Raw genomic sequence first — 144,179 nt, forward strand, 5'->3', positions numbered from 1 at the left:
TTGGGCCAACAACCTCCTTCTCTCAGCAAGAGCATTGAAGATGGGTCATCGCGGGGTCTTCCAGCAAGACAATGACCCAAAACACACAGCCAGGGCAACTAAGGAGTGGCTCCATAAGAAGCATTTCAAAGGTCCTGGAGTGGCCTAGCCAGTCTCCAGACCTAAACCCAATAGAAAATCTATGGAGAGATCTGAAACTCAATGTTGCTCAGTGGCAGCCCCAAATCCTGAAAGATCTGGAGAAGATCTGTATGGAGAAGCGGGACAAAATCCCTGCTGCAGTGTGTGCAAACTTTGTCAAGAACTACAGGAAACGTCTGTAATTGCAATCAAAGGTTTCTGTAAAAAATATTAAGTTCTCTTTCTCTATATTGTATCAAATACTTATTTCATGCAATAAAATGCAATTATGTTCAAATCATACATTGTGATTTTCTGAATTTTTTTTTACTTTCTGTCTCAGTTGAAGTGTACCAATGATAAAAAAATTACAGACCTCTCCAATCGTTGTAGGTGGGAAAACTTGGACAGTGTATCAAATACTTATTTTCCCCACTGTATATCTTTTACAATATTTACAAAAATGTCAGAGGTGTACTCACTTTTGTGATATACTGTATTATAGTAAAGTCCACCTATTCTAGGCCAGTAAACAGGCTGGGATCTATTGGTGAAGCTTGCAGTGCCAACAAATCCTTTCATTAGGTGTAGGATGCCCTGGTTCCCACTGAACAATATTGTCATTGTCCGTAAAGAATGACTTATTCATTTTTCATATTTTCACAGTCTTGTGTTTTGTACAGAACACATACTGCGAGGCAGAATTATTAGTGCCGCAAGACACAATTCAAGCTGCTTACAGCAAATCTGGCTGAAGGCCCAAATAAAATCCTTTCCCTGTAGATTGAGCAAGAAAAAAAATATAGAAGCTTGTGAGCTGCCTTCAGTGCTCCATCTGTTATGATGTGCTTAGCCGCTTATCTCTAGTGTCTCCCGAAAGGTCGACAGGAGACAGCAATCCTATTCTCAGCCTTCGTCTGCACAGGTTACTGTGGAGCATGTCCATGCAGACAGACCACTCAGTCACTTACCATGGCAGCCGGCAGAGGTCCCCAAAACTCTACTATGGGAACAGTAATCTACAGACACCTGGATACCAAGAATAGTTTTCTCTTTATATAAAAGCAGGTGACAATTCTACAAGTTTATTTCTGACAAATGAAACCGTCCACGTAGCAGAGGCGAAGCTTCAGATGGACTAGGAGCACTTGGTAAAACCTCCCTTGGGTTGCTGAATAGGGCATCGAATGCAGCTGCGTGGATGCAGCAGAGGTTAGAAGGCCGTAACTCAATCACATCACGTTAGCCCACACCACAGATAAGAGTCAATATTCAACATTCTTGTTCCTCAAAGGGTCAAAGCTTCTTTTTGTCCGCCCATTTTAGATTAAACTTTGCTGCTCGCTGCTTCTCCTCTTCTCCTGCAGAAATTAAGACACATGAATGTGGGCTACAACCTTGTGTAAGAAAGCAAAGGCGACATTAACTGGATTGTCACAATGACAGTTATCGAAAAGCAGAACTGCGCCCAATCTAGCAGCCATGCGGCTAAAGTTGGCGTTTATGGTGTGCATCTGCGTAGCATTTACCATCATGTAGAACTTAGACTGCACGTTCCTATGCACAGAGCCAGTGCAAAAGTGAAATTACTTCTACCATGCTAGGTTTCCACAATATGTCTCTGTGCCTACACAGATAACCGATACCCCAGCCGGAAGCCAAAAATGCAATGTGCACTTGGCCTAACACGTACCAGAGCTACAGCACGAGGGACACTTTCTTGTGTGTAGCGGAGACATCTTCCTTGATAGCGCAATCTGTGATTGATGGATAGGGGTACTACATGCAGAATTTGGGAGAACATGGACTTTATGGGACAGCGAGATGTCATCCCGTAAACAATATACTTAAAGGGGTAGGCAAGTTAAAAAAAAAAAATGTTTAAAATAGAAAACTATACATCCATTAAGAAAGAAGCTCTCATCTCGAGAAATCAGTGCCAGTCACAGGCCCTGGCAGCTGCACTTTCACCTGCATCCCCGGGTCAGTAAGTGACCAGTGCTGTGTGTGACAGGGGCTGGCTGCTTCCTCATTTGCATAGCTAGGCCAGCCACCTCCACTGAATCATGGTCTATGTATAGGCAGAGAACGGGCCTGGCTTAGTTACAGAAACGAGACTGTCAGCTTCCGTCACACACAACACTGGTCACAGGAATATCCTTAACTGAATTATAACGTCGGGTGCACATGATCCGGAAGTAGCAGAGCTTTGGAGGTAGCACATGTTCGCTGTGTCCAAAACGCGGCCGTCTATTCAACACAGTGAATCCGCATGTGTTCACTGAATCGTGCAGTTTCATATGATCAATACATGCTATGGGTGAAATTTCTCTTGCAGAGACGCTAGTTAAGAAAAACATTTGTACAAACATTTTGAAGAAAAGCTTTTCAAAAAACGTACAGAAAAAAAAAAACTGTGAAAAAAAGCTATCAAAAGCATGATAAGAGTATGGCATCAAATATCTCCTGATAATCAGACTAGCTGACGGCATACATTATACACTAATGAACCTACAGAAAGTAGGCATCTATACCAAACGCACCCCAATTGGTGTCAGAGAATTGAACGGCCGGCCTTTTAATTACATCCCTTTTCCTCGAAATTGAGAGAAATTCATTAGCTGCAAAAAGAGAAACAGATATGCAGTTAGGGTAATATCACACAGGACGGAATCTTACAAGATCCAGCCTAAGTCTGCTGACTTTTTCCACATAGAAATGGACATAAATGGTTGTCTAAAGCATAAGGACGACAGAATGATGAGCATCAACACACAGCAACTAAAAGCTTTTTCACTGCTGAATAAAAAAAAAGTGTTATTTAAACTGCTTGTCTAGGATTAGAAAACATGGCTGCTTTATACCAGAAACAGGATCACACCGATGCACAGAATGTCTGGTGCCCTTGGAAGTCGATGGATGAACTGCAATACTACAAGCAACCTGAAGTCAGGTGGTGGCGCTGTTCTGTAAGAAAAAAAGCCATGTTTTTATAATCCTCTATAAGACCTTTACGTTTTGGGAATATAACTGTTGAAAAAATGAGTAATATGCATATTAAGAGGTGATAAAAGGGGCAGTCCAATACTTTTGATATTGATAGCCTATACTTAGAATTGGTCATCAATGATAAATGGAAGTGCGACATATGACAATCCTGCTGATCAGCTGGCGGAGCGGAACAGCACTGCTCTATCAACTGTATAGTACCCGCGGCGGTAACTGCAGATCCTCCCCCATTCATTTGAATGGGAACGGGTGTTCCATACCTGGCCATGGCCACTGTACAGTGACCGAGATACACATCTGCAGCCAACAAACACTGCCAAATGTTCCAGTCGACAACTCAGGAAGATATTATCCTGATATGTATCGGTGACTCGCGATGCCAGGCCATGTGCAAACAGACAAAGTGTAAACTAACCCTCACACCTTAAGCAGAGGACCATGCAGTCATACGTAGATAAGTCATACAGGTCTGCACAATATTCACCTGTAGTCCGATTCATGGCTTCCCCATACAACCTCTCCTGGATGAAAGATTTTGCTCTTTGCTGCAGTAAATCTTTTCCACTGTACTCTTCCAACTGGACTACCTTGTAGTTATCCTGCAATCTAAGCCAAAAGAAACAGATGATCGGCACCATACTATTATTAGAGTAGTAGACAGGGGGCTTACATGGCAGCAGAACAGCCCTGCTGTCAGACTAAACACTTGCACGCATCCTGTGAAACATGAGGACATTTTGCAGATCAGTGACACAATGTTCTGGTTACTATGCTTGGTACAAGATACAATTTCAGATGTCATGATGAAACCTCAGGATAAAACTAAACCATCTTCTGTTATCGACTTAATAACCACTTCCCATTGCGGACAATTTTCCTCTTCATCCCCGCCTTCCACAGGCAGAGTCGTATGAGGATTTGTAGTTTAAACGCCACCATTTATTTGACTATGTACAGCAATATCATGAAAGGCAAGAAAAAAAAAAAAAAAACTTGGACTAGGAAATTGGAGAAACAAAAAAAATGCAGTTCTGCCATTGTTGCTCAGGTTTCATTTTACAGGTATCATTGGAGCAGTAAAAATGACCTTGCAAATTTACGTTTAGTTTGTCAACAAATCTAAGTTGCACAAAATACATCAATTCTAGCGTTATTTTCTATGGCTTTTAATGTGTGGGATAAATGTTATTTTAACATTTCTGATCTCAAAATGTGGCAAGAACAAATTTTTGTAACATGCAATATATTGTTATTTTTGTAATTTGTGGAATGGGAGAAATTTTTTTTTGAATATTTGTTTATGTTTAGTTTTTTGCAATCACTAAATTGCTTGTACAATATACTGCTAAACTTCTGTATTGCAGTGTATTGTAATTTTATCTCCTAGAATAAGGCTGGGTTCACATTGTGTTAGGGGCAATCCGCTAGTGGGATCTGTTAGATAGCGGCGCTAGCGCTATCTAACGGATCCGTTAGCACACCCATTGCCCGCAATGCTAATAACGCACGCCGAAATCGGCATGTTTTAGCAAGTATGCGTTATTTCCTGACGCACCCTCGAATGCTGCTTGCAGCGTTTTTGGGTGCGTTGGCATTAACGCACAGCGAACGGACCCGTTCGCTGTGCATAGGAATGTATGGGCTAACGCATGGCAGCGCTAGGTACCGGAGAGCTACCATGCGTTAACGCATATCGTTAGCGCTATGGCGCTAAAGATACCAAAAATTACATTAGCGTTAGCGCATCCGTTTAACGGATTCATTAAACGGATGCCCTAACGCAATGTGAACCTAGCCTAAGGCAGCACTTCATGACAGCAAAAAATGATATATATAGCGGCATTTAATAGGGCCCTAATTGTAAAGCCAACCCATCGGCATCACACAATCATATCACAAGACAAAGGAGTGACAGAGGAAGCCCACTCCTAGATGCCATGGTCACATGACTATTGCACATGGCACCTAAGGAGCTAAACTACTGCGGCCCCTGCAGTTACAGTGGATTTCCATTGTATAATACCACCTTCTATGGAGGAGTAATGACTTATACAAAAAGGACACATCACTAATAGAGATGGGCGGACACCTGGATATTCGGGTCCGGGCGAACAGTTAAGAAAAATTCCGGGTTCGGGTACTAGAACAGTACTCAGACCGAACTTCATTTATTTCAATGGGGGGCCCCAAACCTCCAGTGCTTTACACACTGTCATTAGCATGACAGCACGGCAAACACCGCTTCTGATCGGCAGTAAAATCATCACCGCTGGTCAGAGAGCCGCAGTTCTCAAGCTGTCAAATGACAACGAGAGCATGCAGCTGTGATTGGAGGTATAAAGTTTACCTCCAGTCACTGGTATCAGCTGATGGGACTACTGATGGGAGTATGCACCAGCAAGCTCCTGCGCTGTAATTAATTATAAAAAAAAAGAGAAGTGTTTTCCCATTTTTTATAACCAGCCAGGCAAAACTCACAGCTGGGTGATGCAACCCTCAGCTTCAGCAAGGCTGGTTATCACGAATAGCGGGGTCCCCATGCCATATCTTTTAATTATTTAAATAATTTAAAACAACGGCTTGGTGTCCCCCCCCATACACATTTTTGACAACCAGCTAAAGCAGACAGCTGGGGGCTGGTATTTTCAGGCTGGTAAGGGGCCAGGGATAATGCCCCCTCCAACCTAAAAATAGCAGCCCGTAGCTACCCAGAAAAGGGGCATCTACTAAATGAGCTAATTCTGGCGCTTTGCCTGGCTCATCCCACTTGCCATGGAGAGGTGGCAAGTTGGGCTCATATTTGTGGTGTTGATGTCACCTTTGTATTGTCACAAATATGAACCCCACTTGCCACCGCTACAGGGCAAGTGGGAAGAGCCAGGCAAAGTGCCGGAATATCCATTGCCCCTTACCAGCATGAGAAAATCAGCCCCCAGCTGTCTGCTTTAGCAAGACTGGTTGTCAAAAAATGGGAGGAACCCCATGGTGTTTTTTAAAATGTATTTATTTAAATAACTTAAAAACCAGCTGAGGGTTTCAGCTCCCAGCTTTGAGTTTTGCCTGGCCGGTTTAAGAAAAAAGAAAAAAAAAAAAAAAAACACCACAGTGGAACCCATGCAATTTTTTTTAAATTATCTTTATTTACTCCCATCAGCCACTCCTGCTCTTCACTATTATTAGCGGTAGCAGTTGTTGGCTGATGGGAGCAGTAGTCTCATCAGCTGACAACAGTGACCAGAGGTAAACATTATACCTCCAATCACAGCTGCGCGCTCACATTGTCATTTAACAGCATGGGTACCTCGGCTGTCTGGCCAGCAGTGATGATTTTACCGCCGATCAGAAGCGGTGTTTGCCACGCTGGTGAAGTCAGTCTTTGGTGTCCGTGCCCGAACAGCAGGTGTTCGGTACGGATGCCGAACTTTACTGTCCGGGTTCGCCCATCTCTAGTCACTATGCCAAGGCATATACAAACAACATGAAATACATATACAGACTGAAATCAGGGACTTTAGCAGTTAGGTTTTAATTTTTAGGGCACATAAAATAATTTCTTGTCTTAGTATCAAAATTATAGAACTAGTACCTTTTTCGAGGTAGCAACTCCTTTGTGCGTTTCTTCTTGACACGTCCTTCATTCCCTGTCAATATGAAAATGTTATTAAGGTTTCATTTACATACTCATTCTCTGAACAATAATGACAAAGTAAAAATTTGAGCAGGACATTTTATAACCCTGATCCAACTTGGGACAATATTACGCTCAAGTATTTTTTTATTGTTTCAGCTCTAAGTAAATGCTGGGGGCATCGAAATGTTCAGAGACTAGACCCCTGAAAATGTACGCAGCCTGCATGCAGGAGAGGGGCACTATAGGTTGCTGGAAGGCGGGAAAGACCTCAAACCTTTAATAAGTTCTATTATACTATTGTTTTATGTGTCAACATGTTCTACAAAGCTTAGGGGAAAAGAAATAGGAATCAAGATCAGCAAAACCGCATCATAAGTGCTATGTCATGGTACCTGCTTTATTCTGGCCTTCTAGCTGTTTACTTGGTTCCTCCCTTGAAAAAGAATAAAGAATAATTACTTCTGAATTAATGATAAAACACTTATAAAGTGGAAGATAAGGAGTGGCAACCTTTGTATCGGCCTGATAGACCCATCAGACACTGCAGTCACCTAGAATCTGCCGCTTCCTTACTGATCACCCCCCATCCATTCCCAGCTTAGTCATATACCCATAATGTTATTGGTCTCTTCCATCCTACGGAAACATTTTTCCCAATGATTGCATAATAAATCAAAGTACCGTTTCTCTGAAGCAGAGCTGATGCTTTGCAGGACATCATCTGGAAGTAATTTTTTTTTCTAAAACAGGAAAACGGAAGTGTACATGAGACGACGGTATAAGGAATACAACAAAGAACGACCTGCTGTCTGATCAGTCATGTATTCCCTACTGTATGAAGCCCACATGCTTGGGCGAGGGCCGTCAGTGTGGCAGGAAACACTGCGTCACATTAAGAACTATTCTTGTCATCACATACAATGTAAGGCCTGATTAACACATCCATGGTGATGCTGGCTTTTTCATGGATACAGCACCTACACATTCTAATTTACGTTGCTATTCACAAGTCCGAGCTGAATGTACATCCATGCAAAAAAATCACAGAGATATGTCTGTTAGGCATTTCCTGCATGTGTTGCAGCTCTCGAACATCCGCGAGACATGCGGCCGCGGGAACTTGAACATAGTATTGCAGCACGGCGAAGATATTCTATTAGCACCCGAGCATGCTCATCACTACACTAAACACCTACTACAACCAGATCAGCAGAATAATATCTATTAGGTCAGATTTTACAGATTTTATACCTTTTGTTCTTTGAATAGCTCCTCTTTGCGCTTCCTCTTCTCCTTCAGTAAAGCCTTTTCTCTGGTCACAAAATAGAGAGGAACAACAAGTTACATAGAGACATTAAAAACGTACAGATCATTGTACACACACAGTACATGGCGATGAAGCACTGCGACATCGCACCTACAGATTTCAATGAAGTAGCGACTTATTAAAACATTTAGTCACAGATGGCACGCCACGTGGAAATTTGCTTAAATCAGTGAAAGGGCTTTATTAATCACTAGCTGAAGAGCCCGGCGCTGCCCAGGCATAGTAACTAACTACAGTTAGTTCTAACAAATTATAATATATCATATATATATATATATCTCTATCTATCTATCTCTGAGTGTAGAGCCCCACCCACTCCGCATAGCCACATTCACTATAATATCCCACATCATCCCGTCAGAGCCACCGGACTACTACCCCTAATATCCCCACATCATCCGGTCACAGCCGCCGGACTACTACCCCTAATATCTCACATCATCCCGTCAGCCAGAGCATCAGCCAGAGCCACCGGACTACTCCCCCTAATATCCCACATCATCCCATCAGCCAGAGCCACTGGACTACTATCCCTAATATCCCACATCATCCCGTCAAAGCCACCGGACTACTACCTTAATATCCCACATCATCCCCTCAGAGCCACCGGACTACTAGCCCTAATATCCCACATCATCCCGTCAGCCAGAGCCATCAGACAACTACCACTAATATCCCACATCATCCCGTCACAGCCGCCAGACTACTACCCCTAATATCCTACATCATCCCGTCAGAGCCACCTGACTACTACCCCTAATATTCCACATCACCCCGTCAGAGCCACCGGACTACTAGCCCTAATATCCCACATCATCCCCTCAGAGCCATTGGACTACTACCCCTAATGTCCCACATCATCCTGTCAGCCAGAGCCACCGGACTACTACCACCAATATCCCACATTATCCCGTCAGAGCCACTGGACTACTACCCCTAATATCCCACATCATCCCATCAGCCAGAGCCACCGGACTACTGCCCCTAATATCCAACATCATCCCGTCAGAGCCACCGGACTACCACCCCTAATATCCCACATCATCCCGTCAGCCAGAGCCATCGGACTACTACCCCTAATATCCCACATCATCCCATCAGCCAGAGCCACCGGACTACTGCCCCTAATATCCAACATCATCCCGTCAGAGCCACCGGACTACCACCCCTAATATCCCACATCATCCCGTCAGCCAGAGCCACCGGACTACTACCACTAATATCCCACATCATCCCCTCAGAGCCATTGGACTACTACCCCTAATGTCCCACATCATCCTGTCAGCCAGAGCCACCGGACTACTACCACCAATATCCCACATTATCCCGTCAGAGCCACTGGACTACTACCCCTAATATCCCACATCATCCCATCAGCCAGAGCCACCGGACTACTGCCCCTAATATCCAACATCATCCCGTCAGAGCCACCGGACTACCACCCCTAATATCCCACATCATCCCGTCAGCCAGAGCCACCGGACTACTACCACTAATATCCCACATCATCCCGTCAGAGCCACCGGACTACCACCCCTAATATCCCACATCATCCCGTCAGCCAGAGCCATCGGACTACTACCCCTAATATCCCACATCCTAACTTCCATACCGGGATCCCTTTAAGAGGGAAGATGTGCCTATGGCATGGAGGATGTGTGATGGGTATTTGGGCAGGGGGGTGGAATTCATTTCTGTCATGTTCTCTGCTCCTTTCTGGGGGGCAGACAATGGCTGGGAGCTTATGTTCCTGGGGATGCTAGATTTCTCCCACCAGGTCAGTGTCTGCTGAGGTGTTTTCGTGGAGTGAGAAAACTATTGCTCATAGCAACCAATCACAGCTCAGCTTTTAATTATTATTTACTAGCTGAAGAGCCTGCGTTGCCTGGGCATAGTAACCAACTGTGGTTAGTTATAACAAATTATAATGATTATATTGCACATAAAAACCGTGTATCTAATCCTATCCTGTGTGATACTGACTGCTGAGCCGGGTATCTAATCCTATCCTGTGAGACACTGACTGCTGAGCCAATTAGAGAGCAGGTGAGCGGGCACCAACCAAATAAATGCTCATGCAGGGATCACCACATGCAAGTTAACTAGACAATTGTACAAAAAAGAGAAAGGGACTATGCATAAATGTGGGATCACCACGCCAAAACCAAGTATTTATAAAAATATAATTTTTATTATGAAATACAAAAAGCAGCAAGGAAGCAGCAAAAAACACCACACATAAAAACAATTAAAAAAATCTGATCAACATGTAGACCGCTGGCTGCAGAATGTAAAGGCACCAATATCGAATAATAACGTTCTAAATATCATAACATATAATACAGACAATATGATGGAGACGAAAACAACACACTGATGACTGGCCAGTTCAATAAGATCCTATACCAACATGTAAAGTGCATAGCACATAACCCAGAATATCAATCAAACCTTCCTGAAAGGAGCCCTGTAATGCTTGAAAAATATATCTAATATGAGGAATATGAATAACAGATGTAACTCCCCATAGAATAAAGTCAGTAGCCCAAAAAAAGTGGAGGAGGGCTAGTAATGTATGGCAATTGAAGATCCCAAACAGGCATAAAATACATCACCCAAAGGCACAGTCAGTAAGTCCAGTCAAAGGTCGCCCCAGCGTCTGTGTATTGTGCCAGCAGCCACCGCAGTATACAAGGACCCACGCGTTCCGACACCGCTAGGTGTCTTTCTCAAGGTGAGTGCTATTACAGCCTCTAAGCGCCGCTCATTTAAGTCAGAGAAATCACAAATAAATCCAAACCAGGTGACGGCTGGCGGCGTACAGGGAGAATCATGAAGGCGGATGTGACCTAACAGCTTGATACGTATCTATTGCGCAGGCGCAGGCGCGCGGCAACCAGAGCGTATAGGTTGAAGTCTCATGAGACTAGAGTATCCCGCGCGTGCAGGGAGAATCATGAAGGCGGATGTGACCTCACAGGTCGACACATATCTATTGCGCAGGCGCCGTCGCGTGGCAACCAAAGCATATAGGTTGAAGTCTCATGAGACTGGAGTCTCCCGCGCCTGCGCAGTACGGTCAAACGGATAACCACAACCAATCTTGTGAGCGCTATCAGCGTCCATCAAGGGTCAACGTCTCATAAGATTAGCGAATCACACGCATGCGCAATTCAACCCTTAGATGGCCATGATGAGAGGGCAAGCAAAGTATCAAACATACATATGTGTAAACACCCTTGCAGCATGATGAGTAAATGTTAAAATAGTACACACTCAAAACCTGTGGGGGATGTGTATCCCACAGAAACACACTGCAGCAAGATGGGCACTAAGTTAATTATTTATGGGTAATAGCATTTATAAGTGTAACAGCAATTTATTGAAACACAGGAACCCACACCTGTTTGGTGAAGCACACGCATGCACACTCCCCCACAAGAATGTTTATCAAGACAATAAAGACAAGTATTATTCCATCAGCCAGATCCGCATTTGAAGTGGACTGAGCCATACAAGCAACATAAGTAATAGTAGCTAGGCACCAATCAGGGTGTATACTAGTTGGCCCTAGATCAGGGTGTCAAGAAAGACACACATAGTGCACCGGTGCTACTGTATCAAAGGGGCAGCGCTTAATGAGATGTTCACCTAGATCTATACACTCAAAAAGGTAGTGGTCAAAAACGCCACACCAAGATGTCATATAGAACAGCAACAGTATGGAGCGCATTAGAGTTGATCTAAAACGACGGAAGACCGAACATCGTTATAATGACAAAAACGGAAAATCCCAAAGAAAAAAAGGGGGGGGGGGGGGGGGAAAGCAGCCACGTTATAATGCAGTCCTCATGATTTTTTCTCTCATAAGATTTTCTTTTTTCACAGGGTGAATTGTAGCATCATGGCAAGGGAGTATTGCTAGAAGACAGCCACATAAAGGAGAATTGAAAATCCAAAACCCGAGAGCAGTCACAGGCTCCAGTATAAGGGAAATCCCGGACCTAAAACCTGGGGGAGGAAGAACAAAAAAAGGGGGCGGCAGAAAAAGTTAGTAAATGAGATGCAACAGCCCAATCTAGAAGAACTCCTCCGGCGGGAAGCGAGATGGATATATGACCTGGATTGCCTTTCACCACGTGGTCTTAACGAGGAGCTGCTGTATAATGGCTTCTATAAGAAACTATAGATTGGGCTGTTGCATCTCATTTACTAACTTTTTCTTCCGCCCCCTTTTTTTGGTTCTTCCTCCCCCAGGTTTTAGGTCCGGGATTTCCCTTATACTGGAGCCTGTGACTGCTCTCGGGTTTTGGATTTTCAATTCTCCTTTATGTGGCTGTCTTCTAGCAATACTCCCTTGCCATGATGCTACAATTCACCCTGTGAAAAAAGAAAATCTTATGAGAGAAAAAATCATGAGGACTGCATTATAACGTGGCTGCTTTCCCCCCCCCCCCCCTTTTTTTCTTTGGGATTTTCCGTTTTTGTCATTATAACGATGTTCGGTCTTCCGTCGTTTTAGATCAACTCTAATGCGCTCCATACTGTTGCTGTTCTATATGACATCTTGGTGTGGCGTTTTTGACCACTACCTTTTTGAGTGTATAGATCTAGGTGAACATCTCATTAAGCGCTGCCCCTTTGATACAGTAGCACCGGTGCACTATGTGTGTCTTTCTTGACACCCTGATCTAGGGCCAACTAGTATACACCCTGATTGGTGCCTAGCTACTATTACTTATGTTGCTTGTATGGCTCAGTCCACTTCAAATGCGGATCTGGCTGATGGAATAATACTTGTCTTTATTGTCTTGATAAACATTCTTGTGGGGGAGTGTGCATGCGTGTGCTTCACCAAACAGGTGTGGGTTCCTGTGTTTCAATAAATTGCTGTTACACTTTTAAATGCTATTACCCATAAATAATTAACTTAGTGCCCATCTTGCTGCAGTGTGTTTCTGTGGGATACACATCCCCCACAGGTTTTGAGTGTGTACTATTTTAACATTTACTCATCATGCTGCAAGGGTGTTTACGCATATGTATGTTTGATACTTTGCTTGCCCTCTCATCATGGCCATCTAAGGGTTGAATTGCGCATGCGTGTGATTCGCTAATCTTATGAGACGTTGACCCTTGATGGATGCTGATAGCGCTCACAAGATTGGTTGTGGTTATCCGTTTGACCGTACTGCGCAGGCGCGGGAGACTCCAGTCTCATGAGACTTCAACCTATATGCTTTGGTTGCCACGCGACGGCGCCTGCGCAATAGATATGTGTCAACCTGTGAGGTCACATCCGCCTTCATGATTCTCCCTGCACGCGCGGGATACTCCAGTCTCATGAGACTTCAACCTATACGCTCTGGTTGCCGCGCGACGGCGCCTGCGCAATAGATACGTATCAAGCTGTTAGGTCACATCCGCCTTCATGATTCTCCCTGTACGCCGCCAGCCGTCACCTGGTTTGGATTTATTTGTGATTTCTCTGACTTAAATAAGCGGCGCTTAGAGGCTGTAATAGCACTCACCTTGAGAAAGACACCTAGCGGTGTCGGAACGCGTGGGTCCTTGTATACCGCGGTGGCTGCTGGCACAATACACTGGGGCTGGGGCGACCTTTGACTGGACTTACTGACTGTGCCTTTGGGTGATGTATTTTATACCTGTTTGGGATCTTCAATTGCCATACATTACTAGCCCTCCTCCACTTTGTTTGGGCTACTGACTTTATTCTATGGGGAGTTACATCTGTTATTCATATTCCTCATATTAGATATATTTTTCAAGCATTACAGGGCTCCTTTCAGGAAGGTTTGATTGATATTCTGGGTTATGTGCTATGCACTTTACATGTTGGTATAGGATCTTATTGAACTGGCCAGTCATCAGTGTGTTGTTTTCGTCTCCATCATATTGTCTGTATTATATGTTATGATATTGAGAACGTTATTATTCGATATTGGTGCCTTTACATTCTGCAGCCAGCGGTCTACATGTTGATCAGATTTTTTTAATTGTTTTTATGTGTGGTGTTTTTTGCTGCTTCCTTGCTGCTTTTTGTATTTCATAATAAAAATTATATTTTTATAAATACTTGGTTTTGGCGTGGTGATCCCACATTTATGCATAGTCCCTTTCTCTTTTTTGTACCACTGACTGCTGAGCCGTGTATCTAATCCTATCCTGTGTGATACTGACTGCTGAGCTGTGTATCTAATCCTATCCTGTGTGATACTGACTGCTGAGCCGTGTATCTAATCCTATCCTGTGTGATACTGACTGCTGAGCCGTGTATCTAATCCTATCCTGTGTGATACTGACTGCTGAGCCGTGTATCTAATCCTATCCTGTGTGATACTGGGCTCCCCCTGCAGTCTGTGTCAGAGGGTGGGCTGTGTTGGCACGGTAATAAAATGTGTTATTTCCAGCTTTACAGAAGGACGATAATCACACCATAGAAATGATAAGAATAATAGGCCTCAGTTATCACAACTGTCTACAAAACTGTTGCCGATAGCAACCAATCACAGCTCAGCTTTCATCTTTTAAACAGCTCAGGGACAGCGTGGAGAGTTTTAAGTGGCAACTTTTGTGTTTCGACTTTTATGTGGCGAGGTTGGTGTATGTGTGATGAAATGTGTGCTGAAGCACGTGGTAGTGTGTGGCGCATTTTGTGTGTGTGTTCATATCCCCGTGTGTGGTGAGTATATACTCTTTGGCGCCATCGCTCTCATTCTCTAAGTCCCCCTTGTTCACATCTGGCAGCTGTCAATTTGCCTCCAACACTTTTAAACCTTTCACTTTTTCCCCCATTATGTAGATAGGGGCAAAATTGTTTGGTGAATTGGAACGCGCTGGGTTAAAATTTTGCCTCACAACATAGGCTATGACTGTCTCTCGGGGTCCAGACGTGTGACTGTGCCAAATTTTGTGGCTGTAGCTGCGACGGTGCGGATGCCAATCCCGGACATACATACATACCCACATTGAGCTTTATATATTAGATTTATATAGCACTTTTGATTCCATGGTGCTGTACATGAGAAGTGGTTACATACAAATTACAGATATCACTTACAGTAAACAAACTAACAATGACAGACTTATACAGAGGGGAGAGGACCCTGCCCTTTCGGGCTTACATGCTACAGGATGGTGGGGAAGGAGACAGTAGGTTGGTGGGTTGCAGCAGTTCCGGTGTTGGTTGAGGTGATATCACCGGTAGTGGTGAGAGAGAAGGAGGTAGCGGGGTCATTGCAGGCTGTAGGCTTTCTTGAAGAGGTGGGTTTTCAGGTTCCGTCTGAAGTATCCAAATGTGGTTGATAGTCGGACTTGTTGGGGCAAAGAATTCCAGAGAATGGGGGCAGTTCGGGAGAAGTCTTGGAGGTGGTTGGGTGAGGAATAAAAAATAAGTGTGGAGGAGAGGTGGTGGTCTTGGGAGGACCGGAGATTACGTGAGGGAAGGTATCGGGAGATTAGTTCAGAGACATATGGGGGAGACAGGTTATAGATGGCCTTGTAGGTCATTATTAGTAATTTGAACAGGATACGCTGAGGGAATGGGAGCCAGTGAAGAGATTTGCAGAGGGGAGAAGCGGAGGAGTAGCGAGGAGAGAGATGAATTAGTCGGGCAGCAGAGTTAGGAATGGACTGGAGAGGTGCGAGGGTGTTAGCAGGGTGACCACAGAAAAGGATGTTGCAGTAGTCGAGGCGGGAGATGATGAGGGCATGCACAAGCATTTTAGTAGATTGAGGGTTGAGGAAAGGACGGATTCTGGAAATATTTTTGAGCTGGAGGCGACAGGAGGTAGAAAGAGCTTGGATGTGCGGTTTGAAGGACAGAGCAGAGTCAAAGGTTACTCCGAGGCAGCGGACTTCCGGTACTGGGGAAAGTGTGATGTTATTGTTATAGCTAGGTCGGGTAAGGAAGATCTGTGATATGGAGGAAAGATGAGTTCAGATTTTTCCACATTGAGCTTGAGGAAGCGAGAGAAGAAGGAGGATATGGCTGATAGACACTCTGGGATTTTGGACAGCAGAGAGGTGACGTCTGGGCCAGAGAGGTAGATCTGAGTGTCGTCAGCATAAAGGTAGTACTGGAATCTGTGGGACTTTATGAGCTGCCCCAGACCAAGTGTATTGATTGAGAAGAGTAGGGGTCATAAAACAGAGCCTTGGGGGACTCCAACAGAGAGAGGGTGGGATGGGGAGGTGGTGTGGGAGTGGGAGACGCTGAATGTGCAGTTGGAAAGGTATGAGGAGATCCAGGATAGGGCAAGGCCTTTGATGCCGAAGGAGGAGAGGATCTGTAGTAGGAGGCAGTGGTCAACTGTGTCGATTGCAGAGGACAGGTCTAGAAGCAGGAATATAGAGCATTGTCCATTTGATTTGGCTGTAAGTAGGTCGTTAGTAATTTTGGTCAGTGCTGTCTCAGTGGAGTGATGGGGGCGGAAACCAGATTGTAGATTGTAAAAGAGCAAGTTAGATGATAGGTGGGAGGAAAGTTCAGTGTGGACGTGCTGTTCCAGGAGTTTGGAAGCGAATGGGAGCAATGATATTGGGCGGTACCTGGACATAGCGGTTGGGTCGAGGGTTGGCTTTTTAAGGATAGGCGTGATTGTGGCATGTTTGAAAGCAGAAGGGAAGGTACCGGACGATGGGGTCGAGTGCACAGGTTGTGAGGTGCGATTTGGAGAACAGACGATTAAGCTCCCCTGAAGTGATGTTGGAGAGTGAGGTTATGGGGTTTGGGCATTGGTCTGGTATACAAAGGGGTTGTGGTGGTTGAGTGATGAAGACTTGCCTTGTTTGGTCAATCTTATTTTTGAAGTGTGTGGCAAAGTCCTCGGCAGAGATGAGGGAGGTTGGAGGAGGCAGTGGTGGGCGGAGGAGGGAGTTAAAAGTTTTGAATAACTGTTTGGGGTTGTAAGATAGGGAAGAAACGAGGGTTGTGAAGTAGGCCTGTTTAGCAGAGGTGAGGGCAGATTTGAAATCTAGTGTTGCCTGTTTGAATGTGGTGAAGTCATCTTGCAAATTAGTTTTCTTCCAACGCCGCTCTGCAATCCTAGACACTTGCCGGAGCTTTTTAGTGGTGTTATTGTGCCAGGGTTGTCTGTTGATACGTCGCATTCTGCCATGAACGAGAGGGGCAACCGCGTCAATAGCTGATGCGAGAGAGGCATTGTAGAAAGCAGTGGCACCGTCTGTGTCACGGAGGATATGGATGCCAGCGGTAGAAGAGAGTCAGAGAGCGTGTGGGTGTCTAGGTGTGCAAGGTTTCTGGGGGGTGCACGTGTTGCTGGACATGGGTGCCAGGTGAGGACAGGGATGAGAAAGTGAGTAGATGGTGGTCAGATAGAGGGAGAAGGGAGGTGGTGAAGTTAGAAAGAGAGCAGAGACGGGTGAAGGCCAGGTCTAATGTGTGTCTGTCTGTGTGGGTGGCTGAGGAGGACCACTGAGTAAGTCCAAAGGATGAAATAAGGGACAGGAGTTTGGAAGCTGCTGACTGAAGGGTATCAGTGGGGATGCTGAAGTCACCCATGATGATAGTGGGGGTGTCAGTTGAAAGAAAATGAAGAAGCCAGGTAGAGAATTGGTCAATGAAGGCAGTGGTGAGGCCTGGAGGTCAGAGCTTCTTTGCTTAGTGATTGGTTGCAAGGAAAACTGTTGCTCATAGCAACAAAACACAGCTCAGCTTCTTTTTAACAGCTCTGGTGAAAAAAAAGATGCTTCGTGATTGGTTGGTGACACACACACATACACATTATATATATAGATAGATAGATAGATAGATAGATAGATATGGTAATTTTCATGGTAAGGAAGTACTTTGTAACTGATCTGATCACTCTTCAGAACAAGCTAGTTAATGCAAATTGCCGCTAAAGAACCTGTAGTAGCGAAATTTGTGAAAACCAAAATTAGAGTCAAAACTTTTGGCCACAACGGTATATAGAAATAATAATCAGTCTGTATACACAGCAGCCTATAAATCCCTGCCATTAGGGGCAAGCAGAGCTTTCCTTTCAGAAATACACCAGCTAACACTGTGTCCTATGCATTCTTACACTGCTACTAGTAGCCATAACACACGTTTGTGTCGCTTTCGCTACAAGAAGTGCAAACTTTCATCTGTAATTAACTGCAAGTTTAAAAGGCAGCAAATTAAGCTGACAGATCCAGTTTAAAGGGAATCTGTCACCCCTTTTTTCGAATATGAACTGCCAGCACCGCCATCAGGGGCTTATCTACAGCATTTTGTAATGCTGTAGATAAGCCCCCGATGTCACCTGAAAGATAGGTAAAAAAAAAATAAAGAGTTAAATTATACTCACCCCGGCATTCGGTCCGATCCGATGGTGGTCGCGGTCCGGTGCCTCCCATCTTCATACAATGCCGTCCTCTTCTTTCCTTCCTGTCGTGGCTCCTGCGCAGGCGCACTGCTCTGCCCTGTTGAGGGCAGAGCGGATTCCTGCAGTGCGCAGGCGCCGGGAGAGGTCCGGCGCCTGCGCAGTGCAGTATCCTGCTCTGCCCTCAACAGGGCAGAGCAGTGCGCCTGCGCCGGAGCTGCGACGGGCAGGAATGAAGAGAACGTCATCGCTGCAAGATGGGAGGCGCCGGACCGGACCGCGACTCCCTCTGGACCAGAACCGGACCCGGAACGCCCGAGTGAGTATAATCTCTTTTTTCTTATCTTTCAGGTTACATCGGGGGCTTATCTACAGCATTACAGAATGCTGTAGATAAGCCCCAGATGGCGGTGGCCGCATCTCATATTCGAAAAAAGGGGTGACATTCCCTTTAACAGCAGACATGAATTTTGATTTCATGCAGAATTTCACTTAAACCCTTTAAACCCCCAAGCATGTTTTCACCTTCCTGACCTGGCCAAATCTTACAATTCTGATCGCTGTCACTTTATGTGGTAATGACTTTTGGAACACTTCAGCGGATCCCAATGATTCTGAGATTGTTTTTTAGTGACATATTGTACTTCATAATAGTGATAAAATTTGTTCGTTTATCTGTGAAAATAGCGGAAATATGGAGAAAATTTTGCAACCTTTGCATTTTTTCAAGTTTTTCATTCTTATGCCCATAAACCAGAGAGTTATGTCACATAAAATAGTTAAAAAAAAAAAAAAAAAAATACATTTCCCACATGTCTATTTTGCATCTGCATCATCTTTTTTTTTTTTAGGACCACATCATATTTGAAGTAACTTTGGGGGCCTATACAACAGAAAATATTCAAAAGTGACACCATTCTAAAAACTGCACCCCTTAGCCTGATGAAGAGACCTGAGTAGTCTCAAAAGCTTGCAATTTGTTACCATCTTTTCAGTTAGCCATTAAAAGGTATCAACCACTGAGGACTCACAATTCTAAATATTCCCCTTAACCCCTTCACTCCAGGAGCTTTTTTCGATTTTGCTTTTCGCTCCCCTTCTATCCAGAGCCATAACTTTTTTATTTTTCCATTAATATAGCCATGTGAGGGCTTATTTTTTGCGGGACAAGTTGTACTTTTAGGGTACGTGCACACGCTGCGGAATCCGCTGCGGATTAATCCGCACGGATTTTGCAAAAACTGCAGATAAACCGCAGGTCAAAAGACCTGCGGATTATCTGCGGTTCGGTCCTGCGGATTCACCATCTCCACAATGGTGGAGATAGGAACCCGCTGCGGATTCCGCAGAAAGAATTGACATGTCAATTCTTTCTGCGGTTTCAAAACCGCAGCAAATCCGCGCGGATTTTTCCGCTACGTCTACACAGCAGTTTTTTTTGACCATTCATTTGAATGGTACTGTACACCGCAGCTAAAACTGCTGCGGGTCCGCAGCGGCCAAAACCGCTGCGGAAACGCAGCGGAATCCGCAGCGTGTGCACGTACCCTTAGACAACACCATTGGTTTTACCATGTCGTGTACTCGAAAACGGGAAACAAATTCCAAGTGCGGTGAAATTGAAAAAAAGTGCAATCCCACACTTGTTTTTTGCTTGGCTTTTTTGCTAGGTTCACTAGATGCTAAATCTAACCTGCCATTATGATTCTCCAGGTCATTACAAGTTCATAGACACCAAACATGTCTATAGTCTCTTACCTAAGTGGTTAAAAAAAATTCCAAAGTTTGCTAAAAAAATTTTAAAAAAATTGCACAATTTTCTGAGACCCGTAGCGTCTCCATTTTTCGTGATCTGGGGCGGGTGAGGGCTTATTTTTTGCGTGCCGGGCTGACGTTTTCAATGATACCACTTTTGTGCAAATACGTTCTTTGATCGCCCGTTAATGCATTTTAATGAAACGTCGTGGCAACCCAAAAAATGTAATTCTGGCGTTTTGAATTTTTTTTCTCGCTACGTCGTTAAGCAATCGGGTTAATGCTTTTTTTTATTGATAGATCGGGCGATTCTGAACGCGGCGATACCTAATAGGTGTATGTGTAATTTTTTTTTATTGTTTTATTTTGATTGGGGCGAAAGGGGGGTGATCTGAACTTTTAGAATTTTTTTATTTTTAAACATTTTTTTTTTTTTTTTTTTTTTTTTACTTTTGGCATGCTTCAATTGCCTCCATAGGAGGCTAGAAGCATGCACAACCCGATCGGCTCTGCTACATATGGGCGATGAGCAGATCGCCCTTATGTAGCAGATTTACTGCTGTGCTTTGAGCGCCGACCACTGGGTGGCGCTCAAAGCCATCTGCCTGCAACAACCATAGAGGTCTCTATGAGACCTGTGGTTATCTAGGCAACGCATCTGTGACCCCGATCACATGACGAGGTTCGGCTTTGCGCTCATTTCCGGCCCATCGGCCGGAAGTGCAATTTAAATGCCCGCTGTCAACTTGGACAGCGGGATTTAACTAGTTAATAGGCACGGGCGGACGACGATTGCATTCGCACCTATTGCGGGTACATGTCAGCTGTTCATAACAGCTGACATGTTGCAGCTTTGAGGTGGACTCACCACCGGAGCCCACCTCAAAGCAGGGGATCCTTACCGATGACTTACTATTCCGTCATCGGTAATGAAGGGGTTAAAACCAAATTCAAGAAGAACATTTCACTTTTTTTCCACAACAAATTTACTTTAGCCCTACATTTTTTATTTTCACAAGGGTAAAAGGAAAAAAATTGACCCCAAAATTTATTGTGCAATTTCTCCTGAGTACACCGACACCCCATAAGTGGGGGAAAACTACTGTTTAGGCGCAGGGCAGGAGCACAGTTTGACTTTTTGAACGCAAAAATGGCTGGAATTGAAAGCAGTCACCATGTTGTAGTTGGAGAGCCCTTGATGTGCCTAAACCAGGGCTATCGAGTCGGAGGCGGTATAAAATCAGTAGTTCAGTGCAGGATGTGCTGTAAATGTTTTCATAATAATTTGGGAAAGTTCTGAAATGTCCTATAAATGTCTGTCCTGATCTAAGGATCTTGGCTTTTAGTGGAGATGAATCTCTGCCGCACTTTACATACATGCTCAGGAGTGACCAGCGATGTGGAGTCGAGAGTCAGGGAAATTGAAGAGTTAGTCGCAGGTTTGGCTTACAGACTCCACAGCCCTGGCCTAAACAGTGGGAACAAACAATAACTGACCCCATTTTGGAAACCCGACTCAAGAAATTTATCTACACATATGGTGAGCACTTTGAGGCTATGTGCACACGCTGCGGATTCTGCTGCGGATCTGCAGCGTTTCTGGCTCTGCGGGTCCGCAGCAGTTTCTATTGCGTTGTACAGTACGATTGTTTTCAATGGTAAAACCAAAAACGCTGTGCACATGCTGCGGGTTACAATCCACAGCATGTCAATTCTTTGTGCGGATTCCGCTGCGGTTTCACACCTTCTCCATTATGAGGTGTAAAACCGCAGGTCTTTTGACCTGCAGATTTACCTGCAGTTTTTCACAAATCCGCAGCTCTCAAAAGTACGTGTGCACATAGCCTTAACCCACAGATGCGTCACAGAATTTTACAACATTGAAATGTGAAAATGAATGAAAAGCTCAGAAAAGAAGAGGCGCCATATTGGAGGTCAGATTTTGCTGGACTGATTTGAGGGTGCCATGTCACATTGGCAGAGCCCCTGAACTACCTGAGCAGCAGAACCCCCCATAAGAGACCCCCATTTAATAAACTACACTTCTCAGTGAATTCATTTAGGGGTGCAGTGATCAGATTGATAACACATTCACTCACCATTGGGGAGTGAAAAAAAATTATTTACATTTTTACCACTTCAATTTTTTTTTTAGCCACAGATTTTACATTTTCATATGGGAAAATGGGTAAAAAATAGCATCAAAATCTGTGCCCCAATTTTTGCTGAAAGTAGAAATATCCCATAAGTGCCTGTACAGTAGTGTTTAGTCACACAGACATATTAGGGAGAAATGGAGCGCTATTTGCCTACTGGAGCGCAGTTTTTCCTAGAATAGTTTGTATACTCCACTGCTCTTGACAGGGGATTGCTCATGACGTGTATATATACTGCATTGGTCAGAAAGTCCTTCCCAATCACGACGCATCTATAATGCAAAAGTCAGAGGGAATCTGTCACCTGGTTCTTGACATCTAATTTTGGAGCAACAAGACAGAAAGGGACCCAGATTGCATATGTTTGCTGTAGTTTGGATACAATCACTGTTTTATCAGAAGATTATAACTAGCAGAATAGGAAACCATGTAGTCCTCCATATACATGAGCTCTTATATCAAATCTCATCTCTCGAGATCTTGGTCCTGCAATCACCATCTGTGCATGCGCCGCCCCCGGCGGCGGCCATATTCCCGGAGTCCAGTCCACCGCACAGGAAACAGTGGAAGTGCCGGGGCTCTGGCCTGTCGCAAAATGTCGGCAGCACCCCGGGCAAGCGCTGGACACCGAAGACACCCGCAGCACCAGCCAGCAACCGCTGGGCACCCAGAGACACCCGGACACCCCTCATCCCAGCCTGCGGCCTAGACCAACGGTACTGGTAAGTCATGTACGATGCACCCCCATTTTCCCCCCAAACAAAGCGAAAAATACAGTACATTATGAGCACACGTCAGAAGTGAAAGTCCGAATACTACTGTAAATTGCTGTGGATTTGCAGTCCTGAAAAAAATTAGCCCTTTTTCACCAATGTGTATCAGACAATTCTGATCTGATAAGAAATAAAAAGTGCTGTGACAGCCGCGACACATGTAGCTGCAGCGCCAATCAGCCGGCGCGATCCAGGAAGCCGGGTTCCCTCTGCAGCTTATTCGATAAGCGCTATAGCTGGACGAATAAGAGGGAACCCGAACAAATTCACTCATCTCTAGTATTCAGCAGACCAGCATCAGCCACGGTAAATTATCAGCGCCTCGTGATCATTTCACAGGTGCGCCGATGGAATGATGCAATCCCTGCCAGCGCGTGTTAAGTGTCGCTGCCAGAGATGGTCACCGGCATTTAAGAAGTTAACAGCCAGAAGCACATGATGGCTGATTAAGATAGGTCATCATCTTCCGGGAAAGATACGGACTCGGCAAGCTAGCCTGCAAAGGCAAAGACCCAATGTCAAAAATCATGAAGGGGTATTAAAAAAAAAAACAAATAAATCGGAACTCAGCTTTATTCACCCTCTGCCGCTGCTTCTGGTCTCTGCGGATTGACTGCAGCGGTCATTTGTTCTTAAATAGTAAAGTCACTGCTGTATCCAGTCAGACTGGGAGCTGCAGCGGGAACAAGTCACTGGAGCAGTGAAGGGTGATTAAAGCAGATTTTATTATTTTTTATTTAAAGCAGATGGGGATAAAAATCCCTATGTGACCATTTAAGGAAGGTAAGGTATGCGTTATAAGGGTGCAGGAGTCGTATAGAGTGGGCTCCGGAGATTTTCCAGCTCCATATACTTGGGTTGATTACTTAGATACATAGCCAGCACCTACCTCTAACGGCAGTGACCAGAGCTAGTAATTATGCTATACACTGCAACTCTGAAGTGTAGCAGCCGGTAGAACAAGAGACCACACGATCGCAGGTTCAAGGCCCTGAGGGGGACTAAAAAATAAAGTGAAATTTAAAAGGGGTTGTCTAAATAAAATAGCTATTAGTAACAACCCAGACCGGCATCGCATCTGCCAGCCATCACATGCCAATCAGCATCTGCTTATGGTCCGCAGTGCTCAACCCTCTCACGAGCCTCCGAGGAAGGTGTGAGCGAAACAGCCCATTAGTGGACAACTTTTTTTTAATAAGTTTATATTTTTTTTCTTAAAAGAAAAAAAACAAAACAAAACATCCCTATATGGTATCGCTGCAGTTTTTTTTCTTATATATAATTGAGAAAATATACAACTAAATGACATTTTTTGATCACAGCACATGCCCCATAAAATTAAGTAAAAAGCAATCAAAAATGTCAAGTGTGCCAAATTGTTATATAAAAAATAAAAAACAGCTTAGTATCATGCAAAGAAAAAAAACGAACCCTAGAACAGTTCATCAATGGAAAAAGAAGGAATTTGTGGTCTGGGAAAATTACACTGAAGAAAAAAAAAAAAAATATATATATTATATATATATATATATATTAAAAAAATATATAAGCAAAGCAGTGGCGTTAGTATAAAATGGACCAGAAATATGAAAAATTGAGAATGCTTAGCACATAAATTGGCTAATTCATGTGTACCTGGTAGCCACGGTAAGGCGATTCTCGTATACCAGGACTTAACAATACCAAACCTCTCTTAGGTACCAGGTACACATGAATTAGCCAATTTATGCGCTAAGCACTCAATTTTTCATATTTCTAGTGCAGTAATGCAATTCAATTTTCATGTTTGCAAGCTATTCCGCTACAGAGTGCTGCCTCATTTGTTTATGTGCGAGTTGGCGACTCCTAGGTAAGCATCTGTTCACACCTAATTCATAATTGGATATGACGGTCAATTTTTTGATTAGTATAAAATGGACTGACTCCTAAAATATTAATGCACGACACTAAACTAGTATAAATTGCCAATAATTACAAAATTTTATTAAATACAATAGCATGACATAAGAAATTTCACAGATAAAACAGGGATACTGCGATCCTAAAGAGGAGCCATATTGCACATTTGCCCGAAGTTGGCATTAACAAATGCATAATATTGCAAAGGCCTTCATGCCTACAAAAAATACCAAACTTATATGTCCATAGTAACACCCATATGAATTGCTCTCATATCACCTAAGAAAATATGCTAAAACTATTCCTTATGGACAAGGGCATAACCCAATATGTGAAAATACTCTATGAGCAAGCAATACCATCTAGCTCTAAATGAGCGTCTCAAAAAGGTGAACTAAGAAATTTAATTAATGGAAAATTTCCCAAACGGACACTTACATGGAGGGAGTGTATAGCACTTGAGTCCCCGTCGCCCCAACGCGCGTTTCGCTTCTTCGTCAGGTGAATTAAATTTCTTAGTTCACCTTTTTGAGACGCTCATTTAGAGCTAGATGGTATTGCTTGCTCATAGAGTATTTTCACATATTGGGTTATGCCCTTGTCCATAAGGAATAGTTTTAGCATATTTTCTCAGGTGATATGAGAGCAATTCATATGGGTGTTACTATGGACATATAAGTTTGGTATTTTTTGTAGGCATGAAGGCCTTTGCAATATTATGCATTTGTTAATGACAACTTCGGGCAAATGTGCAATATGGCTCCTCTTTAGGATCGCAGTATCCCTGTTTTATCTGTGAAATTTCTTGTTATGTCATGCTATTGTATTTAATAAAATTTTGTAATTATTGGCAATTTATACTAGTTTGGTGTCGTGCATTAATTGAGACTTTTGAGTTTTTGCCTACAGTACTATTTATTTGGGTTTGTGTTGATGACTCCTAAAATATGTAATAAATTGGGTACAGTAGTACAATGCAGGATGTGCTGTAAATGTTTCCATAAGAATTTGGGAAAGTTATGAAATGTCTGTTCTGATCCAAGGATCTGGGCTTTTAGCGGAGATGAATCTGTGCTGCACTTTATGCACATGCTCAGTGGTGACCAGTGCTGTGGGGTCGTTGGTTTGGCCTAGCCGGAAAAATCCAATGACGAATCTGCAACGTGTGCACATACCCTAATAGAGACACGTCACCACTTCTGTATTTATCACCAACTCCTGGTATTGGATTACAGATACTGAGGTAAAATACTGACCGTGTGAGCGAGGCCTTAGGGTTAGATATTGTGGTAATCGTATGAATCATATTCACAGCACAATGAGCGCCATAACGACACTCAGAAAACAATAACAAAACTCCGGCTCTTTTCACCATTTCATTCAACTTGGAATGTTAAATCCATTTTTCAGTACAGCATCATAACATGAAAGGTGTCACTCACTACATCTCACCCCACAACAAACCCAAGACCTCATATGACTACATAAAGTTATAGCTCTTAGGGTGTGTGCACACGCTGCGGATTGTCCTGCGGATTTTTCCACACGGATTTGTAAAAAACCTCAGGCAAATCCACAGGTCAAAAGATCTGCGGTTTATCTGCAGATTTAGTGTGGTTTATTTAGCCTGCGGTTTTCCCCTGCAGTTTGACACCTGTCATGGAGCAGGTGCCAAACCGCAGCAGAATCCGCACAAAGAATTGAAAAGCTGTGGTTTTGAAACTGCAGCAAATCCATGTGGAAAAATCTGCACTGTGGTTTTCATTGATTTTAATGGTACTGTACAGCAGAATCCGCAGCGTGTGCACACACCCTTAGAAAAGGAGCACAAGAGGGCAAACATGAGAAAAGGCCCAGTTATGAAAGAGCCAGTCTGTAAAACAGTTAATTGCAGACAGGTAAATTCTTACTACAGTCTTGTTTCCTAGAGGTTTTGGTTGTAAACCAGCCTGATGAATGAGCCTCTGTGCTTGAAAGCTGCAAATATTTTTCTGGTTATTTACCGTAATAAAGGTGTCACGCCGAGAATAATTGTCCTTGGGCATAAACGTGGTCACTGAAGAAGCTGAAAACGTAAATGCTGTATCGTAAGCTGCCCCCTGCTGGTCACTCTCAGGAGGTGATGCATTACGCACGTGCAGCTCCCCCCCCCTGCTGGTCACTCTCAGGAGATGATGCATTACGCACGCACAGCGCCCCCCCCCCCCCCCCCCCCGCCGGTCACTATCAGGAGGTGATGCATTACGCACAGCGCCCCCCCGCTGGTCACTCTCAGGAGGAGATGCATTACGCACAGCGCCCCCCCCCGCCGGTCACTCTCAGGAGGAGATGCATTACGCACAGCGCCCCCCCCCGCCGGTCACTCTCAGGAGGTGATGCATTACGCACAGCGCCCCCCCCCCGCCGGTCACTCTCAGGAGGTGATGCATTACGCACGTGCAGCGCCCCCCCGCCGCTTGTCACTATCAGGAGGTGATGCATTACGCACAGCGCCCCCCCCCCCCCCCCGCCGGTCACTCTCAGGAGGTGATGCATTACGCACGTGCAGCGCCCCCCCGCCGCTTGTCACTATCAGGAGGTGATGCATTACGCACGTGCAGCGCCCCCCCGCCGCTTGTCACTATCAGGAGGTGATGCATTACGCACAGCGCCCCCCCGCTGGTCACTCTCAGGAGGTGATGCATTACGCACAGCGCCCCCCCGCTGGTCACTCTCAGGAGGTGATGCATTACGCACGTGCAGCGCCCCCCCCGCCGGTCACTATCAGGAGGTGATGCATTACGCACACGCAGCGCCCCCCGCCGGTCACTATCAGGAGGTGATGCATTACGCACACGCAGCGCCCCCCGCCGGTCACTATCAGGAGGTGATGCATTACGCACACGCAGCGCCCCCCGCCGGTCACTATCAGGAGGTGATGCATTACGCACACGCAGCGCCCCCCCGCCGGTCACTCTCAGGAGGTGATGCATTACGCACACGCAGCTCCCCCTGCTGGTCACTCTCAGGAGGTGATGCATTACGCACACGCAGCGCCCCCCCGCTGGTCACTCTCAGGAGGTGATGCATTACGCACGTGCAGCGCCCCCCCGCTGGTCACTATCAGGAGGTGATGCATTACGCACACGCAGCGCCCCCCCCGCCGGTCACTCTCAGGAGGTGATGCATTACGCACACGCAGCTCCCCCTGCTGGTCACTCTCAGGAGGTGATGCATTACGCACACGCAGCGCCCCCCCCGCTGGTCACTCTCAGGAGGTGATGCATTACGCACGTGCAGCGCCCCCCCGCTGGTCACTATCAGGAGGTGATGCATTACGCACACGCAGCGCCCCCCCCGCTGGTCACTATCAGGAGGTGATGCATTGTGCACGCGCAGCGCCCCCCGCCGGTCACTATCAAGAGGTGATGCATTACGCACGTGCAGCGCCCCCCCCGCCGCTTGTCACTATCAGGAGGTGATGCATTACGCACAGCGCCCCCCCGCTGGTCACTCTCAGGAGGTGATGCATTACGCACGTGCAGCGCCCCCCCCGCCGGTCACTATCAGGAGGTGATGCATTACGCACGTGCAGCGCCCCCCCGCCGGTCACTATCAGGAGTTGATGCATTACGCACACGCAGCGCCCCCCGCCGGTCACTATCAGGAGGTGATGCATTACGCACACGCAGCGCCCCCCGCCGGTCACTATCAGGAGGTGATGCATTACGCACACGCAGCGCCCCCCGCCGGTCACTATCAGGAGGTGATGCATTACGCACACGCAGCGCCCCCCGCCGGTCACTATCAGGAGGTGATGCATTACGCACACGCAGCGCCCCCCCGCCGGTCACTCTCAGGAGGTGATGCATTACGCACACGCAGCTCCCCCTGCTGGTCACTCTCAGGAGGTGATGCATTACGCACACGCAGCGCCCCCCCGCTGGTCACTCTCAGGAGGTGATGCATTACGCACGTGCAGCGCCCCCCCGCTGGTCACTATCAGGAGGTGATGCATTACGCACACGCAGCGCCCCCCCGCCGGTCACTCTCAGGAGGTGATGCATTACGCACACGCAGCTCCCCCTGCTGGTCACTCTCAGGAGGTGATGCATTACGCACACGCAGCGCCCCCCCGCTGGTCACTCTCAGGAGGTGATGCATTACGCACGTGCAGCGCCCCCCCGCTGGTCACTATCAGGAGGTGATGCATTACGCACACGCAGCGCCCCCCCGCTGGTCACTCTCAGGAGGTGATGCATTACGCACAGCGCCCCCCCGCTGGTCACTCTCAGGAGGTGATGCATTACGCACGTGCAGCGCCCCCCCGCCGGTCACTATCAGGAGGTGATGCATTACGCACACGCAGCGCCCCCCGCCGGTCACTATCAGGAGGTGATGCATTACGCACACGCAGCGCCCCCCGCCGGTCACTATCAGGAGGTGATGCATTACGCACACGCAGCGCCCCCCGCCGGTCACTATCAGGAGGTGATGCATTACGCACACGCAGCGCCCCCCCGCCGGTCACTCTCAGGAGGTGATGCATTACGCACACGCAGCTCCCCCTGCTGGTCACTCTCAGGAGGTGATGCATTACGCACACGCAGCGCCCCCCCGCTGGTCACTCTCAGGAGGTGATGCATTACGCACGTGCAGCGCCCCCCCGCTGGTCACTATCAGGAGGTGATGCATTACGCACACGCAGCGCCCCCCCGCCGGTCACTCTCAGGAGGTGATGCATTACGCACACGCAGCTCCCCCTGCTGGTCACTCTCAGGAGGTGATGCATTACGCACACGCAGCGCCCCCCCCGCTGGTCACTCTCAGGAGGTGATGCATTACGCACGTGCAGCGCCCCCCCGCTGGTCACTATCAGGAGGTGATGCATTACGCACACGCAGCGCCCCCCCGCTGGTCACTATCAGGAGGTGATGCATTGTGCACACGCAGCGCCCCCCGCCGGTCACTATCAAGAGGTGATGCATTACGCACGTGCAGCGCCCCCCCCGCCGCTTGTCACTATCAGGAGGTGATGCATTACGCACAGCGCCCCCCCGCTGGTCACTCTCAGGAGGTGATGCATTACGCACGTGCAGCGCCCCCCCGCCGGTCACTATCAGGAGGTGATGCATTACGCACGTGCAGCGCCCCCCCGCCGGTCACTATCAGGAGTTGATGCATTACGCACACGCAGCGCCCCCCGCCGGTCACTATCAGGAGGTGATGCATTACGCACACGCAGCGCCCCCCGCCGGTCACTATCAGGAGGTGATGCATTACGCACACGCAGCGCCCCCCGCCGGTCACTATCAGGAGGTGATGCATTACGCACACGCAGCGCCCCCCGCCGGTCACTATCAGGAGGTGATGCATTACGCACACGCAGCGCCCCCCCGCCGGTCACTCTCAGGAGGTGATGCATTACGCACACGCAGCTCCCCCTGCTGGTCACTCTCAGGAGGTGATGCATTACGCACACGCAGCGCCCCCCCGCTGGTCACTCTCAGGAGGTGATGCATTACGCACGTGCAGCGCCCCCCCGCTGGTCACTATCAGGAGGTGATGCATTACGCACACGCAGCGCCCCCCCGCTGGTCACTATCAGGAGGTGATGCATTGTGCACACGCAGCGCCCCCCGCCGGTCACTATCAAGAGGTGATGCATTACGCACACGCAGCGCCCCCCCGCCGGTCACTCTCAGGAGGTGATGCATTACGCACACGCAGCTCCCCCTGCTGGTCACTCTCAGGAGGTGATGCATTACGCACACGCAGCGCCCCCTGCTGGTCACTCTCAGGAGGTGATGCATTACACACACGCAGCGCCCCCTGCCGGTGACTCCGCTACATAGAGGAATGTTGTTGAGAGCCCACACATCACAATAGCTGTACCAGGCAGCTATGCGACCTGTTAGTCAGCTGGTCACTAGGAAATATACCGTCTGCAGCCACAAGAAAGCTCGGTGATAAGTGACCTCTTACCTGCTGGCCGCATGCCGCCTGACCCGCGCACTCTCCTCCGCCCGGCTCTTAGCGCTCTGAAAGGTCACCTCTTCGGGCGCTTCATCCTCCTCACTCTCCACTTCGTGCTCAGGAGTCATGCTTCTCCACTAACATCAGCTGACCACCGGAAGAGGAAGACCATAAACCAACGCTCTACACCAGTGTGATCGACGTGATAGTGAGTGCACAGCGTCCTCTACTGCACGGGAGGAACGCTGCAGTGTACTGACTGAAATCAACACTGCAAGAGCGCTGCAGTGTAGAGAAAGCTATAATGCAGGCGCGCCCTCTGCCGCACGGGAGAAATGCCTGCAGTGTACGGAAAACTATGCGGGAGCGCCCTCTGCCGCACGGGAGAAATGCCTGCAGTGTACGGAAAACTATGCGGGAGCGCCCTCTGCCGCACGGGAGGAATGCCTGCAGTGTACGGAAAACTACTGTGCGGGAGCGCCCTCTGCCGCACGGGAGAAATGCCTGCAGTGTACGGAAAACTATGCGGGAGCGCCCTCTGCCGCACGGGAGGAATGCCTGCAGTGTACGGAAAACTATGCGGGAGCGCCCTCTGCCGCACGGGAGGAATGCCTGCAGTGTACGGAAAACTATGCGGGAGCGCCCTCTGCCGCACGGGAGGAATGCCTGCAGTGTACGGAAAACTATGCGGGAGCGCCCTCTGCCGCACGAGAGGAATGCCTGCAGTGTACGGAAAACTACTGTGCGGGAGCGCCCTCTGCCGCACGGGAGGAATGCCTGCAGTGTACGGAAAACTACTGTGCGGGAGCGCCCTCTGCCGCACGGGAGGAATGCCTGCAGTGTACGGAAAACTACTGTGCGGGAGCGCCCTCTGCCGCACGGGAGGAATGCCTGCAGTGTACGGAAAACTACTGTGCGGGAGCGCCCTCTGCAGCACGGGAGGAATGCCTGCAGTGTACGGAAAACTACTGTGCGGGAGCGCCCTCTGCCGCACGGGAGGAATGCCTGCCGTGTACGGAAAACTACTGTGCGGGAGCGCCCTCTGCCGCACGGGAGGAATGCCTGCAATGTACGGAAAACTACTGTGCGGGAGCGCCCTCTGCCGCACGGGAGGAATGCTGCAGTGTAAAATGCAAGAGCCCCACCCTCATTGCAGGGTTATCTTCCCTGTGCAGTTACAGTAAATCATACATATTTAGTGATTTAGGCTGTGTGCACACGATGCAGATATGCAGCGTTTCCGCAGCGGATTTTACCGCGCAGAAACGTTGCATATCCGCATTGTGATGTACAGTACCTTTAAAATGAATGGAAAAAAAAAACGCTGTGCAGACGCTGCGGATTTTTCCGCGCGGTTTTCCTGCGGTACAAAATCCGCAGCATGTTACTTCTTTTGTGCGGTTTTCTATCTCCCCTGTCTCCAAATCCGCAGGGGGAAAACCGCGATGGAAAACCGCACAAAAACCACGTGAAAAATGGAAGAAATCCGCAGGAAAAATGCAGGTCATTTGACCTGCGGTTTTCTTCCATTCTGCACGGAAAAATCCGCAGGGCTTAAAACTCCGTCTGCACTCAGCCTGAATTCTTGACTGAATGAAAATTCAATCTGCAAACTATTGAAATAGTTTGATATAATGTGCACTGACAAATCCTGAAAGCTTGCTAATAAATGTTTATTAATTCCTTACTATTCCCCAATCAGAATTATTGATGTCAAGAGGTAGTCATTTTCTGCCTAGTCCATAAAGCCCTGACCAACTGCAAGGACTAAGTTCATACATATGTGTACACCCTCTCTGGAGGCAACTGTGTGGACCCCGCACATGGCACAGCCAGGGGCTTTTCGGACACCGTATAGCGCTCACTATGGAGCTGGTCCCATGTTACAGATCTAACAGGTTATCTCACTTGTGCAATACTAACGAAATCCTGAAAACATGAAGTTTTGGGGGGTAAGGAGGACTGGTGCTGGGGAAACTGGTTTCTGGCATCACACTGCCGCCATCAGAACAATAATGCATTCTAAGTGACACACACCCCAGCCTTCCACATGATTTGAAAGATTATGTGACTCATTAGACCAAGCCGCCTTCTCGCACTGCTCTGTCTAGTTACGGTCACATGCGGCCCCCCATAGATGCTTCGTGGGATCCAAAAAGCCAAAATTGGCACTCTGGTCACTAAAGTGCCTTCATTTTGAAGCCAGCACCACTATGCTCATTATTTCTTTTCCTCAGTGCTTGGTTGCTTTTTAGTTTTGCCATATTAAAAAGGAAGAGCTATGCTCTATGTCTCCAGCTATAGTGTCTACAGGACACCTAAGTCCGAGAGCCCTCCTGCCCGATCATCGGTGCTATCTGCTGCTCGGAACTGCTGAGCTGTAAAAGCCTCAGGTATGGGAAGCAGATTTCTCTTATGAGAGGGGCACAGACCAATACAGTACTAATAAGGAAATTATAAAATGACAAAACTACTGAGTTATTTGTGCAAGTTATTCTAAATTAAGATTTGTAGCTAAAATCAGTTTAATTTTAGAGTTGAACAAAAAGATTAAATAAGGATAGTGGGCCTGTAATCTGTGGCTTCTTGACCACTGTGAATGTCATCCCACCTGCTAGCATTACGAGCATCCCTTTCAATCAGTAGGCACTTTGCATCATCATTGCGGGAAGACACATGCATGACGTCACATCAAAACTAAGACTGCTAATCAGAAGAGAAGGAAAATAATGCTAATAATGTATACATTTTCCAATAGGATAGACATAGTCTGTAATTTTGATATATACCTTCTTCAAGGATATCTGTATTCGATTGGTTTACATACAAAAGGTCTTTGAAGAAAATCTGCATTGGTCTAAATGTCGGACAAGATCTGATTGTGACTCAATTTCTCCTACTGTTGTGCAAAATGAACAGATAACAGGTAGAAATTATAGGCAATTAGCAGGACAACCCATATAAAAGGAGTGGTTGTGCAGGGGGTGACCACAGACCATTTCTCTGTTCTTATTCGTTTTTGTCACTTTTGCATTTTGCCATTGCTCTCGACTCTAGAGGTACTGTACAGTAGCATGAGGTAGTGTCTACAACCCACAGAAGTTATGCACGTAGTGCAACTCATCCAGGATGGCACATCAATGTGATCTGTGGCAAGAAGGGTGGCTGTGTCTGTCAGCACAGTGTCCAGAGCATAGGGCAGACCCTAGGTGATGTGGAGGGGGCCGTAGGAGGGCAACAACTCAGCATGCTGGACAGCTACCTCCTACTTTGTGCAAGGAAGAACAGGAGGAGCAGTGCAAGATCCCTGAAAAATGACCTCCATCAGGCCACTAACATCCATGTGTATGAGTGCCCGAGGTCCACATGTAGGTGTTGAGCTTACAGCCCAACGCGGTGCAGGGTGATTGGCAGATTTCACATTGGTGCCCTGTGATCTTCATGGAAGAGAGTAGGTTCACACTGAGTCTGGAGACGCTATGGAGAACATCCTGCCCCATGCAGCATGCCTTGTTTGGTAATGAGTCAGTAATTGTGTGGGGAGGCATTTCTTTGGAGGGTCCTTCTTGTGCTAGGCAGAGGTACCTGGACTGCCATAAGGTTCCTGGGATGAGATCTTTAGACCCCATTGTGAGACCATATGCAGGTAGACTAGGCCCTTGATCCATGACAATGCTAGGCCTCCTTTGGTTGAAGTGTGTCAGCAGTCCCTGCATGATGAAGGCTATGATGCTATGGACTGATCTGACCGTTCACCAGACCTGAATCCAATCAAGCACATCTGGGACATCATGTCATGTTCCATCCACCATTGCCACGCTGCAAAGACTGTCCAGGAGTTGACTGATGCTTTAATCGAGGTCTGGGAGGATATCACTCAGAAAAATATCCCCTGCCTCATCAGGCTGCCTGTCCAGGCGTTGTAGGGAGGTCATACAGGCACGAGGAGGCCATACACACTACTGAGCATAATTTCCTAGTCTTGAGACACTGCCAATGAAGTTGGATCAGCCTGTAATTTGATTTTCCTCTTTGATTTTGAGTATCATTCCAAATTCAGAGCTCTATGGGATATTAATTTTAATTCACATGGATTATTCATTACATAGCGGAATGCGTTAATAAAAAAAAATAAAAAGATTTGCAACTGGAATATTTCATTCAGTGATATCTACAATATGGTAGCAAGTGGGAGGAAGTTCGCAGAGCACTGGCTCAGTAACCACAGACTACGGCCATAGACACTTTACCAAATAAATAAGTGTACTTAAACACACACACCCACCCCTCCCTCACCTTTCATACCTTTCCCACCACCAATCCTTTCACTCCTTTTCAGCCTTCTATTCCTTCCAGGTCGTTGTACGGGCAGCGCAGCTAACAAGACCACCGCACTTTAACAATGGCACATCATTCCCTCATTTCAAGAAAAAAATACTAGGATGCAGCCAAAAAGGAGAGAGATCAAGAGAGGCAGATCGGAGAAATGGATTGGGACGGGTATTAGACGAGTTGAAGAAAATATTCGCTTTTTTTGCTGTTACATTTTCCTGGCATATTTGATTTGCATGAAATTTATTCTACAGGAGTTGAATCTTCTCCTCCTCTGCCCGAATTAAGAAAATCTTTCTGACCCAATTTTCAGGAGATTCACACAACTGTCACCCATCTACAGAGGCAAATGAGCCTGAATAGGTGGGTTCGGATATGTGATATTGATGCGTGCAGATAAACCCCCAGGACCACCACTTATCAGCAAAGTAAACATGTAGCAGCATTCTCTGCAGCAAGAAAGTGCGGCTGAGCTACAAACCTGGATGCAGGACACATTTAAAAGTTTGAGCAAACAGGCCTGAACAAAAATATGTAAAAACTCCATAAATGTAAACTGGTACAGAAAAATCTTCATAATAAAAAAAAAAAACAACGTCTTCAAAGTGTACATTAACAAACTCATCAAGGTGTATTCATGTCAAAAAGAGTATTCTAGCTGTAAGCAATAAAATAAAGCACACATACCAGATCAGAAGTCTAATTAATATTTTCATTTTACCAGTTTAATGCCACAGCTGTGAAAGGATACTACAACAGAACCAAAATTGAATATATACAAATAATTGTTGCAGTGATGGACGCTGCATGACGTGCCCGCAGAACCTGTAAAGAAAAATGTGAGATTTCACCACTACCTCTAAGGCCTGTTTCACACTTCCGTTTTTGTGTCCGCCAAACGGATCCGTTTCCGTTTTTTTGACGGAAACTGATGCAAACGGATCCGTTTTTTAAAAACGGATCCGTTTTTTTGACGGATCCGCGGTAACCGTAATGGAAGTCTATGGGACAAAAAAACCGGATCCTGCAAAAAATGGCGGATCCGTTTTTTTTACGGAAAACAACGGATTTTGACGGATTTGAAAAAACGGAAGTGTGAAACAGGCCTTACATGCAAAATACTAGGCTTTTACAGAAAAACATGATACAATGTAAATGCGTTTGTTTTCTTCATATTGAATAAAGATCCAGCATATATCATGTAGACCTGAACAGTGATACACTGGAAGCTGCACAGTGGATTACCCGTGACCAACATGATTAGGATTCTAGTTTTCTGCTCTCGATCAGGAGATACGTTTTTGGTGCATTATGTCCATAGTAACGGACAATAACCTGGAAACGTGGATAGGACAGCCCAATAAGCAAGTTAATCTGCCCTTTGTAGTCCTCATATGCTCACACCCCAAATTAACCCCCTCTCTCTTCCATGTAGCTCATTCAGGGGTTGAACTCAGTTTCATGGCGAGCAAGTGCAGGAGGTAAAGTTGTTCCACAGGGTCCCTGGAAGTGAAACCTAAGCAGATAAAAAACACAAAAAGAAATCACTGGTTTTGTTTAGATGTACATAATCCAGGAAACGTGGGCAAATATATTTTACATATAAAATTTTATCGAAAGGAGGAGCCGGAGATGCTGTCAGGTAGGAGGAGGTTCATAGGGCTCCTGTCTAGAGACCACAGATTATTGACCTGATGCTGGACCAGGCGATCATCTCTAATATACTATAGATCATTTTCAATTGCAATATACAGTGCCATGTAAAGGTTTGGGCACCCTGGTCAAAATTACTGTTATTGTGAACAGTTAAGCAAGTTGAAGGTAAAATGATCTCTAAGAGGCCAAACGTTAAAGACGACACATTTCCTTTGTATTTTAGACAAAATATAAATAGTAATTTATTACATTTTATACATTACAAAAAGGAAAGTGGGCTGATGCAAAATTTGGTCCCCTGGTTGGTTAGTACCTAGTAGAACCCCCTTTTGAAAGTATCACAGCTTGTAAACACTTTTTGTAGCCAGACAAGAGTCTTAATTCCTGTTTGAGGAATTTTCATTCATTCTTCCTTGGAAAATTCTCTCCGTTCTGTGAGATTCCTGCATCATCTTGCATGCACTGCTATTTTGAGGTCTAGCCACAGATTTTCAATGATGATCAGATCAGGGGACTGTGAGGGCCATTTTAAAACTTTCAGCTTGCGCCTTTTGAGGTAGTCTATTGTGGATTTTGACGTGTTTAGGATCATTAACCCCTTAACGACCGCCGATACACTCAATTACCGCCGTGAAAAAGGCGTACTAAAACCACAGCGCCGTGAATTCACGGCGCTGTGGAGAAAGTACATAGCGCCCCGCCAGTGTCGGATTTTCTCCGGGGTCTCGGCTGCCAGAGGTAGCTGAGACCCCAGAGAACATGAATCGGTCGGTTTTTACCGACCCCGCTTTTGCGATCACCGTTATTAACCCTATAACGGCGACCGCAAAAAAAAGCCGCGATTCTGCATTAAATTTCTCTTTCCTCTGATGTGATCACACCTCTGTCACCGGAAATCTGCGGGCTATGTAAATGCTCTGTATCCGGTCCAATGGGTGGTGTTTCTTCTTCTTTTCTCCACCACATCCGTGGCAGACGTCCGCGATATTTTCAGGAATTAGAGTAGTTCTCCATATTTCGCGCGTGCGCAAAGCAATCTTGCCTTGCGCAGTATCCTTAGCCCAACTGCGGGTAAAGCCAAAAATCATTATTGCGCATGCGCCGTTACACTATGTCCCGGAAGTATTTCGCTGTGTTCCGGGACATAGTGCACTGGCACATGTGCAGTAATGATTTTCTGCTTTGCCCGCAGTTGGGCAAAGCATACTGCGCGTGCGCGAGGCAAGATTACTTTGCGCACGCGAGAAATATGGAGAACAACAACTCTAATTCCTGAAAATATCGTGGACGTCGACCACGGATGGGGTGGAGAAAAGAAGAAACACCGCCCATCGGACCGGACACAGGGCATTTACATTGTCACCGGAAATTTGCGGTGAGATTCCCTTTAATGGTTGGCGAGATGTTCTTTTCCTGAAATTCTGTGCCTTTTTTCTCTACACATACCTTTTGAACATAGTGACCAAAGAGTTCTATTTTAGCCTCATTGGTCCACAGAATTTGTTTCCAAAATGCATCAGGCTTGTTTAGATGTTCTCTTGCATACTTCTGTCTCTGATTTTTATGGTGAGGACACAAGAGAGGTTTTCTTCTGATGACTCGTCCACGAAGGCCATATTTGTAAAGGTGTCTCTGAACAGCAGACCAATGCAGCACAACTCCAGAGTTTGCTAAATTACCCGGCCTTAATGATGATGCAGCCTCTGTGGCCTTTCAGAAAAGGTGTGTATATACTGACAGACCATGTGACACTTAGATTGCACACAGGTTGGCTTTCTTTCACTAAGCATGTGACTTCTGAAGGTAATTGCTTGCACCAGAATTTAGGGGCTTCATCGCAAAAAGAGGTGAATATATACGCTCATGCCAATTTTTACTTATTTGATACTATTATGAATTCAATTTATGCCTATTTTTTTTCATTTCACCAACTAAAGATTATTTAGTGCTGATACATCACACGCAAGTCAAATTATAAAGATATTTAAACAAAGGTTGTAATGTAAAAATGGGTAAAAAGCCAAGGGGGTTGAATACTTTTGCAAGCCACTGTAACAGTGAGATACCACAATGGTCAGTATTGGTCCCTTATATATTTAATAGTAGATGCCTTTATTGAAATACATAAATATTATAGGTATTATATTCTGTGTGCCAGGCCTCAATCTTCCATTGCTCCATTGTCCAGTAGTGATGCTTGCATGTAGGTGCGTTTGGCAATAGACAGGGATCAGCATGGACACTTTGACCAGCCTGCACATACGCAGTTCTGTACACAGCAAGCTGTGATGCACTGCATGTTCGGGCAACTTTCTATTAGACCTAGCATTTTTTTTTGTAGCAATTTGTGCTATAAGTTCTTCTGCGGGACTGGACCAGAACCAGATGGGCCATCATTCACTCCCAAAGACATTAAAAGGTTCTGGCTGCTCATGAGTCCATCATGGATTCGTTGGACCACTTTTGGTAGATACTAACCACTGCATACCAGGAACACCTCAGAAGACCAGCTTTTTTTGGAGATGATCTAACCATCACAATTTGACTCTTCGATCCTTGAGTTTACCCATTTTTCCTCTATTGAACACACAGTATGAACCAACAGTTCAGTTCTTTTCCTGCCCCATAAATAGCATATAAAGCTTGGAACCTTCTCTTTGAAATTCAATGCAAACATTACTTACTTGAAGCCCATAGTCGCTGGGGTGCTTTCCATGTTGAATTCAGCTACGGGCACCCCTCTTGCAGCCACCTGTGGTGCAAACATGGCAGCAGGATAGACGACAGAAGAAGTTCCAACCTGCACAGCAGGACAGTAGGTCAGACAGCCACATTTTTAAGGCGTTTTAATAACTATGTGGTAGACTTATTCATCTGGAAGAGGCAGATAATACCAAATGCCTGAATTGTCTTCTGGTTCCTTTTTCAATTGCAGTAATAAATAACATACAAATGATTGATGCATATGGAGAGAGTCATTTCATATACTCGTTACCTTTGCAGTTCTGGTATACAAAGTACATGTACATTGCAACATGTTTTTATTATGGTGCTGTATTTACCAGATTTACCTACTTACCACTAAGCATAAGTCACAAATTTCCAATTCTTTTTCCACCTCTCCTAGGAGATTGGAGTCCAAAGTCTCTCCAAACCACACCACATTTGGTCGTAAGAGGCCATTGCAGTCCTTTTCTTCACAACTGCACACAGATGAAAACTTTCATTAAATTATAGGTCACTTACCTCCATTATCCTGCTTGGAAGTTGCAAGGTAGAAAATGCACACACATGGAAGATTCAGGCATTCAAAAGGGGTTTCTACTTTTGGAGACGTGAACCCCAAACGTGTAGCTGGACCTGGGGAGGGCAATTACTGTCCGATTTTGTTGCATCACACCTGTTCTGTCATTTGGGAATCATTTTTTAAATCCTAAAATTTTACAGCATACATTTACTTTATATGTCTTTATTTCCCCTTTAAGAAAGACACATTGCATTAAAAAATGACAATGTGGTATCCAGATGGATCCAGCAAGTGTCAGAACGTCAGGTTAACTTCAGCTAACAGAGCATGCAACTAACTTTAGGAAAGTGACAAATAAAAAGGGTTTTAATTTACGGTACATAACACATTATAAAACTAAAATCTCTGACACCATACATTACACACATACTATCCAACGTAAATATTAATTTGTAGTAAGATCGTACATGTAATTCTTTGTAAGGCTGTGGACACCTTTAAAATAAATAAAAAAAAATTCTAACACATAATTGGTTACCTTCCACTAATGGTCAGGCTGTAAGTTCAGCTACTTTTCCGACCCAGACATGCAGAATACCATCTGCTTCTAGTTTTGGCTCTTGTGGCCAGATCCATCCCAGTAATACATGTTGGTGTAAAGTCTCGTGCAACTGCCATCACAGGGCTTTACTCCTATGGAGCGGGCTTGGACAGTCACCACTTATCTGTACAGACACTGATCTCACCCACCTACAGATTCTGCCATGAGTTCTACCTCCTCTACGCTGATCGTATTGGGAGCCCTACCTTCCCCTGCAGACTTTGGGTGTCCTCTTTCCTCAATACAGAATTTGCAGGGGGAGGTAGGGATTACTGTTTCTTCCCTGCTCATATCTCCAGAAGAGAATGCCAGCAGCCAGCATTGTGCCACCAGATCCTTGTCAGAAACAGCAGCAGAACACCAGCTACATGAAGCAGTTGCACAGTTGCTAGAGAGCAAAATGGTAGCAAATCTTTTACGAAGACTATGTAGAGAAATTAATTCTGGAATTATAAAAAAAAAAAAGGGTGCAAATTTATTCAAAGCCTTTAAAGGAGATCAAACCAGTTTTCTTCAGCTCCACATGCTCAATTGCATTTCCTAAGATATGAGAGTTTACTCTTACTAATAAAGTGGTTCATATAGTTGGAGGAAGCACCAAAAAACCGCACAAGACCAGAGACTGCAGAAACATTACGTCACAGAAGTCCTCACCGTGGTAGATCCTCTACTGGAATAGCAGCATCTTCTACATCAGGATCAGGAGCTCTAATTAAAGTGAAAAAAAAAAAAAATATGTGTGGCCATTAATGGCCAAAGACAGGACAATCTAGATGGTCAATGCTTTTATACTGGAGACCACAGGCATCCAGACCAAGCAGGTGATCAACATACTGCATAATAATAAATTACCCCAAGACAACAATGAATACAGAAATAGCCAATGTAAATGTGCAAAGTTACCCCTTTCCTTCGAGGGAGGAGCAGACAGGACTCTTGTAGTTTTCTTTCACACTGCCGCAAGTGTTACATTGGGTCCTAAACAAGCTACCTGGAAGAAATCACATATCTTTAATAAGAATTGCTTGCAATTACACCAAGCTTAATGTATACTATAACAAGTGATTAAAATACTGTGCACCAAGAATATCAGAAATATCAGGAACACTTCACTACAGTGGTGCGCAGTGCATGACAGCAAGTCCCAGCATGCCATGTAATTTGCACAGTCCTATTATACTGGAAAACTTGCATCTCTTTAAACTCAGATTTTCTCATTGTTTTGACATAAGATCAAATATCTTTTGCGTACAGGTTAGGGGTAGTTGATATGAGTGTTTATGTGATAAAGAGCCATCCTACCATGAATTTCATACAGATTGCGCGTTCCTGCCTTGCGATGCAACTCATCAATATTCTGCGTTATCACCACTACTTTCCTTCCCTGTTTGCTGAGCCGAGATTCACATTCTGCGATGGCCAGGTGTGCTGGGTTGGGGCTTTTGGTAAGCATCACTTCTCTACGATAATGATAAAACTCCCATACACGAGATGGATTCCTGGCAAAAGCTTCCGGGGTCGCCAAGTGCTATAATAATGAAAAAAGTGGTTTTAGAGAAAAAAAAAAAATTTGACACAAATTACACCCCTCATTTTTGCTGAAATGAAAAACAGGAAGAACAAGTTATCCATTATAATTAGGGATTTTACAGTTGCGCTTATTCCGAAGCAGTACCAATATATCTGGGAGGAATAATGCAGCCCTCTGTTGACAACACTGGATCGCCGGACTCAGATCAAAAGTTGTCACCTACAACACTTATACAGCACTGTGTATTACAAAAAAACACCACTTGCATATTTGGTCACAATCATTCTTTTCAATGAGTGACATATTGGTTCATGGACATTCATATAGGGACTATAGATGAATGTCTATAGATGCTATAGGATTTTTACAGGATGAAAATGATGAAGTGGTAAGACAGGATGTTGAGAAGGCTGAACTTTTAAATTCCTATTTTGCATCTGTTTTCTCTCAGAAAGGAAATGTAACATCAACTGTTCTTCACTGTCCTATTAACGGAATAGAAGAATCCAGGATATCTATAAACAGAAAGATAGTGAGGAAACACTTAGCTAACCTAAATGAATTCAAGTCTCCAGGTCCAGATTAATTACACCCCAGAGTACTGAAGGAGAAAGCAGAAGAAATTTTTGAACCCCTCTCCATAATCTTTGAAAATTCTTGGAGAACCGGAGAAGTGCCAGAAGACTGGAGAAGAGCAAATGTTGTTCCTATCTTCAAAAAGGGAAAGAAGGTGGAACCAGGCAACTATAGGCCGGTGAGTCTGACTTCTATACCAGGAAAGATCTTTGAACAAATTATTAAACAACATGTATGTCAGTACCTGGATAAGAATGAAGTGATTAAACAGAGTCAGCATGGGTTTGTAACTAATAAGTCATGTCAGACTAACTTAATTTCCTTCTATGAAGGAATCACTAATTGGGTGGATCAAGGAAATGCTGTAGATATAGTATATCTTGACTTCAGCAAAGCATTTGACAAAGTCTCTCATACAATCCTTATTGAAAAAATGACTAAGTATGGAATGGACAAGGCAACTGTTAGGTGGATTCATAACTAGATTAGTGATCGGACCCAAAGAGTGGTTGGTCGTAAATTGCTGCACATCCAGTTGGAAGAATGTCTCAAGTGGGGTACCACAGGGCTCTGTCCTGGGCCCTGTATTGTTCAACATCTTTATCAACAATTTAGATGAAGGAATTGAGGGTAAACTGATTAAATTTGCTGATGACACAAAGCTAGGAGGGATAGCTAATACTAGAGAAGAGAGAGAGAGAGGATTCAAAAAGATATAAATAAACTGGAGAAGTGGGCAGCAACTAACAAAATGGTTTTTAACAGGGAGAAATGCAAAGTACTACATCTGGGCAATAAAAATGAAAAAAGCATATACAGAATGGGAGGAATAGGGCTAAGTGACAGCACATGTGAAAAAGACTTGGGTATACTAATAGATCACAGACTGAATATGAGTCAACAGTGTGATGCAGCAGCAAAAAAGGCAAATGCAATTCTAGGATGTATTAACAGAAGCATACAGTCTAAATCACGTGAAGTCATTATTTCCCTCTACTCCTCTTTGGTCAGACCTCATCTGGAATATTGTGTCCAGTTTTGGGCACCACATTTTAAAAAAGACAACAAACTGGAGCAAGTTCAGAAAAGAGCGACCAGAATGGTGACCGGTCTGCAAACCCTGTCTTATGAGGAAAGGTTGCAGGATTTGGGAATGTTTAGTTTGCAAAAGAGAAGACTGAGAGGAGACTTAATAGCTGTCTACAAATATCTAAAGGGCTGTCACATTGTAGAAAGATCAACTTTATTCTCATTTGCACAAGGAAAGACTAGAAGCAATGGGATGACACTGAATGGGAGGAGACACAGATTAGATATTAGAAAAAACTTTTTGACAGTTAGAGTGATCAATGAGTGGAACAGGCTGCCACGAGAAGTGGTGAGTTCTCCTTCAATGGAAGTCTTCAAACAGAGGCTGGACAGACACCTGACTGGGATGATTTAGCGAATCCTGCTTTGAGCAGGGGGTTGGACCAGATGGCCCAGGAGGTCCCTTCCAACTCTACGATTCTATGACCATTTGGTCTAACGATTGGTATTATTTTTTTTCTCTCCTGAGCCAAATTAGAGAATGACTATTGCAAATATATTGGAATTGCTTTTTCTACTAAAGCATTTTAATTTCTTAAAAAGAAATAAATAAATGTTTATACCTGTAGTTTTCACTTTTTATATATAAAGTTTTATTAAATATGTAAGTGTGGTGACCTTGTTGTGGCAAAGTGCTCAGTGCACCGCTCAATTACAATAACCCACACCTCACCTTATGTGGCTTTGAAGCGCTCCCTGTACTACATCCACAGACACGCACCAATGTGCCCTCATGCCTCTGGTCTTCATAGGACGCTCGCTACACACAGGATCACACAATAGTGGGAGTCTCATGCAGCCTGGCAATATGATGCACACTGACACTGTGTGCTCTCTGCTCCTGTAGTGTCAGAGTGTGCATTCATTTCAGGCAGTGCTTCAAAGCACTTTTCTTTTCTACCCAGATAATTCTGGTCTTTTCCATTAGGTCTATGACATCACGTCATTAAAAACTGTCTAATCTCTATGTAGAAAGAGGAGGTCAATTTTGCCTATATGACTCATAAGTCACTGCAAAAGTCAATGACGGGGAGGAGGGGAGTATCCGGGTAACGAGTTGGAAAGGGGAATGATATCTGCACGGACAAGAGACTTACAAAATAAGCAATTGTAAGTACACTGTGCTATATAATATGATGACTGCAATACATGAAGAGGATGAAAACTTAAGGGATGAGTGCTTCTTTAAGATGGGAATACATCTTAGAACAAGAAAATCCTTTCCACCAACCAAAGGTTTCTTGAGAAAAAAAAGTTTTCTTTAGATTCACCAAGTAATTCAAGAAGAAGAAAAAAAAAAAAAAAAGTCATTGTGGAAGAGCAGATAAAACAATTACATATTATTGGCAAGACACAGGTCTTCTTTCAACCTGCCCTTTATAAATACCAATCTTTTAGCCCCAAGCACTTTTGTAATTTGCTTACTTATAAAATCCCCTACCATTGTCCTTCTATCAGCGTCTTTACTTTAGTTCCTGTGACGTTTCATTTGAGTGCAGTCTGAAACAGAACGTCACAGGAGGATGGTCCTGAAGTCCCCTTCCCTACAGCTATCAACCACACTACCAATGATAATTAGTTTGAGGGCAGTGATAGATGTGGGGTGGTGCTGCAGTTTTTTTTAACCTTGCTTCTATCACTACACCCTCATGACATCTCATTTAAGGGTAGCATGGCATTAATAGAAGAAGGGACTATGGCGGTGGCCACTGTAGATGCGGGATGTGTGAACAGATGAAGTGGGCGGGCCACAGCCACTGAATTTGTGATCACCCATGAATCAAAACATCATCATGGTACGGCATTAGTGGTAGCTGACCACAGTGCCACTCCATTATGATGTCCCATTTTGGAGGGGAGGGGGTAGGTAGCTGCAGTAAGTGACCAAAGCACCACCCCTGAAGGGATAAGCAAATTCAGGGCCATTCTCCTGTGACGTTCCATTTGAGTTTCCCCTTAAACGAAGTGGCACAGGAAGTAAAAAAAAAAAAAAAGCAAGGTTTAGCTGTATAGGGAGAATGGTAGTGCATTTTATTAAAAAGAAGCTTGAAAAACTGGTTAGGGCTTAAAGATTTATAGAAGACATTATAGATATTAGACCACCACTTAAGAATGGATACCATAGTACAATTGCTGAAGAATAGTTTAGGAAGGTCATACCTGCGCTTGCCACTTCCTCCAGTATCCTCCAGCGCCTCTAAAAGTGGGGACTCCACTCTCAGCGCTGACACCTGCTCCTGTAATCACTGCTATATGCTTCGCCTTAGCAAAAGCTTCTCGAAATTCTGCTAAATCTGTTAAAAACGGAAAATAATGTTGTTAGTTTACATGCCTTTATACTTAACTACAGAGTGAATTATTCAGGTTATTTTTATTAAAAGTCAATACAGCTTCTGATTTAATATTTGACAAATTTGTTATACTTTAAAGAGAAAGAGGGGAATATTTCAGATTATTACATTCCAGGTAACCCAAGTAAAAATGGTAATAAACATTTTTATATAAAGTACCATGGGGCAGAAAAGTTGCCAAGATCTAAATCTGTGAGCATGCGCCACACTCGGCGGCCATTTTCCCGAAGGCCACCGCATCACAGCAACGAAGCTATGGCGGCCTCCGAGCTTTGACGAGATGCCGGCGGAGCCCCGCCACAACACAGAACCTCGCCAGTGCCGCACCACAGAGCACTGCCGCACCAGCCTGGGAAGGTAGGCTGTATCGGGACCGCCGCCACAGGATTTGTAAGTATATTCTGACCAAAGACGAACCTCCATTTTCCCCCAAAATTTTGGGAGAAAAAAGTGCGCCTTATGGTCCGAAACATACGGTAGTCAGCCACCAATTGTGCAAGTTCTCCCACTTAAAAGATGAGAGAGGCCTGAAAATGACATCATAGGTAGACCACAACAATGAGAGTCAAAATGAGAAAACAAATCCAGAAAATCACCTTGTCTGATTAAACAAGATTTACTTTGCAAATTATGGTGGAAAATAAGTATTTGGTCATTAACAAAAGTTCATCTCAATATTCTGTTCTATATCCTTTGCTGGTAATGACAGAGGTCAAACGGTTTCTGTAAGTCTTCACAAGGTTGGCACAAACACTGTTGATGGTATGTTGGCCCATTCCTCCATGTAGATCTCCTCTAGAGCAGTGATGTTTTCAGCCTGTCACTGGGCAACACGGACTTTCAAATCCCTCCAAAAGTTTTCTATGGGGTTGAAATCTGGAGACTGGCAAGGCCACTCCAGGACCTTCATATGCTTCTTACAAAACCACTCCTTCATTGCACTGGCGGTGTGCTTGGGATCATTATCATGCTGAAAGACCCACCCACATTTCATCTTCAATGCCCTTGCTGATGGAAGGAGGTTTGCACTCAAAATCTCACGATACATGGCCCCATTCATTCTTTCATGTACACGGATCAGTCGTCCTGGCCCCTTTGCAGAGAAACAGCCCCAAAGTATGATGTTGCCACCCCCATGCTTCACAGTAGGTATGGTGTTCTTTGGATGCAACTCAGCATTCTGCCTCCTCCAAACATGACGAGTTTTGTTTCTACCAAACAGTTCTACTTTGGTTTCATCAGACCATATGACATTCTCCCAATACCCTTCTGGATAATCCAAATGCTCTCTAGCAAACTTCAGCCGGGCCTGGACATGTACTGGCTTAAGCAGGGGGACATGTATGACACTGCAGGATCAGACTCCCTGGCGGCGTAGTGTGTTACTGATGGTAGCCTTTGTTACGGTGGTCCCAGCTCTATGCAGGTCATTCACTAGGTCCCCCGTGTGGTTCTGGGATTTTTACTCACCGTTATAGTGATCACTTTGACCCCACGGGGTGAGATCTTGCGTGGAGCCCTAGATCGAGGGAGATCATCAGTGGTCTTATATGTCTTCCATTTGCATATTATTGCTCCCACAGTTGATTTCATCACACCAAGCTGCTTGCCTATTGCAGATTCAGTCTTCCCAGCCTGGTGCAGGGCTACAATTTTGTTTCTGGCGCCCTCCTACAGCTCTTTGGTCCTCACCATAGTATCTTTGCCCAGACTATCTGCCACCTGCCAAGTCGTACAACCATGGTCCCTCCTCTGAAAAGCAGCTCACTGTCAATAGACTATGTGCTTACAGACTCTAGTGCGGACGGGGTTAGCTTTCTCCGTTCTGCTTCATGATACATCTAAAATCCCTGATTGTATCACAACTGCTGCACTCGGTAAACTAAGTGATACATCATTGGTATCATCGTCTATTTTCCTACATTAAGATGCTCTCAGATGAGGTAGCAAAAACCTGGCGACACATTCTCGGTGTGCAACTCTTAATGAATTTGGCACCTTCTACTCCAGCATGACTGGCATAGTGAGACCGTGTGCTATGCCAGACTTGATAGTGGAAACTGAAAGGAAAAGAGCGCAATAGGGTCTTATCTGAGAAAACCGAGAAGTAAAACAATGAATTATACTCACCCTATGTAGGAGAGTAACAGGCATAAAGGAACACGGTCAGCTTGCTGCACATCCAAATGACCACACTGTGGCCATAAATCTTCAGATTCACTAGTAGGATTTTTTATGGATTAAACGTGCGCTGCCAGACCATCACTCCTCACAAGTTGTGTGCTTAATACATTTATTTCCCAACGCGTTTCGAAGTTAAAAACCTCTTCTTCAGGGGATGACATGTCATCCCCTGAAGAGGTTTTTAACTTCGAAACGCGTTGGGAAATAAATGTATTAAGCACACAACTTGTGAGGAGTGATGGTCTGGCAGCGCACGTTTAATCCATAAAAAATCCTACTAGTGAATGCCAGACTTGATGAATCGGCCAATGTGTTTTCTGCAGCACTTTGAGACGTTGTGATATCCCAGTATTCACTATTAATAATCTGACCTATATTAACCATAAAGCTAATGCCGCAGATTCACCTCTGCTTATTTACTTGCAGAAAATCCTCCGCGTTTTACAGTGAAGAGATTTTTAAGAATCTCATGCAAATGTTTTGAAAAATACCCAGAGGATAAACTGACAATTGCTGTAGAGTCCACACACTCTGCCGCAAAACAAACTTACTTCGCATCTCTCATATCCTCCCTGTCTCACAACCCTAAACAGCTCTTCAACACTTTCAATTCTCTACTCCGTCCCACAGCACCTCCTTCCCCTCCTCTCTTTTCTGCTGAAGACTTTGCCTCCTTCTTTAAGCAGAAGATCGACACGATCAGACTAAACTTTGGCCCGCAGCCCCCAATGCCCCTCTTAGGCGCTCAGCCCTGTTCTCCAAAAGCCAGCTTCTCCACCATGACAGAAGATCAGCTCTCCACCCTTCTGTCAAGATCACACCTCACCACTTGTGCCCTCGACCCACTCCCGTCTCACCTCATCCCTAACTTGGCCACTGTCTTCATCCCATCTCTAACACACCTCTTCAACCTTTCAATTACAAATGGTGTCTTTCCCATCCTTCAAACATGCCTCAATCACACCCATCCTCAAAAAACCCTCCCTTGACCCATCCTCTGTGTCTAACTATCGCCCGATATCTCTTCTCCCTTACGCCTCAAAACTACTGGAACAGCATGTATATCTTGAACTGTCCTCCCACCGCTCCTCCTGTTCCCTCTTTGACCGGTTACAATCTGGCTTCCGACTGCATCACTCAACTGAAACTGCCATAACTGATGTCACTAACGACTTACTAACGGCCAAGAGAAAGCGACACTACTCTGTCCTCCTTCTCCTGGACATGTCCTCTGCCTTCAACACTGTAGACCATTCCCTCCTGCTACAGACTCATCTCTTGGCATCACAGACTTGGCCCTATCCTGGATCTCATCATACCTAACAGACCGAACATTTAGTGTCTCCCTCTCATACACCACCTCCTCACCTCGCCCCCTGTTTGTCGGTGTTCCTCAAGGTTCTGTCCTAGGACCCCTACTATTCTCCATCTACACCTTCGGCTTGGGACAGCTCATAGAATCCCACGGTTTGCAGTATCATCTCTAAACCGATGACACACAGATCTACCTATCTGGACCCAACCTCGCCTCCTCAATGACTGAAATCCCACAATGTCGGTCTGCTATCTCAGCCTTCTTCTCTGCTCGCTTTCTCAAACTGAACATGGACAAAACAGAATTCATCATCTTTCCCCCATCTCACTCTACCCCTCCACCAGACCTATCCATCAATGTCAATGGCTGCTCTCTTTCCCCAGTCCCGCACGCTCGGTGCCTTGGGGTGATCCTCGACTCTGCCCTCTCTTTCTAACCACATATCCAAGCCCTCGCCTCTTCCTGCCGCCTCAAATGCAAAAATATTTCCTGGATCCGCTCATTCCTCAACCACGAAACCACAAAAACACTAGTGCATGCTCTTATCTCCCGCCTCGACTACTGCAACCTCCTACTCTCTGGCTTCCCCTCTAGCACCGCTCCAGTCCATCCTACACTCTGCTGCCCGACTAATCCACCGGTCTCCTCGCTATTCCCCAGCCTCCCCCCTATGCCAGGCCCTTCACTGGCTTCCTATTGCCCAGAGGCTCCAATTCAAAACCCTAACCATGACATACAAAGCCATCCACAACCTGTCTCCTCCATACATCTGTGACATGGTCTCTAGGTGTCTAAGCGCAGGCAACCTTCGATCATCTAAAGATCTCCTTCTCTACTCCCCCCTTATCTCTTCTTCCCACAACCGCATACAAGACTTCTCCCGTGCTTCCCCCATACTCTGGAACTCTCTGCCGCAACACATCAGACTCTCACCATCAACGGAAACCTTCAAGAAGAACCTGAAGACCCACCTGTTCAGACAAGCCTACAGCCTGCAATGATCCTCGGTCTACTGAACCACCTCACGACCTGCTCTACCCTCTCCTACTGTATCCTCACCCATCCCTGTAGACTGTGAGCCCTCGAGGGCAGGGTCCCCTCTCCTTATGCACTTGTGTGTCCCTTGTCTTACACGTTTATTATACTTGTCTATATTTCCCCTTTTCACATGTAAAGCGCCGTGGAATAAATGGCGCTATATAAATGCATAATAATAATAATAATAATCTGAGATGTAAAATGTAAAGTGTGCGATACAAATTCACACCAAATCAGAAACTAAAGGGAATATGCATGAGGTTATTAGGCTATGTTCTCACGTTGTGGTTTTTTAAAGCAAATTTTAATCTGCGTTTAACAGTACCAGCAAAAGCTATGAGATTTTTTTTTTTCCCTAGCAGAATTGGAAAAGCAGCTAATCACTTTGTGTTTTTTTTTCACCCACAAAAAGCAATTAGTAAGTGAAAAAAATGCAGCATAAAGCACAGGTATCGGGTTTTGATGCGTTTTTGGTTCAAAAACCTCAGGAAGTTGCATGTTTTGTTTTTTGTTTTATGAACCTAATAAAAATGCAGCAAAAAATGCAACAAATATGCAGCAAAACCTGCTTTTTTGTAAGCAGGTTCTTTACTGCCAAGACCGCAGGTTTTGCCTGCAGAAAAAAAAAAAAAAAAAAACGCAGCAAAAACGCAACGTGTGAACATAGCCTTAATATCAGGTCGTGATACCCCAAAAAAAATCTGAGATGTGTTAAACCGGACTTACAGAGATACAGAAAATATTTTATTTTAAAGGTAGTGAATGTGGTTATGACTGATGGGGGGAGATTTCTTAACCAAATCAGATCCAATACAGAAACCACAAGGGGTTAAATAACTATAATAAAACACAGGAAATATTATAGGATACAATGGTGACAGAGGTGCAATTAATCTAAAATATCCAAAAGTCAATAGAATGAACTTACACATAAATTAGCACACAAGATGACATTACATTTAAGACAGATAGCACCGCTGTCCTACTTGGCACCATTAGATACTTACTAGAACTCGGACACGCCATATTCACATTCACACCCTGCAGCCGGGGTCCAGGTTTCAGCCCGCAATAGACCTGGGTCACCAGTCTTCGGGTGTGCAATGGAAGTAGAGTCATTAGGAGCAGCTAGGGCAGCTGAACTGCAAAGCATAAAGAAGAGTGCGTCAGTGAAGGGTTACAGGTGGAGGAGACAGCAGTGAAAATTATAGGGTATAAGATAGCTCTATTCCTACAGGGAAGGGCTAATGCGGGAGAATATGGTAGGAGGATCGAGTCTAGCACTTAATCTCACAACGTAGTATCAGGGATGGATGGCAGAGATGGACTCAGCATCTTACATCTGAGCCATGAGAAACGCGGGCTGTGAGTCAGGGGCGTGAGACGTGACTTTACAGACGTGCGCACCGACACTGCTACTCAGGATCTCGCTGACAGTGGGGCTCCCTTCTGACTATGAGGCGCATAGCACATTCTTGATTGACAGTGGGCGAGAAAGTTCAAGACAAAAGGAAGGTTTCTAGTAGAGACATCTTCTCTGGGAACGCAACGCCAAACTAATCTGAAAAGCCTAACTTCATAACTCCAGCTCTGTCACCAGCAGATTTATTCCACCACCTGTAGCAGATCAGAATGGAGAAACACTGGGCTAAACAGAAGAACTATGCCACATATGTATCCTCAAAAGGAAAAAGTGACAAAAATACACAAGTCTTGGACAAATGGGTCATATGCAGTTGGCTTTCCCTGTGCAGACCCCCTGCTGTGGAAACTGTATAAATATGCAGCGTCAAACCGGTAGCAGTTTCAGATTGCTGGAACTGTTGGGGCACGTGCCTATAAAGCGGATGGGATTTATAGACGTCTCATGCCCACTGTGTTTTTAATTATTCACTGCAGTGCGTATTGAAAATCCACAAAACGTCAATATTTGCCTTGCAGGTACGCAGAGAAAATCCACATGGACCAAAAAAAAAAAAACAAAAACAAACAAAAACCCAAATATGTGATTCTAATGCAAAAACGCATTAATATACACATGTAATTCGCATATGACTGCATCAAGAAAGTTTTTTCAAAGTCAAATACCAGAAGTATCAAACACAAAGCAGCTGTATTTAAAAACATAACATACAACAAAGACAAAGACTGAAAAACGCAGCAATAGAAACAAGAGAAAAAAACCCAATGAACAAAAAAAACGCAAGTAACCTAATGGGAGCAAAAATGTTACCAGAATTAAAAACTGATTAGAAACCAAGAGAAAAACACAGGAGTAAAAGGTCCATGATACTAAAATTATTGAAATTTATTATTATAATAGTTAAAATGACAATAGCAATAAGTACACAAATTACAATACAGTACAAAGATCAGGCAATCCTGGCTGAGGTCAGATAATAAGATTAGAGCAAATTTGCATAAAGTGCAGACAACATATGGGGAATAACAGGCTCACACCTCCTCACAATAGGGGTCATTATATAGATAATCAGAGGTGTGAAAAAGTGCTCAAGCAAAGGGCTTACCCATAATGGAGCTGCACAGGACCACAGACCGCCGCAACCAACGCGCGTTTCGCGCACTCTTTATCAAGGTGCGGTGCCTTTATCAAGAGGTCATGCGGTTTAAAACTACAAGTCTGCAGTCACTATGTGACTGCAGACGTGTGAATCCTCGCAATGAACACACTGTGCGCGGTGAGGATTCTCCGGTGTCAGCTCCAAGAACAGCAGTCACGTAACCGCAAGTACATGACATGCATCCTCCCGGCCAGATTCAGACTAGCCCATTTCCGGCATGCTTAATACACTTGCACTGAGCGTGGCCATGCCAGTCTTGTCAGATTGTGGCCGCCAGTATGCGTATATCGCTGGTCGGGATCGCTGGTACATCGCTAAGTGTCACAGTACCTTTAGTGTAGACACCAGTTATCATCCAGGAATCACTGATGCATCTGGTGCTTCCTGTCTTGTGTACGATGACACTACCGATTACTCCGGGCTAGTTAGGGCCCGATCACGCCTGGGGTTGGAGTTCTGTTCACTATAGGAATAGGAAAACAGAAACTCCAGAAACAGCAACAATAAACCCAATCAACTAGAATAGGGTCCTGTTTGGTTTCTGTTCAGGTGTCCAACCCCACTACTTGGTGTAACCTTGTGCACTGCTGCTATCAATCAAGGTCTCAGTGTAGCTGAAATTAGATCAAAATGCTTAGTGGTTATAGGAACATATAAATGTGCCCAGGTGGCCACCTAAATAGTGAGATGGGCAGAAGAGGCCGTGGTGAACGGCCACCTAAATAGGGAGATGGGCAGAAGAGGCCGGGGTAAACGGCCACCTAAATAGTGAGATGGGCAGAAGAGGCCGGGGTGAACGGCCACCTAAATAGTGAGATGGGCAGAAGAGGCCGGGGTGAACGGCCACCTAAATAGTGAGATGGGCAGAAGAGGCCGGGGTGAACGGCCACCTAAATAGTGAGATGGGCAGAAGAGGCCGGGGTGAACGGCCACCTAAATAGTGAGATGGGCAGAAGAGGCCGGGGTGAACGGCCACCTAAATAGTGAGATGGGCAGAAGAGACCGGGGTGAACGGCCACCTAAATAGTGAGATGGGCAGAAGAGACCGGGGTGAACGGCCACCTAAATAGTGAGATGGGCAGAAGAGACCGGGGTAAACGGCCACCTAAATAGTGAGATGGGCAGAAGAGGCCGGGGTGAACGGCCACCTAAATAGTGAGATGGGCAGAAGAGGCCGGGGTGAAAGGCCACCTAAATAGTGAGATGGGCAGAAGAGGCCGGGGTGAACGGCCACCTAAATAGTGAGATGGGCAGAAGAGGCCGGGGTGAACGGCCACCTAAATAGTGAGATGGGCAGAAGAGGCCGGGGTGAACGGCCACCTAAATAGTCAGAGGGGCAGAAGAGGCCGGGGTGAATGGCCACCATGCTGGACTTGTTAGGAAGCCGGATCCTATTCAGTGCACAGCCCGGTGTACAGCTGCCTGTATGGATGGTTATACTGGTGGTGCCTGTGTCCTCCACTAACACCACCAACCCTGTGATCAGCGCTCATCTTGGTCATTTAACACTTTAGTGCCAAGCGTCAATCTGCTCTGTAAGGCAGTGCAGGGCTTCAGTTAGGGGAACAGCAGGATCCCATTAGTGCTGCACCACTCCCTTGCGGCTGCCTATAAGGAGGACACGGAAGCAATGCCACCCTACACACAGAGGTGGGCAGGCACAGGACACAGTATGCAGAGCCCACCACACACCTGCCCTATAATCTACACCACGACCCTACAGCATAGTGACAACATCACACGGTGCAGGACTGGACGCTCAGAGGACACGTGTGTGCTGTCCCGTCACAAAAAGGAAGACGAGAGCCTATAATGAGGGAGCAGCCGCAGTATTCTGCAGCCAGTAACGGGAGTACTCCCCGGATATGGGAAGCCCCGTCCTACACGGTGACTGTTACCTGCCGGGCAGCCAGGCCTGCAGCAACTTCACTACCGAACTGTGACGCGCAGCCCACAGCGCCACCTGGTGCGGAACAAGAGCAGCGCAGCCAAATAATCCTCAGCAACAGTCACAGCCGATCCTCCTCCCAGTCGGTGTTCCTGAGGGGAAACTAGATCCGCCTCCAGTTTCCGGTATATTTAAAGGGAAACTTTAGATTTTCCTCCAATACCTGTTGTACTTAAAGGGAAAATCTAGATATTCCTCTATTATACAGTATGTCTAAAGGGAAACTCTAGATCTTCATCCAGTATATCTGAAGGGAAATTCTAGATCTTCCACCAGTATACCTAAAGAGAAACTCTAGATCTTCCTCCAGTATGCCTAAAGAGAAACTCAAATTTTTCCTCCAATATACCTAAAGAGAAACTCTAGATCTTCCTCCAGTATACCTAAAGAGAAACTCTAGATCTTCATCCAGTATACCTAAAGAGAAACTCTAGATCTTCCTCCAGTATACCTAAAGAAAAACTCTAGATCTTCCTCCAGTGTGCCTGAAAGGAAATTCTAGATCTTCCTCCAGTATGCCTAAAGAGAAACTCTAGATCTTCCTCCAGTGTGCCTGAAAGGAAATTCTAGATCTTCCTCCAGTGTGCCTGAAAGGAAATTCTAGATCTTCCTCCAGTATACCTAAAGGGAAACTCTAGATCTTCCTCCAGTATGCCTAAAGATAAACTCTAGATCTTCCTCCAGTATACCTAAAGCGAAACTCTAGATCTTGCACCAGTATACCTAAAGAGAAACTCTAAATCTTCCAGTGTGCCTGAAAGGAAATTCTAGATCTTCCACCAGTATGCCTAAATAGAAATTCTAGATCTTCCTCCAGTATGCCTGAAGGTAAACTCAAGATCTTCCTCCAGTATACCCAAAGAGAAACTCTAGATCTTCCTCCAGTATACCTAAATAGAAATTCTAGATCTTCCTCCAGTATGCCTAAACAGAAACTCTAGATCTTCCTCTAGTATACCTGAAAGTAAACTCTAGATCTTCCTCCAGTATACCCAAAGAGAAACTCTAGATTTTTCTCCAGTATACCTAAAGGGAAACTGTAGATCTTCCTCCATTATACCTAAAGAGAAACTCTAGATCTTCCTCCAGTATACCTAAATAGAAATTCTAGATCTTCCTCCAGTATGCCTAAACAGAAACTCTAGATCTTCCTCTAGTATACCTGAAAGTAAACTCTAGATCTTCCTCCAGTATACCCAAAGAGAAACTCTAGATTTTTCTCCAGTATACCTAAAGGGAAACTGTAGATCTTCCTCCATTATACCTAAAGAGAAACTCTAGATCTTCCTCCAGTATACCTAAAGAAAAACTCTAGATCTTCCTCTAGTATACCTAAAGAGAAACTCCAGATCTTCTTCCAGTATGCCTAAAGAGAATTTCTAGATCTTCCAGTATGCCTAAAGAGAATTTCTAGATCTTCCGCCGATATACCTGAAGGAGAACTCTAGATCGTCCTCCAGTATTGAGTGAACTTAAAGGAAAACATTAGAAAGTAGAAAAAATTGATTCTGAATAAACAATAAGTAATTAATTAAATCAAAATAAGGCTTTTTTAAGGGGAAGTCCTAACCAAAAGTAAATGCAGTCCACCCATCCAACATCAGAGTCTGGGTGAATCGGCAAAAAATCCCAGATACCTCCAAAACCTTGTAGAAAGGCTTCTTAGAAGCTGTTATAGCTGGATTGTGGAGACCAACTCTATATCAATGACTATGCATTTACAATGGAAGATCATAACCGCTCCGACGTATGTAATGTGCAGGTGTCTCAATACTTTCGTCCATATAGTGTACTTGGATGGAAAAATAAAGAAGTTACGTCATTTTAAAAGAAGATATGGAAAATTGTGACATCAGGTTAACGATCTTCATCTCCATAAAGGACAATATAGGATTCAGTTCTATAATAACAGAATAGGTGATTAACATGAGATTAGTGGGGGTCTTACACCCATCCCCCTTAACACTCAGCTGGTACTGGATGTAAACAGTGTATAGAAAGAACAGCACTGCAGATCTGCTCTATTCAAACAATATAATCCGGCCTGCGGTACCAGCAGCAGCCACCAGTGTGACGGAGGGGCGCTCTTCAATTTCGTACACTATGTAAATCTGTCCTCTGGTGAAGCTGGAGCCGTGTGTCGGAACCCACTGATCTGATATTGATAATCTACCCTAAGGATCCTCAATATAATGGCTCACTCAAACCAGCGTATAACACAGCCGAGTGCTATCTGATGTTTTACCGGAGAGCACTTGGACCAATTGTTATTCTATAGGGCAGTGCAGATCTGCAATGTTTTTCTCATGGTGATTCGGAATGCTGCGAGTGGCTTTGGAATATAGATCACGAGTAGTGTTGAGCGATACCATCCGATATACAGAAATATCGGATCGGATTGGATCGGCCCGATACACAAAAAGTATCGGGTATCGCCGATTCTGATACCGGAAGTCCCATTCAAGTCAATGGGACAGAAATATCGGAATTAAATAAACCCTTTCTTTACTTGCACATCTAGTTCGGGAGGGGGGAAGAGTGTGGGCGGACACTGTGCGTGTCTGTGCGGGCCTGCCGGGGGTGTGTACGGGCCTGCCCTGGGCTTGTGCCAGCTGCCGGGGGTCTGGACGGGCCTGCCGTGGGCTTCTGCCGGGGGTCTGTACGGGCCTGCCGTGGGCTTGTGCCGGCTGCCGGGGGTCTGGACGGGCCTGCCGTGGGCTTCTGCCAGGGGTCTGTAGGGGCCTGACGGGGGGCTTGTGCCGGCTGCCGGGGGTCTGTACGGGCCTAACGGGGGCTTGTGCCGGCTGCCGGGGGTCTTGTGTGTGTGCAGGCATCGTCCGATGGGACTACAAGTCCTATCGGGCGATGCCTGCTACAATGACAGTGATTGACACATTAGCCAATGATGGGACAGTAGTTGTCCCATCATCCGGCTAATGTGTTGAATGTAAAAAAAAACATACATAGTACATACATACATACTACATATATACAACATTCCATACATACTACATACATACTACATATATACAACATACATACATACATACTACATACTACATAAATACTTCATATATGCTACATTCATACAACATACATACTTCATATATACTACATTCATGCAACATACATACATACTACATACTACATACATACTTCATATATACTACATTCATACAACATACATACTACATACTACATACATGCTACATATATACTACATTCATACAACATACATACTACATATATACTACATTCATACAGCATACATACATACATACTACATACATACTTCATATATGCTACATTCATACAACATACATACATACTACATACATACTTCATATATACTACATTCATACAACATACATACTACATATATACTACATTCATACAACATACATACTACATACTAATATATACAAAATTCATACAACATACATACTACATACATACTGCATATATACAACATACATACATACATACTACATACATACTTCATATATACTACATTCATACTACATACTACATACATACTTCATATATACTACATTCATACAACATACATACTACATACATACTAATATATACAAAATTCATACAACATACATACATACTACATATATACTACATTCATACAGCATACATACATACATACTACATATATACAAAATTCATACAACATACATACTACATACATACTACATATATACTACATTCATACATACTACATATATACTACATTCATACAGCATACATACTACATAGTACATACATAGTACATGTATAAAAAATTCATACAACATACATACTACATATATACTTCATATATACTACATTCATACAACATACATACATACTACATTCATACAGCATACATACATACTACATACATACTACATATATACAAAATTCATACAACATACATACATACTACATACATACTTCATATATACTACATTCATACAACATACATACTACATATATACTACATTCATACAACATACATACATACTACATTCTACATACATATATACTACATTCATGCAACATACATACATGCTACATACTTACTACATACATACAACATACATACAACATGCTACAGACATACAACATACATACATACTACATACAATACATTCATACAATACATACATATAGACATACAGTACATATAACATAGAGTACATACTCACGAATACTTGTCACTTTTCTCCCCGAAGCCAGTGTCATCTGTGGAAAAATATGAAAATAACAAACAACCTATATACTCCCTGATCCGCAGAAATCCACGAGTGTCCCAAGCCGATCTCCCGTGGAGAACAGCAGCATCAGCTGATGCGACCGCTCTCTACGGGGCTCCAGGAATCCAATGACGGGAGGTAGGTATCCTTCCGCACTGTATTCCTCCGCCACTGTAAAAAAAAAAATAGTCCCATCGGACGATGCCTGCACACAAGACCCCCAGCAGGCCCGCACAGACCCCCGGCAGCCGGCACAGGCCCCCGGCAGGCCCGTACAGACCCCCGGCAGCCGGCACAAGCCCCCAGCAGGCCCGTACAGACCCCCGGCAGCCGGTACAGACCCCCGGCAGCCGGCACAAGCCCCCGGCAGGCCTGTACAGACCCCCGGCAGACGGTGCAGACCCCCGGCAGCCGGCACAAGCCCCCGGGAGGCCCGTACAGACCCCCGGCAGCCAGCACAAGCCCCCGGCAGGCCCGTACAGACCCCAGGCAGCCGGCACAAGCACCCGGCAGGCCCGTACAGACCCCCGGCTGTCGGCACAGACCACGCATCATGATGACATCATTTCAGCAGCCAATCACAGCCACAACAGTGGCTCATTGCATTATGGGGACTTCCGATTCCGGTATCCGATATTGAAAAAATATCGGTACTCGGTATCGGAATTACGATACAACGAATATCGGCCGATACACGATATTTCCAGTATCGGAATGCTCAACACTAATCACGAGCACACAGACATGTCTATGGGTGCGTGTGAAACATCGGACTGCACTTGGATGTCATCTGAGTGCAGTCTGACATCCGAGGACTCAGAAAATGGAGATGTAGAAATTAAGTTCTCACTCTTCTTCACATATGTGATACAATTTTATTAAACACCATTAGCATGGACCATAAAAAATTTGACATTTATTCATTTTTATATTTAAGGGGAACCTGTCAGAAGGATTGTGCACAGTAACCTACAAACAGTATCAGGTCAGCGCCGTTATACTGAGTAGGCCGGCGTCACACTAGCGAGAAAAACGGACGAGTGCTATGCAATAAAAAAATCGCATTGCACTCGTCCCAATGTTAATCTATGGGGCAGCTCCCATCATCCGATTTTTTCTCGCCCGTTTTAAACGGGCTGAGAAAATCGTAGCATGCTGCGATTGTCAGCGTATTATGCCCGTAATACGCCAATGCAAGTCTATGGGGGTGAGAAAACTAAAGATTACACACGGATCAGACGTGTGATTTGCGAGAAATACACACCGGTGTCTTTTAACAAAATCCGGCAATTCAGTGCAAGATACAGTAAAAATCACACTGACAAGTTTAATAAAGAAATGAAAGAATAGATATATACAGTTGTGGCCAAAAGTATTGACACCCCTTCAATTCTGTCAGATAATACTCAGTTTCTTCCTGAAAATGATTGCAAACACAAATTCTTTGGTATTATTATCTTCATTTAATTTGTCTTAAATGAAAAAACACAAAAAGAATTGTCCTAAAGCCAAATTGGATATAATTCCACATCAAGCATAAAAAAGAGGGTGGACAAAAGTATTGGCACTGTTCGAAAAATCATGTGATGCTTCTCTAATTTGTGTAATTAACAGCACCTATAACTTACCTGTGGCACCTAACAGGTGTTGGCAATAACTAAATCACACTTGCAGCCAATTGACATGGATTAAAGTTGACTCAACATCTGTCCTGTGTCCTTGTGTGTACCACATTGAGCATGGAGAAAAGAAAGAAGACCAAAGAACTGTCTGAGGACTTGAGAAACCAAATTGTGAGGAAGCATGAGCAATCTCAAGGCTACAAGTCCATCTCCAAAGACCTGAATGTTCCTGTAAATAGAAAAAGTGGCAAACAGCACTTACAGGATCAGGGGGATGCACGCTCAAAGTCCAATGACCCAGTCGGACAGCAGGAATCCCAATAAGAAGAAGAAGAGCAGCATCCAATCCAGGTGAGAATAGTATAAATTTATTCAGCCATGAAAAATGCAACGTTTCAACCACCAAGTGGTCTTTTTCAAGCGAAAGAAAAGAAAGAAGACCAAAGAACTGTCTGAGGACTTGAGAAACCAAATTGTGAGGAAGCATGAGCAATCTCAAGGCTACAAGTCCATCTCCAAAGACCTGAATGTTCCTGTGTCTACCGTGCGCAGTGTCATCAAGAAGTTTAAAGCCCATGGCACTCTGGCTAACCTCCCTAGATGTGGACGGAAAAGAAAAATTGACAAGAGATTTCAACACAAGATTGTGCGGATGTTGGATAAAGAACCTCGACTAATATCCAAACAAGTTCAAGCTGCCCTGCAGTCCGAGGGTACAACAGTGTCAACCCATACTATCTGTCGGCGTCTGAATTAAAAGGGACTGTATGGTAGGAGACCCAGGAAGACCCCACTTCTTACCCCGAGACATAAAAAAGCCAGGCTGGAGTTTGCCAAAACTTACCTGAAAAAGCCTAAAACGTTTTGGAAGAATGTTCTCTGGTCAGATGAGACAAAAGTAGAGCTTTTTGGGCAAAGGCATCAACATAGAGTTTACAGGAGAAAAAAAGAGGCATTCAAAGAAAAGAACACGGTCCCTACAGTCAAACATGGTGGAGGTTCCCTGATGTTTTGGGGTTGCTTTACTGCCTCTGGCACTGGACTGCTTGACCGTGTGCATGGCATTATGAAGTCTGAAGACTACCAACAAATTTTACAGCATAATGTAGGGCCCAGTGTGAGAAAGCTGGGTCTCCCTCAGAGGTCATGGGTCTTCCAGCATGACAATGACCCAAAACACACTTCAAAAAGCACTAGAAAATGGTTTGAGATAAAGCACTGGAGACTTCTAAGGTGGCCAGCAATGAGTCCAGACCTGAATCTCATAGAACACCTGTGGAGAGATCTAAAAATGGCAGTTTGGAGAAAGCACCCTTCAAATATCAGGGACCTGGAGCAGTTTGCCAAAGAAGAATGGTCTAAAATTCCAGCAGAGCATTGTAAGAAACTCATTGATGGAAGCGGTTGGTCGCAGTTATTTTGGCTAAAGGTTGTGCAACCAAGTATTAGGCTGAGGGTGTCAATAGTTTTGTCTGGCCCATTTTTGGAGTTTTGTGTGAAATGATCAATGTTTTGCTTTTTGCTTCATTCTCTTTTGTGTTTTTTCATTTGCAATCATTTTCAGGAAGAAACTGAGTATTATCTGACAGAATTGCAGGGGTGTCAATACTTTTGGCCTCAACTATACACATAGAATATATATACATGTCATTGAGACACACATATATATATATTTATTTATATTTCATAGAGTTCTACATAGCATAATAGCCGCTAAATCAATTGCCGGCTTCTGTAAAATCATTACAGAACCCACAGAACCCAACATGAAATGACACATGGTTTACATACAGTAAACCATTTCATTTCATTTAATTTTTTATATGTCTCTGACTAATAATAAGATTAGGGTGTGTGTAAAATTTTGGACATGTAGGTGTTAAATTAACGGGTAAATTTATTGGAAAAAATTGCGTGGGCTCCCACGGTAATTTCTCCGCCAGAGAGGGAAAGCCAGTGAGTGAGGGCATATATTAATAGCCTAAAGAGGGACCATTGTTTTTCGACCCCCCTGGCTAAAAAAATCTGCCCCCAGCCACCCCAGAAAAGGCGCTTTTATAAGAGGCGCCTTTTCTGGCACTTAGCCTCTCTATTCCCATTGCCTTTAGCGGTGGCTCATGGATTAATAATAATGGGTTAATGTCACCTTGCTATTGAAAGGTGACATTAAGCCGGGTTAGTAATGGAGAGGTGTCAATAAGACACCTATCCATTATTAACCCTAGAATATTAAAGGGTTAAAGACACACATACATTTTTTACAAATTATTTTAATGAAATAAATACACAAAGTTTTTGACCAAATTTATTATTCTGCTAATCCAACAGATTCCCTTGTTCTGTAAAAAAAAACAAAAAAAAAATCAATATCCATACCTCTCCGCCTTTCAGTCAGGTCCCCCACTGCAATCTATCACAAGGGGTTAACTAGTTTAATGAATTCATCTCTGCGCAGGCGCCCCGGCTGACCGGAGATGAACTAATAAGCGTGGGAAAGTTTCTGAACTTTTTCCCACGCTCATCAGTTCACCTCAGGTCAGCCAGGGACTCCGCACAGCCTCACTGACTACTGCTGACGTCACTGAGACTGCGCAGAGATGAATTCATTCATTCTGCAGTGGTTTACAGCGGGGCTGGTAGCATTAGCACCGGTCCCTGTTGTAAACTAGTTAACCCTTTTTTTGATGGATTTCAGCGGGGAACCTGACTGAATGGCGGAGAGGTATGGATATTGGTGGGCTTTTTTTGTTTTTTTTTACAGAGCAAGGGCTTTTGTTGGATTAGCAGAATAATAAATGTGGTCAAAAACTTTGTGTGATTATTTTATTAAAATAGTTTTTAATTAATGTGTGTGTGTCTTTTTTTAATGTGTGTGTCTTATTGACACCTCTCCATTATTAACCCGGCTAAGGCTGCTTTCACAAGAGTTTTTTGGTGTCAGTCTCAATCCGTCGGAGATTGTGACAAACTGATGCGACGGATCCGTATTTTCATCCGTTTCTTCCGTTTTTTGATGGATCCGTTTTTAAAAACACCCACAGACAGATAGATCTATAGATATATCCATAGCTATCTATGACCCGCACAGCCCCGCATACCCACGCACAGACCCATGCACAGCCCCGCCAATCACGCACACACACATAGCCCGCACACACCATACAGGCACACAGTGTCAGCGCATGTGCAGTTTAAAAAAAAAGGATTCTGTCGCTCATAGGCTTCTACTCTAGCAAAAATTGGATAGCGACGGATCCGTTGCTGTCCGAATTTTCGATGGGATCCAGTTTTTTAAAAAAATTTGACGGATTGTGATTGATGGCAAAAAACTGATGTGTGAAAGGGGCCTTAGGCCTGTTTCACACTTCAGTTTTTCACAATCAGTCAAGATCCGCCGATTTGCCAAAAAAACGGATCCGCCATTTATCTTGGCGGATCCGTTTTTTTCCCCATTGACTTTCATTATCGGCGGATTTTGACTGATGATCGTATTTGTGTGGATCCGCCAAAATTTTGGCGTCCGCTGAGATCACCGAACGGACCATGCAACTTTTTTTGCTGTCCGGATCCGCATTTTCCCCTTTTAACCCTGAATCAAGTCTCGCTGCTGGATGAAAACTCTCTCTCCTCCATTCCTCACCCGATCTCCAGCCCCATCTTCCACGTCTCACATCGCGCAATCTCCTCTCTCATCGCGCAATCTCCTCTCACCCACATCCCGCGAGATGATCGCTCACCGCAGATGCCCGCTCTCTTCCGGATACCAATACATCCGCCGGTATTAATTTTTTTTTATTTTTTCCCAGGCGCGGTTCCTTTAAATTTTTACCATCGGCGGATCCGTACATCCGCCAATCCGCTGACCCCCGTTTCTGTCAGTCTGCCTGCGGATCCGTTTTCCGCTATTTTGGCGGATATAGACTGACAGAAAAAACTGAAGTGTGAAACAGGCCTTAAATGTCTGGGCAGCCATCTTCACTTTTTGGGAGCCCCACCATACTGGCATTGCCCTTGGATCTATGGACTGCAGTGAGGCCCCCTGGGAGCCCCTCCACACTGGCCATGCCCGTGCATATATGGGCTGTAGTGATGTATCGTTCGTGAACGAACCGAGACAAAGAGCCGGCTCTTTCATGTGACCGACGGGAGTCGGCTCACCACTGGGAGCTCAGCCAAATTTTTTTTTTTTCCCCTGCTGTTTGCTAGCTTCTTCCTGCATGGCTGGGGGCTGGGAGGAGCTGGGGAGGACACTTAGAGCCATGTGTGCAAGTGGGGGGATGACTGGCAATTAGTTTTGAGCATTCCGATACCGCAAGTATCGGGTATCGGCCGATATTCGCTGTATCGGAATTCCGATACCGAGTACCGATATTTTTTCAATATCGGATACCGGAATCGGAAGTCCCCATAATGCAATGAGCCACTGATGTGGCTGTGATTGGCTGCTGAAATAATGTCATCATGATGCGTGGTCTGTGCTGACTGCGGGGGGGGTCTGTGCCGACTGTCGGGGGACTGTACGGGCCTCTCGGGGGTCTGTACAGGCCTGTCGGGGCCCTGTGCCGGCTGCCGGTGGTCTGTACGGGCCACTCGGGGGTCTGTACAGGCCTCTCGGGGGCCTGTGCCGGCTGTCGGGGGCCTGTGCCGACTGCCGGTGGTCTGTACGGGCCTCTCGGGGGCCTGTGCCGGCTGTCAGTGGTCTGTGCCGGCTGCTGGGGGCCTGTGCCGGCTGCCGGTGGCCTGTACAGGCCTCTCGGGGGCCTGTACAGGCCTCTCGGGGGCCTGTGCCGGATGCCGGGGGCCGATGCCGGCTGCCGGGGGTCTGTGCGGGCCTGCCGGGGGTCTTGTGTGTGTGCAGGCATCGTCCGATGGGACTACAAGTCCCATCGGGCGATGCCTGCTACAATGACAGTGATTGACAGATTAGCCAATGATGGGACAGTAGTAGTCCCATCATCCGGCTAATGTGTTGATTGTAAAAAAAAAAAAAAACATACTACATACATACTACATATATACTACATTCATACAACATACATACATACTACATACATACTTCATATATACTACATATATACTACATTCATACAACATACATATATACTACATACTACATACATGCTACATATATACTACATTCATACAACATACATACATACTACATACATACTTCATATATACTACATATATACTACATTCATACAACATACATATATACTACATACTACATACATGCTACATATATACTACATTCATACAACATACATACATACTACATACATACTGCATATATACTACATATATACTACATTCATACAACATACATATATACTACATACTACTTACTTCATATATACTACATTCATACAACATACATAGATACTAAATACATGCTACATATATACTACATTCATACAACATACATACTACATACATGCTACATATATACTACATTCATACAACATATATACATACTACATACTACATACATAAAACGGCTGTGGAATTTTTGTGAAAAGAGAGAAGAAAGAAGGGGCAAAAAGACTCAAATTGATGGATATATTGTGATGATTCCTTCCTCACCTTCCCCGCACCCTGTTTTCGATTTTGATATAAAAAAATTGTTGTTGAGCTTTATACCATTTTGTATCACCTCTTTATTGTTTATATGGTATTGTTGCTGGTGCACTCATTCATAATTCTCCTTTATTGTTTTTTCTGTTTTGCTTTTCCCATTTCCTCATTGTATTTCTTGGGTGTTTTTTCTAACATTATTAGCGGGGCGGACTACATGCCCTTATTTGCAGTATGTATTTTTGGGTTCACCCATATGTACTACTATAATCTTGGCGGCAGACTCTACTGAGCCTGGGTGATTGCGCGCATCCGCGGTGGTGGGCGCCTGTGTCCTCTAGCTGCAGGGCATCTTTATGCCCCCATGCGCAGCGGGACAGTTCTTGTCCTGTTTGTGCATTGGTTGGCATGACGCCCGGGCTGTGAGGAGGGCCTCGCGCGCACACCGCGCATGCGCCGTTACAAATCACCGTCATTGGTTCTTTTGCATCACGTGACCCATCACATGAGCTATTTTAAGGTCCTATTCCTCACTACCTACTATCCCCTTGAGGAAGCAGGCTTCAGAGCCAGCGAAACGCGCGTCGGGGGTGGACATTAGGCACCTGGGGCTCCCTTTCTGGCCTCTCAGATCCTGGTAAGCGGCACCACTATTTATTCAATCTGGCCATTTGGGATATATTGCGGCGGTATTGTGGTCCATGTCAGGAACCTCCTGACTTGCCTCCTCTATATATATATGTTTTCTTTGGTCACTTGACCTGAGTATTTGCTTATAATAGGGTTGTTTTGCCAGAGGAGGGTGGCCCTTGTGCTTTGCTTATATGCTCCTTGGTGCACTATTCTACTTGGTATATTCATTTATATATTTTGTATGATTAATAAACATTTATATTTTTATATAAAAAAAGTATCCTTCTTGTTATCACCGTGCACTCCAGTTTCTCTTGTTATGACATACTACATACATACTACATTCATTCAACATACATACATACTACATACTACATACATACTACATTCATACAACATACATACATACTACATATATGCTACATTCATACAACATGCATTCATACTACATACTACATACATGCTACATATATACTACATTCATACTACATACTACATACATGCTACATATATACTACATTCATACAACATACATACATACTACATATATACTACATTCATACAACATACATACATACATACTACATATATACTACATTCATACAACATACATACATACTACATATATAATACATTCATACAACATACATACATACTACATATATACTACATTCATACAACATACATAAGAATTGTCCTAAAGCCAAATTGGATATAATTCCACACCAAACATAACAAAGAGGGTGGACAAAAGTATTGGCACTGTTTGAAAAATCATGTGATGCTTCTCTAATTTGTGTAATTAACAGCACCTATAACTTACCTGTGGCACCTAACAGGTGTTGGCAATAACTAAATCACACTTGCAGCCAGTTGACATGGATTAAAGTTGACTCAACCTCTGTCCTGTGTCCTTGTGTGTACCACATTGAGCATAGAGAAAAGAAAGAAGACCAAAGAACTGTCTGAGGACTTGAGAAACCAAATTGTGAGGAAGTATGAGCAATCTCAAGGCTACAAGTCCATCTCCAAAGACCAGAATGTTCCTGTGTCTACCGTGCGCAGTGTCATCAAGAAGTTTAAAGCCCATGGCACTGTGGCTAACCTCTCTAGATGTGGCCGGAAAAGAAAAATTGACAAGAGATTTCAATGCAAGATTGTGCGGATGTTGGATAAAGAACCTCCACTAACATCCAAACAAGTTCAAGCTGCCCTGCTGTCCGAGGGTACAACGGTGTCAACCCGTACTATCCGTCGGCATCTGAATGAAAAGGGACTGTATGGTAGGAGACCCAGGAAGACTCCACTTCTTACCCCGAGACATAAAAAAGCCAAGCTGGAGTTTGCCAAAACTTACCTGAAAAAGCCTAAAACATTTTGGAAGAATGTTCTCTGGTCAGATGAGACAAAAGTAGAGCTTTTAGGGCAAAAGCATCAACATAGAGTTTACAGGACAAAAAAGAGGCATTCAAAGAAAAGTACACGGTCCCTACAGTCAAACATGGCGGACGTTCCCTGATGTTTTGGGGTTGCTTTGCTGCCTCTGGCACTGGACTGCTTGACCGTGTGCTTGGCATTATGAAGTCAGAAGACTACCAACAAATTTTGCAGCATAATATAGGGCCCAGTGTGAGAAAGCTGGGTCTACCTCAGAGGTCATGGGTCTTCCAGCAGGATAATAACCCAAAACACACTTCAAAAAGCACTAGAAAATGGTTTGAGATCTAAAAATGGCAGTTTGGAGAAGGCACCCTTCAAATATCAGGGACCTGGAGTAGTTTGCCAAAGAAGAATGGTCTAAAATTCCAGCAGCGCATTGTAAGAAACTCATTGATGGTTACCGGAAGCAGTTGGTCGCAGTTATTTTGGATAAAGGTTGTGCAAACAAGTATTAGGCTGAGGGTGCCAATACTTTTGTCCGGCCCATTTTTGGAGTTTTGTGTGAAATGATCGATGTTTTGCTTTTTGCTTCATTCTCTTTTGTGTTTTTTCATTTAAGACAAATTAAATGAAGATAATAATACCAAAGAATTTGTGTTTGCAATCATTTTCAGGAAGAAACTGAGTATTATCTGACAGAATTGCAGGGGTGTCAATACTTTTGGCCATGACTGTACATAGACATACAGTACATATAACATAGAGTACATACTCACCATCACTTGTCACTTTGATCCCCGAAGCCAGTGTCATCTATGAAAAAATATGAAAATAACAAACAAGCCATATACTCCCTGATCCGCAGAAATCCACGCGTGTCCCACGCCGATCTTTCGTGGAGAACAGCAGCATCAGCAGCAGTATGTATGTATGTTGTATGAATGTAGTTTACATGTAGTATGTATGTAGTATATATGAATGTTGTATGAATGTAGCATATATGTAGCATGTATGTAGTATGTATGTTGTATGAATGTAGTATATATGTAGTATATATGTAGTATGTATGTGGTATGTATGTTGTATGAATGTAGTATATACACTCACTGGCCACTTTATTAGGTACACCTGTCCAACTGTGTGTTAAGACTTAATTTCTAATCAGCCAATCACATGGCGGCAACTCAGTGCATTTAGGCATGTAGACATGGTCAAGACAATCTCCTGCAGTTCAAACCGAGCATCAGTATGGGGAAGAAAGGTGATTTGAGTGCCTTTGAACGTGGCATGATTGTTGGTGCCAGAAGGGCTGGTCTGAGAATTTCAGAAACTGCTGATCTACTGGGATTTTCACGCACAACCATCTCTAGGGTTTACAGAGAATGGTCCGAAAAAGAAAAAAAATCCAGTGAGCGGCAGTTCTGTGGCCGGAAATGCCATGTTGATGCCAGAGGTCAGAGGAGAATGGGCAGACTGGTTCGAGCTGATAGAAAGGCAACAGTGACTCAAATTGCCACCCGTTACAACCAAGGTAGGCAGAAGAGCATCTCTGAACGCACAGTGCGTCGAACTTTGAGGCAGATGGGCTACAGCAGCAGAAGACCACACTGGGTACCACTCCTCTCAGCTAAGAACAGGAAACTGAGGCTACAATTTGCACAAGCTCATCGAAATTGGACAGTAGAAGATTGGAAAAACGTTGCCTGGTCTGATGAGTCTCGATTTCTGCTGCGACATTCGGATGGTAGGGTCAGAATTTGGCGTAAACAACATGAAAGCATGGATCCATCCTGCCTTGTATCAACGGTTCAGGCTGGTGGTGGTGGTGTCATGGTGTGGGGAATTTTTTCTGGGCACTCTTTGGGCCCCTTGGTACCAATTGAGCATCGTTGCAACGCCACAGCCTACCTGAGTATTGTTGCTGACCATGTCCATCCCTTTATGACCACAATGTACCCAACATCTGATGGCTACTTTCAGCAGGATAATGCGCCATGTCATAAAGCTCGAATCATCTCAGATTGGTTTCTTGAACATGACAATGAGTTTACTGTACTCAAATGGCCTCCTCAGTCACCAGATCTCAATCCAATAGAGCATCTTTGGGATGTGGTGGAACGGGAGATTCGCATCAGGGATGTGCAGCCGACAAATCTGCGCCAACTGTGTGATGCCATCATGTCAATATGGTCCAAAATCTCTGAGGAAGGCTTCCAGCACCTTGTTGAATCTCTGCCACGAAGAATTGAGGCAGTTCTGAAGGCAAAAGGGGGTCCAACCCCTTACTAGCATGGTGTACCTAATAAAGTGGCCAGTGAGTGTATGTAGCATGTATGTAGTATATATGAATGTTGTATGAATGTAGCATATATGTAGCATGTATGTAGTATGTATGTTGTATGAATGTAGTATATATGTAGTATATATGTAGTATGTATGTAGTATGTATGTATGTTGTATGAATGTAGTATATATGTAGCATGTATGTAGTATGTATGTATGCTGTATGAATGTAGTATATATGTAGTATGTTTTTTTTTTTTTTTTACATTCAACACATTAGCCGGATGATGGGACTACTACTGTCCCATCATTGGCTAATGTGTCAATCACTGGCATTGTAGCAGGCATAGCCCGATGGGACTTGTAGTCCCATCGGACGATGCCTGCACACACACAAGACCCCCGGCAGGCCCGCACAGACCACCGGCAGCCGGCACAGGCCCCCGAGAGGCCCGTACAGGCCCCCAGCAGCTGGCACAGACCACCGACAGCTGGCACAGGCCCCCGAGAGGCCCGTACAGACCACCGGCAGCCGGCACAGGCCCCCGGCAGCCGGCACAGACCACCGACAGCCGGCACAGGCCCCCGAGAGGCCCGTACAGACCACTGGCAGCCGGCACAGGCCCCCGACAGATCTGTACAGACCCCTTAGAGGCCCGTACAGACCACCGGCAGCCGGCACAGGCCCTCGACAGTCGGCACAGACCCCCGAGAGGCCCGCACAGAGCCCGCCCGCACACACAGACACGCACAGTGTCCGCTCACGCACCGCCCACACTCTTCCCCCCCTCCAGAACAGGATGTATAAGGCAAGAAAGGGTTTTTTTTTAATTCCGATATTTCTGTCCCATTGACTTGAATGGGACTTCCGGGATCGGAATCGGCGATACCCGATACTTTTTTCATATCGGCCGATCCAATCCGATCCGATATTTTTCAATATCGGGTGGTATCGCTCAACACTACTGGCAATGCTTTGACTTGCGACTGGGCTCCTCCTACATGAGCACATAGCTGTACTGTGATTGGCTGCTCAGTGCAGTGAGTGCACACATGATCTGTGATAGATCGCAATGTGCAGTCACAGAGACTGTCACTGACATAACAGTGGATGTCCGGCAGCTGCAGGATGAGCAGAGGCGCTGAGGTCAGGCACTGAGAACCATCTTATCCCTCTCATTATTTTCTGTAGTTCCGGCTGCTCTACAGTGGGAAAGTAATAATATAAAGCTGAGGCAGAGAAACTCTGTGGACAGATCTGGGGTATATGTATATTATAACCCTCTAAGCATCACTCTGTCCGAAGCCTTTATAGACTGCACAAGTGCGACGCACCTGCGCAGTCTGGCTCCAGACAGAGTGACGCACCCCCCACGAGATCACGGTAGACGCACTCTCCCCAGGAGATTGCGGTATGTGTAAGCACTGAATGCATACCGCGATCTCCGGCACAACAGCTTACCGATTCGGTGTTGCCGCGGGGTCTTGCGTCTGGCGGTGATGACAGGAGAGGGCGGGTTGTTGGGCCGGAATCGGCGCATGCTCAGTCCGCGCTTTCCAGCGCCATTTTGTGGAATACACACTGCAGTGTGTCTTCAAGAAAATGGCGCCAGAAAGAGAGGAATGTGCAGGCGCCAATTCCGGCCCAACAACCCGCCCTCACATCATGGGCACAAAAGATTACCGATCGGGTATTCACCGTGAAGTCAGTAGAGGGCGGGTTGTGGCGCCATGCATACCTGGATAGGGGGGTTAGAGGACCATGCATGCCAGGATTGGGGGGTGAGGGGTAGCATGCATACCAGGATAGGGGGGTGAGAGGACCATGCATACCAGGATTGGGGGGTGAGGGGACCATGCATACCAGGAAAGGGGGGTGAGGGGACCATGCGTACCAGGAAAGGGGGGTGAGGGGACCATGCATACCAGGATAGGGGGGTGAGGGGACCATGCATACCAGGATTGGGAGGACCATGCATACCAGGATAGGGGGTGAGGGTACCATGCATACCAGGATTAGGGGTGAGAGGACTATGCATTCCAGGATTGGGGGGAGAGGGGGCCATGCATTACAGGATGAGGAATGGGGTGCCATGCATACCAGGATTGGGGGGGGTGAGGGGACCATATACAGTGGGGCAAAAAAGTATTTAGTCAGTCAGCAGTAGTGCAAGTTCCACCACTTAAAAAGATGAGAGGCGTCTGTAATTTACATCATAGGTAGACCTTAACTATGGGAGACAAACTGAGAAAAAAAAATCCAGAAAATCACATTGTCTGTTTTTTTTCCCTTTTATTTGCATATTATGGTGGAAAATAAGTATTTGGTCAGAAACAAGCAATCAAGATTTCTGGCTCTCACAGACCTGTAACTTCTTCTTTAAGAGTCTCCTCTTTCCTCCACTCATTACCTGTAGTAATGGCACCTGTTTAAACTTGTTATCAGTATAAAAAGACACCTGTGCACACCCTCAAACAGTCTGACTCCAAACTCCACTATGGTGAAGACCAAAGAGCTGTCAAAGGACACCAGAAACAAAATTGTAGCCCTGCACCAGGCTGGGAAGACTGAATCTGCAATAGCCAACCAGCTTGGAGTGAAGAAATCAACTGTGGGAGCAATAATTAGAAAATGGAAGACATACAAGACCACTGATAATCTCCCTCGATCTGGTGCTCCACGCAAAATCCCACCCCGTGGGGTCAGAATGATCACAAGAACGGTGAGCAAAAATCCCAGAACCACGCGGGGGGACCTAGTGAATGAACTGCAGAGAGCTGGGACCAATGTAACAAGGCCTACCATAAGTAACACACTACGCCACCATGGACTCAGATCCTGCAGTGCCAGACGTGTCCCACTGCTTAAGCCTGTACATGTCCGGGCCCGTCTGAAGTTTGCTAGAGAGCATTTGGATGATCCAGAGGAGTTTTGGGAGAATGTCCTATGGTCTGATGAAACCAAACTGGAACTGTTTGGTAGAAACACAACTTGTCGTGTTTGGAGGAAAAAAAATACTGAGTTGCATCCATCAAACACCATACCTACTGTAAAGCATGGTGGTGGAAACATCATGCTTTGGGGCTGTTTCTCTGCAAAGGGGCCAGGACGACTGATCCGGGTACATGAAAGAATGAATGGGGCCATGTATCGTGAGATTTTGAGTGCAAACCTCCTTCCATCAGCAAGGGCATTGAAGATGAAACGTGGCTGGGTCTTTCAACATGACAATGATCCAAAGCACACCGCCAGGGCAACGAAGGAGTGGCTTCGTAAGAAGCATTTCAAGGTCCTGGAGTGGCCTAGCCAGTCTCCAGATCTCAACCCTATAGAAAACCTTTGGAGGGAGTTGAAAGACCGTGTTGCCAAGCGAAAAGCCAAAAACATCACTGCTCTAGAGGAGATCTGCATGGAGGAATGGGCCAACATACCAACAACAGTGTGTGGCAACCTTGTGAAGACTTACAGAAAACGTTTGACCTCTGTCATTGGCAACAAAGGATATATCACAAAGTATTGAGATGAAATTTTGTTTCTGACCAAATACTTATTTTCCACCATAATATGCAAATAAAATGAAAAAAAAACAGACAATGTGATTTTCTGGATTTTTTTTCTCAGTTTGTCTCCCATAGTTGAGGTCTACCTATGATGTAAATTACAGACGCCTCTCATCTTTTTAAGTGGTGGAACTTGCACTATTGCTGACTGACTAAATGCTTTTTTGCCCCACTGTATACCAGAACAGGGATGAGAGGGCCATGCATACCATTATAGGGATGACGGGGCCATGCATACCAGGATAGGGGGGTGAGAGGACCATGCATACCAGGATTGGGGGTGAGGTGACCACGCATACCAGGATAGGGGGGTGAGGGGTACCATGCATACCAGGATTGGGGATGAGGGGACCATACATCCTACGACAGGGATGAGGGGGGACCATGCATTCCAGGATAGGGGGGTGAGAGGACCATGCATACCAGGATAGGGGGGTGAGGTGACCACGCAGACCAGGATTGGGGGTGAGGTGACCATGCATACTAGGATTGGGGGTGAGGGGACCACGCATACCAGGATTGGGGGTGAGAGGACCATGCATACCAGGATAGGGGGGTGAGATGACCACGCAGACCAGGATAGGGGGGTGAGAGGACCATGCATACCAGGATTGGGGGTGAGGGGACCACGCATACCAGGATTGGGGGTGAGAGGACCATGCATACCAGGATAGGGGGGTGAGGTGACCACGCAGACCAGGATAGGGGGGTGAGAGGACCATGCATACTAGGATTGGGGGTGAGGGGACCACGCATACCAGGATTGGGGGTGAGAGGACCATGCATACCAGGATAGGGGGGTGAGGTGACCACGCAGACCAGGATAGGGGGGTGAGGTGACCACGCAGACCAGGATAGGGGGGTGAGGGGACCACGCATACCAGGATTGGGGGTGAGGGGACCATGCATACCAGGATTGGTAGGTAAGGGGTGCCATGTATGGTGCAGATATCAGAGTTACTCTGTAAGAACCTGGAATGTCTCCAAGGATTTACTGTATAAGGGTATGTGCACATGTTGCGGATTGCTGTGTGGAATTTTCTGTGCGGAATCTGCATCTCTTGGCAGAATCCGCAGGTCTAAATCCGTGCGGTTTTTATGCAGATTTATTGTGGATTTTGTGCGGATTCCTATAATGGAATAGGTGTAAAAACGCTGTGGATTCCGCACAAAGTATTGACATGCTGCGGAAAATAAACTGCTGCGTTTCCGCTTGGATTTTTCCGCAGCATGTACACAGCGGTTTTTTTCCCCATAGAATAACATTGTACTGTAAATCACTTGTGGATCTGCAGCGTGTGCACATACCCTTAGAACAGTGCCGGCAGATGTCACAGCACTGACTAATGTAGAACACATGGACAATTAATATCAGATATTAGAGGATAACACAAAACAGCAATACGGACAGGAGTGAGGGCCTGTTCCCAGGAGCTTACACTCTGAGAAAATGGCTAAAAAGCCTTCACTAACCCCTGCACAGCTGTATAATGAGGCCCAGGCTTTATAGTGAAGAGGCTGGAGTGATAACAGTGGGGAAAGGAGCGCTTTTTGCAAGAAGAGCCGGCTCTTTTTGGTGAGCGGAGCCGAGTGATCCAGATCACCAAAAAGAGCCGGACTGCCCGTCACTAATGGGCTGCAGTGAAGCCCCCGGGAGCCCTGAGGCACTGGCTGCTGGTGTCGCCCAGGAGAGGGCGTTGCAGGAGAGCCCAGGCCGTAGGTGACAGCAGCTGCCCCGCCCACTCCCTGCCGCGGCACAGCAATGAAGAGGAGAAGCCTGCGACCATGGCAGGAGGCAGCCCGGGATGGTGTGTGTCCCGAGCACTGCCCGCAGGCTGCTCCCCGCTGGCTGGCAGCAGGCTCCTGGCACGAGCAGGACATGAGGGAGAGCGCGCGGCCCCTGCAGCCTGAGCGGAGAGCAGGGCACCCAGTAGGCATCCCTGCTCCCCCAGGAGCGGGCATCCTGCGCCTGTAACCTGCAGTGTGTGGGCGCCATGCTGCCCGGGGTCGGGGTGTTTGGCACCAGCCTGACGTCCAGGGTGATCATCCCTCTGCTGAAAGACGAGGGGTTTTCTGTGAAGGCTCTGTGGGGCAGGACGCAGGAGGAGGCCGAGGAGCTCGCCAAGGAGATGACTGTGCCCTACTACACCAGCCGCATCGACGACGTGTTACTGCACCAGGACGTGGACCTGGTGCTCATCAACCTGCCGCCTCCTCTCACCAAGCAGATCGCAGTCAAGACCCTAGGTGAGTGGCGCCCATGCCCAGCCTTCTGTCAGTGTGTTATTAATGCCTCCATCAGCCTGGCATCACTGCCAGCATCTTAAGAGGGAAGGAAAAGCCACCAGAGGGCTGCAGTGCTAACATTCAGGGTGGTGTATAGTTCCTGGCAGGTGTAGGGGTGACACCTGTCACATGGCAGGGAATGGGCATGGTGTGGAGTGTAAGGAGCTGGTATCTGACCACAACAGTACAGCTACGGATGTGTATGGAACCCTAGCGTATTTGTAAATAAGGGGGATCCGTCCGTGTCGGGGGCTCTCAGCACCTCGTGTCCTACAGCTATGGATGGATGTGTATGGAACCATTGTGTATTTGTAAATAAGGGGGATCAGTCCGTGTCGGGGGCTCTCAGCACCTCGTGTCCTACAGCTATGGATGTGTATATAACCATTGTGTATTTGTAAATAAGGGGGATTGGTCCGTGTCTGGGGCTCTCGGCACCTCGTGTCCTACAGCTATGGATGGATGTGTAATACCCTCGTGTATTTGTAAATCAGGGGGATCGGTCGATGTCAGAGGCTCTCGGCACGTCGTGTCACACAGCTATGGATAGATGTGTATATAACCCTCGTGTATTTGTAAATAAGGGGGAACGGTCCGTGTCAGGGGCTCTCAGCACCTCGAGTCCTACAGCTATGGATGTATTTGTAACCCTCATGTATTTGTAAATAAGGGGGAGCGGTCCGTGTCAGGGGCTCTCAGCACCTCGTGTCCTACAGCTATGGATGTGTATATAACCCTCATGTATTTGTAAATAAGGGGGAGCGGTCCGTGTCTGGGGCTCTCGGCACGTCGTGTCCTACAGCTATGGATGTGTATATAACCCTCGTGTATTTGTAAATAAGGGGGAACGGTCCGTGTCAGGGGCTCTCGGCACCTCATGTCCTACAGCTATGGATGTGTATATAACCCTTGTGTATTTGTAAATAAGGGGGAGCGGTCCGTGTCTGGGACTCTCGGCATCTCGTTTCTTACAGCTATGGATGTGTATGTAACCATTGTGTATTTGTAAATAAGGGGGATCAGTCCGTGTTGGGGGCTCTCGGCACCTCGTGTCTTACAGCTATGGATGTGTATGTAACCATTGTGTATTTGTAAATAAGGGGGATCAGTCCGTGTTGGGGGCTCTCAGCACCTCGTGTCCTACAGCTATGGATGGATGTGTATGTAACCATTGTGTATTTGTAAATAAGGGGGATCGGTCCATGTCAGGGGCTCTCGGCACCTCGTGTCCTACAGCTATGGATGGATGTGTATGGAACCATTGTGTATTTGTAAATAAGGGGGAGCGGTCCGTGTCTGGGGCTCTCGGCACCTCGTGTCTTACAGCTATGGATGTGTATATAACCATTGTGTATTTGTAAATAGGGGGGATCCGTCCGTGTCTGGGGCTCTCAGCACCTCGTGTCCTACAGCTATGGATGTGTATGTAACCATTGTGTATTTGTAAATAAGGGGGATCGGTCCGTGTCTGGGGCTCTCGGCACCTCGTGTCCTACAGCTATGGGTGGATGTGTATGGAACCATTGTGTATTTGTAAATAAGGGGGAGCGGTCCGTGTCTGGGGCTCTCGGCACCTCGTGTCTTACAGCTATGGATGTGTATATAACCCTCGTGTATTTGTAAATAAGGGTGATCCGTCCGTGTCGGGGGCTCTCAGCACCTCGTGTCCTACAGCTATGGATGTGTATATAACCCTCGTGTATTTGTAAATAAGGGGGAGCGGTCCGTGTCTGGGGCTCTCGGCACCTCGTGTCCTACAGCTATGGATGTGTATATAACCCTCGTGTATTTGTAAATAAGGGGGATCCGTCCGTGTCGGGGGCTCTCAGCACCTCGTGTCCTACAGCTATGGATGTGTATATAACCCTCGTGTATTTGTAAATAAGGGGGAGCGGTCTGGGGCTCTCGGCACCTCGTGTCCTACAGCTATGGATGTGTATATAACCCTCGTGTATTTGTAAATAAGGGGGAGCTGTCCATGTAGGGGGCTCTCGGCACCTCGTGTCCTACAGCTATGGATGTGTATATAACCCTCATGTATTTGTAAATAAGGGGGAACGGTCCGTGTCAGGGGCTCTCGGCACCTCGTGTCCTACAGCTATGGATGTGTATATAACCCTTGTGTATTTGTAAATAAGGGGGAGCGGTCTGTGTCTGGGGCTCTCGGCACCTCGTTTCTTACAGCTATGGATGTGTATGTAACCATTGTGTATTTGTAAATAAGGGGTTCAGTCCGTGTCGGGGGCTCTCAGCACCTCGTGTCCTACAGCTATGGATGGATGTGTATGTAACCCTTGTGTATTTGTGAACAAGGGGGATCAGTCCGTGTCGGGGGCTCTCAGCACCTCGTGTCCTACAGCTATGGATGGATGTGTATGTAACCATTGTGTATTTGTAAATAAGGGGGATCAGTCCGTGTCGGGGGCTCTCAGCACCTCGTGTCCTACAGCTATGGATGGATGTGTATGTAACCCTTGTGTATTTGTGAACAAGGGGGATCGGTCCATGTCAGGGGCTCTCGGCACCTCGTGTCCTACAGCTGTGGATGGATGTGTATGGAACCATTGTGTATTTGTAAATAAGGGGGAGCGGTCCGTGTCTGGGGCTCTCGGCACCTCGTGTCTTACAGCTATGGATGTGTATATACTGTAACCCTCGTGTATTTGTAAATAGGGGGGATCCGTCCGTGTCTGGGGCTATCGGCACCTCGTGTCCTACAGCTATGGATGTGTATGTAACCATTGTGTATTTGTAAATAAGGGGGATCGGTCCATGTCAGGGGCTCTCGGCACCTCGTGTCCTACAGCTATGGGTGGATGTGTATGGAACCATTGTGCATTTGTAAATAAGGGGGAGCCGTCCGTGTCTGGGGCTCTCGGCACCTCGTGTCTTACAGCTATGGATGTGTATATAACCCTCGTGTATTTGTAAACAAGGGGGAGCGGTCCGTGTCTGGGGCTCTCAGCACCTCGTGTCCTACAGCTATGGATGTGTATATAACCCTAGTGTATTTGTATACAAGGGGGAGCGGTCCGTGTCTGGGGCTCTCGGCACCTCGTGTCACACAGCTATGGATGGATGTGTATATAACCATTGTGTATTTGTAAATAAGGGGGAGCTGTCCATGTAGGGGGCTCTCGGCACCTCGTGTCACACAGCTATGGATAAATGTGTATATAACCATTGTGTATTTGTAAATAAGGGGGATCAGTCCGTGTCGGGCGCTCTCAGCACCTCGTGTCCTACAGCTATGGATGGGTATATAACCCTCGTCTATTTGTAAATAAGGGGAAGTGATCCGTGTCGGGGCTCTCGGCACCTCGTGTCATACAGCTCATGTTTTTACATAGGAAACTATTTGCATGACAGCTGTTCACACATGCATGGGGTCCAATATGCAGATTAGAATGAACGTCATATCTGTATTTGGGCCTCTAGTAATATGAAGTGAAGCAAAAGACCCTCATTCCTGTGCACACCTATGACACGAAGCCAACATTGGAATCCCCGATTTTAGTGAAATAGAAAACCTCTGTACTTTTCTGTCCGCGGATCTTGGTTTTCCCAGGTTACAATGAAAATCAATCCAGTGGTCATTGTGAGGAACAGAGTCAGAGAATGCTTTCTGCATACCTTCAGCTTCACAAGACAATGGAGTACAGACTTTGTAGTATAATCATTTTTTACAATGCCCGAGTCTGTGCCGCGAATTGTTCTTCATTATTACATCCGTCCCTGGCTGCAGGACGGTGCCCAGTCATAGGCATCACACAGCATGGACCTATGCCAGTCTGTGCTCTGGGAAAGCGTTTTCCAGGACTTTGCAGTTTATGACCTTTACTTCAGATAGGTCATCAATATCAGATCAGTGCGTGTTCACTACCTGCCACCCCCCTAAATTCAGCTGGTAGAAATTCCTTCAGTGGCTGGAGATCTCTGGAGCTCTAGCGGTTAATCTTGGGTAGTGGAACTTAGCTCCCTTAAAGTCAATGGGAATTGAGCTGCAGCAGCTGAGAAGAGCCACTACAGGGAGTATGGAGCTGAGGTATGTTGGCCCTACACTGTGCTGGAGCTGCAGACAGCTGATCAGTCCTGGGGTTGGGTGTTGGTCTCCCACTGATCTGATACTGATGACCGATGGTGAGAATAGGCCATCATTGTCAATCTCCCAGACAGCCCCACTGACAGCACCATTCCTCAATACAAGAATATAAAATCCTGAAAATAGGTGGCGATGCACCTTCAATAGTTGTCGGCTGAATGCTTGTTTGGCCAAAAGCGTTTCCTTCCATCTGCCCTATAGACAAGTATTTGGCCAAGCGTTCATGTGATCCCGATGGGGGAGGAGGACATGCCGCTGCCAGATTCTCTGTCCTTGTAACCAACGTAATCTGCCCAAGAAGTGTTGGTCAAACAAATTACGTGATTAGTCGATTCTGCCAAAATTGGCATGTTCAGGCGAGGGCCCTTTCACATAGCGATTTTTCCTATGTTCAGTGGCCCTATTGGGGCTTATGGCCGAAACCCCTACAAAATGAGATTTGCGCATATGCTCTGACGTGGGCCATTCACTGTAATAATGATGCAGACAAAGTCACCATCATCATTTTCAGCCGTATACTATAGTAGTCTACGTTTAGCTGTCCACCTCTAATAGGCGTATACGGCTGAAAATGGTGATGGTGACTCCATCTGCATCATTATAGTCAGTGGCCCCTTGGCGCATGTGCTCGAATCCTGGGAGGAAGGGGTTTGGACGTAAGCCCTGATGAGGCCACTGTAAGAATAATTGCTGTGTGAAAGGGCCCTAACGTAATAATGTATATGACTAACGTTTAGCCCAGATATAAATGTCTGGTTATTTCAGTATTTTGACCAAATATGGCACTTACTGCACTGTGTGAGCGCTACATGGAGGAATCTCGTTATTCGAGTAGTTAAGAATCTCTTTATGAATGCCAGTAATGTAAATCTACCACGTATCAGCAGATCATACATTAGCACACGTTACACTTCATTGTATGCTATTCCGAGCAGAGTTTGTATTGTAGCAATGATCTCTTATTTGTTAAGAATCTTAGTTATCATTTCTATGTTACATGTAACACTTGTGTTGTGCAGCCCACTATTCACTATGGCAAAATATTCTATCAAAATCATCCCAAATAAATATTCTCTTGCAGTAGTAGAAGGAATGGTGGTGGTGTGGTAGTGCTAGTGGTAATAGTAGTGGTAGTAGTATTGGTGATAGTGCTAGTGGTAATAGTAGTGGTGGTAGTAGTATTGGTGGTAGTAATAGTGGTGGTGGTAGCAGTAGTAGTGGTGATGGTAGTAGTATTAGTGGTAGTACTATTGGTGGTATCAGTGTTAGTAGTAGGGATGGTAGTAGTATTAGTGGTAGTACTAGTGATGGTAGTAGTATTAGTGGTAGTACTAGTGATGATAGTAGTATTAGTGGTAATACTAGTGTTGGTAGTAGTATTAGTGGTAGTACTAGTGATGGTAGTAGTATTAGTGGTAGTACTAGTAGTAGTAGCAGTGGTGGTAGTACTAGTGATAGTACTATTGATGGTAGTAGTAGTAGCAGCAGTGATGGTAGTAGTAGTGATAGTACTATTGATGGTAGTAGTATTAGTGGTAGTAGTAGTAGCAGTGGTGGTGGTAGTAGTGATAGTATTAGTGGTGGTAGAAAAGGTTGTTTTCCTGAGACACTGCACTGAGACATAAAGTCATCACTCGTATTATTCAGTCCTCTAATCTTCACCAATGTGATGCCATGCAGGTCTAGATTGGGAAGCCCTGGCATGCAGTAAGGATGCTCTGTATGCTTCCATTGGTCCCATATAATAATAATAATTTTATTTCTATAGCGCCAACATATTCCGCAGCACTTTACATTATAGAGGGGACTTGTACAGACAATAGACATTACAGCATAACAATAAAAAGATAGATCCAAACAGATACCAAGAGGAATGAGGGCCCTGCTCGCAAGCTTAAAATCTGTGAGGAAAAGGGGAGACACGCAAGGTGGTTGTTAACAATTGCTTTTGTTGTTCGGACCAGCCATAGTGTAAGAATCGGGTGTTCCTGTTGCTGCATGAACCAGTTAACAGTCTAAATATGTAACAGTACAGACACAGAGGGCTATTAAATGCATAAAGCATGTGAGAACATGATGCGAGGAACCTGGTTATGGTAAAAAATTTTGAATGGCAACACGGGGATAGTTAGGTCAATGCGTTGAGGCGGCAGGCCAGTCTGAACAAATGCATTTTTAGGGCTTGCTTAAAACTGTGGGGATTGGGGATTAATCATACTAGCTTGGGTAGTGCATTCCAAAGAATTGATGCAGCATGTGAAAAGTCTTGGAGACGGGAGTGGGAGATTCCGATTATTGAGGATGTTAACCTCAGGTCATTAGCAGAACGGAGGGCAAGGGTAGGGTGGTAGACCGAGACGAGGGAGGAGATGTAGGATGGTGCTGAGCCATGGGGTGCTTTGTGGGTGAAGGTAATAAGTTTGTACGGGATTCTGGAGTGGATGGGTAACCAGTGTAATGACTGGCACAAGGTAGAGGCATCGATATAACAACTGGTGAAGAATATGATCCTAGCTGCAGCATTCAAGACAGATTGGAGAGGGGGGAGTTTGGTAAGAGGGAGACCCATTAGTAGAGAGTTACAATAGTCCAGACGAAAATGAATAAGAGAAACAGTGAGAGTTTTTGCAGAGTTGAAAGTAAGAAAAGGTCGAAATGTTTTTGAGGTGCAGATAACAAGAGCGAACCAGTGATCAGATGTGGGGGGTGAATGAAAGCCCGGACTCAGGTATAACCCCAAGACAGCGGGCATGTTGCTGGGGAGTAATGGTGGAACCACACACGGAAATGGGAATGTCGGGCATAGGTGCATTAGTAGAAGAGAAAACACGAGGAGTTCAGTTTTTGACAGGTTCAGTTTCAGATAGAGGGAGGACATGATGTTGGAGACAGCGGTAAAACAATCACTGGTGTTTTCTAAAAAGGCAGGGGTGATATCAGGAGAAGAAGTGTATAATTGGGTGTCATCGGCATAGAGATGGTACTGGAAACCAAATCTACTGATTATTTGTCCAATAGGGGCAGTATACAAGGAGAAGAGAAGGGGGACTGATCCTAGGACTGATCCTTGAGGAACCCAAACAGTAAGGGGAAGATGAGAGGAGGAGGAACCAGCAAAAGATACAGTGAAGGAGCGCTCAGAGAGATAGGGAGAGAATGGTGTCCTTGAGGCCGATGGAGCGGAGCTTAGTGAGGAGGAGATGATGATCCACAGTGTCGAATGCTGCAGAAAGATCCAAGAGAAATAACATGGAGTAGTGACCATTAGATTTAGCTGTTAGTAGATCATTAGAGACTTTAGTGAGGGCAGTTTCAGTAGAGTGTAAAGAGCGGAAACCGGATTGGAGAGGGTGAAGAGAGTTATCTGAGAGACAGCAGAGAAAAAAAAGTGTGGACAGGCGTTCGAGAAGTTTAGAGATGAAGGGAAGATTAGAGACAGGTCTATAGTTAGCGGCACAGTTTTGGTCGAGGGATGGTTTTTTAAGTAATGAATGTATGATGGCATGCTTAAATGAGGAGGGAAAGATACCGGAAGAGAGAGAGAGGTTGAATATTTTTGTTAGGTGAATGGTGACAGCAGGGGAAAGGGACTGGAGGAGATTTGACGAAATGGGGTCACTGGTGCAAGAGGTTGGGCGAGAAGATGCAAGGAGCCTGCTAACTTCTTCTGTGACTGGTTCAAAGTCAGAGAGTGAGCTAGATGCAGTGGGGGAGGGAGGACAGTGCATGGTATGAGGGGATTGGGAGATTGGATATGGTCAATTTTTTTCTTTGAAATAATTGGCCAGATCGTCAGCGCGGAGATCCGTGGTTGGGGTCTGCACTCTTGGGTTGAGTAGGGAATGAAAAGTGTCAAAGAGACGTGTCGAGTTAATGGATAGTGAGGTGATGAGGGTGTTGAAATTGGTTTGTTTGGAGAGGTGAAGGGCATAAACTTATAATGGATGAAATCTTTGGGTAGATTGGATTTTCTCCACAGACGTTCGGCGCACCAGGAGCACCGCTGTAGGAAACCTGTTTGCAGCATGTGCCAGGGTTGTCGCCATGTGTGCCGACTTGTTCTATGTATAGGAGGTGCAGTTTCATCCAGGGCACTTTGCAGTGTTTCATTGTAATGCTTCAGTGCACATCTTGCCCAGTGAGATTTTTTTCAAGACTGTTTACATACTTAACTTTTTTTCTGAAAAATCAATTAATCTTGGTTCTATGTGTCAAGGTGTATTGATAACACAAGTCATGTCGCTGTGCTGAACTCGTCATATTACAGATCCAAAATGCAACTGACTGACGCCATTGCTTGCTCTAATTTTAAGAGACATGTCAAAATGATGATCTTTAAAATCAGACATTGTATAGGAAAGTGTATAGTTGGTGTGGAAGTCTTATGGCGGCTTTATTTCTGGTATAATAAACCTTGTATGATCATGACACATGCTGATAAGGGAGAAAAGCTATAGTTCATCATGCGTTAGATGTGGTAATGAATCCGCAGGATGTATAGTTGAATTGTGACTGCACTGACAGCGTGTAACTCTTCTGTACAATGTGATGTGCTGTAGGAGTATATTGTATTTCCTTGAATAATGTCAGATACTTGCAGGGACATCAATGCTTGCCAATGTGTCCTCTTGTGTATAATGGCGGATTGTGAGGAATCCCAGCGAAACCCTCCACGATCAGCATGCCATCTGTCATTAATAGGCTGACCACTTTAATAGAAACATCCATCAGGGCCCTTTTTATATACAATATGTCATTAATGTGACAAGACATGATGATTTTAAATTTTTTACTAATCCAGCGCTACCCTTTAACTATGGTACGACATCTGCCACTGGAATAAAGGTAGCGGTGCCCAATATTACTGTCCATTTTATTAATTAATTATTCATATCTGTACAATTATTGGACATTTAGAAGGTAATGCATGTGTGTGATCTTCAGCAGAATACAACCTCCGACAAAAATGTGACTGCTGAACATTGGTGGAATTTTCTTTCATATTATATTTCAATATATGCCCTCAGTTTACCATGTCACAACTTCAGTTTACCGCATATAATATTAAATTGATCTCTTAGGCCTGATGAGGCAGATGTAATTACTGTACTTTGAACAATCCATGTGTCTGTATTATAATCCTTATTGAAAGCATAATCTCCATTTCTGCCTATTTTGATTGTCAACTCCTCAGTGTCCCACCTCCCTGCTGTGGCTGAAATCTCACACTGCTCAGTACAAGCTGCAGGTATCAGTCAAGATGGGAGGATGGAGACTGACTACACCTGGACTCATGAGCTCTATCATGTTTTAGCTGGACATAAAATGCGGATTTTAATATCAAGAGAGAAAACTCACAAAGAGATTATACGGCCTTTCTGAAATAGATTTTCAAAGTAAGTACATCAGCTTCATCAGGCATTGGAGATGAAATTAACAGTGTATATACAGTTTGCATTGTGGAATATGGTGACAGATCTGCTTTCAGCTTACAAGATTATTTGCAGACTGAACAAGTAATGAGCCTGGAAAGATGGAGATATATACATCGATTCTATAATACAGAGGTAGCAAAGTTTAACTTGCTAATTAACGCACCATTTTGATTACTTGTCACAGTAGGTCATCTCACTTAAGGGGATTAACATGTCTTAAAATTGAACAATACATGGGCTTATGTCATGTTAGGTGTAGTGCTACACTTTTTTCTGCTGTGGTATCCCACTCCCAGGGCTGTGCCATCTGTGTAGGAAAACTGTGCTGCAGCTCTATATACATATTATGGCGGTGTCTACCTTTACAAGCAGGACTGAGCTTATTCCTGCTGATTTATTGTTTTATGGCACCCATAGTACATATACTATATGGGCAGTAGGTGGCCATACACCTTCATCTGGCTCCCCTTACACATGTACGCTCCATGCTGGAGAGTATGCATGTGTCCTCAATAGGGAAAACGGAATAAGCAGCTGTCAGACACCCCTGGCGTCCATTGACGTGGTGACTCGATCCCCAAGACGTGTCATAAGGGAGAGCGTCATCATATCAGCACTAGGTTTCCAACGCAAGCGCACTGCGATTAGGAATCACTCTGGTCCTTCCACAAGGGGAGGAGCAGGACTTACTGTCGTTTATACATACACCAGGCCAGGCCTGGCCCACAGGATGGCAGGAGAATCCTCCGGTGGGCCGCCACCAACTATCTTATTAATGTAACAATCTACACAGTTCATTGTTAGACACTATGAGAGATGAAGATGAATTCAGTCTGAGTGACCAGAATAGGAAGGAAAAGCAAAACTTTAATTTGCCATGATATGAAAAAATAAATAGTATACCTAATAATGAAACGCGAATACGTGTAATACAAATATAAGTGCGTGGTACTTCCAAATGTTTTGTGCAAGCGAAATTAGTCTGTGTTCAGATATATTTCATTGCTGTGTTGGGCTGATGGACTTGTAGGTTAATGACGTTTGAATTTGTTGAATCTTTAGGTGTTTTATAATGCGAATATTCCTTCTGTTATGCAAAATCCAGTATACATAACCGTACTGTAGTTTAGATGACACTCTAATATTTTAGTGATTTTTGTGTGTTGTGCGCACTCTGTGAGATCCATCCCTTTTCCTTTCCCCTTTATTACACCCGTGTATAGACTATTTTCATAGATGTGGAGAATCCAGGCTTTAGCCTTGGCTTGTGGTAGCGGGGTTGTGTGAGATCTAGTCTTCAGTCACCAGAATTTCCAGCTTTTCCACATTGCATCACGGGGACGGTGACTTGTGACCGAGCTCCTAGTCTGTAGGTGAATGAACTGTTGACTTTTGTCTGTTACTTTTTTCTGGTTGTTTGTCTTTACTCGCGTAATCGATAGCAATGTGCACTTGTTTTCTAAGAACGATTGAAAAGCCAAACTCAAAATGCTGGATTCCAAAGAGCCTCTTATATAGAAGAACTCAGTCCTTGATCTGCTCCCTACAGTTATCAACGTGAAGTGGTCCCTGCACGGCAATCCCTATATCATTAGTACTAATGCCGGTGGGGTTTTGGGGTTTATAAACTTCACCGATCACCTCCTGCTTTTTAGAAGGCTACAGTGTTGGCTTTAGATATGTCTTCAGGTCAGTGGATGATTTAAATTGAATTTCGCTTTTAAAGGGAATCTGTCGTCAAGATGAAGGTGGCAGAGACCCTGATTCCAAGATTGTATCACTTCAGTGCTTGTTGCAGTTTTGATTCAAAACAGATTTATGTGCTGCAAACTTAGCAGTTCTCTGAATGCTGAGCTCTGTATAACCCCGCCCACACCACTGATTGGCCGCTTTCTATGTACACTGTGCATAGACAGAAAGCTGCCAATCAGTGGTGGATATAAAAAGCTTGAGACTATGGAGAACTACATGACAGCAGGTTTACTAGTCCTCTAGTAATAATCTCCTGCTCATAAAACAGTGATTTTATCAAAACTACAGCCAGCAGCCCACTAAGTGACACATTGCTAGAATCAGGTTTTCCGCCTCTACATTACGCTGCTCACAGATTAGGTGGCAAAAACCTGGTAACAAATTCCCTTTAAGTATAGCTGTGTGGCATATTTCAAACTACGGTAAATAACTTATAAAATGTCATTGGGGTTAAGCTGCTCATAGCCATCATCAGCAGATCTCGGGGCTTTATGGCTATGGGAATGTAGTCGTTTGTGAAACGTTTCTGTTTGATCCCCCAATAAACCAATCAGAATTGTCTGGTGGCCACTTCTTCTATTTCCATATATTTTTGCCTCCCACAAAAAATAATTTCTTATTTTCCTTATTCTTACACTAATAGGATACAGATTCCAGCTCTTGAGCAGATCTTTTCTGGATTTGTCAATCTTGCCCTTTCTGATAATGCTGCGTAATGAGGTTTTTACCTGAAAAAGACAAATGACACTAGCTTTATTGGTTTCCCCAAGGATTTGTATTCACTTGTGGGGTTTTTTATTCAGAGAGGAAAAGCAGGAACTTTGATGCACAGAGGAAATTCTTTCTTTAAGAGGTAGATCTTCCTATGATTACTTTGGAAAGTTTCCTGTAAAATTGACCTAATGGTGAATGTTACTAGTGTTTTATAAAACACGATGATCTGTGATATAGAGAGTACTGTGGGGATGTAAACCATCTATTTATATGGAGGACTCATGTGGTTCCCCTATATACATTGTAAAAGGGGAAATGGCTAAGGCCTGTTTCACACATCCGTCTGTCATCATCAGTCAAAATCCGCCGTTTTGCTAAAAAAACTGATCCGCCATTTTTCTTGGCGGTTCCGTTTTTTCCCCCATTGAGTTGCATTACCGGCGGATGTTGACGGATGGTCATCCGTTGGATCCGATTTTATACGGATCCGCGAAAATTTTGGTGTCCGCCGACTTGCCCGGACGGACAATGAAACGTTTTTTTGGCCGGCCGGATCCGCATTTTACGGATCTCTCTCTCTCCCCTTTTACAGGCACGGTTTCTTTACATTTCTGCCTCATCCGGATCCGTCAAAATAACGCTCCGGTGCACCCGTTTGTTTCAATCCGCTAACGGATCAGTTTTGCGCCATTTTGACAGATTTCAACTGACCTAAAGAACGCATGTGTGAAACTAGCCTAAGCCGAATAGTTGAGACGTTCTGCAGCCAGCACTGTAAATTTGCTGTAGAAATTGCAGTTATAAAATACTTTCACATGGCACTGAGTCATAGCAATAAAGCCGTAAACGGAAGCATTATGTATGGAGGGCACAGAACATGCCAGGTACGGGCATATCTGTACGAGGCTGAAGTTGGTTTCATATTCGGCAGTTTCTTTTTTTCCTGTTTTTTACAGGCTTAAAAAAAAGTACAATAATAAAATACAATGCAGCGAGGTGCCCTGATATGAAAATGCTTAAAAGCAGCTACAAAAGTTCTAGAACTGGCACAAAAATCGGCACCAAAATGGGCACTGAAGAGCATCATTGAATGGGTTAAATGACTTTGGGCCACTGATCTCACACTGCAGATACATAGATCACATCAAATTCAGGTCCCTCCAGCCTGGACCAAACGTGTTCTGGGCATCAGAACTGGCATCCAAGTGGGCAGGCGGAAAATTGTGATGATTTCTATAAGTAACTGGTGTTTTTCAGGGGTTAAATGACTTTGGGCCGCTGATCTCACACCACCAATACACATTTCAATAACGCCCTTCAGTGCCAACTTTGATGCCCATTTTTGTGCCGGTTTTATGACTTCTGTAGCTGCTGCTAAAAACAGAAAAAAAGAAATTGCCAAATAAGAAACTGGATGAATAAGAAACCAACTTCAGCATCGTCATATCTGTGTATATGGATCTAGGCAGAGCTGAGATCAAACAGTCTGATATTAAAACCCCATCAATATTATGCAAGGATTTTTTTTTTTTATGGGATAACTTTTGAAAGCCCCCCCAAATATTTTAGGCTGTTGCGGAAATAAAATAAGCAATGACTACCCTGAGGTTAATTGTGTAGAGACAGAACAACTATAAGAGCCTTAGGGTCCCGTTTCACATAGCGACGCTCCAGCGATCCCGACAACGATACGACCTGGTGGTAAGGATCGCTGGTGCGTCACTACATGATCACTAGTAAGCCGTCAAACAGGCAGATCTACTCAACAGCGCAGCAACAATACGGCGATCCGTATAACGACCTCGGTGGTCGTTGGTGCCTTGTCACACAGCAGCTATTCTGACGACTCCCGCCTGCGTCCCTGAGTTCTGCGTCCCCAATGAGGTCGCTCGTCGGGTCAAACACAGTGATGCATGCTGGCCAGCGGGACACCGACGATCAGAAAATGGCCTAGGACATTCGAGCACGATCAGCTATATCCAGCGGGGGGGGGGGGGGGGGGGGTCGACGCTATGTGTCACATGGAGCGAGATCGCTGGCGAGGTCGCTGTTGCGTAACAAAACCTGTGACGTTTCAGCGATCTCGCTAACGATCTTGTTATGTGAGACGGGGCCTTTAGAATCCATGTGACTGGAGGAAAAATTCTGTCAGATAGCAGTGCACTTAAAGGGAAGGTGCCGTGTTTTTTCATAATTTAATGTAAAAAAGAAAACTAGTATAAAAAGATATTGTCCCCTAAGCTTGACTCAGTGGTGTGTATGTTTTTTTTTTTTTTTACTGTATTAATGCAGCCACTGGGGGCTGCCATCTTACCTTTCTGGCTGCTGAACGACACTTTCCATGCTCATTTACGGCAGTCCCTGGGCATAAGAGACAACAGTCGGCTCCCGACCCCTATCTGTATCATTGCAGCAGCATCAGCTGTGAACTGGGCACGCCTCTGTGGGCAGCTCAATTCACAGCTTTAAGTGTGGCCAGGCGCCATCTTATAAGGCTATGTGCACACGCTGCAGATTCACCTGCGTTTTTTTTCCGCGCGGAACCGCAGGTAAAGTGACCTGCGGTTTGGCCTGCGGTTTTGCCCTGCGGTTTCACACCTCTACTATATTAAAGGTGTGAAACCGCTGCGGAAACCGCCCAAACAATTGACATGCTGCGGTTTGTAAACCACAGCAAAACCACACGGAAAAAACCGCACCGTCAGCACAGCGTTTTTGAAAACCCATAGGGTTTCATTGTACTGTACTTGGTCTGTGGAACTGCTGCGTTTCCACAGGGCCAAAACTGCTGCGGAAACGCAGGAGAATCCGCACCATGTGCACATAGCCTTAAAGCCCAGTGCTTTCCTTTTAACTCCATTTACACTCTATTGCAAGCCCTGGATGCTGTACTGTGGATGTTCTCTGCACATACCAGCTGCAGGAGAGCTCCTAAAGACCGCTCTTTCCAAAACACCCGACCAGCTGCTGCCCCTGCTCTTGCAAAACATAGGAGGAGCTGCTCCCTGCTGTTTCAAAACACTTGGCAATCTGCTGGACATCTAATCCTCTCCAGTGTGATACTGACTGCTGAGCCGTGTATCTAATCCTCTCCAGTGTGATACTGACTGCTGAGCCGTGTATCTAATCCTCTCCTGAGTGATACTGTCTGCTGAGCCGTGTATCTAATCCTCTCCTGTGTGATACTGACTGCTGAGCCATGTATCTAATCCTGTCCTGTGTGATACTGACTGCTGAGCCATGTATCTAATCCTCTCCAGTGTGATACTGACTGCTGAGCCATGTATCTAATCCTATCCTGTGTGATACTGACTGCTGAGCCGTGTATCTAATCCTATCCTGTGTGATACTGACTGCTGAGCCTTGTATCTATTCCTATCCTGTGTGAAACTGACTGCTGAGCCGTGTATCTAATCCTCTCCTGTGTGATACTGACTGCTGAGCCGTGTATCTAATCCTCTCCTGTGTGATACTGACTGCTGAGCCGTGTATCTAATCCTCTCCTGTGTGATACTGACTGCTGAGCCGTGTATCTAATACTATCCTGTGTGATACTGACTGCTGAGCCGTGTATCTAATCCTATCCCGTGTGATACTGCTCTCCTGAAATACTCTGTGCTGCTGTCACCCTGCTCCTCCACCATATATCTCCCTCTGTGCCCCCCATAGACCAGTACACTGCTCTCCTGAAATACTCTGTGCTGCTGTCACCCTGCTCCTCCACTATATATCTCCCTCTGTGCCCCCCCATAGACCAGTACACTGCTCTCCTGAAATACTCTGTGCTGCTGTCACCCTGCTCCTCCACCATATATCTCCCTCTGTGCCCCCCATAGACCAGTACACTGCTCTCCTGAAATACTCTGTGCTGCTGTCACCCTGCTCCTCCACCATATATCTCCCTCTGTGCCCCCCATAGACCAGTACACTGCTCTCCTGAAATACTCTGTGCTGCTGTCACCCTGCTCCTCCACCATATATCTCCCTCTGTGCCCCCCATAGACCAGTACACTGCTCTCCTGAAATACTCTGTGCTGCTGTCACCCTGCTCCCAGAATCCTTGCTGCCTGCCATCCTCGGTGACCGAAGACCCCATTCCTCACCTCAGATCCTGTCCTGGCCATGTGTGAAAGCGAGGCGACAGAGGCCTGATGTATGGTGGTATTTCAGGAGAGCAGTGTGCTGGTGTATGGGGGGCACTGAGGGAGATATATGGGGGAGGAGCAGGGTGACAGCAGCACAGAGTATTTCAGGAGAGCAGTGTGCTGGTCTATGGGGGGCACAGAGGGAGATATATGGTGGAGGAGCAGGGTGACAGCAGCACAGAGTATTTCAGGAGAGGAGTGTGCTGGTCTATGGGGGGCGCCCTGTTCGGTGCCAGGGATTGTACATAGAGCGCTGTGTTTTATACACATGGATGACCCATCTTCTTGTCTGCTCCACAGAAATTCAGGAAACATTTCTGCTGATTGATGGCTTGTTCTGATCCAGAATTTACATGCAAAGACAGTCAGTAACTTTGCAGGCCCCATCAAAATGGCTGCTCACTGTGTTCCTAAGGCTAAGTTCACACGTACCGGAACTCTCGCGGAAATTACCGCGAGAATTCCGGAATTCCAGTCCGCGGGAAAATCGCATTTTAAATTCCCACGATTTTCCCGCGGAAAAACTAGCATTTTGCAAGCGTATTTAGCTTGCAAAATGCTAGCGTTCTCCAAGCGATCTGTAGCATCGCTTGGAGAACTGATTGACAGGTTGGTCACACTCGTCAAACATAGTGTTTGACAAGTGTGACCAACTTTTTACTACTGAGGCCGCCTATGCAGCATCAGTAGTAAAAGATAGAATGTAAAACAAAAATAAAAAATAGTGTTATTCTTACCCTCCGACGTCCCGCGCAGGCGTTCCCAGTAATCCTTTGCGAAAATGCCCGCGATGACGTCAGTTCTCGCGGGATCGCGACGTCTCGCGGTCATTCGCGATGACGTCGCGCGAATGACCGCGAGACTTCGCGATCCCGCGAGAACGGACGCCATCGCGGGCATTTTCGCAAAGGATTACTGGAAACAAGAGCGTGAAGAGAAGCAGGAAGACTGCGCGGGACGTCGGAGGGTGAGAATAACAATATTTTTTATTTTTAAATTCTATTTTTTGCAGGGATATGGTACCCAAATCCCGGAGGACAGTCTCCTCTCCTCCGGACCGTGGGTACCATCCGCAAATGTTCTGCTTACTTTCCGCATGGTGTGCACAGCCACATGCGGGAAGCAAGCGGAACAATGCATTCCTATGGGTGCGGGATCGCCGCGATTCCGCAAATTAATGAGCATGCTGGGGTTTTTTACCGAGAAGCGATTCCGCCGCGGTAAAAACCGCAGCATTAGTACAGCATTGCGGAATCCCATAGGAATGCATGGGATGCTTATTTTTCGCGTCTTCGCGGCAAAATCGCGCGGTTAAAAAACGCGAAAAAAACGCCACGTGTGAACTCAGCCTAAATGTCATCCTCTCTTTTCCCTTAGCAAACACCCAGAAGGGGAGGAGAGGAGTGACACCACACCCATGTCAGCAGATTCCGCCCATAATTACTGCAGGGCAGTAATGGGAGCTAGTTGTACGCTAGTTGTACGCTAGGTTTTTGTGCCAAATTTCAGTAGCTGCTCCCTCTAGTGTTAACAAGTGGAAATGCCAAACTTTTTAAAATTATTTTTCATATTTTACAAAACAAAATTAAAAACAAATAATATTTTTTAAGAAAATGTAAACATTAATTCTTCACATTTTTTCAATTGCTGAAAACAATTTTTTGGAAGGCACCTTCCCTTTAAGTTTGTTGACATATCGTAATACATGGGCTGCGCTTGTGAGAATGAAGGATCCTCAGTGCTGTAAAATGAAGGCTTTTATTACACCGACATGTTTTGGTGCCAGACTGGCATCACTTTCATGGTGGAAAGCCAAGTCATATTTGTTTGTTTTTTTAACCATGAAAAGAGCACCAATACACAACTACCCCAGGTGAGCCCCACCGCCACCCTTACCCTCTCTTATTTCTCTTGTGGTAGTGCCCTATTGTTGCTCTTCTGACCCAACCAGACCTCAATAAATGGTTTGTCAATCATATGTCTCTTATTGAAGAAAAATCTGCGGCCACCTGAGCCGCCGCGCTGCTGGGAGGCTTCTTGCGGGTGGTGTGCAATATGTGCTGCAGACTTGTCATTCTATACCGGACAACCTCTTCAGTATTACACCACAAGCTATTTCTATTGGAAAGTGTCTTTTAATATGTTTGTGTGATGTACTGGATGTAGGCTTAGGCCTCTTTCACACTTCAGTTTTTTGCATCAGTTCAAATCCGCCAAAAAGGCAGACAAGCGGATCCGTTCTCAACTGATGTGAACGGATGGCACAGGATCCGTTTTCAGACGGAAAGAATTTCGGGTTAAATGAGTGTCTGGAGGATCCGCCAGAAAAAAAAACGTTGCAAGCTCCGTTTTGAAATCTTTGAGTATGGTGACGGACAGCAACTTTTGGCGGATCCGCAAAAAAAACGGATGCAACGGACGGCAATCCATCACAATCCGCCAGTAAAGGAAGTCAATGGGGAAAAAAACGGATCCTCAAAAGAAAATTGAGGATACGTTTTTTTCAAAACCTGGCGGATTGTGACTGATTGTAAAAAACTGAAGTGTGAAAGAGGCCTTAGCTTTCTTCCCCTCTGTCTATTTCCATTGGCCAATTGAACCATTGATCACAACTTGTTGATGGGGGTCTCAGCAAAAGTATGCCCTGTGTTGAGCTTATTTTCTGGGAAACCTTCTAGCAAGAAGGGGGCTATCTAAAGACTGACCTTCCTTTCAGGGCTGTGGAGTCGGAGTCGTGGAGTCGGAGTCGGTGCTCATTTTGGTGGAGTCGGAGTCGGAGTTGGAGTCGGTATAAAATGGACCGACTCCGACTCCTAAAATATATAATAAATTGGGTACAGTAATTCAATGCAGGATGTGCTGAATATTTTTTCATAGGAGTTTGGGAAAGTTATGAAATGTCCTATAAATGGCTGTTATATTCCTGATCTAAGGCTACATTCACACACAGCGTTTTTCCTGTGTTTTTTGAGGATACGTTTTTCAGCTGCAAAAGCTGATCATCTTTTTAAAAAACTGCATCACCTGAAAGGTTTTTGAGCTCATAGATAATGTTTTCAATAGCAAAAGCAGATTAGAAATCTGCTCTATCTATCCATTTATCCATATCTGTCTATCCATATCTTATCTGTACCAAAAAGAATGAAAACCGGGTAGTACACCAATATATATTCTGTTCTATCTAAATATCTTGATTATTGGATCATAAAAATGATTAAATGTCTGAGATTCACATTGTACTACAATAAATTTTTCACTTACATATAAGCAATATGTGTGGGAGTCGGAGTCGTGGAGTCGGAGTTGGAGTCGGAGTCGGTGTAAGGGAAATTGAGGAGTCGGAGTCGGAGTCGCAGGTTTGGCTTACCGACTCCACAGCCCTGCTTCCTTTGATTAAAAACAATCACTTTGGATTATTATTATATATTGTTAGAATTAACTGAGATTTTTTGCAGACATAACAAAAAACTTAAAAGATACTATCCCGCATATTTTCAGTTTTGATAACCTCGTCAAACAATGACATTGATACTGTATATGTAAGGGATATCAGCAGATATCGTGTTAGAAGCTGTGTAACTTGTGTTTCCTGCTCCCTATTGGCAGCCATTGGTTTGGTTCTAGACTGATCATGCTCCATTAATCAGTCTTCTTCCAGCATGGTTCACCTTCTGATGAAAGTGGCTCCTTTCAATAAACCTTACAAAGATGTAAACTCTACATCAATGTGTAGTTTTAGTAAAGGCTATTCCTCCCTATCTGCCTAGTTCATGTCTAAGACACTTGCTGGCGCCCTTGCACGGTTCCTCTTCCTGCTCCATGCAGGGACGCCGACACAGTCACCACCGTGGACGCACGGTCACCTTCCCATCGCCCGGCTCATCTCCCTGCTCCCTGCAGCACACACATAGTAAAATGCCCCCAGCCAATGGCAGGGAGGAATTTAGTATATAAGGCACCCACTCGAATAGCGACACAAATCCCTTCCAGGACAGGATATAAAGGTATGGCCGTTTTATAGATGACCTCCTGGAAGGGCACGCAGGCCGATGTTATTGATTTTGTATCTTATCACAACAACAATTCTTTATTTTTTTTATTAAACCAAGATTAATTACTTGGATGTTACTTTGCTGGATGATATTTTAACAGTTCTATCATTATCTAAGCATACAAAAAACCCACTGACAGCAATTCATTGTTACAAGCACGATCACGCCACCCTTTTCGCATCATTAGGAATATCACTTTATGGGAACTTATACGTACTTAACATAACTGTACTAGATCTGAGGATTTTTGGGTGGACTCTAATAAAGTGCTGACCAGACTGAGAGACAGAGGTAAGGCTAGGTTCACATTGCGTTAGGGACATCCCTTTAACGGATCCGTTAAATGGATGTGCTAACGCTGATGTCATTTTTGACAACTTTTATGCCCTAGTGCTAACGGTATGCACTAACGCATGGTAGCATTTCGCTACCATGCGTCAGCCATACAGGTCTATGCACAGCGAACGCGTCTATTCGCTGTGCGCTAGACCCGACGCACCCAAAAGCGCTGCAGACCGCGTTCGAGGGTGTGTCATAAAGTAACTCATCATCACTAACACATGCCGATATCGGCATGCGTTAGGATGCGTTACTACAATTGTGGACAATGGGTGCGTTAACGCACCCGTTACATAGTGTTAGTGCCACTATGTAACGGATGCGCTCAACGCATGGCCCCTAACGCAAACAAATTAGTGGCTGACATAAACAGACAAGAACTAGGAGTTACAAAAAGAAGCTGCGGTAAAAAAGATATTCGGGACAGGAATTGTATAGGCTACAAGAATAATCCCATTACTTTCTCCACTCTATTTAGCCCACAGTACTATGAAATAATATCTATAATATTTTTTTTTACAGATGTTGAGTCAAGATTCTAAATTTGCTAACATTGTTAATAATATGAATATACGCTGTGTGGCTAAAAGAGCACAGACTTTAGGCTCTCCCAGTCTTTTTTGTAAAGATGTCAAAGAATTGACCGACACGTGGCTTAGCCTGAATAGTTTTTATAAATGTTGACACTCAAGGTCCTGAATGTGCTCTCCCGATCCTTGTATGGCCGGGTCTGAACCTGTTCCCTCAGTCCTTGTGCTGCTGCCTGGTACCTGAAACTTGTCCACTGGTCCGAGTATGACCAGTGCCCGAGGAGTAGTCTCCATGGAGTCCGAGTCCGTGTCAGCGAACCTGACTCTTGCGATCAGTAACAGGCAGTACCGGGGAGTGCCTAGGAGTGGTACCTGGCAGCTACCTGCAGCTCAAGCCTTACTCCATCATCAGAAGCTCCAGTGAATACCAGGTAGCCATTTAGCTACATCCTTTCCTAGGTAAGCCTGGCTGTGATGTTAGTCACTTCTCACGGCCAAGCCGTGAGTCAAAGTGGTCAAGGAGTCCAAAGTCAGAAGCCAGGAGGGTACGTCATAAACAGAAGGAAGAGATAAAAGCGTAATCAGGTACCGTTCCGATTTAAGAGTACCAGGAGGATAACAGATCAGAGCTGAAGGGGTTAAACAGGTGGATGGTCAGAACGAAGTCCAAGGTCAGGCAACAGAGCAAGCATACAGAACTCAAGGCACAGGGATCACAAACCTCACAGGCTGAATGTACATCTGGCAGTGTTCTGGGAGACACAGCTCGGTTAAGTAGCATGGCAATTACCTGGAATAATAAACTCATGGAGACAGCCGACGCCCCGCAGTCTCAGATTGGATAGTTGAGCTGTCAATCAACATATTGACAGCTCAGCATGCCCCTGTACCAGATTGGATGGCCAAGCTGTCAATCAAAGTACCGACAGCTTCAGCACACCCCTATACCAGATTGGACGGCCGAGCTGTCAGTAACTGCATCTGAGAAACACTGAGGGGTGACATTTGCCCTGTGGCACAGTGGATCCATTAACCATGTGCTCCACCTGCTGGCGTGACATCATGTAAGATAGCCCTAGGTTGACCTTGTAGTGATTAGATTTTCATTGAGGAGAAGCCTCGTGAAAACTGAGAATAAAGCATGTACTTATGTTCTGTCCAGTGACCTTAACCAAATCACAAGATTTATTAGCTCTGCTTCCAACAATGGATGTGCACAGTACGACTAAAGGACCCGTCTGATGACTTATTGACCAGCCATATGTTCTTCATCAGCAGTGTGGTCTGATGATGTGTGGGAGAAAAGTGTGAAGTATTGTTCCCAGTCTCATTTAGTTACTGTTTAGTTCCTCAGTGGTATAATGCAGACACCGGACATAGCCGTTGTGGGTTTTTTTTATGGGAAATTGCATGAAATTGTGTGGGGGGTTTTGTGTTCAAATACATAAAATTTACACAGATTTTAACTTTTCATGGGTTTTTCTAATTTCAGCCAAAACATATTTACTTTGTAATGTAATATGACGGGGCTTTCTAATATACTTTGTGTGTGAATTCTTCTCCGTTGCCAAGATTTCAGCTTGTTGGCACTGGATCGGGGAGGGGAGCCTTGCTGTTTACATCGTTTCAGGAGGATAAGATTTCTGCCCTGCTCATGTGGGGATCTTGTGACCAGTCTGCATCTGTGTCAACGTCACATCACCAGGAAGGATCATCCTCTGGAAGTAAATCATGAGGGTTTCTCATATACTTAATAAGCTCTTTACATTTTATACTCTGATTTTGGGCAGTTTTCCATAGTTAAAGGGAACTTGATAGCTGATACATGCTGCATAATCCACGAGCAGCATGTATCGGGCACTGGCTATGCGGTCTCCAGCACTGGCTATACGATCTCAGGCACTGGCTATACGATCTCAGGCACTGGCTATACGGTCTCAGGTACTGGCTATACGGTCTCAGGCACAAGCGATCTCAGGCACAGGCTATTCGATCTCAGGCACAGGCTATTCGATCTCAGGCACAGGCTACATGATCTCAGCCACTGGCTACATGATCTCAGCCATTGGCTACATGATCTCAGGCACTGGCTACATGATCTCAGGCACTGGCTACACAATCTCAGGCACTGGCTACACGATCTCAGGCACTGGCTACACGATCTCAGGCACTGGCTACACGATCTCAGGCACTGGCTACACGATCTCAGGCACTGCCTACACGATCTCAGGCACTGGCTACATGATCTCAGCCACTGGCTACATGATCTCAGCCACTGGCTACATGATCTCAGCCACTGGCTACATGATCTCAGGCACTGGCTACATGATCTCAGGCACTGGCTACATGATCTCAGGCACTGGCTATACAATCTCAGGCACTGGCTATACAATCTCAGGCACTGGCTACATGATCTCAGGCACTGGCTATACGATCTCAGGCACTGGCTATACGATCTCAGGCACTGGCTATACGATCTCAGGCACTGGCTACATGATCTCAGGCACTGGCTATACGATCTCAGGCGCTGGCTATAAGATCACTGGCTTGTTTCTAAGGTCTTGTATTTATTCCTCATTTGAGACACTATGTGACAGACTGGCAAATGCTTATTTTGCCATTTCAGAATGGTATTGTTGGCATGGCATTGCATGGCCTAGAAAAATAGAATATATACCTGAGACTATCTTTCATACTTACAGTAAAGGGGATGTTACCAGATTTCACATTGCAAACTGCATACACTACTAAATGAGTCTTTTAGACCTGGTAAGACTTAGTTTGCCATCAATTTTCCTGTGTTTTTAGTGAAAAAAGCATGTACAGCAGTATGTGAAACCCATTTATATTTGTAATTTTCTCAAGTGTAAACCAAAATGTCTTGGTCTCCTTACATTAGCATGGCAGAATTAAATTAGTGATACTATATGTATTAAAGTAAACAATTGCCTGAGCAATTCAATTGATGACCAATATGTAAAACTATACAAAATTGACAATATCTGCCAACTCAAAGGCCCTGACTAGTGTGTGAAAGTAAATAGTGTCCGCCCTACAAAAAGCTCTGCCAATGTATTAATTAGGCCAGGTTCACATTACGTTAACCCAGCCCGTTCAACGCATAGTGCTGACGGGCTGCATTAACTGTATAGCATAACGCTATCGCGTTATGCTATTCCCGCTGGCGCAGATGATTCATCTGTGCTATCGGTGACGGAGCCTCAGACGCTGCAGGCCGCGTCCGAGGCTCCGTCACTGAATGACAACACATCACGAACGCATGCCGCTTTACAACATGCGTCATGATGCACCTGACAATGGGGCCAATGGCAGCGTTAACGGACTGCGTTACACCGCATTATGCCGCGGTGTAACGCCGTCCGTCTAATGGACTGCCTGAACGCAGTGTGACCCCGGCCTTAGGTAAACTATTCCAGACCAATTCAGCTACCTCCGCTGTTTTGCTGTTTTCACATTTATAATTATTTATTTTTTGTTCCCAAAAGTCACTATTTTTTCACACACAAAATTTTTTTTCAACTAAATAATTTGATCAAGTTGCCCTTTTATCCAAAACTGTTTTATGATGTCACATACCGTATTTTTCGAACTATAAGACGCACCTAGGTTTTAGAGGAGGAAATTAGGAAAAAAAATTGAATGTGTTCAGTTATGTACTTAATATCCCCTAGCCTGGTATATATGGTCCCCTCATCCCCATCCTGATACACATGGCCCTCTCATCCCTATCCTGGTATGCATGACCCCATCAGAAAACATTACACTTACCTTCCTGCGCTCCCTCACAGCGTCTTGTTCCGGTGCCAGCAGCTGCTTTATGCTTGTAAGCAACGCATGGCATATGTACTTATGAAATAGAAAATTCATGTTTTTTAGACTTTCTTGACAGTACAGCACAACCTTTTGGTTACCACCACCAAAATTACATTGACAGTGGTCTCTTAGAGTGGTGGACTTCCTCACAAAAATTAATAATTTATGTTGGAAATGAAAATCTGTCAAATATTTTTTTTTATCTATATTTGATAATTTGTTTTAAATGTTACCTGTGATATACTGAGTTTTGTGACCACATGTGGAGTGCGCCGTAACTAAATTTGGTGGACTAAAATTAATTGGCTGTATCTGATGGGGGTGTGGTTGAATTTTTGGCTAGCTACAGTGTATGTTTCTGAGTCATTTTAGATTGAGGACATTCTTTAAAGCCAATAGTATCCTTTGTGCCCTACTTACCTTTCTTTGATCTTGTATATGTCACTAAAAAGGGACAGGTCATCATCTATTCCTGAATCATAGGCAGTATAAGCTATAAAATGAGAACAGCAAGAGGATTACTAATTTCTTAGCTGCATGGTATCAGAGAACAATGTTGTGCCATTCAAAATGGGCACAAGTCCAAATAAATGTGTGCCAGACTGTACTGATTGCTGCGTGCTTGCCCTACTTCTGCAGCTGCATGGCAGGCTTGTAGTGGGTTCTCTTGGATAGAGCCTCATTTCCCAAGCACAACCCTCTTATTGTCCAATATTTAGCCGCAGCACAATCTTTGGTAAAAAGAAAATTGGTTTATTGGTATAACTTCATATGACTTCATTTACGGTCGAAACCCATTCGCATGTTGTATCATTATATGAGAAGCTTCCTTCTATACTGCACATACAGTATGTAACAATGAAATACTTGGTGCAAGTTGTGTTTAATATGCAATTTACTGAGATGGATAATATTGGTGGTCAAAAAGTTCCTTCTGAGATATACACCATTCTGCAACATCCCAATGAATCAAAAAGCATTGAGAAGGCATGCTACAGTCCTGCTCATCGTTATTGGCACCCATGAAGTTTAAGTACATAATGTGGAATATCTCCTGAAAAAATGAATCAAGTGAAACAGTTCTTTTGTATAGAGCACTTGTGTTAAATACAAAAGAGCAAATGATAAACAATTTAAAACAAAATACAATGGGAGGGAAACACAGAAAAACCTAAATCTTGCTTTGACACTGGTATTGGCACCCTTTACATTTAATAAATATAGAAACACATTTTGACTCTCCTGTGGTGAATCACAAATGAGAATCACCTGTGATTAATTGTCAGTGCCCATGTGACTTGAATTGGCCGATGAATGGTGACTTTAAAAAGCCACATGGTAGGCCATGTTACTTTGTCACAATGGTGAAGACAAAGGAAGTGTCTGAGGACACCAGAACTGCTATTATTAGCAAATACAAGACTTCCACAGTCCTTCTGGGAAACTGTTCTTTGGACAGATGAAACAAAAATAGCGCTTATTGGCAATGCAAGCAACAGTTTGTTTACAGATGGCGCAATGAATCTTATAAGGAAATTTACACCTTACCAACAGTTAAGCATGGTGAAAGATCCATAATGCTATGGGGTTGCTTTACTGCATCTGGTACTGGATGCCTTGACCATATCACAGAAATCATGAAATCAGAGAATTATCAAGTGATTTTAGAGCGAAATGGACTGTTTTAAAATGGCCATCAATGAGTTCTGTCCTGAATCCCATTGAAAATCTTTGGGGTTAGCTGAAATATGCCATTGGGAAAAAGAACCCTGAAAATATTCAAGAGCTAATTTGTGGGAAAACCCTTTTAATGTAATAACTGAATATCTTTTCTAACATACTCTAATTAAAAATTCCGTCTCTGTCCTACCTTTTTATTTTATTTTTTTTCAACTTCCGGTTTGATGACATTTGATTTGAGAATTCCCATTGCATGCTGCAGTCACTCTGGCCCCTGCTTTGGCACCCTGAAGTGAAATATCAATGACATCTGTTTCAGGGGCTGAGCTAGTACCTGCTCTACTGAATGTGTCAGGCTGGGTACATACGATCCGGCAGTAGCAGCGCTGCTGTCTATTGAACGCAGGTGAATCCGCATGTGTTCCCTGAATCATGCGGATTCAACATATTCAATACATTCTATGGGTGAAGTTTCTTTTGAAATGCTGCAGTCTGGATAGACGCGCTGCATGTAAGTCTCCGCTGGTGATCCGCATGTGTCTGTGGATGCATGGTGGACATGGGATTTCTTGAAATCCCATCCACTATGCTGTAATATCTGGTTGCTGCGGGTTACGTACGCAGCATCAAACCAGCAGCAACTCTGGATCGTGTGCACATACCCTTAGTTGTCAATTCACGTATGCTTTCTGCTCACTGTACAGTATTCCTTTTCAATGCACTCACTTGCTGGCTATAATGAGAAGTGACCAGCCGGCCAGAGAACGCACTGTCAGTACGCATTATAAAAATGAGAACACGATGAGCAAGAAGATCAGAGACCAGTCTCATCCCACAGTCTGTTTCGGAGGTGGAGCTGGTTTCTGCTCTCCTTGACAGTGCGCTCTCTTGCCTGCTCCTCACTTCTCATCAGAGCCACGGAAGGAGCGTACTGTAAGTACAGATTGAAAATGTGAGAATGCGGCGAGCAGGGAAAGCAGAGACCAGCCTCATCCTGCAATCTGTTTCTGGGGCTTGTCTCTGCTTTCCCTACTTGCCGTGTTCTCTCTTTTACAATGTGCACTGACAGTGCTCTCCCTTGCAGACTCGTCACTTATCGTTAGAGCCAGCAAGGGAGCGCACTAAAAGTGCGCATTGGAAAGGAGTTTTTTACAGTGTGAGCCGGGAGAGCCTAATGAGCATACATCAGATTTGAGCTAGTCCAAAGAATAGTCTACACCAGTACACCTGGATCAGCAGGCTACCTCAATTGTCACCCCTTGTTGGGTTCCAGGTGCATTTTTTGATATGAATATGTGAGCTTGTGGGACTCTCTTCCGTTCTTATCTTTTCTTAGATCTATAAACTTATCACACCAGGCACCGTGCTCTTTTTCTGGTTTTCTCCTTTCTCCTATTTCTCTGCATTGTTAATTCAGTGTGGAACAATATTCTGAGATTCAGGAAGACTTTCTGCTTTGCATGGTTGTAAGTGCCAGACCATCATTTATCTAATCAAATTTCAGCAGCATCTGTTTCTGGCTCATAAGCCATGTTTTCATATCAGTATATTTGGCTCTGGTGGAACACTGCAGAAGAGGCCAGTCTTCAATAAGTGGCCATATATTACTCTATGCGACCCTTAGTCTCCATTAATGAACCGCAATCTGCAAAGATGTATAGCCAATAATGTTGTTTACTGTGAAGGAACGTACAAATCATGTTCTCTGAGCAGGAACCACTCTGTAGTAAAACAGCAAGTGTAGTATTTGACCGTCTTCAAAAAATGAATCTCCCACCAGATTTGAAGAGGACCTGTCGGCAGGATGTTGGGTTTTAAAGACTTGAATGTAATGATGCTTTAATGGACATTAAATTGATACCTTTTTTGAAGAAATCTGAGTTCTCTAGTAATGCGCATGCGCCTCTCTCGTCAATGATGGCTCATGCAAAAATCTTATGCAGTCACTGTCGCGGGCAGTGCAAGCTCAGATTGAGTTCTTGGTCAATTACATTTTTCGGAAAGTACTGCTCATGCGCCGCTCTTGGCAATGACGGTGCCTGCCAAAATCTCCCACAGATGCTGTCGTCACCAGGGGAGGCGCATGTGCAGTAACTTCCACATGACGTCATTGAACCGAGAAATTGATCTACTCATTCGATCACCAGTCGCAATGATGGAGCCTATGTGAGATTTTGGTCAGAAGACGCAGGTCACTGGAAAGCATTGACCTCTCAGTCAAAGGTAGGCCTAGTGGTTGGCAAATATCCAGACTGACCGGAGAAGACTAAGTGCAGCTTCTAGCCCTGTATTACGCCTCATTAGCATATAACTTCAACAGTGATTACTGGAGAACAAGAACACGGATATCACAAAAAAATAGTATCCTTTACTTTCCAATCCAAAATCCTGCTGACAGGTCCTCTTTGATAATACAAATGACGTAAATTTATTAAATAGACCTCTTAGACCTGATGAGTCTGGTGCACTTAGTTTGAAGATCCACATCAGAATAGCTGGATAATCTTGATATTAGGATGAGCATTTTATGCTGGATTCATAAAACTATGTAGGAGAAAGACATTGGATAAAAGTCAAGGTTACATAAATATATCCGGATTTCCCTAATACATTTTTTGAGTGTAACGTTCCAATTCCTACTTGGTTATATTTCTCATAAGAACGTATAGTCAAATCAATCAGTGCACTCGGAATTGTCCAGATGTGGCTTCTATATCTTCTACCTTGGCTGCTGCTATCTAGTAACACATTAACTGTAAATGGATTGTACCATATACTCAGATTAACATCTATCCAGAGTAAACGTTATAAGTCGCTGATCCTATCCCAAGAATGGAGCCCGGAAGTGCAGCGCTCCGCTATTACCGCTAGTCCAACAGACAGTGAATGGGGAGGTGGTGCACGTGCAGGAGCTGCGCGCCATGCAAACTAGGCCCTCCAGAGCTTTATTCTCGAGATCAGTGGGGACCCGGCTGTGATCCGCACTGATCAGCAAGTTGTCGCTTGTTCAACTAATAGCTGATAACTTGCATTCAAGATACAAGCCCTTGAAGAAAGAATAATTTTTAATAGAACCTCTTAAAGCTGGGTTCACATTAGGAATGTTGTTCTTCTGATCCATTATAGGTAAATAAGATGCAGTTCATGCAGGGGATGTATCCGTCACGTGATGGACACAAATGGCTCCCAGCGGACCCCAATGACTATGATGAAGCCCATCTGGTTTCCGTCATGGTGTCATGTAACTAGTGCAGCGCTGCATCATTTACTCAGTAAAATTATGGAAACTGATGGAGGCTGTGACGCCGGTGAGAACTGAGAGTGCGGTAACTCACACTGACGGATCATTATGGCCCTCACACAGTTTACTACATGGCTGTAACAAGATCCATTTATATATATACCGACCTTTGTAAAACACCTATTTATGCTTCTTTGTGACTTAATTTGTACATACGGTACATTGCCAAGACATGTCATTGCATTTTAAAGTTAAAGTCAACAAATGCTTTTGTTATTGAACCTATTTAGAGACAATTTGTCTATATACTCTCAGTGGATCATCAGTGATGGCTTCACCTGGGATTACTCAGAAGAAAAATCATTACTGCATTCTGTTTTACAGAGACCCCTCCCAAGTATCAAGCCATGTACAAGCTCGAAAATGAATTGGATTGTTTTATACGGCAGCTAGTAATGCTCACAAATGCCTAATGTACAGTGTGTTATCTTTGTATGAAGTAGATAAAATATTGCAGGGTTTATGATCACGCCTGGAGCGTTTTTGACCTCGGTGCATTGGGATCCGACATCCGACAAGTAGGATTTGCTCAGCCCTAATGTAACAGTTGATTGATATATCTGCATGTAATTAATTATATTGCTAAATATTATTCATAAATTTACTTAAAGGGGTTATCCACAGCTAATCATTTTTTTTACTATAGGCCTAAGAACTAACAGGCAAGTAGTTGCTAACTACCCGCCTGTTGTGGCCGGCGTCGATCTCTGCCGGTACAGAGCGATCACAGTCATCTGGTTTCCAACTATTAATCGGAGTGACATCGGCAGTCATGCAACGTCAACGGAGCAGAGCAGCCCGGAAGAGGAAGACCTGCACTGTTGGCAAGGAGATGCTGGATCGCTGTCAGGAACGGTCAATGACCACTCGGTGTCAGCGCTGGGTAGAACAGACAGGTAGTTAGCAACTACCTGCCTATTGGTTTTTGGACCCACAGTAGTTAACAAATAAATTAAAAAAAAATATTCCGGGATACACCCTTTAAGCAATTTGCATTAAAGAAGTGACTCTATTTTTTTACCAGTTAATAGTATTGTTACTATGGTAATTGTCAGGTACATATAATCCTCAAGGGCTTGCAAATTGGCTAACTACGGGGGCTCCAGGGATCCTGCAGCAATAACATACTGTAATAGAAACCTCATGCAGTCGAATGTGCAGACCATGCAATCAGTGCTAATGCCAACAAATAAATTATTCAACAACTTGAACTATATATTGCCAATTTTGTGAATGGAAGGCAATTTGTCTTATTGATTAAAATGATATGTTGAAAGTTGGATTTTCATGAATTATTTCTGCCATTTCTAAGTCTAAATGCTATTTTCCTAATGTAGATAGCCTCAAGGACATGGAGAGAGCTAAAATTCAGAGTAGGTAATAGAGAAAAATAAAGCTGCTATGCCATTAAAACCTTCAACAAGCTAAGCCCCAAGGATTTCTAGCTTTCTATATGTTTACTGTAACCTCTCCTGAGGCAAAACCTCTACAGTGCAAATGAGGTAAGCTTAATGAGGTCACCATTATAATTCATCTAAACTGACTGAAATTAGGAAAGTGTTTCCTAAAGACCCTGCAATATACTTGTGTGAGATTTTACCTTAAAGTAAAAACGGATAAGATAATTGCCCAAAGGAGTGTGGTCCATATCTGTTTTTAGAAGCTTAGAAACACAAACCATGAGAAGTGACACATTTACCTTTAGTGGCCAATTTATATAGTATGTACATGACCAAGTGTTATAGGTCCACCTGGTGAGGTGGATTTTATAAGCCTTAAGTCAGGGTGAGCAGTGTCATGATCCAGGATGGGCTTTATCTTTGGCCCGTCCTGGTCAGACAGGGGTTAATTGTTTCTGCCTCTCTCTGTCAGAGGGCGGCTATTTAATGCTCACTTGACCTAGGTCCGGTGTCAGTTATTCTCCTGCCCTCGGCTGAGTTAGTTGATCTCGTGCGTACGTGTGCCTTGTGCCTGATATCTTGCTTGCTTGTTTGGTTTTGATCCGGTTCTGTCCCTTTTACGAGTTCTGCCTGTCCCTCTTGTACTGCGCTACCTCTCTGTGTATGACACTCTGCCTGTGACTTGACTATTCTCTGCTCGTCCCTCTGGTACCGCACAGCCATCTACGTATACGAACCCTTGCTTGTCTGACCTGCATTTTCCTCTACTAGTTTCCCTGCAGTAGGTACATTACGTCATCTGCAGCAGTAGGATGCTAAGCCCCGCCCCCTGCAGTCACATGATCTAGGTCCTGGGACTCCTTACTATTTTCAGTGCTGCAGGTCCTGTCTGCTTGAACCGTCACTACTGTATTGGACCCCGCGCTCTCCCATAGTGGGGGTAAGTCACCCTGCTCGGCGTGGAAGTTTGCCGACGCTGACAGGGTCCTGACGTTTGAGTCCTGACATTATAACTGACCGTTACCATTTTTTTTTCTCTGCTCCCTTTCTCCTGTGTGTGTGATGGATCCTATGCACGCTCTTTCTGAGCAGGTAGAGCACCTGACTCAGATGTCTCAGAGACTCCTGGGGGAACAACTCGCCCTGGCTCAGTCTCAGCATTGGTTGATCGCTGACACTGTGCAGGGGGTTTTATCGGGGGCTCGGGATGTTACATTAATTTCCCCTGAGTCTCCGGTTGAGTTACCAGATACCTTTTCTGGAGATAAAAGGGAATTCAAAGTGTTCAAGGAGGGCTGTAAGCTTTTTTTTTCATTGAGACCACACTCTTCTGGGGATGAAAGTCAGAGAGTGAGGGTCATTATGTCTCTGTTAAGGGGAGCTCCCCAGGCTTGGGCTTTCTCCCTTCTGACCACTGCCCCTGAGCATATGACTGTGGATGCATTTTTTGAGGCCCTGGGGCATATTTATGATGAGCCTGAACGGATGTGTATGGCTGAGGACAGGGTGATGAGTGTGTGCCAGGGGAAGCACTCAGCCGAGTGGTTTTGCTCAGAGTTCAGATGCTGGGCTGCTGAGGTCTGCTGGAATGATGCCGCCCTCCCGGGTTTGTTCCGTAGAGGCCTGTCTGAACGTCTGAAGGATGCCTTGGCTCTCCACCCTCCGCCTGATTCCCTGGAGGACGCTATGACACAAACCGTCCGAATGGATCGCAGGCTACGGGCCAGGGTAGTGATGCAGATTGAAACCCTGTTATTTTCCCAAGGAAGGGGAGCCAGTCCTACATTGGAAACCATGGTAATGGGAACCATCGACGTCAAGGAGAAAGAAAAGAGACAACGGCGCTTGGGAAAATGCTGTTTTCGCTGTGGTGATTCCGGACATTGGAAAAAGGATTGCCCCTCCTGTCCACTGACCAGCAAGCGACTGAGCCCGGGTGATTGTCATGGAGGTCACCCAGGCTCTCAGGTACCTTTTTCTCCATTTTCAAAAATGTTATTGCAAGTGGAACTTTGTTGTGGGAGTGTCTCCACACCCACTTCTGCTTTCGTGGATTGCGGATCGTCGTTGAACTTTATTGACTCTGACTTGGTGTCCAGGAGTAAGTTAGGGACAGTTAGGCTGGAGACTCCTATCCACGTTGTTGCCATTGACAAAACCACTGGCTAAGGCCGGTTTCACATTAGCGCATTTTCAGCGCGCGCACGGCCGGGGGTAGCTCCGCCCCCGAGCCGGCTCTCTGCCCGGCGTGCCCGCCCCTTCCTTGTAGCGCCGCCTCCTAGCGGACAGCGGCGCCTGCGATCGACGCACCCTATCTTTAGCATAGGGTGCGCCGATCGTGCGCAGGCCGTGCGCTAGTTGCGCTTTGACCTGCGCTGCGCACTTTTGACGGTGCGCCGTGCGCGCCAAAATCCGAAAAGTTTGATTTTGGCGCGCACGGCGCACCGTCAAAAGTGCGCAGCGCAGGTCAAAGCGCAACTAGCGCACGGCCTGCGCACGATCGGCGCACCCTATGCTAAAGATAGGGTGCGCCGATCGCAGGCGCCGCTGTCCGCTAGGAGGCGGCGCTACAAGGAAGGGGCGGGCACGCCGGGCAGAGAGCCGGCTCGGGGGCGGAGCTACCCCCGGCCGTGCGCGCGCTGAAAAAGCGCTAATGTGAAACCGGCCTAAGAATGATGTCATATTTCTTACAGAGGAGTTTCTCTTTAAAGTGAGTTCCTTGCACCAGGAACATATTTCTTTGTTATGGACAACCTGCCTGCGGGACTGGTGTTGGGGTTTCCCTGGTTACAATTACATAATCCAGTGATTAATTGGGAATCTCGGGACATTGTTAAATGGGGTCCCTATTGTTCTGAAAAATGTCTTGCTACTGTGTCTGTGTCGTCCGTGGGTCTGGAAGGTATTCCGGAGTACCTAAAAGACTATACGGATGTTTTCTCTGAAAAAGAGACTGAGGTTTTACCACCACACCGCCCATTTGATTGTGCCATTGACCTGGTTCCAGATGCTAAATTGCCCAAGGCCCGCTTGTATAACCTTTCGGGTCCCGAACGGGCTATTATGAAGGAATACATTTCCGAGAGTCTCCGTAAGGGACACATTCGTCCTTCTGTCTCTCCCGTGGCGGCGGGGTTCTTTTTCGTAAAGAAAAAAGACGGTGGATTACGCCCATGCCTCAATTTTCGAGAGTTAGATAACTGTGAGAAATACGTATCCCCTCCCACTTATTCCTGATTTGTACAACCAGTTGTCCGGAGCTAACTGGTTTTTCGAAATTAGATCTACGGTGAGCGTATAACCTTATCCGAGTCCGTGAAGGAGATGAGTGGAAAACCGCTTTTCTCACTACTGAAGGGTTGTTTGAAAATTTGGTCATGCCTTTCGGTCTGACCAATGTTCCAGCGGTCTTCCAAAATTTCATAAATCACGTGTTCTCTGATTTTATTGGACGTTTTATGGTGGTGTATTTGGATGACATACTGATCTACTCTCCTGATAAACAGGCTCACATTGGTCATATTCGAGCAGTCCTCCAAAGGCTTCGGAGAACTGTCTCTTTGCTAAACTAGAGAAATGTTTATTTTTTGTACAGGAACTTGTCTTTTCTGGGGTTCATTGTGTCTGCTGAGGGGTATCGCATGGATCCTAATAAGGTGCAGGCCATTGTCGATTGGGCCCAACCTTGTGATTTAAAAGCTCTGCAGAGTTTCGTAGGATTCGAAAATTATTATCGCAAATTTATAAGGGGGTTCTCACAGGTGGTTAAACCCCTCACAGACATGACTCAAAAGGGGGCCGATATCAGGAATTGGTCAGCCGCAGCGATAGCGGCGTTTCAGTGTTTAAAAAAATGTTTCATGTCTGCTCCGGTTCTTATTCAACCAGACCTGTCTGAACCATTTATTGTTGAGGTGGACGCCACAGAGGTGGGGGTGGGGGCGGTATTGTCCCAGGGACCTGCCACTTTGACTAATTTGAGACCTTGCGCCTTTTTCTCAAAGAAATTCTCCCCTGCGGAGAGAAACTATGATGTTGGGAATCGAGAACTTCTGGCCGTGAAGTTGGCCTTTGAAGAATGGAGGCATTTTTTGGAGGGGGCTGTCCATCCTATAACCGTAATTACAGACCACAAGAACCTAGCTTACATTGAGTCAGCTAAAAGGTTGACTCCTAGACAGGCTAGATGGTCACTTTTTTTTTTTCCCGATTCCACTTCTCTATCACTTTTCGGCCAGGATCCAAAAATGTCAGAGCTGATGCCTTGTCACGCAGTCTAGATCCGGTTTCCCCCCGAACCTCCATCCTCCATTCTTCAGCCCGGGGTGGTGGTGGCAGGTATTTCTAATATGTTGGAACGGGAGATTCGGGAAGCCCAGTCTCTTGCACCTCCGGCTAAGCCGGTGGATAAACTTTTCGTACCAGCTCAGTTTCATCTCAGGGTCCTCCGGGAGTTCCATGACTCAGTTCTGGGTGGACATCCAGGGATCTCGGCAACCCGGAAGGCCATTGCTAGAATATTCTGGTGGTCTTCTTTAGCCTCTGATGTTGGGGAATATGTGTCTGCGTGTGATGTTTGTGCCCGTGCGAAAACCCCCCCATAACCGGCCGGCCAGGGAATTGGTACCACTGCCAATTCCTGAGAGACCATGGACTCATTTGTCCATGGATTTCATCACCAACCTTCCCCCCTCCAAGGGTAATACCGTCGTTTGGGTTGTGGTGGACAGGTTTAGTAAGCAGGCACATTTTGTACCTTTGGCAGCTCTACCTAATGCGGAAACGTTGTCCAGATTGTTTGTTGAGCATGTGGTGCGGTTGCATGGGGTACCCTTGAATGTGGTGTCTGATAGAGGAGTACAATTTGTTTTTTAGATTTTGGAGGGCATTTTGTAAGAGGTTGGGTATTGGTCTGTCCTTTTCATCCGCTTACCATCCAGAGACTAATGGGCAGACCGAGCGGACCAATCAGTCTCTGGAGCAAATTCTGCGTTGCTTGACCTCAGCCCGACAGGATGATTGGTGTACTGCATTACCTTTGGCTGAGTTTGCGTTTAACAACCGCATTAACCAGTCTACGGGTACATCTCCCTTTTTCTGCAACTATGGGTTTCATCCTCATTTCGGAGAATTTTCCCGTTTGGACTCTGGGTGTCCTGGGGTGGATGAGACTTTCCAGTGGTTGGGGGAGGTATGGTGGGAGGTCCAGAGTACCATTACGAAGGCCCAGGATAAATATAAGTTTTTTGCAGACAAAAATGGTCCGCGGGGCCGGTGTTCCAGATTGGGGATAAGGTATGGTTATCTACCAAGAATATAAGGCTCAAGGTCCCCTCTGCGAAGCTTGGACCTAAGTTTATTGGTCCCTATGAAATTACAAAAGCGGTTAACCCGGTGGCTTTTCGGTTGCGTCTCCCGCCATCTCTACGGATCCCCAATGTTTTCCATAGGGCCCTTTTGAAACCTGTGAGGTCCTGTGGGGAGGGATCATCGTCTTCCCCACCACCGGTTTTGGTAGACGGGCAGTCTGAGTACGAGGTGGAACGAATTGTTGACTCTAGGTTGGTCCGTCGTGCCCTTCAATATCTTGTACATTGGAAAGGCTACAGTCCTGAAGACCGGTCGTGGGTTCCTGCTCGATCAGTTCATGCGGATCGGTTGGTCCGGGCCTTTCACGCCAAGTATCCTGAGAGACCCGGGGGTCCAGTGGCCCCCCCATTGAGAGGAGGGTACTGTCATGATCCAGGATGGGCTTTGTCTTTGGCCCATCCTGGTCAGACAGGGGTTAATTGTTTCTGCCTCTCTTTGGCAGAGGGCGGCTATTTAATGCTCACTTGACCTAGGTCCGGTGTCAGTTATACTCCTGCCCTCGGCTGAGTTAGTTGACCTCGTGCGTACGTGTGCCTTGTGCCTGATATCTTGCTTGCTTGTTTGGTTTTGATCCGGTTCTGTCCCTGTTACGAGTTCTGCCTGTCCCTCTTGTACTGCGCTACCTCTCTGTGTATGACCCTCTGCCTGTGACTTGACTATTCTCTGTTCGTCCCTCTGGTCCTGCACAGCCCTCTCCGTGTACGAACCCTTGCTTGTCTGACCTGCGTTTTCCTCTACTAAAGTTTCCCTGCAGTAGGTACATTATATCATCTGCAGCAGTAGGACGCTAAGCCCCGCCCCCTGCAGTCACATGATCTAGGTCCTGGGACTCCTTACTATTTTCAGTGCCGCAGGTCCTGTCTGCTTGAACCGTCACTACTGTATTGGACCCCACGCCCTCCCATAGTGGGGGGTAAGTCACCCTGCTCGGCGTGGCAGTTTGCCGATGCTAACAGGGTCCTGACATTTGAGTCCTGACAAGCAGCACGGACACGAGGCAATACAACAAAGCAGGCCCAGATGATCAGCAGATGGATCGGCAAGGACCAGGATAGAGGAATATGCATGAGGGCAGACAGAGAAGCAAAGTAGGAAACACAACATGAAAAGATCCAGGTGTGCGGATACACACAGGAACAATAGATGTATAGACAATCCAGGACGTTCAGCAAGCAAATGGTTAAAGTATGGTCATATACAATCAGGAACTTGCAGCAGACAGATTAATGCCTGAGTTGTACACTTCCAGTAGTTAGTTATTGATGCAGACATATGCTTGCAGCAGACAGATGGTTAATGGCAGAGACATATGCTTACAGCTGACAGATGGTTAACCACAGGACATCAGTTATGAATGAGCAAACTGGTTACTTGCTTGCAGTGGTGATTTACTTTCATTGCAAAGAGTGAAGTGAGAAAAATTACTAGAAGTTGCAAATTCTAAGTAAAATATTTAATTTTCCCACAAAATCCGAGCGCTGATGATTTTGTTGAAAGCTGAAACATTCAACAAATATGCTACCGTTTCTGCTGAATATTCAACAAAGTATGGTCATTTCATCCCCGACAATGGGACTAGATGGTTTTTTAAATCTGTGGAGCAAAAGTGACCCTATTTGAGTGAGGTATCAAGCACATATTAGGAAATGCTTTCATTGTATGCTTTGACTAAATAGTTCCTAGCAATGGGATGGTTACAGATTTCAAAAGAGTGATGCAAATGTTTAGTCGTCTGTATATGATACTAGAATACAGTTCTGGTCCACAGGATTAGTTTACATTAAACATGTCTCCTGAGATGGGAGGAAAGAGTGGAGATTTGTTTCACAGCGATAAATTTCCAGGGAGAGCTAGTGGAGGGAGTAAGGAATAATACTGATTTGTAAACTACAGCCTGAATGAGTTAAAGGGAATATCATCAGAAAGTGACCTACTGATTTGATGATTTTTTTATGTTAAAGTTATTTTTTTAAGCAACTGCTTGGAGATTAGGAGTGGTGATCCACGCTGTCAATGAGATATTCCCAATAAAAATATTAGAGCTCAGAATCATACCTTAGTTCACCACTAGCTTTCGCTAGATTGTATTTTTTATGCAGATTAGGATATTATATATAAAACATTGTCAAAAGAATTTAAAAAATACATTTAACCCCAAATTCTTATTTACACAATAGTTTATTTTCTTGATGATGGCTTCTTTTCCATGTAATGATCGGATCAGTGGTAGCAATGTTGCTTTACGGCGCTGGGGTCCTGAGATTGAAAGTGACCAAGTGTAACATCTGCCCTGAATTTGTTGTTCTTTTTGCGCTTACGTGGGTCTGTGTTAGCGCTTTGTAGATAATATCAAAAGTAAGGAAATAATGAAAGAAAACTAAAATACAAAAAATCCTTGATGGGGCTGGATGTTTGCCTGATGGATAGTCAGCAGTATGGATATAGCTACAGTAACGCTCTCAGAAACTAATAAAACAAACTATAATAAAGGCCCATCTTACAACAGATCCCAGTGGCACGGATTAGATCCCGTAGGGTCGTCCTGTTGATCTGTCTGTACGTTGTAATGCTGTATGCATCTCTTTTTTTCTATGAAATCTGAAATAAATTCTTACCCAGGCTAGTTTTACACATCCATGTGTTGCTGTCCAATTACAGAGCTATATGCACAGACTCAAAATCAACATCCTCGTGTGCACGGGCTGCGAGACATGGATGTATGGAACCACATTTGGTATTTTTAATGTGATGCAGACGCAGATCAAAGCTGCCAGGGTTCTATTGCAGATACACCATTTACCCTGTGGTTAACTTAAAGGAAACCTGTCTGCAGCATTGTGCTTAGTAACCTACAGACAGTGTCTGGTTGTCGCCGTTATACTGATTAAAATATTATCTTGGTTGATGAAATCCATCTTGTGATTGTTGTTTTAATCTGTATTTCTAGTTTTCAGTTAATGAGATTGTTGTGCACCTGGGCGGCCTGTGGAAGGTCTTCATGTGGTGTTCTGCTTACATATTCATCTGTATGGCTTATGACAGGTCACTGATCCCTCATTGACTTGCCACCTATTTTACATACTGAATATAATATTGTGGGGTTAGTAAAGCATTTACATCCAGAAAAATGGCTTCTGCGCAGTAGCATCTATCTATTGCTTGCTAATAGATGCCACTGCGCCATTTTTTTCCTCCAGCAAAATGGCGGCGGCACATGCACAGTAGCCATTTTGCTGGAGAAGAAAAAAATGGTGGCACTTGTGCAGTAGCATTAATCAACAAGCATGCACTGGCGCCTTTTAGCTGGAGGATCTATTGGATAATTATATCATGCGCACCCATACAAATCTATGGATTCGTGTAAAACATCTGACAGCACTCGGTTGTCATCGGAGTGCAGTTCGACATCCGCGGACACACAGAATAGAGAAATTACTTTCTCTTTCTTCTCCACACCTGTGCTCCAATTCTCTCATGCGAGAATCGGATCACACTCAGATGAGATTCAGATCACACTCTGACAGAGTATGAGCCGAGTGTCAGTAGCATTAGAGAATATACAGCCGTCTGACCGCAGCCTAAGGGTAAAACATGAAGGAAAGATGCTACATTTTTCAGGCCAGCTTTACACTTGTGTTGGAGCCTCTGTTGGGGGCCTCCATCTGGAGACCCAACCGGAAACCAACCTGACGCGCATAGTGGCCCTCGTTAGACTGGTTTGTTTCTTGCTGGAGCTCCAACAAGAGTGTGAACTTTGCCTTCTCCATGTCATAGGGTGTGATTTTGGCTTACAATAACAATAAGCGGAATTATTGCTTTGAACACTCAGATGTCATCTGATTTCATTCCCCATTTCTATAATAGCGTCATAACCACAGAAACCCAGAAGGGTGTGTTACCCATTGCATCAGTTGTGGCAGGCATTTACATGATGAATCTGAGATTGCCATTACTTCTTTATAGCTTATGAGCTTCCTCCCTCGTACAGCATGACTTCGAGTCAGTTTGATCATCATTTCGATCATTATAGTCTACAATTTGGAAGCTTTGTTTATAGCATTGGCTGAAGGAATATCGGGGAGATTGGGATGAATGACCCACACTCGTGGCTCACTTTTCACCAATAAGACCTGGTGTACATGCCTTGTAACACATTTATTATTTATTTAAGTATGGTTTGCGCCTCATCCAACAAGGGATTGTGGTGTAGATGAATGTCGGTGTGCCTCGGTGAAAAATGGCATAATTGTGACACCACTCTTGAGCCAATTTTTTTCCATAAATTAAGGCAAACAATGTGTGGCGTAAAGTTAAGCAAAAGTGACTACCATATCTAGCAGAAGTCACCAAACTCATAAAGTTTTGGCCAGGATGCAACCTGCCTTAGTAGATGTCACTGGCGGTAAGTGGGTTGTGCTAGATTGAATGGCGCTAAGCTGACCCTACACATAAGCTAGCTGCTTAATTTGCATTTTGTAGGTGACAGACTCCCATTTTGTTTCTTTGTAACATCCGTGCACTAGCGTCGGTGTATTGCAGCATGTAGTAATATTTTCCTGTGATACTGATTGAACACAATGTGACTCTGTTGTTATGACTCTGAGGGTTGCATCATTGTTTGTGCAGGTTCTCATATAGTCAGACTCAACATGAGCAATCGTCTCCTCTCCTTACTACATACAGTTAGGTCCATATATATTTGGACTGAGACAACATTTTTCTAATTTTGGTTCTATACATTACCACAATAAATTTTAAACAAAACAATTCAGATGCAGTTGAAGGTCAGACTTTCAGCTTTCATTTGAGGGTATCCACATTAAAATTGGATGAAGGGTTTAGGAGTTTCAGCTCCTTAACATGTGCCACCCTGTTTTTAAAGGGACCAAAAGTAATTGGACAATTGACTCCAAGGCTATTTCATGGACAAGTGTGGGCAATCCCTTCATTTTGTCATTCTCAATTAAGCAGATAAAAGGCTTGAAGTTGATTTGAGGTGTGGTGCTTGCATTTGGAAGGTTTTGCTGTGAAGGAAACATGCGGTCAAAGGAGCTCTCCATGCAGGTGAAACAAGCCATTCTTAAGCTGCAAAAACAGAAAAAAACAATCCGAGAAATTGCTACAACAATAGAAGTGGCAAAATCTACAGTTTGGTACATCCTGAGAAAGAAAGCAAGCCCTGGTGAACTCATCAATGCAAAAAGACCTGGGCGCCCACGGAAGACAACAGTGGTGGATGATCGCAGAATAATCTCCATGGTGAAGAGAAGCCCCTTCACAACAGCCAACCAAGTGAACAACACTCTCCAGGAGGTAGGCGTATCAATATCCAAATCTACCATAAAGAGAAGACTGCATGAAAGTAAATACAGAGGGTTCACTGCACAGTGCAAGTCACTTATAAGCATCAAGAATCAAAAGGCTAGACTGGACTTTGCTAAAAAACATCTAAAAAAGCCAGCACAGTTCTGGAAGAGCATTCTTTGGACTGATGAAACCGAGATCAACCTCTACCAGAATGATGGAAAGAGAAAAGTATGGCGAATGCGTGGTACAGCTCATGATCCAAAGCATGCCACATCATCTGTAAAACACGGCGGAAGCAGTGTGATGGCTTGGGCATGCATGGCTGCCAGTGGCACTGGGTCACTAGTGTTTATTGATGATGTGACACAGGACAGAAGCAGACGAATGAATTCTGAGGTATTCAGAGCCATACTGTGTGCTCAGATCCAGCCAAATGCAGCCAAACTGATTGGTCTTCGTTTCATACTACAGATGGACAATGACCCAAAACATAAAGCCAAAGCAACCCAGGAGTTTATTAAAGCAAAGAAGTGGAATATTCTTGAATGACCAAGTGTCATGATCACGTGTGTCAGGTCGCAGATGTTACCGCAAGGCGGACCCATAACACACGTGACCCTGGATACACCGCCTCCAGTGGGGCGCATTTAAATAATAAAACGTGCAGGTGGATACGCCGCCTCCACCTGGCGAATTTAGGTATTACACGTTATACATAATCAAATAATAAAGGGGGAACCTGGGAAACTTTAACAATGGTGGGCCCTGCGATAGGGAATGGGGGACGTGGAGACCTCCTAAGCTCCCCTGAGCCAGTGTCCCTGCACTCCTTACATTCCCTAAACAGGCTCCGCACCTGTCGCCGCACGCGTACCTTAACGCCCTTGCTCACCCTGACCCTAAACCCTCACTAGGGAATGGGTCGGTGCGGAGACTAATCCCACCACTGCACTAATAACACACATGAGGAAAGAGACAATACAGGGGAAACACCACTTAGCTTTGCTCTGTTGCGTGCGCTCCTAGCAACAGAGCCCTCCACCTGAGTGCATCTTCTCCTCCACCTGGATCCATCACCATAACAGGATCCTTCACCTTAGTGCAGCCTTGGAGCAGAGTCCAACACCAGTTGCAGCTGCTTAGTACCAGAGTCCCAAGGAAGTGTTCAGCTTCTGCCACGAAGTCAAGCATGCTTGAGTCCAGCTCAGCGGCCAAGTCCCACATGGTGAGTGCCACTCTCCATAGTAGCCACTCCACCAGACCATGCAGACACTTCCCGCTGACTCCATCACTGTGACCCCACCATGCCATGCGAGCCCTTCGTCCAGACACCATAGCTGCAACACGTCCCCCCTGGCTAAGCTGCGCAGGACTCCTCACCAGCTCCATCCTTCCTCCAGGCTCTCCAACTCAAAGTGAAAGCAATCTCACAATATCACAGGCCGTGATTGCACACCCCTAGCACACCTTTATAGGGTGTCACACCTGATCCCTAATTAAGTGCACAAAAACCTAAAGTGCAATACACCTACCCACCACCGGGGACAGTCAAGACACGTTGGAACCTTCCAAAGTAAAAAAAGTTCACCCAGTGCAATTTAAAACTGTCAGATCATGACACCAAGTCAGTCAACTGATCTCAACCCAGTTGAGCTGAGCATGCATTTCACTTGTTAAGGACTAAACTTCAGACAGAAAGGCCCACAAGCAAACAGCAACTGAAAACCACCGCAGTGAAGGCCTGGCAGAGCATCAAAAAGGAGGAAACACAGCGTCTGGTGATGTCCATGAGTTCAAGACTTCAGGCAGTCATTGCCAACAAAGGGTTTTCAACCAAGTACTAGAAATGAACATTTTATTTACAATTATTTAATTTATCCAATTACTTTTGGTCCCTTTAAAAACAGGGTGGCACATGTTAAGGAGCTGAAACTCCTAAACCCTTTGTCCAATTTTAATGTGGATCCCCTCAAATGAAAGCTGAAAGTCTGAACTTCAACTTCATCTGAATTTTTTTGTTTAAAATTCATTGTGGTAATGTCTAGAACCAAAATTGGAAAAATGTTGTCTCTGTCCAAATATACGAGTATATGGACCTAACTGTATGTCCGTTTATCATTCCCCTATATTTTGCTGTACAATTTGTGAGTATGCCAAATGGAGATTTTTATGTGCGACCAGCGTGTAGGTTATTTCTAAAATATAGTAAAATAATCTAAATTGTGTGTTAACATAGGGGCTTTATATCAGAGCCTCAAATGCTATCAGCATCATTTTCTGTCTCCATATTGAACCCTTCCATTAGTGAGGAACGAACATGCTATGATAAGGTGCTATCCGAGCATGCCCGAATGCTAACCGAGTGTCCTGGGCATGCTCAAATATTATGTTCGAGTTCCCGCGGCTGCACGTCTCATGGCTATCAGACAAAAATAACATATGAGGGACAGTCATGAATCATGCAGCAGCGCGGACTCAAACATGTTATTCCAGCATGCCCCTGATACTCGGTAACATCAGAGCATTCTTGGATAAAACCTTATTCGAGCACGTTCACTGATCACGACTTTCTATACATTGCTGTCATCTTGAAAGGAAAAGCTTTCAGAACTGACATCAGTACTTGCGTCATCAGAGCTCGCACTCTCACAGAGCGAGGCAGTGACTTCCATTAATATTCATTGCAGGCTATCAGCTTTGTGGATTTGCAGCACAGGCCGACAGATTAAACTCTTTAGTCAAATGTATGACTGAATGTATAAATGAAGGGACCTCTACCTGCCTGATGACACATGGATGGTAAAAAATAGACACATGAAGCGAAACTGGATGATCTGTGTTTTTTTTTGCGGACAAGAAAAAAATGAAGTGTTAATTCAGCCTTTGGTGTTCTCTCCATGGAAACTATTAAATTATAGCATCAGATGAGGAATGCATTGGCACAATGGGACCTTCAAAGCATAAATCGCATTTCCTAGCATGCTGAGTTTTCCTCAGATTAGCTGTGGATTTGCCAGTCAATCGATTTTGAGTTCTACTACGTGTAGAGGCTATTTCAAAGCAACTTTAATGTCAAGCTTTAGGACATTCATATTTTTTTGCATCCGAGAAAAAAGTGTATCATTTGTGCGTCCATTAGTGCTATCAGTGTTAGGAACGGCGGAACGCACGAAATAAAAATACATAATAAAGTGCGTTCGCCGCTCGGGGTCCACCGTGCAGTAGGTGTTACACCGCTGCTAGATAATGGCAGATGCACAATATGGCGGTATATCGCACACGGGTTGAACCTCACCCAAGTGCGGTAAGCAATCTGTTTGCTCACAGAGATGTCAGCAGAAGTAAACACAAAAGGCTGAGCCTGTTAGTGTCACAGGTCTCAGGTAAATGCACACACGGTATCTGGTCACAGGAGCAGGACCCAAGGCAGAGGAGCTGCGTCCGTCTAGACCTACCGTGTGTGCGGCGTCGCTACTGCGGACGCCAAAGAGGGCTGCAACTGCAGCGCGGCGTAGGACACTGCCGCTAGTCGACAAAGCAAGGAAGCAGGCGCAATGTCGGACGCTAGCACTGAGGATGATGCTGTAGTGGCTTGAGGCTTGCCACGCGCTGGCGCTGACTCTAATCTAAGTCCCTGTACACATTCGTAATATCAGAGGAAGGGGATCTTAATGAGTCATTCGCAGGTTCATACATCCATCATCATTCACACAGTAGCAACTAGAGACTATACTAGCGCATGGCCGAACGGTCATGCGCGCTTTTTATAGCCGGGACCTTCCGGAAGCTTCCAGATCTCCGAGATGGACTAATGAGATCTGGAGCAGGGCCTGGGCACATGACTCCCGATCTCCAATGGGAGATCGTCTCGTGAGCATGCCCAGTAGGAGAACAGAGGGACTTAGTCTCTGGAGCGATCTGCTGCAAAGCAATCTCCTCTGCGGGAGATGGACAGCAGAAGACCGCAGAATGTGAGGCTCTGGATTCCTGCAGAGCAGATGCAGAAACCTGACGCCTAACAATCAGTTTCCAAACTTTTTTTACATATTAAAAAAAATGCACAACATTTGTATGTATGACTTAGTGGGCCTTAAATAGGCAAAAACCGATGTGGAGCAGCACAACACAGGGCAGTGGACCCAGGAGAAGGAAGTGGAGGCCGGGACAAGTGTAATAAAAACCATGGCAGTAAAATCCCCTGTTGCTCTTAAATGAACACTTTTAACATTCAGACAGAAATCTTTTATAGCTATGCCTTAAAGCAGGGGTCCCCAACCTGTAGCTCGGCAGCCACACGTGGCTCGCGGTCCCATTAATTGTGGCTCGCGGCTGTCTGCCAGCTTGGTGCATTAGCTGTAGGTCTAGCAAACAGATATGAGGAGAAAATCTAAAAATGGTGAATTTTGTGCGTATCCCTGCACAGAAGAGCAGATCTGATGCACATATACAGGTCTTAGGGGTTTAGAGATAATTTAAGTATGGTACGCTAGACAGGATGATACTACCTGTCGGAGAAGATTCCTGAAGCTAGATGTGACAGTGTGTTGAGAGTGCTGGATGGGAGAATACTGAATGGGGGTATTGTGGGGACCACTGGATCTTGTTATACTGCTTCGGGGTGATTTCTGTGGAAAAGCTAGGGTTATCATTATACCCATAATGGAGGTTCTGGTTGCCACTACTGTCAGGGGGAGGGAGCTAGATGTGGCTCGCGACGCCCTTTCAGACCAGAATGTGGCTCGCAACGCTCTCACAATTATGTTTCCCAGGCATATGGGCAGTAATGCTTTGTGCTCTGCCGCAGTAGGAAAATATAAAGGCATTTTGGGTGGTATACAGGGGGACTTAGAGGATGATGGACACATTTGTGTCAGAAAGGTGGTGGCATTGGTTCAAACACTAAAAAACTGGTGATGGGTTCCCTTTAAAAAAGAAGTGTGCAACCTGCAGTCAGGAGACGTGGCCTGTGATACCATTCTGTGAAGCCCTCAGAAATCTGGTATGAAACAATACTTGTCATTGGCTGCTCACATGTATTTTCTATGTTAGAGGAGTAATGCGTAGTGAGTGTGACGGGACAGGTACACCCTGACAGAAGTTATTTTGCTTATCCATGTTATGTAAATAAAAGCTTATAACCTTTCGTTAAATTCATCCATTGGTTGTATAAATTATTCTTTTGAAAGCTGAAACCCTCCGAAATGTGGTTTAGGTTAAGAAAATAAATTGCCATCAATGCAGAAATATTGATCATTTAATGGACACAGAATGGTCAGATTTTGGCAAGACAAAAGTTTTGTCGGCGACACAGAAAGTAATGTGATATTCCAACAAATAATTAACTTAAAATACAAATATATGTTGCATAACATTGGTGAATGAAGTTGTGACGCTATTAGAGTCATATTTAATATTTTGTGTGACTTCCAGGAGCTTGAAGGACTGCATCCATGTGGTTCAACAATGATTCATACAATTTATTAATGAAGTCATCAGGAATAGCAAAGAATGCAGTCTTACTTGCCTCCCAGAGTTCATCTAGATTCTTTGGTTTTGTCTTCCAAGCTTCCTCTTTCATCCTAACCCAAACATGCTCACTGATGTTCATGTCTGGTGACTGGGCTGGCCAGCCCTTGAGCGCCGTGATCTTTTTTGCCTGGATGAACTTTGTTGTAGAGATGGATGTATGAGATGGAGCACCATCCTGCTGCAGAATTTGACCCCTTTTATGATTTGGAATATAAGAGGTAGCTAATACTTCTTGATATTTTAGGCTATTGATATTGCCTTCCACCTTGCAAATGTTTTGGCATACCCCCATACTGAATGTAACCCCAGACCATGATCTTTCCAACACCAAATATAACTGTTTTCTGGGTGTATTTTGGAGTGTTTGCAGTGGCCGTGGTGTAATTCTACTGAAGATTCATCAGAGAAATCCACCTGCCACTTTTCCAGCGTCCATCTGTTTAGCAGGCTGTGCGACTTTGCAAATGCCACACGGTTTTTTATTTGACTAGTTGACGCAGGGACTTGAGGTGACCAGGCCTGTTGGAGCTCTGCTGCAGTGGAAGAGGGGCTTGCTTTGGATTTCCTAACCAACAAACGTTCCTCCTGAGCAGTTTTCTTGCGGGGTCTGCTGGACCTGGGCTTATCAAACACATCTCCAGTCTCTTCGAATTTTTTTTAATTCTTTGTACTTGACGCTGAGACACATTAAAGGTGCCAGCCACCTCTACAGTGGATCTGGTCTTCAGCCTCTTGATAATCCAGGCTTTGGACGCAGGGTGGATTTTTGGCATGTTGTCAGAGCTCAAGTTGCAGCTCAAGTGAAGGTCTGGTGTGCTGGGTTTCTTTTTATACACACCCACTAATTAAACGATCATTTACTGAGCACAGGTGAGGATGTAAACTAGGATTGGGTGCATTGTATGACCAGGCGACAAAACTTTTGTCTTGCCAAAATCTGACCATTCTGTGTCCATTAAATGATCAATATTTCTGCATTGATGGCAATTTATTTTCTTAACCTAAACCACATTTCAGAGGGTTTCAGCTTTCAAAAGAATTATTTATACAACCAATGGATGAATTTAACGTCAGGTTATAAGCTTTTATTTACGGTACATAACATGGATAAGCGACATAACTTCTGTCAGGGAGTGTAAATACTAATGATGCCCTGAGTGGCTAACTCTAAGACCCCTATGTATTGACAGAATGGGGTTCCCCTGACCAAGGCAAGGCACTCCAGAAAGAAGTAGATGAGGTGGCCATGCACGAGTGTGGCTATCTTCACATTGTTTAATGGGACTAGTGAAACACTCAACTGTTTCAGCAATTCATACACTATCATGGAGAGAACCTCATGCACAGTCTCTTTTTTTGATGTGCAAAAGAGAGAAAAGGTGACATCCATTCTCCAGATAAGTGGAAATCCTGCAATTGGACCTGTCAAACATTTAGGACTTATACTCAATATTTCGTAATGTCTCAGATGGTAATAAATACCCTTCAAGTTTATTGCAGCCCTTAGGATTAGCTAAATCTGGATGTGTGACCCTTGGATCAGAAAAGGTTGGATATCTCTGTTCTAATGGAAAATGTCATGACCTTGGCCTTTGTTCAACCTTAGTAGCTGTGCAGCTGAAGAGTGGTGATTATGGTACCAGGTACCAAGGATCTATTTAAAGCACATGTAAAATTGATTAGCAGAACGTTAGGAGCACAAAGGAATATTGTGCTGTGCCATCCAACACACGTTATGCACTGAGCTTATACTTTTAGCCCATTATTTACACAAGGAAAATAATTGGAATTACTTGTGTGCTTGCCAGGACAGACATACAGCGTTCTCCAAATAGTTTAATCAGTGTAATGTGTCCTTAACTCACAGCCAAGGTCAAAAACAAGTCTTTACTGTAACGTGAAGGTGCCATTCACCAGATATACCGGTAGCAATCAGCGGGAAATATCCCAGCGGGATCACAGCCTTTACAAAGCCCCAAAGGCATCATTAAAAATTCTTGGTATTGCAGGTTCCCATATCTACAGCCTTTGTGAAGGTTTATCTCTGCAAATTATTGAGGAAAAGAAAAGCTGCAACAATGACCAAGGATCCACTATAAAGCATATTGTCAATGATAGGAAGACCTATTGGTCCCAGGGATGGATCTCTGCTGCCCTTCCTAATTTACCTACCTCTATTTATATCCAGGAGATTATGACTAAACAAATTACAAGGGTCGTATGTCAAAGTATAAATAGGCGGTGGATTACATACACATAGACCTGTAGCGAGCACATGGCTGAAATGATAGCGGCTGGCAGTATTTCTACAAGTTGTGGTAGAATCTAAGCCTATTTCGTAAACCTACAAGACCAGTCAGATTTCATAACATCTGTATTTTAGGAATTCTGTGGAATCTTTTCTTAGAGCTCTGTGCTGAATGGTTCCTCTATTATTTTTCCTAGAAATGTTATCGACCATTGGGTGTTAGGCTGTGTGCACACGCTGCGGGGTGTACAGTACCATTATTCCCTATGGGAAATGGAAACCGCTGTGCAGACGCTGCGCAATTTTCCGCGCGGATTTTCTGCGGTTTCTAAACCGCAGAAAGAATTGACATGTCAATTCTTTCTGCGGATTCCGCAGTGGTTTCCTATCTCCTCCATTGTGGAGATGGTGAAACCGCAGGACTAAACCGCAGGATAATCTTTTGACCTGCAGATTTATCTGCGGATTTTGCAAAATCTGCAGCAGATTCCGCAGCGTGTGCACGTACCCTTATACCATCTTTTAAAAGCACGGGTCTCTATACAGTGACTCCATCAGCAAGGCTCTTTTAAACGAAATAATTCCTCTACTAATCTTATATTTGCAAGTTGCTGTTTAAAATGTGTTTCCACTTTTATAGATATAATTTTATCAAAATGTGGAAGAGCAAAATTTTGCTAATTTGCATATTACAACATGGAAGCAGCGGTTTGGATTAGTGTAGAAGCAAATAGAACAGGACAAATTGTTATAGTCTATGGAAGGTTTTCAAAAACACTTATAGGGACAGTTTCTGAATAACTGACTCACCTGTCTAAAGCACAGTACTTTCTGGCCAGTCTCTTACAACAGACTGCCTAGTATTACACAGGTCTTTCCCTCTTTCCACACACAGACCATGACTGAGGCAGCTGAACTGTCTTAAATAGGCCTGGAACTGGAGGTGTGGGAATGGCAAGTCCCACCCAGCTGTTCTGGTTGTTCCTAAATCCCAGATCCAAAATTTGAGCCTATTGTAAAAAAAACCTCTCAGCAGTCAGCACTATTCGTGCGTGAGCCTGCTTCTCCGGTTCCTACATGCAAGCAACTATTAGTCGTATACACACGGGGGTCTACATTATTGGTACCCCTCGTTTAATGACAGAAAAACCCACAATGGTCACAGAAATAACTTGAATCTGACAAAAGCATTACTAAATCAAAAATCTATGAAAATGAACAAATGAAAGTCAGATATTGCTTTTCAACCATGCTTCCACAGAATTTTTTAAAAATAAAACTAATGAAATAGGCCTGAACAGAAATGATGGTACTCCTGAAAATAATGTGACAAAAGGGACATGTTAAATCAAGGTGTGTCCTCTAATTAGCATCAGAGGTGTCTGCAATCTTGGAATCAGTGAGTGGGCCTGTATAGAGGGCTACAGATACTCACTGTGCTGTTGGTGACATGGTATGTATCACATTCAACATGGACCAGAGGAAGTGAATGAAAGAGTTGTCTCAAGAGATTAGAAAGAAAATTATAGACAAACATGTTAAAGGTAAAAGTTATAAGACCATCTCCAAGCAGCTTGATGTTCCTGTGACTACGGTTGCACAAATCATTCAGAAATTTAAGCTCCATGGGACTGTTGCCAACCTCCCTGGAAATGTCCGCTGGAGGAAATTTGATGACAAATCAAAGAGACAGATAATACGAATGGTAACAAAAACTTCTAAACAGATTGAAGGTGAACTTCAAGCTCAAGGAACATTGGTGTCAGATCGCACCATCTGTCGTATGAGCCAAAGTGGACTTCATGGGAGACGACCAAGTAGGACACCATTGTTGAAAAAAATCTTAAAAAAGCCAGACTGGAATTTGCTAAACTACATGTTGACAAGCCTCAAAGCTTCTGTCCTATGGACAGATGAGACAAAAATGGAACAGACTGGAATTTGCTAAACTACATGTTGACAAGCCTCAAAGCTTCTGTCCTATGGACAGATGAGACAAAAATGGAACATTTTGGCAGAGAACATCAGCTCTATGTACACAGATGGAAAATGAAGCATTTTAAGAAAAGAACACTGTTCCTACTGTGAAACATGGAGGAGGCTCTGTTATGTTCTGGGGCTGCTTTGCTGCATCTGGCACAGGGTGTCTATAATCTGCAGGGTACAATGAAATCTCAAGACTATCAAGGGAATCTAGATAGAAGTGTGTTGCCCAGTGTCAGAAAGCTTGGTCTCAGTCACAGGTCATGGATCTTGCAACAGGATATTGATGCAAAGCACACAGCTAAAACACTCAAGAATGACTAAGAGGGAATCATTGGACTATTCTGATGTGGCCTTCTATGAGCCCTGACCTAAATCCTATTGAGCATCTTCAGAAATAGCTGAAACATGCTGTCTGGCAACCTTCACACACGAGACGACTGAAGCAGCTTGCTCTTGAGGAGTGGGCCAAAATACCTGTCGAGAGATGCAGAAGTCTCATTGACTTCTACAGGAATCGTTTGATTGCAGTGATTGCCTCAAAAGGTTGTGCTACAAAATATTAAGTTAAGTTAAGGGTACCATCTTTTCTTTCCAGAGCACATTGAAAGACAAGCAGTCAGATAGTCCATAAAACTCCACTTTTATTAAATATGTCATATAAAATAATGAACAATAAGGTACAAGGGAAAAGGGGGAATGTGAGATGAAAGCACCCAATGGCACACAAATACCGGACTTATAGCCCACCAGACATACCACAGCATATAGCTTCATAAGGCTGGTATGAATCAATATGCAAGTGCGGCGACATATGTCATAAACATGAAGCAAGCGCTTAGATCACAAATAGTAGGCAGATTGCCCAAGGGTAATCCAATGAGACATAATACCTCAATGCTGTGGAAGCAGGAGGGGAGCCGGCCTACCCCGACGCGCGTTTCGGAGCGCTATTCTCCTTCCTCGGGGGGCATGGTTAACAGGCGCATTATGCACACATTGCTGGCAGGAAGTCGCAAGAACGCGCCGCCCGTATGTCTCGCTGCGAGCGGTACCTCCTACCAGCGACGAAACTGGAAACATGCGGGCCCCATGTGACCCGGCATCCGACACAAGCGGAGCCCCACACACAGACAGACAACAGGCGCGCATACGCAATACAGATGATACATCGGCGGCCATACTTAAAAAGGGCAAACATAAGGGAAACAATCTGCAAATATAAAACGGGAACCACATGCTCTAGACATGACAAGACAATGGATGCACAGAAGTATACAAAGAGCACAAAAAAGTATAATAGCCTAATTGATCGCTATATCACAAACATATTTAAATATCATATAAAGACAGAGAAGGATTACAGCACGTGTGCATAAATCATATATATATGCATATCATACCCCTCAAAATCATGTTATTTACATACGGTTGATAGCATAGATAACACCTTCTCATAATAATAAATGCCTCATTGAGTATATAAAAAGTGCATCTGTATCCATTGCATCACATGAAATATATGAGAATATGAAAAAATATGAAAAAATAACCATAAAAATCTTGAAGATTACATGGCCATAGAACAGATGAGGCATACCATGCCCTCTACAAAGTAGTATAGAGCTCATACAACGACGGATGGTGCGATCTGACACGGATGTTCCATGAGCTTGAAGTTCACCTTCAATCTGTTTAGAAGTTTTTGTTACCATTCGTATTATCCGTCTCTTTGATTTGTCATCAATTTTCCTCCAGCGGACATCTCCAGGGAGATTGGCTACAGTCCCATGGAGCTTAAATTTCTGAATGATATGTGCAACCGTAGTCACAGGAACATCAAGCTGCTTGGAGATGGTCTTATAACTTTTACCCTTAACATGTTTGTCAATAATTTTCTTTCTAATCTCTTGAGACAACTCTTTCTTTCGCTTCCTCTGATCCATGTTGAATGTGATACACACCATGTCACCAAACAGCACAGTGAGTATCTGTACCCCTCTATACAGGCCCACTCACTGATTCCAAGATTGTAGACACCTCTGATGCTAATTAGAGGACACACCTTGATTTAACATGTCCCTTTTGTCACATTGTTTTCAGGAGTACCATTATTTCTGTTCAGGCCTATTTCATGAGTTTTGTTTTTAAAAATTATAAGTCTATGGTTAGAACATACAACACTGCCCTTCACCTCTCCAAACAAACCTATTTCAACACCCTCATCACCTCACTGTCCAATAACCCGAAACGTCTCTGACGCTTTTCATTCTCTGCTCAACCCAAGAGTACAGGCCCTAACCACGGAGCTCCGAGCTGATGATCTGGTCAATTACTTCAAAGAAAAAATTGACCAGATTCGACAGGAAATTATCTCCCAATCACCTCATACCATGCACTGTCCTCCCTCCCCCACTGCATCTAGCTCACTCTCTGATTTTGAACCAGTCACAGAAGAAGTAAGCAGGCTCCTTGCATCTTCTCGCCCAACCACTTGCACCAGTGACCCATTTCCGTCACATCTCCTCCAGTCCCTTTCCCCTGCTGTCACCTCTCACCTAACTAAAATATTTAACCTCTCTCTTCTGGTATATTTCCCTCCTCATTTAAGCATGCCATCATACATCCACTACTTAAAAAACCATCCCTCGACCAAAACTGTGCCGCTAACTATAGACCTGTCTCTAATCTTCCCTTCTTCCCTAAACTCCTGGAATGCCTGGTCCACTCCCGTCTTATCCGCTGTCTCTCTGATAACGCTCTTCTCGACACTCTCCAATCCGGTTTCCGCTCCTTACACACTACTGAAACTGCCCTCACTAAAGTCTCCAATGATCTACTAACAGCTAATTCTCTTGGATCTCTCTGCAGCATTCGACACTGTGGATCATCAGTTCCTCCTCACTATGCTCCGTTCCATTGGACTCAAGGACACCGTTCTCTCCTGGTTCTCCTCCTTTCTCTCTGACCGTTCCTTTAATGTATCTTTTGCCGGTTCCTCCTCCTCTCACCTTCCCCTTACTGTTGGGGTTCCTCAAGGATCGGTTCTAGGCCCCCTCCTCTTCTCCTTGTACACTGCCCCGATTGGTCAAACAATCAGTAGATTTGGTTTCCAATACCATCTCTATGCTGATGACACCCAATTATACGCTTCTTCTCCTGACATTACGCCAGCCTTTCTAGAAAACACTGGCGATTGTCTAAACACTGTGTCTAACATCATGTCCTCACTATATCTGAAACTGAACCTGTCAAGACTGAACTCCTTGTGTTTCCTCCCTCTACTAATGTACCTATACCCGACATTGCCATTTTTGTGTGTGGTTCCACAATTACTCCCCAGCAACATGCCCGCTGTCTTGGGGTCATACTTGATTCCGAGCTTTCCTTTGCCCCCCACATTCGATCACTGGCTCGCTCTTGTCATCTGCACCTCAAAAACATTTCTAGAATTCGACCTTTTCTTACTTTTGACTCTGCAAAAACTCTTACTGTTTCTCTTATTCATTCTCGTCTCGACTATTGTAACTCTCTTCTAATGGGTCTCCCTCTTACCAAACTCTCCCCTCTCCAATCTGTCTTGAATGCTGCAGCCAGGATCATATTCCTCACCAATCGTTATACCGATGCCTCTCCCTTGTGCCAGTCATTACACTGGCTACCCATCCACTCCAGAATTCAGTATAAACTTATTACCCTCACCCACAAAGCCCTCCATGGCTCAGCACCACCCTACATCTCCTCCCTTGTATCATTTTACCAGTGCTGGTGGACCTGCACTTCTGGGGTTAATGTTTTGATCTCAGTACAGACTCTTACCTGCACACCTGGGACTTATTATGGTGGCCTCTCATTGGGAAAGCTTCTTATAGCCTCAGGAAGCTCCCATCCCCGTCAGTTATACTTTCACCCTTGGCATAGTGTGGTGACCCCTGAGTGTGTTTGTGCTGTGTTCTGGTTGCTTGATACTCTGTGTACGACTCGGTCTGTTCTCTGGATATTGCTTGTTGGATTCTGCTTGGTACCTTCTATCAGGGCTGTGGAGTCGGTAAGCCACAGTTGCGACTCCGACTCCGACTCCTGGATTTTATCAGGCTCCGACTCCGGCTCCGACTCCGACTCCTTCATAAATGGCCAACTCATAACAACAAATTTACTGTTGTAAAATATTAAACATCTTGCTTATTCAGTTTCTCACCATCATATAAGTAATCAGACCACTTAGAGCAAAAACTAAATTTATTAGAATACAATTAGAATATAGCAAATAACTTTTATAAACTATTCTAAACTGTAAGTAAATATGCAATAAACACTTTTATGCAGTTAATAAGAAGAAATCTATAAATTTGTCCTCAGAAAAAGTATTGCCTCTGTCAGATCCTCCTTCATGGATGCCCTCAAATCTGATCTAATTATTTTGAGAGCAGAGAACAACCTCTCTACACTAACTTGTGTTGGTGGCAAAGCAGTAACCACTCGGGCAACATCTCTGACAATGTCAGGATACAGAGGAATCGCTTGTTGCACTGTTATTTTTGATGAACGGTCAAATTTCTCAATTTCTTTTAGTGCACATGAAAAATTCTGCTGAAATGTACTGGCTGTGTTCCTTGATGGGGATGACTCTTCTATGCGGGAACGCTTTGCACGGTCCTTGCGATCCAAATATTTTTCGAAATTAAATTCTTCATCAGTTGAAGATGAGGGTGAAGATGTGGCAGGACGACCAAATTCTTCTTGTTCCTCCTGACTGTTCTGCAACCCTTTCATCCTTACTGCTATTTCAAACAGAGCTTCTTTTCCTTTACTTAGCTGTTGATCATCTAGAAGAATCCGATGCATTGGGTCTACATAAACAGCTGCCAAAAGAATGTTATTTTGTAATAGTAGCTCCTCTCTCCGTTTCATTGATGTAGCAATGCCACTTGCAATTAACCCTCCTCTTTGGGACAGGCGAAACATCAGGTTCTTCCACTCCTTTAAGAAAATACCTGGAGTTAAGTCCTCTGCTTGTAATTTTTTAGTCACTGTAAATGGGTGCTCTAGCAATTTTTCCAGCTCAGTCACCTGATTCCACTGACTTTCATTTAGCGTCAGTTGAGGGTTAGCCATGTCTACAAGAAAGGTTTTCAATTCAACCAAGCGCTGAATCATTAAGTAAGTACTGCCCCATCGTGTGGCTTGATCAATAATTGCCCCTTTTCCAGCACGTCTCTTCAAAATTGAGTCAACTTTAGGGGTTCTGGCAACAGTAGTCAATTTTCTCACCTTGCCAAGCCGTGCAGCAGCATGTCCGTCTTGCAGACTGTCTCTTATAGCCAGCTGTAGCGTATGCACAACACAGCGCATGTGATGAATGAAAGAACATATTGACACAGTTTCAACAAGATCATCTAAACTATCATGTTGCTGTTCATCTGAAGCAACTTCAGTTTGCTCCTCAGTTACAATACTGTGTTCCTCTATTTCAAACATTTCTGTGTCTGTGGACCCAGAATGTTCTTCTAGCTGCTGGTCACCATCATTACTCTCATTCATTAGCTTAATAGTACTTATATTTGAAGCATTGTCAGTTACGACAGAGAGAACTTGCTCTTTTTTAAGTTCATAGTCTTGCAGAACCTTTTCAACCAAGATCTGGAGAAACTCACTGGTGTGATGAGCTTTGGTGTCTTTTACTGCCAATGTCTTGGTAACTATTTCATTTTTGTCACAAACAAATCGGACATTGATGGCAGAATAGTTCACTGTGACGTGTGCAGGCATCCATTTTAAGAAACAGAAAGCGTCCCTTGAGAGTTTTTTTAAGTTCTTCCTTTTGTTTAAAAGCTTCTTCGATTACTAATTTTCTAATACTCTCTCCAGAGAAACACCAAGCTTGCGGGCCATTTCCCCATTCAGACACATAAAAGCTGGTCGTGAAAATAATGAAATAGGCACACTATCCTTTACAACAAGCTCTATGATCTGTTTTTTAAATGTATCTACTGTCATTGTCACAGTAACTTTGTCACTGACAAAATATCTTGCAACTGATGGCTGCAAAGTTCTCTGCTCCTTTGTTTGGCTGGAAGAGCTGGGCACTGGTTCATTGGTTTGGATGCAGTCTTTCTCATCCACTGCTTTCAGTACTTCTGGATGAAAGCGCTGTAAATGTCTCTTTAGATTAGAAGCTCTGGTAGGAGCATTTTTATCTTTGCCTGACTATGCACTCATCTTGGCTTCACAGCATTTGTTTTCGTCTGGATCATTTGTCATACACTGACAGACATAATGTTTTCTATCTTGAGTGATGGTGAAATGTTCAAATACAGCTGATTTAATGTGATGCTTCTTTGACATTCTCAGGTTTTTAATTCTGCATTCACAATCCAAATGACAATTGTTTTTCCTAAAAACAATTGTACAAAATTATTGCCAGGTCGTACAACTGATATAGTGGTCAGTAATACTGTTATTATTCCTCATGTACTCACAGTTAACTGATGCAAAGTTTGTTGAAAGGATAATACTTCTTAGGCCGGAGTCACACTGGCGAGGAATACGGGAGAGTGAGAGGCGCAAAAAGCACGCATTAGACACGGACAAATGATTTTCTATGGGGTCACTCGCACCAGCCGTGTATTTCTCCTCAGTATCCTACGCTCCGTGCCACTCGCAGCATGCTGCGATTGTCAGCGTACTACGCCCGTAATACGCCAATGCAAGTCTATGGGTGCGCAAAAAATACGGATTACACACGGACCACACATGTGACTTGCGAGAAATACTCACCAGGTGTCTTTTAGAAACCCTGTCATAGGGCTCCATTATATGTCCATTTTGCAAGCCTGCGAGAAAATCTCGCCATACGGATTGCATACGGATGCTGACATGTGCAAAATACGCGACCACACCTTGATTACGGATGACATACGGAGCACTATTTAGGGGTCTGTCATCCGTATTACGCATGTAAAATACTGACCGTATTTTGCGCAGGTTAGTGTGACTCCAGCCTTACTGTCTTCCTCTTCTGAGTAGCAGGCAGCTGTGAGATGCTTGGAAGACGCACACCTAGTATGATCTAGTCTAGAGGAGGAGCTTTACTACTAAGAATTTGCAACACATTTTCACTTTCAGTTTCATACATTGTAAGTAGGGGGGTTGGGGCAGCATGAGGTTAACCAAGTATAAGATTAGATAAGGGCAGTGGAGAACAGTGACACACAAGAAGTAAGAAATGTCTCTATTTCCAGCAGAACTGCTTATCACTGTTGTTCATAGTTTGATAGAACATATATATTTGAGTAACATTTATAAAATTCATATGAAAGTTCAATTATGAAATATTAATACATTTTTTTTAAAGCTGGAGTCGGAGTCGGTACATTTCTACCGACTCCGACTCCAACCAAAACTAACTCCGACTCCACGACTCCGACTCCACAGTCCTGCCTTCTATGTCTGTTTGGTTTTGACCCCTGCTTGGCCCCGACTATCCGTTCTGTCTTATCCCTGGTACTTTACTGCTATCTCTGTGTATGACCTCCGTTTTGCCTGACTCTGAGTATTTCTGTTTAGTGTCCTGCCATCTCTGGAAGCAGGATGCTAATCCCCGCCCCTTGCAGTCACATGACCGTAGGTCCTTCACTGCTTGCTAAACTTCAGCGTCCCCAGGTCCTATTTGTACTTTCAGGCTGTACCTGACCCCGGGCCCCCCTACAGTGCGGGTGCGCTGACAGGACCCTGACACCTTGTTTCAGTATACCATACCACCCTACCCGCGCCCTCCGTTCTGCTGATGACCTGAGGTTAGCATCCTCAATAATCAGAACCTCCCACTCCCGTCTCCAAGACTTTACACATGCTGCGCCAAATCTTTGGAATGCACTTCCCAGGTCAATACGATTAGTCCCCAATCCCCACAATTTTAAGCGTGCCCTGAAAACGCATTTATTCAGACTGGCCTATCGCCTCAACACATTAACTTAATCTATCCCTGTGTGGCACAGCCAAAAGTTTTACCATAACCAGGTTCCCTGCATCATGTTTCCACATGCTTTATGCATCCATTAGCCCTCTGTGTCTGTACTGTTACACACTTAAGATTATGGCTGGTCCATACAATTAGGGCAACTGTTACCACCCACCTTTCGTGTCCACCTCTTTCCACGTAGACTGTAAGTGTCACGGTCACGTGTGTCTGGGTGCAGCGAGTACCGCAAGGCGAACCCGTGACCCTGGATACAGCGCCTCCAGTGGGGCAAATTTAAGTAATAAAACATGCAGCTGGATACGCCGCCTCCAACTGGCGAATTTAGGTATTACACGTTATACATACAGTAGTCTGGAAACCCCGCCTCCAGTAAGGTGAATTTAAATAATAAAGGGGGAACCTGGGTAACATTAACAATGGTGGGCCCTGCAATAGGGAATAGGGAAGTGGAGATCTCCTGAACTCCCCTGAGCCAGTGTCCTTGCACTCCTGACGTTCCCTATGCCGGTTACGCACCAGGCGACGTACAGGAACCTAAAAACCCTAGCTCGCCCTAAACCTAAACCCTCACTAGGGAATTGGTCGGTGCGGAAACTAATCCCACCACTGCACTAAACACACATGAGGGAAAATGACAATACAGGGGAAACACCACTTAGCTTTGCTCTGTTGCGTACGCTCCTAGCAACAGAGCCCACCACCTGTGTGCATCTTCTCCTCCACCCGGATCAACTGGATCCTTCACCATAGTGCAGCCTTGGAGCAGAGTTCACCACCAGTTGCAGCTGTCCAGTAACAGAGTCCCAAAGATGAGTTCAGCTCCTGCCCAAAAAGTCAAGCATGCTTGAGTCCAGTTTTCAGCAACCAAGTCCAGCATGCTGAGTGCAACTCTCTCCATAGTCGTCACTCCACCAAACCATGCAAGCACTTCCTGCCGACACCATAAACTGTGACTCCACCACGCCATGCCAGCCCTTCTTGCAGACCACCTAGCTGCCACTCGTCCCCTCTGCCTGGGCTGCGCAGGACTCATGTTCAGCTCCTTCATCACCCAGGCCTGCTTCCCAAATGACGAACACAATATCACCAACAGTCATGAAACCCACCTGAACTCTTTTAAAGAGCCTCACACCTGATTTATAATTACGTGCACTAAACCAAAGAAACTAAAGTGCGATACCACTCACCACCACCGGGGCAAATTAGAATGAACGACACCACGTGTAATAATTCTAATGGCCACTGGGGGCAATCACATCACTTTGGCACCTAGCCAAAGGAAAAAAAGTTCACTTATCCATTTAAACTGTCAGATCCACGCTGGATCATGACAGTAAGCTTGCGAGCAGGGCCCTCATTCCTCTTGGTATTTGTTATCATCTATGTGATTATTGTTATGCTGTAATGTCTATTGTCTGTACAAATCCCCTCCGAAATGTAAAGTGCTGCGGAATATGTCGGCGCTATAGAAATAAAATTTATTATTATTAAAAAAATTCTGTGGAAGCATGATTGAAAAGCAATGTCTGACTTTAATTTGTTCAGTTTCATAGATTTTTTAATTTATTATTACTTTTGTCAGGCAAGTCATATCAACTCTATGTTCACAGATACAAAAAATGGTGCGTAGAAAGAAAATAATATTGTACCTACTATGAAACATGGAGGAGTCTTGGTTATGTTTTGCATCTTGCACAGGGTGTTATGAATCTATGCAAAGTACAATGATATCTCAAGACTTTAAGGCATTCTGGAGAGAAATGTGCTACCCAATTTCAGAAAGCTTGGTGTGAGTCACAAGTCATGGGTCCTCCAACAGGATAATGATCCAAAACACACAGCTAAAACATTCAAGAATGGCTATTAGTAAATCATTGGACCATTCTGAAATGGCATTTTATGATCCCCCATTTAAATTCTAGTGAACATCTGTGGAAGGAACTGAAGCATGCAGTTTAGAGATGGCACCCTTCACACCTGAGACCTCTGGTGCAGTTTGTTCAAGAGGAGTGAGACAAAATATCTGTGGACTCATTGAGAGTTAACAGAAATCATTTGTTTGTAGTAATCGCAATAAAAATATGTGCAACAAAAAATTAAGTTAAAGGTACCATCATATGCATTGTGAATTCATGATACCATCAATAAAATGTAGCTCCCCGATACCGCCCACACTCATGCAACCCCACATAAGGACTCTGCCATCACCATGTTTCACATTTCCATCTTTTTTTGGGGGGTTTTTGTTTTTTTTTCACCATGTTTCACTGTAGTCACCATGCATTTTTATTTGTACGCCTCACCTTTGTGAAGCCATACAGTTTTGAATCCATCAGTCCCAAAAACATCACTCCAAAGCATAAAGGCCCAGTAGTCTTTTTCTTTTCAGCATGGGCTCTGTCAATTGTAAGGAAGGTTTTTTTGGGCATGGGCTTTAGGAGAGGCTTCCTTCATGGACAACACCCATGCATGGCAATTCACTGCAGTATACCCCTGTACTCCGTATTGTGTCATGGGAAACACCCTGATTCAGCTTTCTACTTCTTGTGCTATCTGCATTCAACTTGCATACCGATTTTCTTCAACCTTTATCATCAGAAGACACTAACATCCATGGTCTGCCTGGATGTCTTTGTGAGATGGTTGCAGTTCCATTTTGTTCCATTTTTCTATAATTTTTACTACAGTATTTTGTAAGGTAAAGCTTTGCTGATCTTCTTGCAGCCTTCATCTTTCTTGTGTGAAGAGATTATTTTCTTTCTCAGGTCTTGTGACATTTCAGTGTCTCCCACACTACCTCCTCATCCCACCCTCTCTCTGTTGGAGTCCCCCTTGGCTCTGTTCTAGGACCCCTACTCTTGTCAATCTATACACTTGGCCTGGGACATGGATTTCATTACCACCTTTATGCTGATGACACTCAGATCTACCTCTCTGGCCCAGGTGTAACCTCTCTGCTATCCAGAATCCCGGAGAGTCTATCAGCCATATCCTCCTTCTTCTCCTCTCGCTTCCTCAAACTCAATGTGGACAAATCTGAACTCATCATCTTTCCTCCATCTCATAGATCTAACTTACCTGATCTATCTATCACAATTAACGACATCACACTTTCCCTCATACCGGAAGTCAGCTGCATCGGAGTAACCCTTGACTCTGCCCTGTCCTTCAAACCGGGCATCCCAAGCCACAAGCTACTGTCTCCTTCCCCACCATCCTGTACAATGTAAGCCCGCAAGAGCAGGGTCCTCTCCCCACTGTATCAGTCTATTATTGTTAGTTTGTTTTCTGTAAGTGATATCTGTAATTCGTATGTTCTAAGTTATCTGAGCACACAAATCTCCAAGGGTGCCAGAACTTTTGCTTTGACCCATTTTCCTTTTTGTAATTTTTAAATTGAAAAAAAAAACCACAGCAATATATTGCAATTTTTGCCTAAAATACAAAGGAAATGGGTCATCTTTAACTTTAGGCCTTTTATAGCTCAGTTCATCTTCAACTTTTGCTTAACTGTTCACAATTACATTAATTTTGGCGAGAAGTGCCCAGACATTTACACCCAACTGTATGTATATATAATCAGTACAGTCACTAATAAAGGTTGTTACTTAACAATGAAGTAATATAGCAAAGCTTAGGGGGTTGGAGATGAAGTTTAGTTACTTACAATTATGCAGGTTTTAAGGTCCCATTAGAAATAAATTGTGCCAATTCACCAACTTTGAGGGACCGGAAGATCACTTAAGGTACCGTTACATTTAGCGATGCCCCAGCGATCCCGACAACGATACGACCCGGTCAGGATCGCTGGTGCATCGCTAAATGGTCGCTAGTGAGCTGCCAACCAGGCAGATCTCACCAGCGATGCAGCAGCGGTCGGCGGTCGTTACTTACCTGTCAGCAGCTCTGGTGACGACTTCCTCCCGCGTCCATGGAGTTGCTCGTCGGCGCCAGCAGGAAGCCGACGACAAGAAATGGACCAGGACGATCTTGCGCGATCAAAGATATCCAGCGGGGAGCCGGGTAAGTGTCACATGTAGCGAGATTGCTACCGATATCGCTGTTGCGTCACAAAATCGGTAACGCTTTAGCGATATCGTTAGCGATCTCGCTATGTGTGAAGGGGCCTTTAATGCATTTGAAGGTCTTCAAACTTCCTCCCATCAGATAATGGCAGGGGAGAGAAGGATCCAAACAAAAGTTTCAACACTAAATCCTTTTGTTCTACCTGGAGATATGCTGTCACCAGATGTGTCTGCCAATGTCTTTGTTCCCTCTCCCTACCAAAAACATGTGCAAGCTCAATCAAGCCAAGCATGCATCTGTATAGATAAAAGGTAAGTTGGAAGAGATTGCTGTCAGACAAGCTTACTACGTCTCCAATGCAGACACACCAATATGGGAAAAAAATTTTTTTAGCAAGAAAACAGCCTAAACTGATCGGCAGAAACCACACACACTGATAGTAAGGCTGCCTCAATAAACATTTATTTAGAGGTTTAGTGATTATCATTGTTTAATAATACAAAAGGTTAAAGAAGCCCTCCTCCTCTTATCAATATTTTTCTCCTCTTAATATACTGCAGTCATCATATTATATAGCACTGTGTACTTACAATTGCTCATTTTGCCTTTCTACCCAGCTAATTCTTTGCTCTATGTAGAAACAGGAAGTCTCTTGTCCCTGTTTTTCATTAGCTCTATAACATCAGTTGATTGAAAACTGACTAGCTAAATCTTTCTGAATTCTATGTACACTATGTTCCAAATTATTATGCAAAAAATATTTCCTCATATTTTCTCTAAATTACCTATATTATAAATTGCAGTCATTGTTATTTTCCAGTCATCTAATATTCTAGTATAATTGCAATGTTTTTGAACAAACTGCCTATGAAAACAGTATATTTTTAAAAAGAAATATTCAAAATGCATGTTCCAAATTATTATGCACAGCAGAGTTTTCAACCTTTTTATTTTTATTTTGAACAAAAAAATGGTCAATTGTGAAATTATAAGCATTATCAGCTTATTACAAAATGAAATCAAACAGTTTTCAAGTCAAAACTTTACTCTAGGTGATGTTACATTTGCACATAGGACCCCTTGGTCGATAGAAGCTTCTGAACTCTCTCGTCCACTGAATTTGTCAGTTTTTGGATGGTTTGTGCTTCAATTGTTTTGCATGTGGACAGAATACCCTCCCAGAGCTGTTGCTTAGATGTGAACTGCCTCCCGCCATCATAGACACTCCTTTTGATGATGCTCCAGAGGTTCTCAATGGGCTTGAGGTCAGGGGAAGATGGTGGCCACACCATAAGTTTGTCCTCTTTTATGCCCATAGCAGCCAGAGATGCAGATGTGTTATTTGCAGCATGAGACGGTGCATTATCATGCATGAAAATGATCTTGCTGCGGAAAGCACGGTTCTTCCTCTTGAACCATGGCAGGAAGTGCTGTTTTAGAAACTCCACATAGATTATGGAGTTCGTCTTTACCCCTTCAGGGATCCTAAAGGGGCCGACAATCTTTCTCCCCATGATTCCAGCCCAAAACATTACTCCACCTCCTCCTTGTTGGCGCCTTAGCCGTGTTTTCATGGGGTGTCCATCAACCAGCCATCCTCCACTCCATCCATCTGGACCATCGAGCGTTGCACGGCATTCATCTGTGAACAAAACAGTTTGGGAGTCAGTCTTCATGTATCGTTTGGCCCACTGGAGCCGTTTCTGCTTGTGTGCAGTGGATAGAGGTGGTCGACAGGATGGCTTACGCACAGCTGCAAACCTCTGAAGGACCCTGCATCTTGTTGTTTGGGGGACGTTGGAGGCACCAGCAGCTTCAAAAACTTGTCTGCTGCTTTGACAAGGCATTTTTGCAACTGCTCTTTTAACCTGACGCAATTTCCTGTTGGAAAGAGTCCTCAATTTTTCCTTATCAGCTCGCACACGTGTGTGCTGGGAATCAGCTACATACTTCTTGTGCGATGATCACGATGAAGTGTCTTGGCAATGTTGATTGTAGTCATGCCTTGACCTAAATACTCCACAATTTGTTGCTTCTCAGCAGCCGACACATCCTTTTTCTTTCCCATTTTGGCAAAAAATGTAGGCTGCTTAATAATGTGGAGCAGCCTTCTTAAGTAGTCTTGCCTTTATTTGGACACACCTGCCAAACTAATTTGCACAGGTATCTGCAATTGCTTTCAGTGATATAAAGAGCCCTGACACACATCACCATCAATGAGTTTAAATGACAGACAAAAAAATTCTAACCTTACCACTGCTAAACTCTTGTTGCATAATAATTTGGAACACAGATTAGTAACAGGAAGTCAATATTCCTTGCATGAGTCATGAGTCACTGCAAAACTGATGGTAGAGGGGAGTTGAGAGCAGCTGGGTCTAGTGGGGAATGATTTCTGCAGGGACAAGAGACTTCCTGATTCTTCATAGAGCAAAGAATTAGCTGGGTAGAAAGGCAAAATAAGCAATTGCAAGTACACAGTGCTATATAATATGATGTCTGCAATATATAAAGAGTCTAAAATCTTTTATGGGAGGAGCAGTGCTCCTTTAAGAATGTTTGTACTTGTACCATGCTTGGAGCGGAAGGGCTTTGTTCTTGTGTTGTAAATAAGGGGTCTGCATCTTGTTAACTAATTGTTTCATAAAGTGCACTCATGTATATGTCTTTATAATGAGCTACTGTTATAGCGCGCGCCTCTGACTTTGACCTGTGACCTACATTACGAGTCTAGTAATAGTAGGTCATAAGGATCATATCAATCGATGGAGCTGTGAACAGATTTGTTCCATTTTTGCAGCCAAGAGTTTGCAGAGTTCTATCATCTAGACAGGAGTATCTGCTTTTCAACAACACATGCCAGAGAGGTATCTTTTCCTCACTAATAAGGATGAATTGTTGTAAAGCAGGCTACAGAACAAGTGGAAATGGTTGGTTAGGGCCTGAACAAAGCAACATCCTGAGAATAATCAAGGCCGGAAGAACATTTTTTGTTACTAAAAAATAATGGTTTTCAACACGGCTGCTTATAATTGAAGCAAATACTATCAGAAGGAGGTGAAATATCACTTTGGCAAGTTAGCTTGTTATACATGGTAATAACTGAGACTCTTTAAATAGGACCTGTCACTAGGTCAAAAGTGGCCAGTTTTTGCTCCTATTTTATTCGCACGACTCTCTTGATTATTCCGTTTTATGTTGTTTTTTTTTTATAAATCCGTCATACAGTTCCAGAGATTGATCCTTTTTATTTAGCACTAGTTTTTATCTTATTTTCCAGGGGTGTGACTCACGGGGTAATTATGCGCTGAAGACATGCCCCCAGAGAATCCAATCAGCCACACCCCCTTATGAACACCATTAAGAGTATTACTAAATATGTCAATATCTCTGGAACCGTATGGCAAATCATTTTTTTTTAATGGATTACTCAGGGGA

The 144,179-nt window shown here is 44.7% G+C and overlaps 3 protein-coding genes across 6 annotated transcripts in view; 1 reads left to right on the forward strand and 2 right to left on the reverse strand.

Annotated features, from left to right (window-relative positions):
• Positions 1–1,154: 1,154 nt before the first annotated feature.
• Positions 1,155–31,380, reverse strand: NOL7 (nucleolar protein 7). Its single transcript, XM_073589956.1, has 8 exons — positions 30,987–31,380; positions 8,012–8,072; positions 7,442–7,500; positions 7,153–7,193; positions 6,716–6,770; positions 3,614–3,735; positions 2,664–2,741; positions 1,155–1,481 (listed from the first exon to the last, which is right to left on the reverse strand). Exons 1-8 carry the CDS (start codon positions 31,103–31,105, stop codon positions 1,417–1,419), a joined length of 600 nt encoding a protein of 199 aa, XP_073446057.1. The 5' UTR covers positions 31,106–31,380; the 3' UTR covers positions 1,155–1,416.
• Positions 31,381–36,007: 4,627 nt separating this feature from the next.
• SIRT5 (sirtuin 5) lies at positions 36,008–55,535 on the reverse strand. Of its 4 annotated transcripts, none has more exons than XM_073589959.1 (10): positions 55,378–55,529; positions 53,810–53,942; positions 51,905–52,039; positions 46,170–46,303; positions 42,116–42,341; positions 41,717–41,804; positions 41,468–41,521; positions 40,045–40,168; positions 39,650–39,765; positions 36,008–36,825 (listed from the first exon to the last, which is right to left on the reverse strand). In XM_073589959.1, the coding sequence occupies exons 3-10, from the start codon at positions 52,014–52,016 to the stop codon at positions 36,750–36,752; spliced, it is 930 nt and encodes a 309-aa protein (XP_073446060.1). In that variant the 5' UTR covers positions 52,017–52,039; positions 53,810–53,942; positions 55,378–55,529; the 3' UTR covers positions 36,008–36,749. The 4 variants fall into 4 exon arrangements, with proteins under 4 accessions (XP_073446060.1, XP_073446059.1, XP_073446058.1 ...); XM_073589958.1 differs by lacking the exon at positions 55,378–55,529 and adding an exon at positions 55,172–55,348; XM_073589957.1 differs by lacking the exon at positions 53,810–53,942 and having other exon boundaries at positions 55,378–55,535.
• Positions 55,536–76,272: 20,737 nt separating this feature from the next.
• GFOD1 (Gfo/Idh/MocA-like oxidoreductase domain containing 1) overlaps positions 76,273–144,179 on the forward strand; it is a 92,228-nt gene continuing 24,321 nt past the window's right edge. Inside the window, exon 1 of the mRNA XM_073589961.1 lies at positions 76,273–76,974. Within this exon, the coding sequence (XP_073446062.1) occupies positions 76,722–76,974 (253 nt within the window). The 5' untranslated portion in view covers positions 76,273–76,721. The remainder of the gene's footprint in view (positions 76,975–144,179) is intronic.

Source organism: Dendrobates tinctorius, unplaced genomic scaffold (genome assembly GCF_039654945.1).
Source record: "Dendrobates tinctorius isolate UK_male_01 unplaced genomic scaffold, ASM3965494v1 ptg000115l, whole genome shotgun sequence".
In the NCBI taxonomy this organism is placed as follows: Eukaryota; Metazoa; Chordata; class Amphibia; order Anura; family Dendrobatidae; genus Dendrobates; species Dendrobates tinctorius.

Coding starts and splice junctions, on each gene's coding strand:
- NOL7 (XM_073589956.1), bottom strand. CDS start 31,105: ATGACTCCTGAGCACGAAGTGGAGAGTGAGGAGGATGAAGCGCCCGAA. Junction 8,073..30,986: donor AGGCGGCATGCGGCCAGCAG/GTAAGAGGTCAC, acceptor TTTTGTGACCAG/AGAAAAGGCTTTACTGAAGG. Junction 6,771..7,152: donor AGAAGGCCAGAATAAAGCAG/GTACCATGACAT, acceptor TCATATTGACAG/GGAATGAAGGACGTGTCAAG.
- SIRT5 (XM_073589957.1), bottom strand. CDS start 52,016: ATGACTCTACTTCCATTGCACACCCGAAGACTGGTGACCCAGGTCTAT. Junction 39,766..40,044: donor TTTGTGACTTATGCTTAGTG/GTAAGTAGGTAA, acceptor CCTGCTGTGCAG/GTTGGAACTTCTTCTGTCGT. Junction 36,826..39,649: donor CCAGCGACTATGGGCTTCAA/GTAAGTAATGTT, acceptor TTATCTGCTTAG/GTTTCACTTCCAGGGACCCT.